The 115,253-nt window shown below is 39.1% G+C and overlaps 2 protein-coding genes across 9 annotated transcripts; both read right to left on the bottom strand.

Annotated features, from left to right (window-relative positions):
• Positions 1 to 2,664: 2,664 nt before the first annotated feature.
• On the bottom strand, positions 2,665 to 9,867 carry LOC146328455 (galectin-4-like). 7 transcript variants are annotated; one of them, XM_084717475.1, is made up of 15 exons: positions 9,731 to 9,867; positions 8,448 to 8,536; positions 7,138 to 7,342; positions 6,798 to 6,911; positions 6,498 to 6,557; positions 6,381 to 6,407; positions 6,257 to 6,280; positions 6,085 to 6,156; positions 5,975 to 6,001; positions 5,780 to 5,815; positions 5,593 to 5,619; positions 5,474 to 5,503; positions 3,486 to 3,574; positions 2,967 to 3,132; positions 2,665 to 2,873 (listed from the first exon to the last, which is right to left on the bottom strand). In XM_084717475.1, exons 1-15 carry the CDS (start codon positions 9,770 to 9,772, stop codon positions 2,727 to 2,729), a joined length of 1,155 nt encoding a protein of 384 aa, XP_084573601.1. In that variant the 5' UTR covers positions 9,773 to 9,867; the 3' UTR covers positions 2,665 to 2,726. The 7 variants fall into 7 exon arrangements, with proteins under 7 accessions (XP_084573601.1, XP_084573602.1, XP_084573603.1 ...); XM_084717476.1 differs by having other exon boundaries at positions 5,975 to 5,997; positions 6,105 to 6,156; XM_084717477.1 differs by having other exon boundaries at positions 5,975 to 5,997; positions 6,117 to 6,156.
• A 4,835-nt stretch (positions 9,868 to 14,702) lies between these two features.
• Positions 14,703 to 107,632, bottom strand: ryr1b (ryanodine receptor 1b (skeletal)). 2 transcript variants are annotated; one of them, XM_084717474.1, is made up of 106 exons: positions 107,513 to 107,632; positions 87,080 to 87,199; positions 86,874 to 86,975; positions 81,123 to 81,197; positions 80,920 to 80,998; positions 80,463 to 80,575; positions 80,259 to 80,358; positions 79,928 to 80,024; positions 79,759 to 79,833; positions 78,397 to 78,553; positions 78,101 to 78,265; positions 77,609 to 77,730; positions 77,220 to 77,406; positions 75,770 to 75,905; positions 75,569 to 75,664; positions 75,138 to 75,256; positions 74,734 to 74,867; positions 74,339 to 74,580; positions 74,052 to 74,244; positions 72,724 to 72,940; positions 72,522 to 72,626; positions 71,808 to 71,911; positions 71,610 to 71,693; positions 71,358 to 71,517; positions 70,324 to 70,471; positions 69,962 to 70,167; positions 68,954 to 69,128; positions 68,654 to 68,862; positions 68,218 to 68,564; positions 67,685 to 67,820; positions 67,291 to 67,451; positions 66,659 to 66,821; positions 66,430 to 66,516; positions 65,530 to 65,756; positions 64,406 to 64,850; positions 63,748 to 64,317; positions 63,429 to 63,629; positions 62,347 to 62,458; positions 62,081 to 62,224; positions 61,645 to 61,918; positions 61,383 to 61,500; positions 61,111 to 61,243; positions 60,800 to 60,894; positions 60,559 to 60,694; positions 60,291 to 60,474; positions 58,887 to 58,998; positions 58,645 to 58,765; positions 58,385 to 58,554; positions 58,026 to 58,246; positions 57,013 to 57,103; positions 56,613 to 56,753; positions 56,336 to 56,499; positions 55,515 to 55,593; positions 55,317 to 55,406; positions 54,924 to 55,064; positions 53,619 to 53,696; positions 53,434 to 53,509; positions 53,207 to 53,330; positions 52,984 to 53,099; positions 52,814 to 52,881; positions 51,166 to 51,287; positions 50,824 to 50,873; positions 49,529 to 49,589; positions 49,311 to 49,437; positions 49,114 to 49,222; positions 48,909 to 48,990; positions 48,274 to 48,404; positions 47,815 to 48,135; positions 47,087 to 47,327; positions 46,081 to 46,168; positions 45,879 to 45,971; positions 45,432 to 45,446; positions 42,649 to 42,819; positions 42,062 to 42,121; positions 41,839 to 41,973; positions 41,574 to 41,686; positions 41,360 to 41,456; positions 41,139 to 41,245; positions 40,727 to 40,778; positions 39,417 to 39,497; positions 35,443 to 35,542; positions 35,217 to 35,296; positions 34,974 to 35,050; positions 34,248 to 34,321; positions 33,723 to 33,740; positions 29,068 to 29,148; positions 28,738 to 28,826; positions 28,036 to 28,164; positions 27,406 to 27,510; positions 24,744 to 24,825; positions 23,348 to 24,657; positions 23,158 to 23,255; positions 22,587 to 22,761; positions 22,316 to 22,402; positions 21,837 to 22,094; positions 21,600 to 21,730; positions 19,433 to 19,475; positions 19,215 to 19,348; positions 19,070 to 19,130; positions 18,834 to 18,980; positions 18,590 to 18,724; positions 18,316 to 18,472; positions 16,572 to 16,636; positions 16,351 to 16,451; positions 15,817 to 15,868; positions 14,703 to 14,866 (listed from the first exon to the last, which is right to left on the bottom strand). In XM_084717474.1, exons 1-106 carry the CDS (start codon positions 107,558 to 107,560, stop codon positions 14,771 to 14,773), a joined length of 15,234 nt encoding a protein of 5,077 aa, XP_084573600.1. In that variant the 5' UTR covers positions 107,561 to 107,632; the 3' UTR covers positions 14,703 to 14,770. The 2 variants fall into 2 exon arrangements, with proteins under 2 accessions (XP_084573600.1, XP_084573599.1); XM_084717473.1 differs by lacking the exon at positions 33,723 to 33,740.
• Between the last annotated feature and the right edge of the window lie 7,621 nt (positions 107,633 to 115,253).

Below are 115,253 nucleotides of genomic sequence, written 5' to 3'. Positions count from 1 at the left end.
TCGCATACATATTGTAATACATGCATTTTGTGCCATTATAAAAGAGAAGAGTATACAAATATTGCCTTTTAAAAATGGATAATTGCACAAGGAATAAAGCTGAAGTGTGGAGAATAAAGTCAAAATGGTATTTCAACTTTGTCCTTTGCAACTTGGAGAGATTATCCTGACAAAACCCTTTTTTTCACCTGTTCTTAAGTCATAAAAGCAGGAGAGAAAAGAATTTAAATCAGTTTTGGATCACCAGATATTTCTTTTCTTACTCGCCTCTCAGGGCTTCGATAGATTCCACCGAAAATAAATAACACTGCAGGGTTTTCGCGTGAAGCTCTTCTGAATTTTAAACCTCCGTTGTACGAATCAAACCCTCCAGTAGCTCATGTGTCAGCCTGATGTAGCACTCAAACAACCCCTGTATCTTCTCCCGGGGTTTCACCGCCAGGCGTGCGTGAAGCAGCGTGAGCCATTCACGGTTCACGCAAGGCGACCGCACACGTCCTGATTCAACTAGTCTGTACACGTTTGTCATAAACTCAGGAACCTGAGACGTAGCTCGACGGGGACAGAGGTACTGGTCAAATCACAATAATCACAGGTGGGTGGATGGACTGAGGGTCGGTACGGACGTGGTGGAGTTTAACCAGGGCAAACGGCGGGATAAGCTCCTCACCTTTGCTTTTGGCTCAAGCACAGTGTTATTACACATTTTGTATTTTTTTTTTAAAAAATGCTGATTTTTGTATTTCTACAACTTTGCACTAATGTTTTTATATCAATGTATGTTTGTTCATAATTTGTATATCTTTTACGCTTTTTGCATTTTTTTTTTTTTTTGTTTGTTTGTTTGTGATTTCTTTCTGGACTTTCTCAGACGCCTCTCATCAAATCAGTTCACATGTAACACAACATGTATGTCCATAAAGGCAGAGAGCGAAGCCTGTGAATGCATCGCAGGGCGTTGAACTCCATTCAGTGGCATGTTTTCCATAAATGCCTGTTAAAGGACCGGTAGAGACCAGGGAACATGACTAACCCCGTCATCTGACATCATCCTGCCACTCTCTTCTTCTGGGATATTTCTGTTTCTCGAGGTTTAGCAGCTCTGTGTAAATAGAAGTCTGTTACCAGCAGAGTCGAGCGAATGGAAGTGTGGTCATCCAAACCTCTGCTTCGCATCATGCATGCACTTATTTTTTATATATACTATATATATATATATATATTTGCTTTAGTTGATGATTTTGTCATTGGGATGGACCACATTCCAACACACATTTTGGAGAACATTTTTTTAAACTGAGGCGCTGTGTTTCTCAGTACATCAAAGGTACTCATACATGAAACAGTATAATAGTTTATACCTGTAGCATTACTGAAATGTTGAGATAAAGTGTACATTTCTTGCAATACCTTTGGTACTGTATGCTCAGTCATCGTCTTACATTGTTTGTGAACCACAGAGACTGAGGCACTGGTCGAATCTGGTCTGTACAAATATTTCATTATTAATGGGGTTTTTTTTTTAATCAGTTTTAATGCAGATACATCTAATGTATTATACCAGTATACAGTAGGGGAGAGTGGGGTGATTTGAGCATGTGGGGAAATTGAGCCATCCCTTGTTTCTAGGCAACCTTAGATAAAATTGGGAGGGGTTTTTTTTGGACATTTTTTGTTTTGCCCCTCAAAGTGTTTTTTTATGTTCAAGCAGTCGTGATTCTTGTCTCCGAACTATTACAGGCAAGTTTGAAAAATCTCACATGTATGAGGCTATACTGTTTATACCATAAGACCACCTTTTTTTTTTAGAAAGTCATATTTTGACAGTTGTTCATTTTAGGTCCAAAATGATTATTCCCAGGGATGCACCACATTCTGACACATTTTCGTTGGAGACGTTATTGTCATGCCCTCACTTGAAAGATGCTTTAAGTAAAAACTGGCTCAACTCACCCCGCTCTCCCCTGGAACATTTAAAATAGTCTTTGAACTATTTGTTTCAAGCTTCCAGCTAAAACTGAAGCTCCTTCGTGACTCAGTTCAGCCTTAAATCTTAGGATTTCACAACTTTACCTTCAGTGCCTTCAGAGAGCCAGTATTTGTGTGTTCGTCTACTCTCAGTAGATGTGTGTTTCGATTGTGATTCTCTTGGTGTGTTGAATTGGGAGAAGACTGTACTATAGTTGCCTTTATATTGTCACTGTCATGATTTGTAAACAAATTTTATACAGTACCTACAGTATTTTGTATAAGAAATAAATGTGTTCATCATGAATGAGCTTTGATGTCAGCATGAATCTGATCCATATCGTGTGTGTTAGTGACACATAGTGATGCACGTAAAAATGTATATTAATATATTAATATTAATATGTTATTCAGGAAAGCAGATAATGTGATATTTCTTCTATCCAAATATGCTTATTATTTGGAAAAAAAATATTAGGTTAGAAACTAAAACATTTGCCCAATTTAACATGATATTCAGTATAAAAGTGCACCCATTTATGGTCTTTTATCCAAATACAGACAGCGAGACAGATAATTCTGTTGTGGTTGAACAGATACAGATACAGATAATGACGTTTCTGTGCATCTCTAGCGACATTTATTCGTTCAGTTAACCACAGTGGCTGACAAATCCTCTGAAACATCATCTAACAACTGAAAAACACATGAAACAGCCAAATGTACAGAATTTATAACTCCTACAGGTGTGTTTGGTCTCAGAAGTGGATGTAAGAAATCTGCACGTCTCCTTCGATCTCCAGCATGTCGATCTCGTTGAAGGACTGCAGGCGGTGGAAGAAGTCGAACAGGTGCTGCCCGTTCACAAACACTTTAAATCTCTGGTTCCCACAACGAATCGACATCTGAGAAAGAAAGACAGAAAAAAAATACACAGTAAAAATCACACAGGAATTCTTTATAAGGACTTAAATAATATAAAGACAGATGGCACTTACATCGAAGTACTGTCCCTCCATGAAGGGGTTCATGCTGAGCTCTCTGTCCTCTTGGCCCCAGTCACCTCCAATCATGCTGTTTCTCACCACGATCCCCTCCCTCAGCCGGGGATTCATGTGGAAGGCGATGTCCCGAGTTCTGCTCACCATGAAGTTGATGCTCATCCTGCAGCACAAAGAGTGTAATGTGTGTCTGTCTGCACTCACATACTACAACATGTAATGAAATAAATCACTTCAGGGTGATGCCACCACCCTCTGTAGGTTTATTTCACAATAATGTTCTGCTCGCTGTACATTATCCTGCTTTTCACACAGCTACTTACTGACAGAAAATCAATACTCTGAAAGAAAATACTAAAAAATGCTTTTATTGCTTCTCCAGAGTCTGTGATCAGAACTGCATCCATAGCAACCGTGTTATTCATAGCAACAGTCTGCTATTCACCATAAATGAGCAATCAGAATCGAGTATTTAACAAAGAGGTGTAATAAAGTGATTTAAGCATGTACACACACCTTTCTGCTCCATAGGGCAGCATGCCTCTGATGATGATGGTCCTCTTAGGGAACATGCCTCCTGGGATCATGTTGGAGTAGGGAATAGGCTTAAAACACAAGAAAAAAGACAGGAAACACAACAAGATTATAAAATCATAAACCAACACTAGTGGGCCATAGTGAGGCTAAATTGTTGCACAGTATACACAGATAAAGGGTGGGATGAAGAAAAATGTTTAAAAAGTTTAGTCTGAGTGCTTTGTTACCTAAATTCACCTTCAGTCCAGAGGTCATTTTAGGACAAAGACTCATCTACAGCTCAGATTTCTTAAAACTGCTCTTTGTTCCAGCTGTGGCTCAGCTGTGCTTTGAACTGAATGCTAATGTTAACATTCCTGTTGCGGTTACAACATGGAAAATAAAAACATATTTTTTCATCACTGCTGTGTTAACTGCTGTAGTGGAAAGAGTGATGAAAATCTGTACTCAAGCACAAGTGCGGAAACATTACTGAAACATTTCTCAGCCATAAGAAAGGTGTTTGAAAATATAATAAGTACTAAGTATTCCTCCCAAAAAGTTTTTAACAGTTAATGTTGCATTATCAGTAGCAGGAATTCACTTGAAATGAGTTTCTGTTTCTCCAAATTTTCAGTCTAAATTGCTCACTGGATAACAATTAAAATTATAATTTAATGTAATAGTTCTTTCTGGTTTCCGATTGATTCAATTTGGTCACTTTATTTTGAAAGTATTCACCGGAACTCTTAGTATAGTATCGTATCGTGTATGCATTGACGATGACTTGACAGATTTAATGTGTTCCTCTCTGTCGACACAAGAGGGCAGTAAACATTCATGTTTCTAAAGACACTCAAGACAACAGTAATCTCCTTCTCTGGTAACTAGGCTAACGTTACTTGAATTGTAAAGACGGTTATTTGACTTCCCATCACAGCAGTTAGCACGGATATTCGCTTGTAACAATACCATTATTGAAAAAACAAAACTAATCAGTCATTTTACTTTGAAAGTATTTACCAAAGGTGTCAGTATGCTGCCATGTACTGACATTGACGCTAACTTGATTATATTCGATGTTGCAGTTCCTGTCGGTGACCACAAGAGGGCACTAAATATCGTCATCTCCTTATGTGGTTAAGGAAGAATTTTTGGGTGAAGAGTTTACTAACAGGGTTTGAACTGAGCTGTATTTAATTGACAATGATGCTACCAAACGTGAGCTTGTTACAATATCTTTATTGGTAGTTAAAAAACAAACAACAACAAAAGATTATTAGGTCATTTTATGTTTAAGTATCAACCAGAAGTATTAGTACACTAGGATATTTTTTTGCATTGACGCTGGCTTGATTAAATTAAATGTTGCAATTCTCAAGTGTGACCACAAGAGGGCAGTAAATACACTCAGTTTAACCGTCATCTCGCGTTAGAAGAGTCCAGTCACCGAAGAAGAGTTAAGGGTTTGTTAATTGGGTAAGAACTGGAGAAATGTATTTAACTACAGTCATGCTTCAACATGTGAGTTTGAGAAGCTCCTTAGCAAAGCTAGATGACCCTCTATCATTCATATGACTTACATGCACGTTCTAGTTTTCTTTAATATACTATGAACAGATGTTGGTTGGCGAATTTAATCTGTTGCAGTTCCTCTTTGTGGCCACCGGAGGGCAGAAAACACGTGCGGCTCTGAGCTGTCCGACCAATCATTATGATCATCAAGCGTGAAGTTAGCCATAATAGTATACCAATACGTCCGGTAAAGACTTTCAAAATAAAACTATGAAACTGGAAATTGACCACGAGAATAGTGTTTTAATGTTCGCATCATCAGTATTTCTAAGCCAAAGTGTTCTGACAGCTTTTCAGTTGCCTCACATTAAAACCGCTCAATACCAGGCCGTACTGACTACCGTGTGGTTTTGAAGACAGGAAGTGCGGGTCAACCTGCTGCAGTAAATGAGTGTGGAGCAAATTTTACTTACAGGGTTGTAGACTGGCTGCCCACCCATGCCCTGTAATCAGATTAAGATATATAAAATTTTAATTCACCAGAAATAAGATATACACTGAACATGTAAACTTTATGATGCAGTAACCTCACCGGCAGGTTTGATCCTGGGAATCCTCCCTGACAGAAGAAAAAACAAATTTGATGCCAGAGTCCACTTCATACAGTCTACTGATTGCATTCATTTATTTATATTAAAGTTACACATGCCAGACTGGTTTAGTTTAGTTAGGTTAGTATTAAATGTGAAGAAGGGAAAGGGAAATAAAATCTGTTATACCCCCATCCCACCTCCCATGCCTCCTGGATATTCACCCTGTGAAAAAGCACATATTTAATGATTTTTATATGATTTTGTTCTGTGATTTATAGTGAATTAGTTAGACTTACATGTTACTGACATCATAATAATTGATGAATTTGAATGTAAGAATTTAATCCCTAAAAAGAAGCAGAAAAATAAGTATTTGTTCACCCCCATGTCACCTCCTGGGTATCCTCCCTGTTGAAAAGTACATTAATTATTGTTCAATGATGTATTTAATTCATTTTGACAATTGATTGGGGTCTAGTAAGTATACTTACTCCCATGCCTCCTCCCATGCCTCCTCCCATGCCTCCTCCCATGCCACCTCCCATGCCACCTGGGTATCCTCCCTGGATATAAGTTAGAAGATACAGGAGTTGGTGAAAATATGTTGGATTTCATGATATTTTCTGTATTTGTTCTGTATTAACTCCAACAAAAATAACATACCCCCATGCCACCTGGGTATCCTCCCTGGATATAAGTTAGAAAAAGCAAGACTTAATGAAAATATGATGCATTTCATTATATTTTATGCATTGTTTCTCTATTAACTCCAACAAAAATAACATACCCCCATGCCACCTCCTGGATATCCTCCCTAAAAATGTTTAAAAAGTGGTGAACATGTGAAATCATGTACACTGCTGTACTAAATTTAATTTTTACACTTAAAATTATGAATACTTACTCCCATTCCTCCTCCCATTCCTCCGCCCATACATCCACCCATACCTCCACCCATTCCACCCTAAAAAAGACCAAACAGCAGAGTCAAACTAAACAGGGTAAAATTAAACAGCGATAATATCTTGTAATAACGGGGCAATGCTGAGGTAATACAGTGGAGGCAACAGGGTATTTTCTGCTCACAATATTCAGGTTATATCTGGGCAACATGCTGTATCCTGTGTGTGCTTTCTTATTTTCATGGCATGTTCAGGTTTCAGCCCGAAGCATCGAGCTGAAAGCTTCAGGAACTGAGTCTCACCCCTATGAAGTTAATCGTCTGGATGGAAACATCTCCTGCGATGTGCATCCCACAAACTCTCTCCAGAGGGATACGGTGTTCGAAGGTGTAGAAGTCGTTCCCATTGACTTTGATCTGCAGCAGAATCACGTTACATGTTCAGCAGACAAATGTGACAGAATCACACTGTCAGTATCATCCAATAATAAATAATTATGCAGAATAAATTTGCTGCACAGCAAAACCCAAAACAAGTCAGTACTTGAGTAAATCTACTTAGTTACATTACACCACTGCTTTTAAATGATTAATGGGGGGGTTAAAGTAAAGTGTTCCCTATAAGATATCTGGTTGTTCTGACCTGGTAGCCTTGTGAAGTGGCCATGATGACCATTTCAAAGGCCTGTCCTTTGCAGAACGGCATGTCCCGAATCTTCTCCTCCGAGCCCCAGGATCCATCCTGACAGGAGTTAAACACCACCTTGTCCCAGCCGTCAAACCGAGGGTTGAAGTGGAGGGCGATGTCGCTGGACTCAGACTCCCCGCACAGCAGGTTCACGAAAAACCTGTCAAAGGTAACAGCAGGTGAACCAGACCACATACATCACATCTGTGAGTCCCGGTGAAGTAATTGATGAGTTAGTTTAGAGTCAGAAAACAGAAGAAATGTAAACGGTAAAGGTGGAGCCGACTGTCGAAAAAAACTGAGGATTGTGTAAAAAAAAAATCTCTCCTGACAAAAGAGTCAAAGATGTCAGGATACAGTCAGGAATGTGCAGTGTTTACTTTGTCTGTTAATGGCCTGTAAAAGCACCTCTGGCAACTCAGATACGAGTATTGTGAAAAGGGGAGGACAGATGATAAGAGTGGAGCTGTGTGGTACGAGTCTGCTTTGATATGCAACAATGCAAAGAAAACCAGTTCCACCCAGAGTCAGATTACACAAGGTGTTCCCTCAGGTTTCAAACAGTGTCACAAGGTTTGATTTAAGACAAAACAAAACTCTTAACACAGTTACCTACTTAAAAACTTAGTAATAACTTCATTTATATAGCACCTTTTAAAAACAGAGTTTACAAAGTGCTTTGACAGACAAAGCAAAAGAGCAGGATCCCCAGGAGGCAATGTGAAAACAATGAGGCCAAACAGAAGCAAGACAGAATCTAAAATTACAGCAGACACTAAAACAGTAAAAATAAAACAGAACAGGAAGGAAGAATAAATAAAATAAAGGTCTAAGAATGAAGGGGTGACCTCACATGATGTCGTCTAGTTAATATAAATAAAGATGGAATAAATAATAAGACGACATCACCTAATGTCAATATAAATAAAGGTCATAAGGGGTTAACGTTTCAGCTGTGTAGCTGGGACCCAGACCCAGGCAGGCTTTAAAAGTGATCAGTAAAATCTTAAAATCAATTCCAAAACACACAAGAGGCAGATGGAAGGAAGCCAGGACTGAAATGATGTGATGTCATCTGTTAAAACCAGTAAGAATCCTCGCTACTGTGCTGGGAACCAGTTTGAGTTTGGTTAATAATTATGAGGATATGAATTTGTGGATAATACAGTATAAACTGTACACACCTACCAGGGTGTTTTCAAGTTAAAGAACGATTTTATGGAAAAAATGTAAAATCTTACAGATTCATGTTTTCTGTTACTCACCTGGTGATGTCTTCAGGAACCGACCCCTGGATGTAGATGGACGCTCCTTCCCTCAAGCCTCCATTAATGGGTCCCAGAAAGGGAATTCTCTGTACAGAGCACAAAAAAAAAATACTCAACCAACACTGCATGGTACATACAGGAGTGTAAAGACACATTACTCATCAAACAGTGATGGAAGAAGTATTCAGATCATTTACTTAAGAAACAGTTTTAATACAACAATGTAAAAAAAGTAAGAATCCCTATACAGAAGTTGCAAATGTGCTTAAAATATCATTGTTAATTTGGAAATAGTGTTAGATCTGTGTGTAAGTAGATTTATTGTTGAGGTTCAGTTACTTTTAAGTAAAGTTTTGTAGTTTATTCCTGTGGTTCCCTTCCCGAGGGTCCGGCCCCCTCAAACATTTACATCATAAATCCGAGGTGAACTAAATAAAAAGTTCTGTGACGCAAATTCGTCTTCATTCTCTGGAGTCTCACTAATCTGTGCTTTTTGCAAAATTTTGGATAATTTTAACTTGTTGGGCCTTAAATAGTTTACAAATTTAACTGAAACCATTAGAGGTGGAATCGCTGTTGCTGGAACTGTTACCATAGCAACAGAAGGTGCTTCATAGCAACAGGAGGCCACACAGAAATAACATAATAACACAAAATACAATTTTTATAATGTTTAAAAATGACTCTATTGCTCCTACAGAGTCGATGATGAGAACTGTGTCCATAGTAACAGTTTGTTCTTCATAGCAACAGTCTGTTATACAGAAATAACAGATCTTAGAATGCTGTAACTGACCAATCAGAATTGAGGATTTTAACAAAGCTGTTTAATAATGTGAAATAAACCCTGACAGGATGGTGCAGGAACCTGACATATTGAATCAATTTACAATTTTCGACAAATGCATTCAATGAATCCCATAATTGTAAATTAATCTGTCTGCAGTAACAAACAAGCCCACAGTTCAGTAAAGACTCTTTAAATCTTTATTCTTAATGTGGACAAACACCTCTGCATGATCCTGCATGTAAAAATATAATCCAGTGATCTATTATTAAATTGTTATTGTGATATAGATTTTTTGTCATGTTGTTCTTCAGCCTATGACATCATTATGCCCTTTAAAGAAAAAAAAAGTTTGTAAATCCCAGAGACGAGCCTGAACTGGACTCCTTTTTTTTCTGTTACATTAACATATTTTTAGCTGCTGTCCTCACCGGTGATTAAATATTAATCCCTTTGCATTAGAGCAGTGCATTACCCACAGAGCCGTACTTACAGGGCTGTAGATTGGCTGATATCCAGGAGGAGCAACAAACATGGCGGCAGTCAGACAGACAGGCAGACAGACAGGATCGGGAGAGGTTTGTCGGGAACTGATCTCTGCTGGAGGCCTGGTTTTATACAAATGATGAGGGAGGGGCAGAGCCGGGTACCAAACCCACACCTGCATCACCGTGTTTACCTAAGAGGCACGAGATGCAAATTAACCTTTGACCCAGCAGAGGAGTGGTACCTTACAACAAAAGACAGAATGTGTGTTTGTGTGTGTGTGTGTGTGTGTGTGTGAGCAGCCGAGTGGAACAAAAAACTTACATGACTGAAAACTGTAGCAGCGAGAATCTCTTCATACATGTTTTATTTAAGTCAAAGTAGCACATATGTGAATACTTTGCACATTCCTGCTCAAAAAATATTGTACATAGTTTTTTCTAAATTTCTATTTTCTATTTATGCTTCTTGTCTTGCAGTATTTGCTCTGTATCTTTCTTTACTTACTTTTACTTATTTTATGTTTATTTATGCACCAAAAAAAAAAATTCTCAAAGTTTTGAGAATGTCACTTGTGTAAAAGTAAAACTATTATCAGCTAAATGGACTTAACAGAAATACTAACAATACAGAAAATGGAGTTTTACATTGTTATATTATTGTATTATTACAATTTTTGAAGAATTTTACTGTTGTAACTCAAGTTGTCACTTGGCATTTAAGATCATTGTATGTTTTCTGTGTAACATCTCAATCAATTTTTTTTTTTATTTAACCTTTATTTAACCAGGAAGCCCCTCGAGATTAAAATCTCTTTTTCAAGGGAGACCTGGCCGAGATCGCAAAACATTACGAGCATATCAAAAACAAATGAGGGACAGTTTTTTAAAAAATGGAGCATGTTATTAACAAACAAGGGACAACAGTTACATAAAAGAAAATCCATTTTAGAAATATCAGTTGCACTCTCCAGCTGCAGTGTTTTTTCATTAGAGCTTTGAGAAGACGACGTCATTCAGCTGTAGTTGCTCTGCCATGACCAGGATGCAAAATAGGACAAAGCTGCTCCACCAGGTTTGGAGCAAACCTGAGTACCTGGCAGAGCAGCCATCTAGGAGGGTGAAAAAAAGGTCTCAGCGGGCTTTATGCAGACCAGACAGATCAGTTTTCTATGATAGGACACATGATGTATGATGGGATATACTGTATATCTTGTGCAGCAGGAACAGACGGTGAGCTCTGTAGGAAGAGGAAGACAACCGTTAGCTGAAGAGGAGCAGATATCACACAGCAACAAGGATAATTCTGATCCCATAAATCTGTATTTCAGACTAAAAGAGCTTCTCATGCTGTTCATTCTGTCCCTGGTAGCGGCAGTTTATGATTTATTTTATGAATCATTCCAACATTTCAGTGATTGCATGATCGAAGATTCTCCAGCTGTTGGATATTATATAAACTCTTTCATATGTTACCAAAACATTCACAAATAAAATACAGCTGCAGTTATTAAATGCAGGAAAATATCTGATTTATCTGTCAATCCTTGCATCAAGGTAATTTAGTTAATAAGTTAATGAGTCAGTTAATTAAATAAGAAAATAAGAAATAAAGGTAAGTTATGGGCCTGTTAATGTTTACTCATTGTATCTGATATGTTAGTATTAATGTTTGTTTATTAACTGGCTCCTGGCCTGCTGTCTTTTAGCCCCCGGGCAAAGTAAGTTGAGTGTCCCTGTATCCAGGCAGTGACGTGCAGAGGGAGCAGCATGTATGTAAATAATGTCCCCATACTTTCAAGTGTTTTCCAAACTGCTAAATTAAGACAAGACAAAAGCTCAACCTTCAGTTTCTTCACTATGCACCTTTTAGGAGTCTGTCGTCCAACCAAATACCCAAGAACTTTAAGGATGATACTCTTTAAATTGAGTCCCACCCTCAAATACGAAGGTGGGTCATCTCCTAATAGTTGATATAAAGCTGCAAAAACTACACACTGAAAGAAAACATTCAATAGTTCCCTCTGAATATTAATGGACAAGATGTATGAATGACCTTGAAATGGTGCCTAAAATTTGCACTTAATTAACAGTACATGAGTAAATGTGCTCTACTGTCTTCACTAGTTACTTTGCATTCTTGGATTTTGATTATTTCTACAGCATTATTATGGCTTTATTACAGAAAAGACAACAAACTGGAGGTCTGTGCAGCTGCACATTAATTCAGAAACCAGATATTTTTTTTTACTCTTCTGACAAGAGTGATTCGAGGGTGTATGCATGATTCATAAAATATTCAACCAAGCCTCCCAACCTAAAGCAAACAGAAATCCAAGTAACCCACGACTCAGGTAAACATGCATTAAGTAATTTTATACTTTGTATATGTACTTTATGGAGGCAGTAAGTTTACAAAGTAAACATACAAGCTGTTCATATGTACACTGACACAATCTTTGAAGGAACAAAGGCTGTCATAGTGATACATGGGTGTTTCCTGAAAAGTTTAAAGCATAGCAGTGCGCTGTTTGATTAAGATAACGTTCTGCCAAAGCCATCACAAAACTGCAACACAGACGCCTGAGAGGGAACGTTTAATTCAATAAAATATAAAGTCTAACAATGGGCATCTTTATAATTTCATTTCAAGAGGAGGGTCAGGGTCAGTGTTCCCCTGAAAAGATCAAAAAATCAGCTAAATATATTATAATGTCAGTTTCACTGGTGGAATTATATCACAAGTACTTAATTTTACTTCAAACTGATTCTTTAAGGGATCTGCATTGCACAAAAAGCTGTTTTCATGTATATGCATATACAAACACATTTATGGAGATATCGAGGTACAGGTCAGTCAGAAATGCCATCATGGAGGGACTTCAGGTGACGTCATGTTAGGAGTAGCAGCTTGATTCTCCTGCTGCAGGGAGAAACTCCTTAAAAACTCACCAAATCATTAGTTTAACTTTAAATACATCATACAAACAGGTTAAAATGAAAGCTGGAATGTCCTAAGTGCTAAAAAAGAACACAGAAAAGATAAACAGGACCAAATGGACGTGGCCTCAAACACAGGTGAACAAAACGAAGTGTCAGCAGTACTCGCAGAACTTCACCAATCACACGTCATATTAAATCAAAGAAAGGTATAGTTTGACTGGATACATTTCTTGGTACCAGGCTATTTTGGTCAATACTTTACATGTATTAAGTAGCTCAGCCGTACTCACAAACGTAAAACAAGAGCAAACAGACACATATACAGTAATTACAGACAAAATCTTGGGTGTAAATGAGGACACATGTTCCAGTTCTCCTTAAAATAATCTGTTTATTCTGTATTGAAACACAGGGTTCAGTCAGAGGACACTCAGTCAGGTGGAAAGTAGTGATCTCCATTCAGCTCCATACCATCAACTGCCTCTGTGTGAACCACGGCAGCAAACGCACACTTCAGAGTCGTCAGCAAACAAAAATACTGCTCTGCCTCTGACAAAGAGACTCATGACATAAAATACAAGATGGAGAGTTTGTGAGTTTGTAGGAGGCAAAAGTGAGACAGAACTGTCCGAGATCAACGCATCACACATGACTTTTTTTGATCGAGAAAAATAACTGATATGCTGGATTCCTAAAAATATCTATCATAAAAACCTAACTAGCAAAAACAAAAGCTAATTTGATCTTCTGACTGCAAACTGGGCCTTTTCTTCAGTGTGAGACGGATTCTCTTCACCACTGTGGGGTTCACAAACGGGACACGTGACACGTTCATGTCCGACAAAGCAGCATGATCGTTTAAATTCTTCAAAGCCCTAAAGAAAAATAAATATATGTATCTATGATTTATGTAAAATATGTCTTTTCATCAAAAGGCCTCTAAGCAGCCTCGACATGACTCAGTTATACAGATGACCCTCTGGCCAAAATGTATACATTAAATACATTCATTACTTATTTTAATGCACTGACAAAAACTTATTTGTGCATAAAGTGTCATAAAACAGACTGTTGGCCAGAAATACAGACGGGCTAAAACGGTCGTCTTCAGAAGATTTGATCTGCATATAAACAATAAATAAATAACCTTGGCATCCTCCTATACTGCATGTGTGTACATCATCACTATCTTATATGGCACAGAGACACCAGTGGAGATAAGGGACCACATACATCCAGGGACGCATCGTAAGACTTCAGAGTGCAAACTGGGTTTGTCTATACAGCGGATTCACACTGGTATATGCCAAACTGTATGCAGATGATACTCCATTATTTATCTTGGCAAGTCAGTCCAACAGGGGTTTTTCATTTTATGATAGCTTGTTTGAGTTTCTAAGTCTTGAGAGAGGAAGAAAAGGAGTGAGAGGGGGCCTAAAATGTTCGCTGCTCCCTCAAAAGGATCTAGGAGATACGACTGTGAGCTGCTGAATCATTTTCTTTCAAAACAATCTCACTGAAACACCAGAAATGCAATATCAAATGGCAGCAGCCACATACAAAAAAGACCTCAACCTTACAAACAATATAAATAAAACACATCCACTCTAGTCTTAAATAAAAGCTAAAAATCTAAACTATCTGATTGCTAAAGCAGTGACATTGCTATAGGCACTATAACGTTTACAGCAGTAGCGACTGAAAGAGCCCGTTGTGTATAAATGCATTGATATGCAAGGCAATTTATGTATATTTTACACAAAAAAAAGGCCATGTAGTGTATTCATAGCGGAATAAAAAGGCCCCTGGCTTCTTTTTATGCCTCTCTGATATTATTCCTCTGCTTTTCTCAAAACTATTCCATTGACATTCTGCTGCAGGTGGTACGAAAGTGCAGTCAAGTGTGCATAGCTTCAACAGAGGAGAGAAATGTGCAGACAAAGGACTTAACTAAAACATAGACATGCTCGATCTCTAAATTCCTAATATTTCCTCTCACTCTGAATTTCCCTCCCCTCCCCTCCCCTCCCCTCTCCTCCCCTCCCCTCCTCCCTCCTCTCCTCTCCTCTCTTTCTCCTTTAGAAGCATATTAGCGATGCAGGACTTTATCCGAGCTGGTCCTCATACTGCTTCCTGAAGCAGTCTCCAGCGGGGAAGAAGTCCCAGCATCGTTCCTGGTACATCTTCCACACATATGACTCCTGAAACACAAAGCGAAATAACATTACAACATAAGACAGAACTGTAAAAAAAGGACAATTTTAAGACATTTATGAAGACAAGGAAGAATTCTACAATAATCTGTTTTTACGCCCATCATTTTAGTTTTCATTTTTTTTAATGATGATGAGACATAGCCCATTTTACATTTCATTTCATTTTCAAAAACAACTCACAGTCACAATAACATTCAATATAGAGAAAAAACTTACAGGTTATGCATTTTTACAGCATTGAGGGAAAAGATGAACAGAGACAACACAATACCACTACAGTTTTAGTGCCTTGATTGTCCATCATTCGTCACCATATGCCTCTTTTTTCATCATGTTTATCGGCTGTATCATAATTGTTAGGCTCCGTGTTGCAAACTTGGTGACTTTCTCTCCAGATTTAGTGACTTTTTAGACCCTCTTAGCGCCTTTATTTCTAAAAAATGACTTGCGACACATTTAGCAGCTTGTTCAGACTGTCAGGGAAACGTAAGAAAGTAAAATATATCAAAATATATCATACTGTGGTTAATTCATAATAATGATGTCCACATCTCTTTTGCTGACAGCGTCGTGTTGATTGTGGGACAGGCAGGTTGAAGCTTCTCTCACTCTTTCTTTCTGAAGATCTGGACATGTAAATACTTTGTCTGATCTTCTCCTTCCCTTTATTTGATTTTTTTTTTACTTAAAATACATTATGTCCCCGTGGTGAGTTTGTGATTATATGTCTAAAGATTCCTCTTTCTATCTTTCATATGACCTAAAGTGATGTTTCCTTCGCTGCAACCGACACAACCACTCATTACAGTAGATCGCCCACAGTGTCTTAATATGTCAAAATGAAGGATGGACTTCACATTTTTCCATAAATGAAAAAATAATAATTCTATCATTGATGATAAATATTCAGTTAACGTGACCTCTGTTTTACTGACCTGTCCTGTATGTTCTGTTTCATCTTTATTGATGAGATACATCAGGAAGAACCTGAAAGAGAAAAGAGGTAAATTACTGAAAATACAGAAAAAACATGCAACATAATAACAGGGTTGTTGTTGTTTTTTTTTGGTAAAACTGAATAATTTGCAACAGTATTTGAGGTGTAAGAAAAAGTATTATTCACAATTTTCAATATTCTTCTCAGAGGCCAAATTCATGGTTAAGAAGGTCAGATCATCTATTTAAGAACTGAACATTGACACTGCAAATATCTGTCACGCTGTTTTTCTCCTCGTGTCAAGTTTTAATACCTAGATGAAAGATGTGATTCATTAAAATTAATCAATGCTATGTTTTAATCATAAAAATAAAGAACAAGGTTAACCTGTCATTCAGTACACATTTGTTGCCAAATATTAAAAAAAAATCAATGGTCTTAAAGCAAAACTAATTAGTACTAACATAAAAATGAACACACACTGTATTTAAAGAGTGTAAATGTCACAGCTGCAGTCTGAACAGTAACTCACATGTAGTTGGCTAAGTTATGTTCCTCTAAAGTGTGCGTCTCGAAGCCATGCGGCGTCGTGTCAAAGTAGTCGCTTCCGATTCCACAGATGAAACATTTCGTCTAGAGGGAGAAGAGGACATTTTAAATTGGGCACGTTCTCGTCTTGTTGCAACTGAAGGAGAGCTGAAGGTGGATTAAGAAAAGAGACCAGTTAAATCCCTCTGAAAATCATTATCTTACCTCCATGTCCTCTCTGACCTGCTCCTGCTGGTCTCTCAGCTCTCCAAAGGCATCAATGATCAAACCTGACAGACAGACGGCATTTAAATCAGAGCTCATCTCAACAAAGTTACAGTTTGTTTAGGGAGGTGAGTGTTTGCTAACAGACAGATTGTTTCCCTGTCAGGTCTTGAGTTCAAAACTGCAAATTTATATTCAATACAACATGTTAAAAACAACACAATCTCTGTTAATTACACATTTATTAGTATCAAAACTGCAAAAACTAAAAATAATTATCTAAATGGTCATAAAAGACCTCATTTCAGTTCAGTCTAAAATTGCTTGCAGCAAAACCGGATAGAAGTTCAGGGACTTTTTCTGTATCAGCGCTGTGTGCAGGTTGTTAATAATAAATAAAATTATCCTATTTTATGTGTCTAGTCCTTTTTTTTTGCTTTTTGCTATGGTAATGAAAGATGCATTTAAAGTTGTGGTATCATGACATTACTTTGCATCATAATAGACCCTTCTTATGTATGGATTTTGGATGTGTTTGGAGTGCATGCAGTCGGGCTGAAGAGCTTTTTCTCAAAACAGAGGCTTGCTGCATGTGGAAACAATTGACAGGAGCAGTGAGAAAAAAATGCTGAAAAATGCTACGAAGTTCTGTAGAGCTGAGGGAAACTGCAGAATGAGGTGATACGTCTCTGTGGCTCCGTCTCTACATTTAACCTGTTTCTCATTACACATAATCATTTGATTGGCTCTTACCTTAAAAATATTGATTATGGCTGCTCTAAAGTTGCTATGTGTAAAATTCTTTATGTGTGAAAGTACTTCCAGATTAGTCTGATCATCTTTGTGGAAAAATAAGACAATCCTCGTGAACCTGCTGTAATCTTCAGCCAATTCATTATGTGCATTACTCTCTTAACTTTGTACCGCCACCTTTGCAACACATTAAAGGGCTCTCCTCACCAAGAATGATAACCACAGCGATCACTGTAATGATGTGAGCATCCACACTGATGAATGTTCTGCAATCAGTGGCGCCAAGCATGTTCTGCACACACCAGCTGTGTCAGCAGCTTATGAAAATGGATATTGATGACTTGTTACTGCTGTATGTGGCACAGAGAAACATAAAAAAAATCCCAGAAGGATATGGGTTCAGGGAATTCTTCCAAGGATGAGGGGCATTTGGAGAATCCGACACTTTCTTTTGAAGACAAATTTTATTCATAAACTTTTGTGCAAGTCAAGTATCGTGGTGTTCATCAAAGAGGACATCAGTAGGGATCAAACAAACTTAAGAGACCTCATCCGCACTGTTCATCAGTATGTCTCACTGGAAAATGACAGGCTGTATGTGCAATTTGCAGCTTTGTTTTACAGAAGCAGTTGTATATCAGAATATTTTACTGATTTGGATTAGCTGTCAGTGTTTCTATCATTCATCAAATCACTCTGATTGTGATCCTAACAATATAGTTCATCACTATGATGTAGTTATAGTTATGGTGTGGTCAGAGCCATTTTTAAAACGATATATTTGTAGTTATTGTTCTTGCTGTGGCCATTAACACAGCAGCACCAGACATTACATAGCCTACAGAAAAAGGGACACACCCTACTATAAATTGTGGGCAGTTTTCTTTTTACAAAAAAGTTGACATGTGTGAGTGCAGTGTTGTGGTTGGATGCAGGGGAGGATCTAGTTACCCCAAAACAACAACAGACAATAACCAGTAATAAGCCATACCCTGGATAATAGCCAGCAGGATGACAATGACAAAGAAGAAGAAGGTGATGTCAAAGACCACTCGGTAGAGCTCGTATTCATCCCCGGCTGGGTCTTCAATTTCATCTCCTATGCCACCACCGGCACGCACGCCGACATACATGTGGAAGAGGTAACACTGCAGGAGAGTGAGGACAGAGGTCGTCTTAGAAAATTCAGTTTTATAACACTAACCTTAAGTAAAGTTGACCTCTCTTGCTGATCTGTCCTATAATCATATCTCTGCTCCACTTACAGTCATCATGTCATCACACTTCATGTCCGGTTCATCCTCATCCTCACTCTTGTTGTAGAACTTGCGGAAGAAGTTGAAGGCCACGACGGTGTACAGGTACACCACTACAGCGAGCAAACCCACTGTCATCACCAGCTGTGAGGAGCAGACAGATGTGTCGTTAGCACAAGGTTAATTTCTACTGGGAAAACAGGATCGCAGAAAGCCTCATGGTGCATCATTATAGAGGTGGTGTGCAGCAGACCTGTTTGCCGTTGTGAGTGACGGAGGACAGAATGGTGCGCAGGGTTTTGACGCCCATGGCGATGTCCAGAAGATGAGCGGCGAAGAAGAAGTTGTTGTAGTGTCCAAGCAGAGACATCAACATGTACCAAACCAGGTAGAGGAAGGTCTAAAAGATGGAAGAGGAAAGCTGTCAGTAACACAATACTCCAAACAGATTCTCTGATTATCTAAATTATAACTGCTTCCTTAACTCACATTGTCAGTGAAAACAACACCAAACTTCCAGATCTGGTACTTGATGTCAATAGATGTGATCCTACAGACAGAAAGACAAGTTTGTTGTGAGATGTTACTGTATCTATTTTAAAACCTCACTGGTATATATAAAGACCGCACATACCAGCTGAACATTGAGGTGTCTGGTTCAGGCTTCTTTTCATGTGTCATGGCACTGACGTCAAGGGAGGCCAAGTCCATACCGAGCAACTCTGCAATTCTCTCTCTGCCGTAGATGTCACCATATTTATCCAGTACCTGGGAATCACACACGGGTGTCATTTCACTGCAGTAACTACTGCATCTTTGACATTTCAAATCAAAGCTGTCTGAGAAACTCACCTTTCTTTTCACAAACTTGTCCCAGTAGTTGTTTGGGAAGGTTCTGCATCGAAAGAGAAACATCATAAAAATTTAATCGACCATGATTTAAATTTCTAACACTGTATTTTAGAAGCCTGCAACCTGATCTGAATAAGTTCAAGCCAGACTGAGACACATTTCCACATGCAAACATCAGGGTCAGGTTCCTAAAATGTATATATTACTATTAAATATGAAGTATGTCATTAATATTAATACTGAAACTATAAAACTTAATATAGTGAATACTGATTTTGTTCTTGAGAAAGTCCATCACACACACATACCACTCTGACACACAAGCAACAGAAGTGAAGCCAAGAGGTTATGACTTGCAATCTAACTTTAGTTAAATGTTTTCATTGAATTAGATGATTAAGGAGAATATTAAGAGTTAAACATGTAATGACAAACAACAGGCAACAGCTTTTCAGTTTCTGGAGGGTTTGTTTTTGTTCATGTTGCAGTTGGAGAACCTTTGTTGACTTTGTTGTTTTTTTTAACAAGGAAGTAAGTGTTAAATGGTTCTAGACCAAGTTTTTTTTTTCACCAGCATCCCGGATCCATCCTGAAACACCATTTTAACCGTCTCAAAGTGGATGTAAACATCTCAAAATCAAAATATTGTTAATTCTTACTTCATTATCATCTATACTTGTTAGTTTTTTGTAGCACAATAAAACACTCAAAATAAAAGTGTTGAGGAAATAATTACATTTATCTGTTTAGCTATTTAACTGCTGTTTTGTTTTAAATTTCGTTCATGTAAGTTATTTGTAATCAACAGTAAGAGTAAATGTATCTGGTCACTTAAATCTCTGACAGAGTTTGGTAAAAATGTAGACACTGATGTACAGTGTCTGTTAGCTTCAAAGTCAAAGTAACATTATTTTTAACCTCCAAACTGTGCTCAGCTGATGTACTTCAGTACATTTATTTACTATAAACTTATTGTGCCGTCACATTTAAATGAACCTCAGTGTAAGTTCAGTCAGGAGGACCATCTTTATGGCTCATTCATTCATAACTTTTTCTCTTCATCTCTCCCTTTTTCCACTTATTCTCAAGCAGCTATCCATGGGTGTTCACTCTTTAAACCTTAAGTCTGTCCTCTCTGTGGCTCTCAGTTTTCATTTCAGCTCAGCTCACATTGCAACCCTCCTTCACCACATCCAGCTCCAGATTTTCATATCCAGTGCCCAAATTGAGCTCATCAGAGCCCCGCTCTTCATCACATCCCGATCTTCAGCCATCCCTTCACCAGCGGACTCCAGTGGAGGATTCCTACATTAATCACAGCTTCACCACCCACTTCATAAATGATGATGTCATGAAGACTTTTCACATTTCTCACCTTGGTTGTGCATGTCAAGTAAATACATTTTGTACACTGAGAATGAAGTCCCTCCTGATTGAACTGCAGTTTACTGTTAAACGCTTCATGTTCCTCTGAATAGAAACTGCTGTGTGTTTAGCTCCTCTTTGCCAAACACACTGCAGGACTCTGCTGCCCACTGGCTGCTAACAGCAAACTGTCTCTCCTCCTGCTGATTACAACATGGATTTATTGTTCACAACGCAGCATTATCAGGGAAAAAAATAGTGTGCATCCCCTGGCAATAGTGAGTTTACGGCATCCTTCCAAATCAACCAAAACATCATGTACTCAACCGGTTTTGCATGCTTTAACTCACTCACAGCCACAGTGCCTGGCTAAAGTTGGCTAGCTAGTAGCAAGGAGCTTGTTAGACTATTTCAATCCCTGATTGAATAAAAACCACATGGATTTGGGGACAGATTGACTGAAGCTGCAAGACGTTTCAGAACCTTTATATTTTTTGTAGGTCAGTGACTGTAACTACAGTTGAAGTCAGCGTTTAGTTTGTCATTTGCTACTTAATACAAAAGGCCCTTTTGTACCGGAGGCCTCACAGGGAAGATGTTTGTTCATCTGAAGCACATTTTTTACTGTCCCTCGGATGACAGGCCATTGTTTGTCTTGAGCCCTGATGTTCTGATGCTAAAATACTGACTTCAGGTTAGGTTTCAGCCTGGCTTAAAGTGGGAGTACATCAGTATAGAGTTAAGCTAAAATGCCTTGCTTATTCAATACTACATTTTTTATCCATCCATCCATCCATCTTACGGAGTGTTGAGCACCAGTCTGTCCCACTGGCCCTTGATGTCATCATCCTCAGGCTGCTCAGTGACATAGAGACCATCAAACTCCAGCTTTCTGGCTAGTTCCTTCTCTCTCTTGAAGATAACCAGGGGGACCTGAAGAATACAGACGGTACAGAAGACAACCTGCATGAAACCTACAAGCAAACTCAGAAATAATAGTTGGATTTTTGTGGCATGAAGCGCAGCAAACACCATGTACCTTGAGACAGTTGTAGCCGATGATGCAGAGGAAGGATATGATGGTGTGGACAATACCGAGGAAAGCCATGGCTGGCTCCATGTAGCCTGTGCTTTCTTCCAAGAAGTAGTACATGGGACCTTCTTCATCATCATCTTCTCCTCCTCCGTCATCTAATCCGGACCCATCCTCTTCAGCGCCAGAGCCTTCAAACAGGCCAGAGCCCTCGAAGAGACCAGAACCTTCAAACTCCTCCTCACCTGGAGGACTGTCAGACACCTGGAACAGTCAGACACAAAATGAGTCAGGCAAGTCTTTTGAGAGTCTTTTATTTGTGACTTAAGCCAAATTTCAAAAATGTTCATCTGTTAATAATAAAAGGTGGTTGCTAATAAAATTTTGAGTAAAAGTAAAAACTGTACTGACTCTTGAACACTGATTTTTTTGCCAAGGAAATTTGTGTGTATGTGTCATTTAAAGTTAGTTACAAATGCACAGACCTTGTAGAAGAGCAGGATGAAATTCAGAGCGAAGGCAATGAACAGAGCCAAGAACCGAAGGTTGTAGAAGTTGCGAGAAAGGTAGTTCTGGGTGGGGGTAAAGAAGTGAGTAAGACTTGAGTATAGTATAAGTTGGGTTCTGAACAAACAAACAACCAGTCCAAACCAAATAAAATCCCTAAAAAAAGCTGTCAGAACATTTCCAGCAAACTTAATTTCTTAATACCAGTATATTGCAGCACCATGTGTTGGCTAATAGAAAGCTACTCACCATGAATTTAATCCTCTGAACCTCCAGCTCATTCCACAGCTCAAAGCCCTCCTCGACAGGTTTCTTGTCTTTCTTGGACTTGGTCTTCACTGTTGTTTCCTCTATCTCCTCAGGCTCTTCCTCCTTCACCTCAGGTTCAGGCTCTGCCTTTTCGGCCTTCTCTCCATTTTCAGTGCTGGAAAAGAAAACCGAGGTGAGAAGCTTTTTATTGTTAAATGGATCAATACAAGGCCAAAACTGAGAATATGGCTGGACCGTGTATGGTGTGCTAAACTGCGGCCAAAATTACAGGGAAAGTCAATGTCTTGTCTATCGTGAATACCTGAATATTAAATGTTCATCTTAAATTAGCAGGTATCGTAAAGATAACTCCTCATTTTCACTATTTACAGTGTTTTCAACTCAAGCCAGAGGAATGAATAGAAACTGTTAAAAGTTCAGATTAAAACGTTGCACCACATTTTTTATTTGCCTCAGCACAGGCATCAGCTGATGACGGTCATCTCAAAGTGCAAGATAATATGCTGACTGATTAATCAATTACTAGCTTGATATTAGCCTGACAACTTACTCTGCCTTCTCGGTCTCCTGAGGAGCCTCTTCTTCAACTTCAACCTTTTCTTCTCCTTCTCCTTCTCCTTCTCCTTGTCCTCCAACTGTTGCGGCCAACTATGTCAACAATTGTTTTGCAGTTAATTAACTCATTAATGCAGAGTGTACACATTAAACAACAGTAAACGACATCAGACAGAACACCTCACCAATTTTCTCTTCAGCAGTGGCGTCCCCTCTGGAGTCGGAGGCTCCTCAGGTGTCGTCTCACCAAAGTCTCCAAGTCCCCCAGGAGTATTGAAGCCAGGCAGACGTCCACCTTCCCTCTCCTCGCTGTCCTCCTCTTCCTCCTCTCCTCCCACCACATCTAAGAGGTCTGCCCCGCCATCTGTGTCTTGGATTTCTCGAGCTCCCGGTTCAGGTGGCAGGTTCCCGTGAACTTCGTCCTGAGTGGGATCTGGCATACTGGCTAGGATCTCTGTTACTGTCATCTTCTTGGCGCCCTCCACCAAGCCTCCGCCAAACAGCACCTTCCATATGAGTGTGAAGAAGCCCTTACAGATACTATAAACAAACATCAGGATGCCCATCACGATAGTGTAGATAAATGTAGCCAGGCCGATCACCATCTCCTTCACTGTCATTTTTCTGAGTTTGCGGTAGCGACGCCGCAGGTTACGGAAGGTGAACATGTTGAAGAAGTTAACCACACTCTTTATAAAGTCTGCAAAGGCTGAGGTTGACTCTGGAGCTCCCCCTTCTCCACCACCTTCTTCTCCTTCTCCAGACTCTCCCTCGTCTCCCCCACCCTCCTCTTCTTCTTCATCGTCTTCTTCTTCAGCACCTTCTCCCTCGGGCTCAGAGATCGATGCAGCAATGTTCATCTCAAATATGGTGTCCTCGCAGAAGTTCACAAACATCTCCATTTTCTCACTCTCGCCGCCCTCATTGACGACATCAAAGATGAACTGCCGCTTGGACTCTCGGACTTGTGGCATTTCCCACTGGTTGCGGTTTTCCTCACTGATTTCAAAGTAAATGCGCTCGATCTTCCTGCTGGCTCCCATGATCTCAATGCGGCCAAGGAAAGGGCGGAAGTAGTTGAGCACGCTCTCTGCCTGCTCCAAGAAGTTCTGAAGGCGAGTGTCATGGGGTACGTGCTCTGACAAGTTTGTGAGCAGGACCGCAATATTAAAACCGATGTCTTTGGCTGGCTCCTGGAAACGATCAGCAAATTCCTCAAAGTTGATCATCTCATTCTCGTCGGCCTCTGAACAAGAGAGGAGGAACTGGATTTCTGAGGGAGAGTATTGCTTCTGGCTGTCCATGGCCTTGGAGAAGTCCTTCTTGGAGATTAGCCCACGGGGGTCAGTCACATAGTCTCGGAAGGCGTCAGATGCCACGATGTCCTTGAGCTTGAGGAACATGTCAAAGAACTTCAGGATCATCTCCACGTTGCTGGAGGACTCCACCAGCATATCAACCATCTGCCTGGCAATGGTGCCATTCACCACATTGCCTAAGAGCAGCACAAAGTGAGAGGGGATGAGAAACATACAGTGACAGAAAAGAGGAGACACCACTAAACTGGGATGGACATCATACCTTCAAGTAGAGACAGAAGCATCACTACCATGTCCTTCTGCAGATCCAACAGCTCCTTCAACAGTCCAATCTGACTGGAGTCCTACAGCAAAGCCAAAACACACAGCAAAACACAAACAAACAGCAGAAAAACAACATTCTTAATATGTGAATGTATTAAAAATTCTCATTTTGATGATATATCAAAATTTAATTTGGTAGGATACATGCTTCTTTCTGAGACATTAAACAGTGAGAGACACTACCTCAGAGTGTGTTCTACTCCAGAAATGATCCTTGGTTTGCATTGTTAAATAAAGAATATGCATTTTTAATTTTTAACATCACAGCTAGAACACTTAATGCGATGGAAAGACAGACATTGGAAACATGGACACATATGAGTGGAGAGAAGAAAATGGCTCTGCTAGACAGCCCTGCCTTTCCCCTTTATCTGAAAAAGTGGCAGCAGCATGGGAGCAAGGAAGACATAAGCATTTGCAGACGCTGATCTTAGCACTCATGAAGACCTGCACCAGCAGATAACAAGAGCCACAAATATTTTAGACAGTCTATAGCAGTTGTCAGGCTGGTGGAGATCTACAGGAAAAGGGTGTCAGGATGAGCAAGCAGCAGCCACCTGTAAAATTACAGCAGCAAAGCAACAACATGACATATATATATATATTAAAGGGGAAATAATACATCAGTAATCTTTTGCTTAAAGCAGCTTAAAAATCTAAAGCAAAGGACAACGTGCTTAAATTAAATTACGTTCCAAGATACGTTCTTCTGTTTTCGCAGCATAGGTTAGGTGTTAAACAAAAAATATGAAACAAAAATTTACGTTTCTATTTTTTTATAAGCCTTTAACACTGGAATAACATCTTCCAGAATTAGTGTTTGTTGAATTTAAGACTCTGACGTGTAACAGTCCCTGTATTCAGGAACAATGTCCAAATGACCTGATGGCTTGTTAGAAAAAACAAAAAAAGAATACTACCGTTAAACGCAATGGAAAAATGAATTGATGCAGAGGGAATACACATAGAGGGAAATTTAAATTATACAGATATTAAGATGCGGAAAAAATAATATGAGAAAGCATGAGATCTTTATAACAGTGTGAAGGGTCTCTAAATGAGATGGCAGAGACACAGATTCTTACGCCAGTTCGTGGTCCAGGATCGGGGTGCATCTAACAGGGTTCCACATGAAAATAAAAGTGTTATCCACATTTTTACTTCATTTTTGTCTTTGTCTAAGCCTGGATATTATTTTACGTATTTTATGTAAATGCAATCGTAATCACTTAATCCTAAACTACGGTTCATGTCAGACCACAACTTCTAATTTTCATCATCAGCCCTTTTTTTTTTTTAAGTATTTTATATTTCAGTGTTTATAAAATAGCCAAGATCTGCTTATTCAATACAAAAATATGAGATATGGCATTTCTGGTGCAAACACAGGGTTTCTAAAAAAAAATACATATGACCACAACTCGTCTGTTAGTGCAGACGCAACAGTTATTCTATCTTGTTTGTTAAAAAAAACTATTACGCTAACAGTTCAAGAAAAAAAAACAAAAAACAAAAATGCATTTCAAACAGCAGCGTCAGCAGCAATCAACACTGTCACACAAAATTAGAGTAGGAAGCACTGCAGCTCCTTGTTAGGTCAAACAAGTTAAAGACTCTGTACACACATTATTCAAAGCAAACACACGTTTGTCCAAAGCAGCTGGTCAGTACTATTAAACAAATATATACTTTAATCAGGTGAGGGGGATTAACTGTATTATACAGAATCAGAAAAGAAATTTAAGAGAAAGAAAGATTATCTGTGTTTCCTCAAATTGTCTCTGCCGTCTTGACTTGAATTCATGTTGTTGATATTATGTGACTGTCTGGTGAACTGTTCAGTTTATGTAGGACACAGTGAAGGTGTGCAGAGGCAGAGCCAGTTGGCTACGAAATATTTCAGCAGAAAAGGACAAATTACATAATGGTATTTAATAATAAAATTAGCCTTTTGAACTAATGCAGTAAACATGGCTTTTGTAGGTTTTAGAGAACAGAATATCTGAAAATAAAAGGGATGAAGGACATGATGATGGATGCCTGGAAATCTGTAAATTAATGAGTTAATATCAGTGATATAGTAATATAGTATAAGTTTGAATCCAACTGAAACCTGCAGTATCAAAAATGCATGTTATAGTGTATTTTTACTTAAAAAATTCTATCATATTCAATGTGTTTAATTTTGAGTATATTGTCACCTACAGTAATCCCTCTCTTTAACATGAAATGGATCAGAGGCAGAAACAATCTGACAAAGAAAAGAGGGGGGGAAGCTAGTTAAAATATTAAAAAAAAACAATTAATTAAACAAAATAATAATTAAATAAATACATACTTTACTCTGCAGGAACCATGAGAGAGACAGTTCACAAAATTAGTATAATCAAAGGGGGAAAATGAATTTAAGTATAATAAATGAAAAATGAAAAATTTCCAGTTTGCTTTCCTTTTTTGTCAACTGTAATACAATAAACTCATTACTGGATCATGTAAAATGCTGAATTTTCTGGATTTTGTACAGAAATTATGCATGAAATAGTATAAAGGGACATAGATAGTAAGGCTAGAAAGAAGTAAAAAATGAACTTATTTCTTACCTGAGCGAGTTTCATCATCATATGAGCAAAGACGTGCAGGAAGCCCACAACAGCGTCCCACAACCTGCTGTGGGCCAGAGACTGCTGGTTCCCAGTACAGGGACCCTAACAGACACAGAAACATCATGAGGAAAATGACATTGTGTTTTGTTTCAAAGTAAATGTTCTGAAACAAAATCTGTCTACACATTAGGAGGTATTTTCAGTGAGACAGAAGTTTAATATCTAGCTCTATTTAGTCTGTTTTATTCTTGTTTGTCTCTATTGTCTTGTTTTGGTTTGTCTGATGGTTTGTTAGCTTGACTGTGTTATAATGTGCTGCAAGCATATCAGAACATTTAAATGTATCTAGAAAAAGTTGTGATTATAGTTTTAGTAACTTGAAATAAAGGCCAATTTCTGCATACTTTGGGGGAAAACCTGCTAACTTGGGAGGGCGTAACATCCAAAACGTTCAGGCTAACCCCTTCCAGATTCCACCCACATACCAGTGGGTGTCCCTGCCAGCTGCGTTCAGTGCATGAATGACTAAGCTGCCAGGAATTTAACCCCTGCCCAAGCAAGACCTGTGGAGTCCCCTTTAAAACATGTATTGTAATATATCTACAATCCATACAGGAACTCTCTTACCTGGATGTACTCAGTCAAGCTGTTGAAGACCTGCTTAGCCACTGTCATTGCTTTAGAGAAATTCCTCTTACCAGGCTCATCAATAATGTCTTTCCCAGAGTAGTACCAGTAAAAGTCACTGATCGACTCCTGTGTACAAGAAGGAGGAGGAAGAAAACATGATGTTACTTTTTCTATTTTACTTTCAAAATTGCCCAAATGAAAAAAGATTCAGTTGTCCACAGTGAAATATAAATACTTTTAGTTTATTAAGTTAAGTCATTATTGGAATATCTATTTGCACCCGGGTGAGAATAGTCACATGGCAGCTAAGAAATAAAACTACAATATTTATACATATATCTAAGAAATATAATGTATGTTCACATCTTTTTCATGTACTGTCAATGCTTTAATATAATTCTAAATTGCACGAATATAAAAAATGTCAAACTTTAGTATAATTGACTTAAGACAATATTTTATGTATGCGTGTTGGCTGCTCTCAAAAATAACAAGCAAACAATTCCTCCAGTAAAGATAAAAATCTCAAGCGATAACCTGCGTCAGGCTGTGAAGATATCTGTCTTATCACATATCTTATCTTTCAACAACAATGAACTAAACAAAGTGGGTTTTCATACAAATCTATACATATGGTAGGCTGTAGTCTGGAATCAGTGGGAGTAAGAGAGAACCACTGTCAGTGTGTATCAGAGTGACCTGTAGTCGAAGCAGGTAGTCCACAGTGCAGATGATGACATTGATGGTTGTGGTGCTGCCTGTCTGAGTTCTCAAGTAGTTCTGGAAATCTGAAAAGAGACAACAGAAACAAAATGAACTTTAAATAAAGTTTTCAACAATTGAAACAGGACAAGTTTCTGAATGATACTCAAATATTAGCTGGAGTTAATAACTCTTGTAAAAAAAACAGAATGTCCCTCAAAGTTGAAGTCTAGCTTTAACAGAGGGTAATGTGGATGCACAGGATAGCCGTACCACAGAGGTTCACTGTCTCCAACAGTACATCGTCAGAAAGTGAATGAGACTCACCATTATTGTGGCCCTCACAAAGAAGCTGGAGGAAGCGGAAGAGGTCACACGTAAATTCATCGTCCGCCATCACTTTCTCATCTGGGCAGAGGAACGCAGGAAATTAATCTGAGCAAAAACGGTTTCAACAGTCCCAGTACAGAGTATATGTGGACTTTGCTGTGTTATTCTGTTAGAATACACAACAGTAGTAAACAAAAGCACAAGGGATTAGGTATAAAAAAAGAAAATACCAGTGTGTTTCATTTTTTTAAACTAAACCCATCCTACAGCTACTTAACATTTTAATTTTCTCTTGCATTACTGTGCAAGAGACTATCATGCAAAATATCTGTTAAATCACCTTGCAAAAAAAAGTAAATAATGCAAGAAACATCTTACTAACTACGTCTAGTACTAACTCTATTTTACTATTCCTGCAAATGGAATAGTGGAATGGAATGGAATTTTTCATTGATTTTTATTTGGGTACATTCAGTTCTTACAAAAAGAAACAGTTAAGTTCTCACAATAAAACGTCACACTGGAAAGTATCTCCATGTTATTTTTATCTATTTTCCCCAAAATTCAATTTTTGGACAACAAGAAAAAGAATTCTGCCTTTTCAGATAACATTATTTCACTAGCTCCAAAGACAAATCAACTTGTTACAGAATACAGTCATTTTATTAAAACTATATAACTGTATGTCTTACCACTTTTCAATATATGGATCCCATTTCCAAAAATTAAAAACAAAACAATGTAAATATCTTTAAACAAAGAAAAATTCACCACTTTTTATGTCGACGTCCAATCCAGTGCTACTATACTGACCAAGAAAGCTGTGTTTTCCTGCTCACAGAGAGTGCTGGCATTACCTACATGTACCAAGATGCAATGCACTTGAGCTTATAGCTACATTAACCTATGGTTATTACTTTGTTGGTCAAAACATACCATTAGGTGACAAAAATACTCATTTACCACACCAACTGTTTACATTACCGTGACATCATTGGTTGCAGGAACATCAACAGATTTTGCAACAGGAGAACTCAGTTGTCTCTGTCAATACAGCAAACACTGAGGAATTTATTGCTTCCACTGATTACATTTACCATCAGCACTAATATATATATAAAAAGTGGTGAATTTTTCCCTTTTTCCATTAGGACTTGTTAAGACAGAGTTGTGTTTATGATTACGCAGTATTTGGATTAGATTTTTAGATTTAGCATCAACTGTGTTAAGTAAGAATCAACAGTGGAAAAATCTGATTAATCCAAGTTAAAGTTACATATTTTCTGATAACACAACTAAAGACTGCAAAACACTCCAGAGCAGTTAACAATAAGCAACAATCTTATCAACAACAGTAGCTAAAACTAAAGCACAGGGTGTGTGTGTGTGTGTGTGTGTGTGTGTGTGTGTGTGTGTGTGTGTGTGTGTGTGTGTGTGTGTGTGTGTGTGTGTGTGTGTGTGTGAGATGAGACTGAATGACACTTATTAGTGTACTTGTGTAAGCATGGTTGTGTGCCTGTGTCCGTAAATGTGTCTGTGTGTACACACGTGCATTGCAAAAACGGTAGAATTGTAAGTTCCATCACTTCATACCACTCCCCTGCTTTCATTAGAACATGTTAGTGAAAACCACAAAGACCTCTGAGTCCCCGTCCATTTGACTGAGGCTTCCATACTGACTGCACTTTTGGTTTTTCCTCCTGTTCCCTCCCCAAATCTACCTACATCTATCCAACAAAACCCAAACAGACAACAGATCAAACACCTGTCACATCACATTGAAATGGACCATGGAATAAGACAACACAGATAAATGAAGACCAGGGAATAACAGATACATATCGATGCAACGAGAAGGAAACACCAGGGACACAAATGTTGACAGTGAACACAGAAATACAGAGATAACTTCAAGGCACACTGTCATGCAGGACAGATCTACTGAACTCTTCAAACTTCTGTAGAATATGAGTATGGATATTAGGAAAAAGACTCTATACACATTTATGTATATCTAATACTTGAAAATGCAGAATCGATTAATTAATTCCTGTCATTCTTTACTTCAGGGAAGAAGTAAAGAATAACAAATTTTCTTACTGCAAGTGGGCAGCTTTTTATGTGTGGGCAGTTTACTTACTGTCACTATGTTTTGATTTATATATTGCACCTTTTTACATTTTAAATCCCATTCATTACAAAATACAAATATTGTAACGCTGTATTAGCATGCCATCAGAAACTGGCAACTTGAAAAACTGTCTTTGTCAAAAAGGCACGAGCATGCTCAGACTTAACCGTGACGGTACACAAACAAAACCAAACTGTGGTGGTAATGCAGGGGTTTTCATTTTTAACAACAAACACTGACACAGTGCTGTGGGGTAAAATCTGCAATCACAGTGACAACTGTTAAATAATCCAGTATCTGTGGCGAGCAAAGGTGCTGGATAAAATACAACAGAGTCGACAGGTTAGGAATACAAAATACATTATAACAGCCTAGGGATGAAACAATGTATTATCTATATTATATATCTCAATACCACAATGAAAAAAAGTCTCAAAATTATTTTTATTTAATTTTTATTTTGTAAAATAACTGCTACTGTTTCATTGTTTTTGGTTTGCAGTTGCACATAAAAAATTTAGACATTCATTATGAAAGAGAGCTAATGACAATTTCTTTGCACATGCTTAGATTATGGTCGGCTACTATTACTTTATTATTTTATGGATTTTTTTAAACTTTGGGTAAAAGGAAAAAATGCTGTACACATTAGATTTATTATTTAATAAGGGGCATTTTTTTCAAGTCATGATTTTTTCCCTTAGTTTTTAGTGTAACAATAAATATTGTATTGTGGAGTTTTTGGTATCATTATAACCCTATTACAGCAAACATGATTCAGCAATAGTTTGTGATTTTATAACTCTAACAGTTTGCACTACAATGTCTTGGATTATAAACATTAAGCATTAGGCAGAGAGTAACGAGAGTACATATGAACAATATATTTAAACTGACACTGCGTTTAATTAGCTAGAAAGCTCTCTTGTGTCTACCATTTCAGTCTGTGTTCTTCTCTCTTATATTCACTGTTTTTTAGTCAACATTTTAGCCAGTTATTTTTCCTCCATTATCCATACTTTGTCATCCATGAAATTTAGCTCACCCACAGGTAAAAGTCCTGATGAGACAAAGGATTGAGGGACAGAGCCCTTGCTATCTTCTGTGCAACCAAATGCAGGAGCAGTAACAAGCCTTTAGTTGTGCTTTTTACTTTAAAGGGAGAGTTTGAGTTTTTTGAAGTGGGGTTGTGTGAGGTATCCATAGACTATGTACTACCTGCAGTAGATGGCGGCTGGCATGGCCTCAGTTTGGAGAAGCAGCATTAGAACCAGTGTAGGAAGCTAAACAATGCACTGCTGTGAACAGGGTCGGCAGCAAGACACATTTTATCCACCTAAAAAATCTGTATCACTTCAAGTGTATGTTATATTTAATATTTTCATCACTTTACCTTGTCATTACATTGACAGGCAACCACCACTATATAAGGCAAATATTACTCTCTCCTCTCCTCTCACTCCTTTGACACAAAATGTAATTTTACCTCACAGAACACAGTAGTTGCGGGTCTACCACTGCACAATAACACAAATAAACTAACCAACTGAGGCAGTGGTAGACAAACAACTCACATGTTCTGCAAGATTAAATTAGTTTTTCACAAAGGAGTCTGGTGGGTTTTGAGAGAGCGATATAATGGCTGTCAGAAAAGGCTGTCTGAAGGCAAGGTAAAGCAGTGAAAAATTTTTTAATATACTGTACACCTAAACTTAAACCGACCGCCATCTACTGTAGGTAATAACACAGACTATGGATTAAAACCTCATACAACCCTACTTCAAAAAACCTGAATTATCCCTTTAATGCAGTTGCATTTGGAAGATTGCTTTGCTGAGCTTTTTCAACAACTAGGCCACAAATGAATGTTGTGACCTAATATTCTAAAATCCACGATACTGTCCGTCAGAAGTCAGGGGACATTTTAGGGATTTACATGTAGTTATTTATTTTTTTCACAAATGGTCTAGCTGTGTGGGGTCATATTACCATATGAGGGTCAAACCCACTATATTTGAATGATGCAAATAAGAGGTATAAAGAGCTTAGAGAGTCCCCACTGCTGCTGCAATTCATTTCACAGAGTTTCTAGGACACAGCGTCAATGTAGTTCTCTATGATCTGCTGGAGAGAACTGAGTGGGAGAGGAAGAATGAGGTTACTGCCTTTCCTTCCCGCTGATCAGTCACAAGACTGAGAGTGTCAGAGTTACAGTAGATCTGTGATAAAAACACTCAAGGATGAAAATCAAACTTTACAATCACTTCAAGACGAAAAAGGCAGCGATACAAATACTGATACTACACAAGTACAGCTAGTATCATTGCCAAGTTTCTAATATGTTGTAAGAGTGAGTGTGAAGTTTGATTTCATTGGGTCCTTGAGTGTGAAATGAAATGCATATTTAGTTCACAGCAAGGAAAAGGCTGGTCAAATGAATAAGAGCTAAAAGAGACAGAAAGAGAAGACAGAAACGATGGAAAGAAAGAAATAAAATATATGAGACCAAAGTTTCATTTACCACGTTCTAGCTTCTTATCTGAGAACCGTGAGAGCAGCAAATTGACGGGTGGGAAGGACATGGGTGTGAGGGGTTGAAACGGGCAAAGTGAACGAGACGTAGGAAAGAGAAAGACAAAGAGAGACGCAGTGAGTCCAGAAATCTCATGGCTGTCAGTGGATGACAAACAGATCATCACCATACATCAACAGTCAAAATGCTGTGACTAATACAACAGAGTGATGGCACTCTAAACACTCAAAACACTCTTAACATGAATACATACTCGCAACCCGATACACACTCTTAAATGAAAACATACTTGTAACTTGGCATCCACAAACAGGCACACTCAGACACACACGAATGCATACAACATTGGACTACACACTGGAACTAGCAAAATGTCAGATTACATAACAAAACAATGCAAAACGAAGTAGGAGAACAAATATGTGGCAGTGTTTGTGTGTGTGTGTGTGTAAAATGTGGCAGTGTGTCTGTTCAGGTACTGTTTGACAGTAAGAAGGTTTACACCGTACTCACTGGTGCCTTCCTCTGAAACCATCCCAAGTCCCTCTGCCTTGTTCTGTCTCTCAAACGCATTCAGGTCCAAAACGCTGTCAACATACACAGTCAAATACACAGTCAGTTCAACAATACACAGACCAACAAACTCTACATCTGGGCATCATGCAAGAACCATTTGAACAGTTCTTAAGTGGTTTGTACAAGTGACTTAGGAGAACTTGCCAAAAGCACTGGTTTTCTTGAATGTGTCTTTTTTCTTTTGAGCACAAACACAGTTTATGAAGGGTCCAGGCTTGGTGTAGGAGTCATGTGCAATTAGCTTGCTGTTATCTAAACCTAAGTCTCTCACCAATAGGTTGTATATTTCATAACTCTGAAGCAATTTTGAGTTTAAAAATCCCAATTTGAGTTAAAATATAATCCTAAATTTCTTCATATAGCCTAATGATATTGTCATTGATCACAAACAGACCCCAGTTTGTAATGGTGGTAACAGCACTGATTTTTTCTTATACCTTGGCTTTAGCAAGTACCTTTATTCCTCTGCTGACACTGTCAAGACTTTTGAATCCCCAGTAGCTCAGTTGGTAGAGCGTACACCCGATATACAGAAACTAAGACACCTCAGCAGCAGGCATGTGGTCAATTCCCGCTTGTGGCCCTTTGCTGCACATCTTCTCCTATTTCTGTCTGTCTAAAGCAATAACAAACAAAAATGTCACTAGTGAATCTATTACAGACCTGCAGGTCTGCATCAGAGCCTGAACGCTAAGGAAGAATCCCACATCCTTTTTATCCTTCAGATAGTCCAGCATTCTCTGCACACAGACAGGAGGAGAGAAAACAAAACATTTTATTATCAACAGACATCTACTGAAAAGATTAAGATAGTGAGTAGTATTGTTGTCAAGATCTCTACTCCAGCTTTATTATTAAAATATACTTGTCTAACATGTATGTAAAACTCTTATAGAGTCTTTTTACCTGCTGTACATCACTGTTGCCTCCATTGAGGATGGAGATTCCCAGTTTGAGTGTTGAAGAAACCATGGCTCCTGGTTCACCTGAAATAAGCAGATACATCAGTGGTGTTCACCAACAAGTTTTGACCCGACAACAAAATCAAAGTAGAGATTTCTGCTATCACTGACTGTCTTCATAATAATGTACGCATATGTGTGAGTGGGCGACCTTGGGGTATAGTATCTACCTTTACAGGCACTGATCATCTGCAGCACCATCTCTGCAGCCCCACGGTTGTGTAGACGGGACTGCTGGTACAGAAGCCTCTGTTTCTCCATCTCCTTTTCCTGTGGAGCAGAGCAGGAGAGACACAGCTATAACCCTGCCAACACCGACTGCACTGCCCCCCGCACTCACTCACTCACTCACACACACACACACACACACACACACACACACACACACACACACACACACACACACACACACACACACACACACATTCATCCTCTGCCCTAATCATGACCATACATTGACTTCAAACAAACACATTTGATGATGACATACTAGATGACATACAAGACATACTAGTTTGCAAAGGTTTAAACTAACAGGTTTTAATCAACAATCTAATTTCTCTTCATCACAGTGACATATCAGGATGTGCTAGCTTAACTTAGTACAAAGACTAGAAACAGCTCAGTTAGAATTACATAATTACATCACATTTTTGGAGTAGTTAAATGTATAAAGTTATTTTTGACAAATAACTAGTATCTAATCAGGCCTGTCCCCAACAGTTGAGTTGCCAGATGTGTTTTTTTTTTTTTTAATTCATGCAAGGCCTGCTTCATTTGGTCTTTTTGATAAGCCGCTTTAAAGTGGTACAATTCTCAGTCTTTAGATTGCAAAGACAGCACACAATTTTATTTCCCTAAATGTTGAACTTTTCCTTCAACAGCCCCAAAAAACACTGTCTTGGTGATAGAAATACTTGGAATCCTTTAAGATTTTGGTTCAGGAACCGCAGCATGGGCCTTTTATTCATGGAAAAGCCAAATCTACCTCATTAATTCTCACAAACAGAAATACAGGAACACACGCACACACATATTCTCTTCCATTGGAACACAGTGTGGATTAGTGATGGATTCAGTAATTCCAGCTCTTGACATCTTCCAGAGGCAGCAAACGTTCGATGGCAGCAAACATTTCCTCCCAAAGCAAAACGCACATTTCACACATTCTTACGAGGAAGCAACAGTAGTTGTCTGAGTAACACATCATGCACAACTTCCTTCCAACAGTACAACTCAACATCAACTATCTTAAAGCCCTACAGGTAGACGACCTGCAGCGGCATCATGATGTTTTTTTTTCCTGTTTTTAAATTTAACTACCTGACACTACCTGTAAGTCTATAAACTTGAGCTGCAAAGACATTTACTTGACTATGAATTGACTGAGAATCATTCCGTTATTTATCTCTGTATTCTTGTGAAGTCATAACAAGTATCCACTGTGAGATAACTTTGGTTTTACTTTGAGCAAAATATGATGATGTACATATTGATATTTAATGGAGCTGTACCATAATGACATATAAATATTTCCATACCTACAGACGATATCTACCAAGCATTTTAAGTTAGGAAAAACTAACTTTACATGAACACAAACTGCTGTACACATAAAATTTAATATGTAATAAAGGCCACTTTTTCAAGTTTTAATATTTCAATGCAACAAATATTATATCGTGGACTTTTTACCATAATATTATCACACCTTGATTTTTTGTCCTTGTTACATCCCTAACATTTAATGCTCTAAAATATTTCAGTGAAGAGTAATTTTCCAGACCATCTATTATCTTTCCATCAAATAAATGAGAGATTTTGATGCAGTATCTAATTGTGAGAAAAAATTCAAAAAAATATTTTAATTTCGAACTACACAAAATCACATTGCTTATGTACATATGTTTACATGTTTGCTAATATTGCTTACTGTTTGTTCAAATTATATAATTTGTATAGTTTTACCCAGTAATTAGTTTTTATTAAATTATTAAAACAATTATGCAGTACTGTTCAGTGTCATATTATATTGTGCTTCTTTGATGCTGCTACATTATACAGCACTACGTCACTGTTTGCCCATTGTACTGTACTTCACTGTCCTATATTACTACTACAGTACATTAAATGATACAGTATAGCTGAACAATCATCCTGTTGACAAAAGACGTTAGATTTGACCCACCCACTGCACACCATGCATGAAGCCCCACCCAAAGCACTCAGAACTGATTCTACCCCTCCCTCCGCCCCCCTCCCTCGTAAGCCTGACCGTGTTTGAAAAAAATATGTGGCAACTTTTCTCTGGTTAGAGGTTCTGCTGAACTTTTGAGCAAATGGTGTGTCTTTGCGATGAATGTGTGTCTGGATTTGTGTCTGTGAGGGCTGCAGTGTGTGCTTCCATGAGTGTGTGCTTGTGTTTGGGACAGTGTACGTACGGCTGACTGTGCAGGCTTTTACTGTAGTCCTTGGTGAGCACAGAGAGGGAGACTTGTTAATGTCCAATTCAAAGTAAAGACAAACAAAATCAGTTACTTGTCAGTTGTTAGATTTCAAACTAGAGTTATCAGGTGAGTCCATAAGGTTGAACAAAGCCCAATTAGTGAGTGAGTACAGGACGATGTGAGTCAGGGAAGGGTGGTGCAAGTCTGGGAGAGACTCACCACAGACACGAGATCAGCACAAGAGAGCTGGTTCTACTGTTAGGTAACCTGCTGCTTGACTTGACTTGATAAATGTTATCAGTTTACAAAAACAGCTGCTTCTTGGATGGTAACATCACGTTTCTAAGCACATCTCAGGTACCAAAAAGGACTATAATGATGTTCAGTTGATGAACATAACCCTGTGAATCAACTTGAACTCACAGAAGTGATTCTTAGAGTACGTTTAGGAATTTTCCGTGCAAATGAGTGTAATGCTACCCTCCAGGAAAGGCCATGGATTTCTATAGCTACAACATCACAATGTCCAAACCTGGCTTTTGATGCAAAACAAATCACTGAGATATTCATTTGAATTAAAAGTCATACTAAGGGGCTGATTTACTGATGGTTGTTTTTTAGGTGCTCATGTGCATATTTTGTCCATGTTAACTATGCAGTAGCAATAAAGTTATGTGCAGACAAGTGTTTCCTCACTTTGCCTGGGGAAATGTAAACACAGGCTCTTCCAGAGTGCACACCATAAATCATTTCATGTGATTTCAAATAGAATCTGATATATCTACAGTATAGTATAGTATTGTTTTCTTATGTAGGCCATATAGAGTCATCAGTATTACACTGAGACTGTTTCATAACCAGCTAAAAAAATCCTTAAAGTACATTTACATTTAGGAAGCATTGCCAAAACCTGCCTTATTGGGACTTACTGGATCTGCTTACAACAGCATTCCAGCTGAAGAAGTGACAAATTCTTGTTATTATTTTTTATTAACATTATATTTCTGACATTTTTCATAATACATCATTCAGCAGTTTTCATTATCCTGTTTGGTTAAATTGTTTGTGCTTCATTAATTGATTTTTCACATAACTGCTAGAATTGTTCAAATAAAGCTGAAAAAATACGTGCATTTTGTATCTTATTAATTATTAATGATTAATTAATTATTAACTGTTAACATGTTCAGTCATCAGTTAAGGAAAAGGTTCAACATTTGCACACCTAATTTAGTAGATATGTTAAACCATGCTGTGCTGCTGTAATTAGACTTAGTCCATCAACCCCTAAAAATTCAAAGGCACATCAGACTTGGAAATTGTGATTCTGAAATTAAACAGCTAGCAGAGACTCAGTGGTTTGTTTTGACCTGGATTTAATTTTGTTGTCTTTGGCTGCACCATCTCTCTGCACTCAAGTCATGCAATTTAGCAAATAAAACAAATTGAGTCTGCGACATTGATCCGACTGGTGGGCAGAGTCCAGCAAAGGCATGCACAGGTCAGTCCACCATAGCAGGAGATCGACAAGTGGTGTGAGTGAAGAGGTGAGAGAAGACAGGAAGAGAAAAAAAGAGAAATGTTGTAGCAATGTTGAGGTGGGGGGGTGTGCGAGTGTGATGTCCTGGTGTGGTCACTGCGTGGGGAGTTGCTTCTCCGCTGACTCCCCTGTGTCCCTTCCCCTGGTCCCCCCATACCATCTCTGTCTGTCGCACCTCAAAGGATGGCTCCTCCCCCTCCTGTTCTCCCCCTTCGTCCTCCTCACCAATGTGACAGCTCTGGAGGAAGGTGACAGGTTACAAGATCACATAAAATTTAGCAATCTTACTCTTGCAACATAATCTTACAGAGTTTTATGAAATGGACAAAACATCTGAAAAACTGCTGTACATAAAAGTTAGATTTTGCTCCCAAAGAGGTGCTTGTGACAACACCATGAATTCCAACTGCCACTCTCATGCTTCACTGTCATGTCTAATGCAAGGTTAAATATCCATGTTAATTTATTCACAATAAAGAGATAGTTTGGATTATTTGAAGTGGGGATGTTTGAGGTATTCCATACGTCCCAGTTTGGAGAAGCGGAGAGGGCCACCATTGCAGCTAAGTGATGTACTGCTGTGGACAGGGTCAGCAGCAAAAAGGTATTTTAGCACATAAAAGAGGTCCACCTAAAATTATCAATATCAGTTTAAGTGTATGCTTTATTTAGCATTTCACCACTTAACTTTGCCATCAGGCAGCCTTTTCCAAAGGGAAAATGCAGTTAATTGCCAAATATCGCTCTCTCCAAACCAACCAAACTCCACCCACTTCAGAGCTTTTTGGTATAGTTCAGATTCACAAGTCCCACAATAACACAAACAAGCGGACAGATTGAAGCAGTGATAAACCAGCAACTCCCGCGTTCTACAAGGTAAAATTATTGATTTGACCCACAGAGTTTGGTTGGTTTGACTTATATAAAGGTGGTTTCCTGTTGTAAAAGGCTGTCTGATGGCAATGTAAAGTGATGAAAATATTCTAAATACAGCAAATTTTTTTTTACAAGGCTAAAATATGTTTTGTTGCTGACCCTGCCCACAGCAGTTCAGTGCTTAGCTTCTGTGCTGGTACTTCCTCCTGCTTTGCCAAACTGGGCGCATGTTGACCGCTGCACTCTACTGTTGGTAATACACTGACTATGGATAAGTACCTCACACAACCTCACAAGTACCCATTTAAAGGCAAGTAAATCTGTATCAGTTGAGTTTAGGGTTAGGGTTAAAGTAAAGCTAATTTTTCTTAAGTTTTGGGAAAAGTTTTGGTTAAATGAGAAAATGTTTCAATAAGAAAGGGTTATATTTAGGGTTGGGACTGAAAATTACATTGGGAATCAATGCAGATCGATCATCTTCAACTTAACACCATGATTTCTGCTGTGCATTTTCACCCATCACTCCAGGTAATTCAGTATTTCTATCATTTATCATGCGTAATGTATATAATTTACATCTCACTACCTTACCTTTGCCATAATATCAGCATAAGACATATAGAGATGGTCAACGTCAAGTTTACTGTAATGAGACAACACATAACAGAAAATAAATGAGTTTCATAGAGGAACAGGTAACCTCCTTCCCTCTCTCTCCCTCCTCCCCTCCCCTCCCCTCCCCTCCCTCTCCCTCTTCCTCTCCCTCTCCCTCTCCCTCTCCCTGTTTCTGGTTCTGGCAGACAGCCTTACCCTTAATAAAGTGCCAGAATCTGTTCAAGGTTTTTGCCTGTTAAAAAGTTTTTGGGATCATAAAGAGTACGGTCTGGACGTGCTCTATTTGAAAACTGTCCTGAGATAACTTTGTTATGATTTGGAGTCATACAAATAAAATTAAACTGAACTGAATTCAAAGTGAGTAACAGAAGGAGAAAGATGCTCTTACGTCTTTTCTGTGAGAGCTGTGCGGCTGAAATGAAGAATCAGCTGATGAAGGGGGTCAGGCTTCGTCTCAGTCTCCTCTTCCTCTTCCTCCTCTTCCTCCATGGCTTTCTAATTTAATTATTGGAGATAACATAAATCTCAAGACAAATCTCAGTCCAGACTGAGCACAGTATGGCATCAATGCCAAATGTACATCTCAGAATAACAGGGAGGATTACTTACTGATAAGTCATCAATCATCTTATCCTCAAATGAGTAACCCTCAGTCTCCAACCAGTTTCGCTTGTAAGCGTCCAAGAACATGTTCGTTGCTCTGTGTCTGTGAGAAGAGAGGTAATTTAGACTTAATTCAGGAGGGTTATGTCTCATGTAAAGCCTTATTATTTTTTTCATTGGTCATTTTGTTATTGATTAGGGAGAAGAAGAGATTCATTACGTGGGGATGTTGTACAGGGGTGTCATCCTGAAACAGGCCACCACAGCCCTGCGACGCTGCTTAGACAGCAGCTTGTGCCACACCATTTTCTTTGACTTGAAGGGATGCTCTGTCTGAAGCATGAAGAAAGGTCTACTGAACAAATAGTTCCTGAGAATATTTGCAAAAGCTGTTTGGCTATGACTGATAACCAGCTATTGCCTACACCTTTTATATAGCCACATGTTCTTGCTTGCAGAGCACTTGAGCTTATGTCTATACTCACCACCTCAATGTGGTAAAGGACAGCGGACACCTCTTGTACCCTTTTCACCACTTTCTCAGGGTCCTCTGCATCTTCTGCCTTTCCAGCCATCTCTTTGTAAAGAGACATCTGCCAACGCATAGCTGGGTCCTCCACCTGAAAGAATCACGTACAATGCATGATATTTACAAGGAAACTTTTCTATTCCTCCTTAAATATATAAAATAATTAAAAGTCTACTCACCTTGCCTTGCAGATGCAGATTGTTGTGCAAGAACTCCCTCACCTCTTCGTCTGTGTCTTTCTACAAGGGAAAAGACAAAGATTCAGAGGACACTGATAATTTATGTGTTCAGTCAAGACAATCAAAAATATTCTACAGTTTAATAAAGAACAGTATATTGTAGGGATGTGACAACTTATCAAATATTGCATTTGTTTTATAATAATTGTATTTTATAATTTTAATTTTATTTTATGACATTGACTGCTGCATTGTTTTTGTTTTGCCAGCATACATACTGTAATTGAAACCTTAATTGCCAAAGACAATTCATGCCAGTTTTTTGCACATGCTTAGGTCATGGCTCGATACTTCACTTTTTTTTATTAATGAAGGAAAGCAGAAATACTTTGACAAGATAAAAAATAACTTTATAAGAATAAATGTCTGATTTATTATTTAATAAATGACTTTGTTTTTGTTTTTGTTCTACTATACTGACATGCATAACAGCCAGTATAAAATTGCCAAATGGTTATATACATATTAAATGGACAAATGTGTCAGTTTTCCACAAAATACAGTCAGTTCAAAACACGTCAAAGTACCAGTGAGTATCTGATCTTGGCAAGGTTGATCAGCTCCTGGTCTGCAGGAGAGCACATATTGAGGCCGATGGGAAGCAGCTTCTTTAATGCTGCTACAATTAGGGAGGTCTGCACAGAGTACCGATCGCCCCGCCGCTTCTTCTTGGTACGCTCCTGCTCTGAGCCTCCAGACTAAAGAGAGAAAGAAAAGTTCAAGCCGATATCTCACTATTTAGTCTACTATACAAGCACCTACGTTTCAAACATCAAACATTTCCTTCTCAAAAGATATTTTTGTGTCTAAAGAGGCATTTCAGAATACTTAACATAAAAGTGAAGTAAGACTAACATACATATAAATACATATATAATATAAAAAATAACAGTATATTGATACAATTAGATGGCAAGAACCAACTGCAGAGTAATATTTTACAAAATATCACAACATGCTGATAAAGTGACTAAACAACTGCATTAAAAGTAACGTTTTATCAGCTGAAATCAGACAACTGCATTTTCTGGTAAACATCAGCTTCCGGTGGAGTTTCAGGTGCTTTGTTGCTGCATCAGCTACAGCTGTTACACACAATGCAGCCTCACTGTTAGTAGTGCAGTGGCCAGACATCCTATCTACTGGATAGCACACAGAACAGCACAAGTCTATGGGGTCAGCTCCATCGCCCTGGAGCTCTTCTCACACTCTCCTGTCCTGAGGCTGCCAATGCTCATTACTGACTGTTGTCTGGCCTCACAGCACCCTCTCTGCCCTCAGTGTGCATGGTGTGTGTGTGTGTGTATGTGGATAAACCTGCTCTTTGGGCAGAGAGAGGCATTATGATGATCAGGTAACAGAAGCTCACTACAGTAATGCCCATCTGAAAGCCAAGGAGAGGAGGTTTTCTTAATTATCTTACAGAAACCACGAAAAAACATCAAACAATGATTAGATATTCAATGACTGAACACTTTAATGGTGTCAATGAATTAGACATGGACGAGTCCAGTTAGTAAATATGATGACAGCTATCTGATGATATCGAGCTAGCTTCAGTTTCATCCAACAGACCCAGCTAGCTATACTATACTGTATATACTGCTGATGGACCCAGTAAATGTAATGATGACAGCAAGAGATGGTATGGCTTTTTGGTGTAACAGGTAGTGAACACAAAGCCAATGATAATATGGAAAAGAGAAGAGTCCCCCGGCACAGGAATCTTTACCACAAAAGCTGAAAGAAATCCAAGCGTCAACAACATAAAATTTCAACACCACAGATGGCACAGTAGCATGGGCTCCACAACTGTATCCAACAGGAACGATCTATAGGTGAACTGTTTATTAATCAAAGACAATAAGGTGATGGTGCTCGGCTGCAGGAGTGTACACCCAAAATTAGATACACAGCTGCTCTGCCGAGCACCATGAAACCTCCCAGGCTACTACGATCTACAGCAAAGAGCTTTCATCAAGCCACTCCAGACCCCTGCTCACACATATACAGACGCACACATAAAAACACAAAAGCACACATCGCTGGCACACACACACTCACACACTCAGTATGACTTAAATACAATCATAAATATGTCCCACTCACAGATGACATTTCTAACAGAAGCACTTTCAACAAAATCTACATTATACAGTATCATTTCACCCATATATATAATTTAATATAACATTGCTATTACTAAATTCTCTTAGTTTAAGTGCAACACTAGTTGTGGGTATTATATGTGTATCGCAACTGACCCTTCATAAGTCCCCCCTTTCTTTTGGAATCTTGGTCAACTTTCATGTCTCCTGTATGCAATATTTTTTCCCCAAGATGATGAAGTCATGACCCACACTACTCTGCATCTGACTGGCCATCCAACCAACAAAGGCAACAAGTACTCTACAGTCAGAGTAGGGTGGGTCATGACTTTGGTCTCCTGACTTTTTTTTTTTTTTTTTTTTTTTTGCCTCCTGTATTAAGATAAACTGTGTGGGGCCGTCTTGTTCTCATGTTGAAAAGAAAATCACATTTTGAAGATAGAAGGATAAAAGGGGCACCTGTAAAACCCTACTGTATAGAGCCAAACCTTAAGTTATCTAATGTTAACAACAAACTAACCAGTTATCTAGTCTACACTGATTGGTAGCTAGCTAGTTAGCTAGTGTTTTTTTCTAAAGATTAGCTAACTTAAGATTTGACTACATGTTACTTTTACAGGTCCTCCATCAACATTTTCTGACTCTTCAAAATCTTCAAAATTTGGTTTTCCCTGTCAACATAGAAAAGAGTAGAACAAAGCAGATCTACAGAAGAAGGAAACAGAAAAAGAGAAAGTTGACTGAGGTTCTGCAGGGTACCAAGCTTGGTCAACTGTTATTGGAGCACGGACCAAAAAGGGGCAGGACTTAGGAAGGGTCAGCTGCCTGTATTTTTGCATTTTGTGTGCAACTGCTCTTGTATGGTTTCTATTTTATTATATTCTTATCTTTACTTAATGCACATTTAATTATTTATTTTATTGAAGTTTCTCTATTCATCTGTACATACTTCTGTCCTTGAGCTGCTGTAAACACCTGAACTTCTCCTCTGGGGGATCAATAGAGGATTATCTTATCTTAATGATTTACTTCCAGATAGTAACTATATTATTTATATCTTTGTTTGTGTGTATGTATGCGTGTGAATACTGGGGTCTGTGTGTAAGAGGTGTGGTAATCCATGGGAGAGCTTGATGAAACGCCTCCCCAAACTCAGGGTGCCATGCGATCAGCACAGCGCTCGTGCACAAACACAGTCTAACCTCTCCATCTCCGGCCTAGTGGCCCAGCGTCCAACCCCGACACAGGATATAAGGAGAAAACACAGTTAGCGACACTCCTACTACTGCCTAAACACTATATAATGCCGTTTGCATTGTCCTGGTAAAGAATGTTATTAGTTATGTAATAGCTTATTCTTCTAAAAAAAACTAGAATATGATTATTATTTACAGAACAATCATTTACTTGACATTTGTATCCTTAGCAACTCAGAAAAAAGAAAGGAGCTAACAGCTGCAAATAGATCAAGAGGGCTTTCCTTTAAAATCTTTCCCTGCTTGGAATGGGTGGTGTTAGTGAAATATTAATTATTAGAGTTTAGTTCCTTAATGAGTTGCAGCTCAAGATATGGAGTAAGCAAATAAAACATCTACTTAGGTAAAAGGCTATGTTTTAATTGACCATTTGTTCTGCTTGTCCGGTCTCACCTTGCTCATTTTGCTCTTACTGTCCGCAGTCAGGAAGGACATGTTGTTGATCTCATTCATCACCACAAAGTTCTGCTCCTCCCTCTTAAAGTTCTATAATGTATAAAACAAGAGAAATGTTAGATGACAAAGGAAAGTGAAAAAAACATCACAAAATAGAAACACAAAAGCAGAAAAAGAACACCGTAAACAGAGGACTCACATGAGATTTGGACCAGAAAATGAAGACCTCTCCCACCATCCTGAAAAGTTCCTCTGCATCTGGGTCTGGACAGGTTAACCACCTCGCCCTGCAGACAAAGAGAGCAGTGACATCAACAGATTAACACAAGAACTACATCAGAGTTTGAGTCCTTGCCAAGAGTTGGGAAAGGGTTGCACTTTATTTATTACAACTGACTAAAGTGGGTGTATTTTACAGACAATCTTTTATTTTCAGTTTTGTAAACAACAAAGTCAACTGTAATGTTTATGCCATTTTGACAAATGGGAATGGAATTATCTTTAAACTTTCAGCAGGGGACGACAAGCACCCCCAGCTGCAGTACACAGAAATATGGTTGGATGGTTTTGTAAATATAACCAGAAACATTCTATAACATTGTACATTTGTTGACATTTAATTTTTCTTTCTAATCCAGAACAATCACTCTGCTTTTGTATATAAAGTCTTTTTTCAGGATCTGTATGGATGAAATCTGGCCAGGTTTTCTGCAGGTAATGTCAGTTTAACAACTGAACAAACATACAGCTTTTTTCTAAAATATGTTATGGTTTAGTCTCAACATTAAATACAGTAAAAGTGTATCCAAGAAAAAGGAAAACCATGCTCACTGGTTGTAAGTCACTCAGGAGAATAGTATCAGCTAAGTTTTAAACTGTAAAGCTGTGTGTGACTCGCAAAGATTAGGAAAGTTATGAAAAATTGGCTGCTGTTTTTACACATCATTTTTGTGTGTGACCATACAACAAAAATACCATATTAAGCAGACAGGCATCATTTGTGCGACATTACAAAATCAGCAAACATGGACTTTGTCTTTCTTCTGTACCTCCATGTTGATATATCGAAGCACAAGGAACAAACTTAACTGGTTTGTGGCTACAGATTTCTGAAAGTTCCTGCAGAGGAAACGTGGCTTAATACTAACGATATACAACAATAATGTGTTCTACATATTTATCATGACATCAGCAAGTTCAGCTACCTGTTATTGTCCACGTAGCGGATGAGCAAGGGGTAGAGAGCATACAGGTCCCGACAAAGGACAGCAAACTCATCTCGGATGGTCCCATTTTCACTGTCCACTTCCGTCTTGCCCTCCATGCGAAGCTGATCCTCCTCTGCCACCACCTTCCCAGAGCGCTTCTTCAGCTTTTCCATGGTGGGGATGAAGTGGGATTTAAGCATCTCTGGTTTAGCCCTGCTTACAATGGGCTGGGCGAACACTGGACAACGGGCACACAGGAATCAACAGTCATCAGCAGATGACAGAACAGAGTGAGCAATTATGATATATATATACAGATATACATGGACTACTTACATGAAAGTAAGTATTGGCTCCTTTCATATGCGTATTTTTATTTACTTGGTTGGTCCTTACTTGCTATGAGTTATTTATTTTAATTCACTATTACTGCTTTCTGCTACAACCGAGTCTCACAGAAGGCTCTGAGAGATACAGCAGTTATTATACCCAAGAAAATTTTAAAAAAATAAATAAATTCACAAATCAATGTAATGAAAGATTATAAAACTCGTATGTTGAAAGAAAAACATAGAATTTACTATCAAAACTGAAGTGGCCACAAACTGAGACTTTGAAGTTGCCTCACAAGCAACAATGGGGGGAGAAGGAACATCCTGCAGTCAGAAGATGTCTAACTTCACCTGAAAGCCTTGTGGCTTATTGTGAAACTTCTGGTCACTGACCTGCCAATCTCTTCATCCAGGAGGCCTCATCTATACCCAGGTTGTTGACCACAATCTTCATGATGCTACCCAGCAGCTGGTTGAGGTGTTCAGAAGTGACGGAGGTGCAGATCTGACCCTCCATCTCAGGGAAATTTTCGGGGCCCCTCTCCCACCAGCGTGGGAGGTAGTTACACAACATGGGCAAGGTGATCTCAATCACATGTGGCATTTCTGTGTAGCGAGCCCCAGACTCAGCCAGGTCATGGATCTCCTTCATCAGGATCTCCAGCTCTGGGATGTCAGGGCACAGCTCCTCCACTTGGTTGGGAAGACCCAGAACTACGGAGGGAGAGAGTAGACAGATTAAATAAAAGGTCAGGAAGCAAATTAATTATTAACCAATTATATTTATTTGATAAATATTAAACAAAATGAAATATGTTAGGGAGGAAAACAAGGCAAAATGTGAAAACCCACTGGCTCTCTCTCTGGGAGTCTTGGTGGTGTAAACAGAAAACTGGTTGAACTCATTCAGTATTGGCTCGAGGAAGGCCACTGGCATAGCAGCTGCTAAGTGGGCCAAACACTCGCCAAGAGCAGGTCGCTGTCTGCACAGGAGAAAAATACCACAAAATACTAATAATATGTCCTCATAAAAACAAGTAAAAATCAATGCTCAATCAATCTTTGAAAGCAAATATTATAATTTATTCCTGTTAAAGGTTCTTGTGAGGTTGTTGTAGGTCGTACAAAGTTCAGTAACACTTGATGGAGGAGTGTACATAAGGCTGTCATGACATTGACATAACCACGTTGTGATGCCTGGCATGGACACGAGACAGTCTTTCTGAATGTTTGTGACTGTTGCCAGTAAGCGTTATTTGGTCACTTACTAATTTTTAATGCAAAGTTGACATTGTTTGACTGAGAATCGCATGATGAACAGTGTCATGACAGTCTTACACACACCCCTTCAACTACTGTTACCCAAATGTCTGATTTTGGGCTATATAAATTAAATAACCTTGAGAATGAAATCCCATGTAGATCAAATTGGTGAAGGGAACCTGTATATTTTTAGACTTGCGTAAACTCAGGCAGTCATTACTCACTTCTCTGCATGCGGAGTCTTCACAGTGCCCAAAGAGTAGATACTGCACATTAAACGATAGCAGGATATCTGCAAGTCATCCACTGAGGATATAGAGAAGAGAGGGATTGCAAAAGCTTTTAGTCAGTCCTTTGTGTCACTGAGTGAAGAGTCATGAGGGATAAATGATGAACTGTTAACTCAATGGAGAGAAACACTCCACTTACACATGACGTCATCTCCAAACTGATGCTGGGCAATGTGGTCAAACAGCGAAGTGAGGACTGGCAGGAGAGCAGTGGTGGTGTAGTTGATGTTCTGGGCCACACCTTTCACCTAAGGAAAACACAAACATACCCAAATACAGATATCAGTTCACAAGAACAAGAGAGTAGACACAACGCAGTGTGGTGCTGCCTCTGACCTGGTTTCGACTGGACACTTTGCCCAGTTTCAGATTCTCAACCATCTTCTCAATGTCATCTGCAGCACTCTCAAAGAACTGACGCAGGCCTGCCTTCACAATCTCAGGGCCTGATTTCATAACAGTCCTTAAAAAGAAAGACAAAAAAGGACAGTCAACAAACAAATACAATGTTTTCTTACTGCCTGAGGTTGTGATATGAACAGATTGTCAGTTACCTGGCATCCAGTGATCGGGAGAGGATGTGCAGACAGTTTACTACTGCACCTGCATCTGTTCCTGAAAACAGTACAACAAAAATGTGTTGTCAAAGCTGTCATCTGTGCAAATCCACTTTCTATTGCTTTCAATGCACACACTTTCAGTTTATTGTAAAGGCCAGATTAAATCTTAAAAGCTCTATATCAAAAACAGAAAACAGGGCATACAGTTATGGTAAAGCATGTTACAAAACATTGACCAAACTCAAAATTACATTAAACTTTTTTCATTCATTGCACATACTGTATGTTACATAACTGAGTCAAGTTAAAAAGGAACAGCTGACCCATATATTGCTATACTGTGATATATTGTCTGTTAAAAACTGATCCCTTAAGCGCAACACAACTATTTTGCAGTTTGACATGGGTACATTTCAAGTGGCATACCAGTTACAGTGGTGCACTTTGACATGTGCCATGTTTGTGTACCAAGCTAAAGGGCACAGGCTCAGTGTGAATTGCTTGCCAGCGTCTTATGGCCACTGATTACATAAGTGTGACTGACTATTAAAGACACATGGTAGTGAAGGGTGGGGGGGGGGTGGGGGCTGGGGGGATGAGGATAAAACATATGCTGCCTCATTTAAGTCAGGCTGAAAACACATCAAGGAGCCGCAGTACAATGCCATCTGTTGATAGCTGACACCACCACAATCATTCAAGCTCAAATGACTCTCAGTTATAAGTACCAATCAGAATCTAAACTTGAAAGCAAAAAACACAACTTTTAAAACACCTGGGGCCAGATATATAAACACTTGGTATACACAAAAACTACACATACTGCATTTCCATTTCCAACACAAAAAAAAGGTATTTATAAAAGAAAAGGGAGTGGACATGTGAGTTGTAAAACTGCGGCTGTTACCATAATGATTGAGATTTATAAAACAGAACCAGACATACGGGTTTTATAAATCTTTATAAAAGCAAATATTTTCTGTCCTTTTGCATACACACAGTTTTAGTCATGAATCTATGCAGAGTTTTATGCATCTGGCCCCAGGCTGCAAAAAACATCAAAGCCAAGCAGAAGGTGAGCTAAAGAGAAAATAGCATTAGACGTGGGGTTCCACTTCCAAAGTGAGGAGGGAATGAGAGCATGGGAGGATTGACTAAATGCTGATTAGTATATAAATGGGAAGATAGAGGAAGCGGAAAATGGAAAAACAAAAAGAATAAGACAGGAAAACAGATAAATAGGGACAGGGATGGTAACAGGGCAGAACGCCACCATGCAGATTCCTTACCAAAAAGAGAAACTCGGTGCCTCACCAAAGCAGCCAACTTACAGAAGATACTGAGGTAGGAGGAAAAAAGAGGAAAGGGAGGGAGAAGGAGGGAGTACGGTAAGGGTAAACAGGGCAGGAAAGATGTTTGTAGTGACACAGAAAGCAAACGGGAGGTCATGGAAATTAAAGATATTGCACAATAGGAGAGAAATGGAGAGACATGGAAGAGGGAGAGGACAGACACAGTGACACGAAGGTACTGTACTAAGGGAAAGGTACATGGTTAAGAGTTCAAGTCATGTAATTCAGAGGACAAACCAGTCTTTTAGATAACATTTTCTAAACTTTTATTGCACATACCTTGCTATCATCTCCTTTTCCTTATTGGAGGAATGCCCTCCACTACCCAAAACTTTGGCAGGAGTGGAGAGGAAATACAGGCAGTGGTTCTTAAAGTACTGGTTTACCAGTGGCAAGAGGATCTATAAAAAAACAACCAAAGATAAGATGTTCATTACATAAAAACTTAGAATAAATAAACATGCTATCGTGCCTTAAACAGTCTTCATCATTATTAAAGGCAGCAGGGTGGCGTACAGAGAGGACAGATGAAACTTCAACTAGAGGGTCCATCTTCAAGAGTTTTGGCAAGAATCTTAACAGTTGAAGTGTATTTCAGCAAGACTCTTAAATCCTATGAAGCTAAGGGCCCCATCTTACATCTAGGAGAAACTGTAAATGCTAGTTTCCAACTGACGCAGTGGTCATTTTAATGCCATGTGTGTTGGTCTTAAAATGAGATGTGGTCAGGCACATTGTTGTTGTCTTGCTATCTTAAGACAGCAGAAAGCGGTTGCATCATTGACCAACAAAAACCCGTTCTAAAGTAATTGGCACAGTATTTTCCTGGTATTTTATGTGTGCATTATTGAGATAATAAGTTGTGCCTACATAGGCAGGTTCACAAAGCACAAACATTCTGGTGCAGTGCTTCTAAGGCACTGCAGTTAATCTGTGGGTCATAAAAATTAACATTCTGATTAAAAGCGAATTGGTTGCTGGTGGGTGAAATAGGGTGAAACGTCCGTCCGTTAAGAAAGAAACTGTGCACATTAAAACACAAGGCTCAGGGGAGACTTCATTAGTGACATTACTGCATGCATGGAAAAGTTTAAAATGAATGAAAGCAGCCACTCTGATCATTAAATGATCTCTTAAATTATGTCCATTTCATTATTCTTTATGTTGTACTGATCTATGAGTTTTTTTCTTGAACAATTTACTTTAATGATTAGAGAGGCTGCTTTCAGTTTCGTCTTCATGTGTGCAGTAATGTCACTGCAGCAAATATCGTTAATATTTAAGCACAAAAATACAAACTGAGGTTATAAACAGACGGGACAGAGGAAACTCTTCAGAGGAAAGAGAATCTTTTTAAGACGGCTCTGACGGAAGTCAGGTTTTATACGACTGCTTTCCTCCAAACTATTTTGCTGTATGAACTTAGACTGTGTGTGTGAATTTCTGAATAAGTAGAAGAGCAATAATTACCACTGGATCCTGAGCTATCCTATTAGCATTTTGGGATATTCAAATAATCAATGCAGCTATTGTGATGTGCCTTGTGGATAAATAAATAGCATTTAAATAGCAGTGTGCCAGACTCAGGTGCACCTGGCACTTGTAGGGAATGGGAGATGATATTCTGATTGGTTTGATTCATGTTATGATTCATGTTATGTTTAAGACATACCTGTGATTAATTATGAGACCAAATGCAACCCCTTTGGACCTTGAGCCTTACTTTGCACCCAGATTATGCGTCCTTTAAAGTAGTGATCGCACTGTGTTGGACATGTCCTAAAGGCACTTATGCCATGTACTTCAGACCATGTGCTATAGATCTTTTAAACAGGGCCCAAAGGTGACATTACTAATGATGACCTCCCTGTAGAGGAAGACACGCAAAACAAAATAACTCAACTTTGTAGAGCATCAAACAGCTCACCTTCGCAAAGAATTTGATCTCTTGTTCATGCGGTGACTTCTCCACTCTACCACTGCTAACCACAGCCTCTGTTAAAAGCAGAAATTAAAAATAAGTTAGCTCTCAGTCAGAAGGTGCATGTCGAAGTACACAGTACATATGAGTAGATGTTGTCTCTCAAACCACAGTACCAAGATGAGCGATGAACTCCTGGGCGATGTCCATCCATTTAAGAAGCTTCTGGAGGAAGCCATAGGCAAAACGCTTCTCAATGGAAGAAATGTCCTGCTCCATGTCCTTCAGTCCCCTGAGGAGGGAATGAGGAGACAGTACAAATTAAACAGATAGAGAATTACAGACAGAGCTATTGGAGGAAATAATCTTTAAATTAAATGATGAGAGCACTCTGTTTACCTTGTCACAGCATATCCATTGAGCTGGAGGAACTTGAGCAGGTCCTGTGCCTTCTCCCTGTCCCTTGCCTTCTCCTTGGCCGTCAGGGTGTCATAAGGTACAAGCAAAGGATGGGTGCCACCACCTAACAGAAGCACAAGTTACTTTTGGACTCAACAAACTGCAGTCTAGCCACCACTAGATACAAAAGTCTAGGTTGAAGATATTTAACAGAAAACCAGTCTGACCTTTGGCCTGTAGCTCCAACTTCTTCTTCCTGCCCCAGGTGTTGTGATAGTTCTCAGCCAGCTGCTCAGCCATAGACTGCATAGAGAAGGTAAGAAAATTAAATCATCAGGCTACTGACAAATGTCTTACCAAAATACAAGACCTTTCAGCGCTGTCAGAGAAAACATGACTGAAAGATACCTACTTGAAGCTCCCTGGACAGGGCCATTCCTGTGATATCTACTGGCTGAGGGTTGTAGCCGTGACTGGGATCATAAGTGGCCTGAAGGCAAAAAAAGATATGATATGATACAGTACATAATATAATAAAACTGTACAACATTTTAACATAATATAGTAAAATATACTATGGGATATAATAAATAATAGACATAGTATAGTATATAATAAAATATAATAAATGTTGTATGTATTTGCAAATCAGAAAACACACCATATAGAACATCTATGTGAGGTTCAGAGATTCCAGGATGTTCCCAAACAAAGAGAACTGCTTTAATTTCACGATTGTTTCACCCATTAAATTATGCCCAAGAGCCATTGATACTGATTATCAATGTCCTTGAGGGACAGATGAGTTCAACATTATCACAGTATTTCCATATTAAATAACAGAATTTGATAATAGGGGTCAAGATTCATGAACATAAAAGTGAATATTTTGCCACTCAAGACCAGTGGCTTCCAACCTCTTTCCTTAAGGGAAAGAGGTTTCTGTCACCGAGTCAACTGATGACCCCTGTGTGACAAATTTTATGGTTATTTCATATATTCGATGCATAACAATAACAGTACAGAACAACTGATAAATTGTACAATTAACGCAAATAGTTAATGCAGTAACTGCGGGAAGTTTGAATTTTGCTTCAGAGATGAGCTTTCCTGATATCTTTAAGAACTTTTAATACATCTGTACTTTTAATACAATCCTGTCTTGATTATGTGTTTTGTTTTAATTTTAACAATAACACATACTTAGCAAGCTTCTTTTTTGACCAATTCTGTTTTCTTCTCATTGTTCTATTAGTTCTTTGATTGTTGTGTACTTTTCTAATGCAGGAGAAGGCTGCTTAGCAGAGAATGATGCTCTGGGAATATAGCTTAGGTTAAGGTCTTCACTGTGCATATTTATATATTTATGAAAGTTTGTATCTTGATTTATAATCTAAACTGTAAAAATAAATTTCATTCATTTCTTTTAAGAAATGAATGAAATTCCGAGATTTGGCACAAAATTTCATTTTTTAAAAAGTTTTCTTATTTCCCTTAAAATCAGGAAGGCCTAATGACCCTCGTGAAGCTATGACGACCCCTCGTGAGGGTCGGGAGTCGCAGGTTGTAAACCAGAGTTCTAGTAAGAGATCCATCATTGCTTTAGTGTATCCTTGTGTAAGAACCACCACCACCACCTTTCAAATATGCCCAACCGGGTAGCAGAGCATCAAACACTGTACAGAATAGACTATTTTTTCACTTGTCTTTCTTGCACCTGAGCAGTTTGGGAGATCTTGCGTGTGGCGGCCTTCTTCTCAACGTCTCCTTCCCCATCCCTGGCTTTCTCCAAGGTCCACTCCCAGGCCAGCATGGCTTTGATTGATTCTTTGATGGGCCAACGATAAATTTCTTTGTCCTGAGAAACAGAGATTAGAGGATTTAAAAATTAACAGGGACCCTGTGAAGACTAAAAAATATAGAGCAATATATTTAGAATGTCTGTGAAGATGTTAAACACACGGGATTAGAGATGAAAAGTTCATGGCTCTGGAATACTGGTTAACAGTTCTGAAAACACATTTTGGTTGCTTAAACAGCTCAGTTGTGGTTTAGTATCTCTGTGTAGATTATTGTGATTAAGACTACACAGAAGGTTATGAATGGTTACCTTTTCAGAGAATGTTTTGTATGGCCGGAGCATTGGGTGAGTTTTAGCGTTCTCATCCAACACCTCTCCGTAGGTCCAGTTGTTCTGAATCTGAAAATAGATTTAACCATTGAGATAATCATGACAACGTACTAACGATTTCAAATAACAAATTAGGACTTGATTTATGTCAGATCATTTATATTTTTCAGAACTGACCTTTTCAAAGGCCCATTTGTCATGAGTGTGCTCTGCATACTTGTTGATGAAGGAATCCAGCCTCTCCGGGATGATGGTGCTGTGAATAGATTAACTAATTTAATACTTTATTATCTTGTGATAACCCTAACTAACTATACTAGCTATAATAAAACTAACTATAGACTGTTTTATTTAATTTTGTTTTATATTTTATTCTATTCTATTCTATAATTTGAATACTATATACTTTATTATATTATATTATAATTCATTATCTGAGTGTAGCATGAAGGAAGTACAATTCTCTTTTTGTTGTACAACCCTGTGTTGTGTAATGACAGTAAATGACCTTGATAACTTAAAATTAGAATTACAGTGTAATTTAGTTCTCAATTAATAACTAAATTACACTGTAATTCTCTGTTAGTGCTTAGGTAACATGTCTCCTCACATGTTGTCTTCACAGTTATTGTTTTTTTCCCATTGAAAATTAGATGTACATTCATGAGCATTCAAAATCTGAAATAATAGCAATAACTGCTTAAAATTATTCACTCAAGCTCTTAAAAAAAAACAAGTTCAAACATCTGACTACAACTGGTCGTGATTGACAAGTTGCTCATTAGACACAGAACCTAAACAAGGGTATAACAACAGTGTGCAAAAGTTTCAAATGTAATTTATATGGTCATGTTTTGCTGTTATGTTTTCAGCTCCATTGCACATTACAGATCATTAAACAACTATTAAAACTATCATACTATATCTTTTTTTTTTTTTTTTTTTTGCTGTGAGCCTTTGTGAACTATTTTTGTACTGTCTTGTATTTTCCTGCTCACTTGGTGGTCTCGACTGGTTTGGGATCAAAGTTGCCTTCAGCATCCACAGAGGCCTTTTTCTCAGTGTGAGAGGAGTAGCTGGCGTCCACATAGTCAGGTGGGATGGCTCCTGCTATGGCACAGAGGCAGGGCATGGCGATCTTGAAGAGCTCTGCATCAAATTTCTAGAGTTCGGATGAAATCGGAGAAGTCACATTGACTATGACATGAGCTTTAACTCCGTGTGACTATGCAGTATAAACACTGTGGGTGGACACCAAAAAGATTCATCTCTCACCTTGTGTGCCAAAGATTCAAAGATTCCCCAGAAGAGTTTCCGAGAAAGATGCAGCTCCTCCTCTGAGGTCACACCGAAATTAGCCCATCCATTAGGCAAGCAGTAGTACTTCCAACAGCGCTCATAGTGATTAGTCAACAGCTGAAACAATTAAATCACAGACGGAAATACATATGGAGACCTTTTTAACACATGGTAATCACAAGTGAACAATTTACTAGTAACAACAACTGTTAGAAACTGCAACAATCACCCACAATAAAATATTTCCAATCAGTGTTTGAACTACTGCATTTTAAAATACACATTAGGTAGATTATGTGTTACCTTTCTTTTATTTCTTAAATTCTATTCTAGTCGATTCAATAACATATGCAACAAAATTAAATAGCACACAAACCTTGAGAGGCATCTTTGCATATTCATTGAGGATGGGCACATCAAATACCAGCCGTCTAAGCAGATGCTGCAGCATGGAGGGTCGAAGGTACCTGTGAATGTCATCAAAATGCTTCATGAGGAATGTGACTATTTAAAAGCTGATACTGCTTCATGTATTTATTATTGTAACAAGTTATATTTATGGCTTTTAAGATCTTTTTAAGAACAATATGAAAGCAAATTAATACCTGTTTCACGTCCATACTAGCATAAAAGTAGCAAGGATATGAAGGAAATCTAGACTCAATGTTGTTTTCATTTTGTAGTTGTTGCAGTGTGATCGATACAATTTTTTTTTCTAAAAACACATTTGAAAGTGAGACTGAAATTGATGCAAAAATAAACTTTAATGTCATAATCTAATATATTTTTAAGACCTGTCAAAATTGTATTAAGACATTTTAATGCGATCAAAGGGGCAACAATACAAAGCAAAAAGACTGCACACTGTTTCATACACTTGCAATCAAAGATTTTGAACTACATATGAAGTATTTTCTGCAATTGAGTTTAGATCATTTTTCTGCCTTTGGTATCATGACGTATTTATTAAGCTGTATCTTTATGAATAATGTAATTTTGTAGTGTGACCTGATGGTCCAGATGGTCCATCCTACCTAATTAAATGATCTCTGCTTGTGTCTGGTGAAATGATGAGGGCCGTTGTCATTAAATATTTGATTGCAAGTGCACAAGACACTGTGCGGTAGTCTTTTTGGTTTGTAGACCTTTTAAGGCCTTAAATTTAGATTACTGAATTTTAGACTTTTTGAAAGCAGAAACCCTGTACTGAATAACATGTTTCAAAATGGCTACTTGTATTCACATGTGTCTGTGAATTCTCATGTTAACATTTACATCTTAAGAGACTAAATTCATAAAATTTAAAAATGTATTTATTATCACAATCATTCAGATTCCCAATTATCATCATTTCTTTTTCTAAACAGAGAGACTGGGATTAGCACTGACTTGCAGAGCGACATGAGGCACTCCTCAATGACGTCCCTCTGAGCCTTGGTAAGGGCTCGGCCACGGGACAAACGATAGATGGTGTGAAGCATGGAGTCAATCATGATGGCCCGATGGTCCGTCCCAGCAAACAACGGGGCACACTTGGTGAGCAGAGGCAGAACCGCTGAACAGAGGTAGCGGTTCAGTGCCAAGGCCATTTCAGTTGTACTGAATGCCACCTGTAATCAGAGAGGAAGACAGAAAAATAATTTATTTTGAATGCAATGAACAGATGGGGACAGGTGGCTAACAAGATTTTTGGAGTTGAGAAAAGTGAAATCTCTCTTTATTTCTCTTTAGTGTCTTTTCCTACTCACCGTGTCCAGAGAGGCTGCTGCTCTCATGTCAGGCAGGAAGCCAACCTCCAACACATGAAGCAAGAACTCCTGGTTTTCGATACCATAGACTCTATCAAGGAACAGCACCATGGAGGCTTTGTGGTCTGGCACAAAACTAGCTGACATCTTAGGCTCAATAATCTGACTTTCTGTGGTGACAGAAGAAATCACATGTAACTGAACATGCCCTTTTATGCCCAAATATTGTACATTTACATGATTCAAACTTAGTATCTAACCTTTGCCGTAAGCAGGAATCTGCACAGGCAAGCTGATGACTCCCACCAGGTCCTCTATGGGCACCAGAGACCTCAGGATGGCCCTGATTCTCAGAGCCTCACCCTTGCCTGCTTGGATCAGCTGCAGAAATGAACATGTAAGAAATGCTGTATGAGACTAACTGCTGCTCTTCAACCAATACTGAGTCAATGCGCCTGGAGGTAGTAGAGAAATCAATGGTGTGAAAAGACATTCTACTCACATGCATCTCAGGGGCGCAGCGACCCAGCAGATCAATGAGGGCTGAGTAGAATGACATGATGGCATTTCCCAGATGTACACGGTTCTCCTCTTGCTGCTCCTCACCACCAAACCTGCCAATCAAGGAAACATCTTTTTCTTTAACTGCTTGTGTCTAGCTTAGCTTAAAAGCAAATAAGACAATATGCAACAATGTCCATTAAAAGTGCTAAATACAAAAGTCAGCCTTACTAGATGTCAGCAAACATTTATTTGCTCTGTACAGATATAGCAGAGTAATGGTGTCAGGGAATGAAGTCACACTCCCTCTGTGTATATATCCGAGTTTCTCTTTTAAATCCAGGACAGCCCTGTGTGCATGCCAGTGCATGCAAGTCCCTCCCTATCCTCCCCATGTCCGTTTTCAACACAGCAGCCTGGTATGGAAGTTTCACATATTACAGCTAAAGAGTGCAGTCCAAATATGTTTCTTAAAACATTTTAAGCAAAGAATAGGCAATGTTGTAACATGATCTTGATCAATATTTGACCAACAGTGAAATTTATTCTGAGATGCTTGTGGTCCCAGGAAGAAGGGACAAATACTATGTCAGTTTTGTATGACTGGATTTCAGGCTGGGGCGGCACGGTGGTGCAGTGGTTAGCACTGCCGCCTCACAGCAAGAACGTCCTGAGTTCGATCCCCGGCTTGCTTGGGTAGGGCCTTTCTGTGTGGAGTATGCATGTTCTCCCCGTGTCTGCGTGGGTCCTCTCCGGGTTCTCCGGCTTCCTCCCACAGTCCAAAGACATGCATGCTAGGTTAATTGGTGACTCTAAATTGCCCGTAGGTGTGAATGTGAGTGTGAGTGGTTGTCTGTGTGTCAGCCCTGCGATGAACTGGCGACTTGTCCAGGGTGTACCCCGCCTCTCGCCCAATGTCAGCTGGGATAGACTCCAGCAGCCCGCGACCCTCACAGAATAAGCGGTTACAGACAATGAATGAATGAAATTCAGGCTGTACAGAGTACAGCAGGATCAGATGGTGTGCTATGCCGGGGAAGACAACTAAAAAAGCTTACATAATTAATTCTGTCCCTGGTACAAGTAGTTTATGTTAATGAATCATTCCAACTGCATGACTTAAGAGATTCCAGCATGTTTAATGTTGTATAAATTACATTATTTTGATTATTTCATTTTTTTGAAACTAAAATGCAGTTACCATTATTACATATAAATGTATAGTATATTATTTATCTGCCAATCTTTGCATCAAGTTAATTTAGTTGAGATGAGTAGAGGACCTTTAAATGTTTATTCATAATGTTATTATTAGTATTCACTTTGCAAAAGTGGCCCCCAGGCAAAGCAAGTTGAGGTTCCCTGCTGTACACATAAGTATCCCACCTACTGTGCCATCACTTACATGAAGCGCCTGTCTTTTTTGACAGTGGGCCCATCCCTTGCTGGATCCTCTGAGATCTTGATGGCCTCCTCCATGGCAGCTAGCAGACCATTGCCACCCTCTCCTCTCAGGGCTGGACCGAAGCACTCGGGCCGACGGATGAGCAGACGCACCACAACATTGGCATTTTCCTCCACGCTCTCTCCTGTGAGGAGCAGGTGAGCAAATGTTTACAACAGTTGCTTGCAACTCAAAACTACAAATGTAATTTCTATATGAGGGTGCTGACCATTTACAAAGACAGCAAAGCGAAGGAAATCTAGGTATCTCTCTCCTCCACAGGGGTTCCAGCTAATGTCGGGGTAGCCCTTAGAAAGGAGCATTGGACACATCTGCAGCCCGCAGCCTGCCAAGTATGTCACCACCTACATCACGATGCGTGTGAAGGACACGAAGAGAGATTAAAAGATAACAAGCCCACTGAGCCCTTTCATGTATTTTCCTTTCTTGTAATTTTTAGAATTACAAACCATTTCCAGGTCCTGCTCTTGTAGAGCCAAAGCCAACTCATTGTTGTCAATGCAGGAAGCTGCAGCCACATCCAGAGGTGTGGATCCACGCATGCCTGCAAATGTGAAATAAATGCACTGAGTCTATATTTGTTTGTTCTTTGCCTAATATTTAGTCTCATCATTCTATATTTTTAAAAAGGAATACATTTAAGAAACGTTTTTTTCCTGGGGTCCCATGCATCAAAGAATTGTTTTGTTCTAAATAAAAACTGGAAAAAGTTTCCTCATGTACACTATGGTAAACAGCGAGATCGGTGGCTGACACTCACCCAAGCCAATGCCGCTGTTTTGTAGCAAATAGCTCAGATGGTCAAACATGGAGCGCTGGTTCTGTCGGCTGATACGGCAGAAGTAACACAGGAAACGACAGCAGTTGGTCACCATCTGGGGGAATCGAATTTCCTGAAGAGAAAAAGTGAAAAGATATTCTGTTGACTGTGTATGATAATGGTGCATCCTCCAACAATGAAGTGTCCAACAAGCCACTAAATTAGACTGGTTAGACTGAATAAGACGGAAAAACCAAAAATCATCACCCTACCTTTGAATCTCCTCCTCCGCCCAACACATTGACCATCACCTCCATGACAGTCTCATGCATACCAAGAGCTCTCATCAGATTAGGATGTTGGTAGAACACCTTGTTGTTCATGATGTTCCTGAAAAAAATACAAAACATACACAAGTCAGATTCAAGTGTTATATTACTTTACTAACATAATTATAAATGGTTACATTGTGATGACACATTGGAAAACACTTATGGATTGAGATTTAGTACATATCATCAACCCAACACTGACCCGATGCTCTGGATCATGAGCCGCTCCTCTTCTGGGCCCATCTGGACAATAAGCAGTGAACGTATCTGTCCCAAACACTCGAGCAGGTCCATGGTGTCCTGAACAGACACGGCATTGATGGCGTAGGCTTTGGGCAGCGCTCGGATTAGCTCACCAAGGCCGTCGTACTGCCTGTGGAGCAGGCTGAACATCAGGCGTACCAGCTCAGGGTTCTGAATGAAAGACTCCTGGGCCCAGTGGATCATGGTGTGGGAGATCAGTTCCTGAAGGGTGCCTTGGTGAAATGGACACAGACAGGTATAGTACGTTTGTTGTGTAACATCATGTGTTAGATTGTAATGGATTTATAAAGGCTGATTTCACTATTTTTGGACTTAAGTAGCCAATTAATCAAGTCCTTTAAATATTTAACAAGTGACTGGGCTGTTACTCTTACTGGGTTTTGGTTCTTCTTCCACCTCTGGCTTCTCCTCCTCCTGCTTCTTGCGCAGGTTCTTGACCTTGTCGACCAGACTGAGAAGTCTGCCTCTCAGTGAAGTGTCCACCTCTTCCTCCTCTGCCTCCTCCTCAATATGTATACCTATGTGTAAAACAGGAATTCAGTACTGAGAGCCTAAAATACTTACACACCTATATAGAGCCAAAAAGTCATTCACACCTGCAAAGTAAAAAAATACACAGGTTCTTTAATGAATGTCTCACCGCAGTGAAGCAGGATGTCATTGTGGAACTCTGCCAGAGTGTCTCGCACTTCCTCAGGCACAGGACAATCCTCATCCTCTGGACCATGCTTAAAGTTGGTCAGCAAAAGAACCTTAAAGAGGAAGACAGTAAGACAACCCCATTAGCATATTTTCTAATGTTGCTGCTCGTTTTGCATGAGGAATTTTCATGAATTTCCTTAGGCTTCTTAAGGTCTTTTTCTATGAAGAATGTATTCCTTTGTTGTTCTTGTGTTGTCCATCATGCTTGTGACTTAGCATCTGTTGCTTTCAAAAGAAAGTTTCTTATCAGATCTCAAAATCCAACCTGCAGAATTTTTGTGATGAACCCACCTCATTGTCAGTTTGATAATAATTTAATCATTTAAATAAAAGCCAAGTCTCAAATAAAAGCCAGTGCATGGTTGACACAAACAAATAAAGGCCAGCTCCAAAATATAGGCCAGAGGTGGCTGTCATACTATGCGCATGTCAGCTAAGCATAATGCAGATTTCCATAGTTTCTATTCAATAAATACAAGCAATATAACTTATATATAATATTTTCAACACCTTATTGTTCTGGTTTACTCATCTAAGTGTTATTGTCCAATATCAATCACTGTATAATAACGTGCAATGTCACAAGATGGCAGTGGCAACATTTTAAGTACGTATGGCAACCTTGCAAGTCAATGAGTTTTCTACGACATGTTCCTGAAAATATTTCACAGTAAAAGCCATGTTAAGAAATGAAAGGTTTCTGCCCACTGAAACGCAAGAGCTTTTAATTTGAAACAGATACCAGAGGCTGAGTTTCTATTAACAGGGTAATACAGCAACGTTAACAGAGCAAACATGAGCAGATCCAAATAAGGCTTTGTACTAAAATATGACCAAAAATACTTATAAAACCAAAGTAAGTAAAAATAAAGGCCTGCCTCTAATACAAGCCTGTTTCAAACAAAGGCCTGTGACTTCCTGCAATTAAGGTAAATAAAGGCCCTGGTCACTATTTGAGGAAATGTGGAATTTGATCATTTATAAAGCTTAAAATTTCTCATTAAAAATAATCATCAGTACCTGGTCCTGCGGTGGTGAACGAAACTCGCGGGTCTTGCGTGCAGTCTCAGCAGCTGTCATGGTGAAGGCTCTCATTAACTGGTTGTAACGAATGCGTTGGTTGTTCTGAATACCATGGACAAACTGGTCTGAATAAGCCACAATGGCTTCCACTCTGTGTCGCAGCTCACAGTCGCAGAAGTACTGCAGGAGTGTGCACATCTGAGAAAAAAAAAAACAAGATAAAATTTAAGATGTGTCCTTCGGAAAACGCGACAGATATTTAAGGATAAGAATATTGTGCAGATGCTTGGAAGCAGTGTTTAAATATCAAAATGACCTGTAGTTTGACAGACTCTGGTAGCTTCATCTGGAGTAATCCCTCTTCTGGACCCTCCTCCTCTTCTTTAGCTTCTGCCTCCACTGCCTCAGCCTCCTTCTCCTCTTCCGCCTTCTCTCCATCCACTTTTCCTCCTTTGGCCTCTCCCTCCTCCTCCTTCTCCCCCTCTTCTCCTTCCTCCTTGGGCTCAGCTTCTTCCTCTTTATCCTCTCCTTTTTCTAATCTTTTCAGCTCCTCCTCTTCCTCATCACCGACCCCTTCATCTTCAAGTTCCTCCTCAGCCTCCTCTTCCTCCTCCTTTGCTTCCTCACCCTCTCCTTCAACAGCTCCGCCCTCCTCTGCTTTCTCCTCCTCCTCCTCTTCCTTTCCACTGAAGACATTTGGATCAATCATCTTGAGGATGTGTTTGGTGTCCTCATCGTTGAAGATGCCCATAATGAGCAGTGTACTGATTAGTTTCAGGATTGGGACAAAGTGGAACTCCACACTGCCTCCGACTGGATCCCGCATAGCCTGGCTTCCATCCAGCACAGCCTCTGTCAACATGCTAATCGCCCTGGTCTTCAGCTCCTAAAGGGAGTAATAATAAAAATAAGCAAAATGGCAACAAGGCAACTAAAATTCAAAAGTTTTTTTTCCACTTCAATCTGTCTCTTACCTGCAGGGGGAAAATAGGACTAAGGGTGTACAGGTCAGGGTCCGTGCCGACAAAGTTGATGGATGAGAAATGCAGTTTTGGCCGTAAGCAAGTGGTGAGGCCAACACCAGGGAGAGAATGAGCCTTGTTCGCATCAGGATAAAGATGGATAGTCAGAGTCTCTTCAGTCATGGGGACAATAAACTCCTTGTTGGTGCCCAGGCGTGCACGTTTGGCAGACTCCAGGTGAATGCTGATGAGTAGGTCATAGTAGCCACTGCGGAGAGGTCCAGGCAGGTAGGTGTTCTCAATGGCATAGAACAGCTGAGATTCATCCACATGGCTACACAGGGCATGAGCCACTCGATTATTGCCAAGTGCACACACAGCGCAGTATAGCATGAGTGTGTGGTAGTGGAACTTCATCAGATCCTGGCGCTCCGACAGCTCCAAGATGTCAATACACCTGAGAGACAAAGATTCAAAGATCCACATTGATCAGATAATACGAGAGAATATATCATAATCCTGAAAGTAAAAAAAACAAATAACATTTAAAAACATTTTAGAAACTCAGAAGAGAATTTAAAACTGGGACCTGTTCAGATATTTGCAGCTAAGATATTTCTATGATACAGAAATCAAAAAAGGAATTTCAGCAGCAGGTAATGAGGTGTTGTAAGTGTTGACAGGTGCCTGCACACAAACCCCTTTAAAGACTCTTTCTAAATCACAAAACAGTTAACAAAAATGAAATGGAACAAATTCAGTATAAGTTAAAATGAAATAGGATTATGAATTGAACATTAAACTGTCAAAGAGTGATTGGCTTTCCACGTGTAAGATGGAAAGAACTTTCGTAAGCTCTAAAAGATGAAGGGTAATCAGATGGAAGAATTTAATCTGCTTTTTAATTACAAAAAAAATACACACTACTACTGAGGGCAATGTAAGCAGATAAATGCCAATCATTCACATATTTTCTGGTCATGTATAAAAACATTATTATATTAATTATATTTTCAGACGGAGTTATTCCGATTCTTGAGGATATTTTATGTTGTAAGATTCCCAATGATCCCCAAATTGTGTAAGAATCTGGCATTACTGTATCTGCTTCTGAAAAGCTGACTGAACTTGCTGACCTGTTCTCCTCTGGGATGTGCAGAGCCATCATGATGAGAGGTTCAGTACACTCCACCATCCAGCCCAGCCTTTCACTCACTCTGCCCACCTCCGGGTTGAGGAAGTTATTGGGCATACGACTCCAGATAACTGGGGTCAGCATCTGGACGTCCAGCCTGGGAGGGCACTGTGGGACTGGGTTCTTACGCTCACTGCGGAACATGGCTGCTGAGATGGGCATGATGTTCTACGAGGGAAAAAGAGCAAGAGTTTGTATAGATAATTAAAGAAGGAATAAAAAAAAATAAACAATGAGACACAGAAACAACATTAAACAAGCCAATTTAACAACAATGCACGCTTGATTCCTATTAGACAGCTGTCACAGGTTAATCTCTGGTTAGCAGGGACTAACTAACTTTAACTTTTCTCTTTCTGTCCATATGTACATTCTCTTTCCTATGTGCACACAGGGGCACTTATATTTCTGTCTTCCTCCATTGCTGTATCTCTTTATTTCTTAAATGACATGTACAATCAATACCACTAAATAAATTTTATCCCGACAGAGACACAAGGTCCCTCGTGTCTAACCAAGGTTGAGAGGAGTTGAGAGACCTGATTTCTGCTGGTGTATTTCTTTTTCTGTCTCTGTTTCCGATTCTCTTTATTCCTTAAAAGATGTCCAAAATCGATACCAATAAATTAATTTTATTTCAGCAGAGACAGAAGTTGAGAGGAGGGCCAGGATTGAGGGTTGCATTGACACATTTACGCAAACCACCAATTTGAGTTTCACCCACATTATAAGATGCTGATGTGAAGCATGAGAGGACACATGCATGAAAAATATTTTAGGGAAAGTAGTTGGAGATATGTAAAATGTATATTGCATCATGCAAGCAGAAGTAGTTCCTGACCTTGAGTTTGCCCAGCTCTAGCTGCAACATGTTCTGATTGAAGGGTTGAACGAAGACGGCAGGGAACAACTTGGTGTTGGGCTCCACCTGAAAAAAAAAAAAAAATCCACTTTTACAGCTCCATAGTGTAGTGTAACTCATCCAGATTCATCTGATGTGGCGTCTGAGAAACATAAATACAAATATATACAAATACGCATACTACCTATACTGCGCAGATTTTCCATACCTGGTAGAAGGTGTTAATCTCCTTTCCGTTGGCTGTGAAGGTCATGAGACCTGTTGCCAAGTCAACCAAGCAGCCAACCACCATGTCCTCCTGGCTGAAGCGGGTCTGCTGATTGCTGACCAGGTCCCCTCCCCACACCATATAACAGTTACTATGCTTCATACTGAAAATATACAACAAATACCAAGTGTTTAACCTTGGGGAACACCACATGACATAAAAGACAGTATCAGGCTTCTTACCGCTTCACTATTACTGTTACTCAGTCTGATAGTCAGGATTATGTGGCTCAAAGAGACAAGTTGGTGACAGAACACACCTACTTTCATTTACTGACAAAAGGTTAATAACTTTAACAATTAAGTAGTAAATTAGAAACAGAAACCTTCTCATCTCCTTGACAGCTGCCCTTGAGGTGCTGTGGACACCCAGTTAAAATTAGAACAATGTATTTTGGTCATTTATTACTGCTGTTTGTCTTGTCCCTTCTGCAGGTGAATGAATGAAACAGCTGAACAAAATCACATTACTTACATTTTAAACCACAACTGAATTAATATAAATGCATAGCCTTAGAAGTACTGCCATTGTTCCTGTAAATAAAATACCATTACAAGGTGGGGAAGACTAACCTGTCGTGTATGTTGCCTTTGTCATCTCCCACAGTAACAGTGACACTCCGCACTTTGGAGAGGTCAAACGTTGGATCATACTGATGGAAGTCAGGAGTGACCCAGCCAATCCACACGCCAGAGGGCTCCTGCCCAGCAAAGATCCTCACAGAATAGTAATACTGAAAACAGCAAATAAGGAAGAAGTAAGAATGAAAGAAGACATCTGAGAGAAGCATCTAAGAGCAGTAATATTGGATAATCTAAAGACACCAAAACAACTTAACCAAACACAGAAAAAACTCCCAATGAGCAGGCTCAGAAACTCATGCTAGCCTGATCCATGGACTCTGCACAAAGTGTAAGGACAAATTTTACATCTTAATCTAACATTAGCAGAGGATGTTTAGCTCACAGTGGTGGTACTCAGGATGATCTCAGGGTCATCTCTGTCATCTGGCACCACATCTTCCACCAAACGTGGCACCGTTGGAGGGGCAGGAGGAGGGGCAAGAGGTGTCATTGCAGCCTTCTTGGCTTTGGAGAAGAATCTAATGTGCACAGAAAATAGAAAGACAGATGCTTAAACCATTACTCTACACTAGACAACTTTGCTCACTGCTAAATTGTACTGAAGTATTGTTAAAGAACTTAACTGAAACTTACAGTGAAACAGTGAAAACAAAGGGGCAAGAGAGGGAAACTTGATGAGTTAGGTCTAGCTGTTGCTGGATGAAGGACTCATGTGATATTGTTTAGAACAAAGTTTGTAATTCGATGTCAAGTTTTAAATTTTTACTCCCCGCAGGCTTTAAATAATCACAGCTGACAGCTATTTGAGCAACTCCAGAGTCTCAGTTAGTGGGGATAGGATGCTCTTTGACCCACATTTTGTTTTACATCTGCAGGCTTCTTCCTTTCGCTAAAGCCACAACCTGCCTTACTTACCCCTTTTTCTTTCCCTTTTCTGACACTGTGTCCTTCTCATTTTCCACAGAGATCTCCTTAGGTACAGATGTCTCCTTCTTTTCCTCCTCCTGCTCCTTTCGGCTGGCAGATTTTTTCAGAACTTCAAACTCTGAGTCGGGCTCTACCACTACCACTTCCTCCTCGGGTATGGTGAGGGCACGGGTGAGAGGGGTGGTGCCTGCTTGGATCTTGAAGGTCTCGTGGAACTGGACAGGCATGCTCAGTCTGAGGAACAGCATATCTGTGTTGGCGTTCTGTGACCCAAAGGTCTTATGGGTCAGCTTTAGACAGGGGGCGCTGTCCACAGTCCCATCCACACGGGACACCTGGGAGACAACATGTTTAAAGATTATTCAATTATCTACTTTTAAAGGTCTAGCTTTTATAAACATTTAAAGTGTCATTAAGGAATTACCTCGATATGATTGTGATCAGTTGGTACAGGCACAAACTGGGGCAAACTTTTACTGAACCACATGGTAATGTCCCGCTTCATATTGATGGCAAAAGGTTCAAATCCTTCCTGCAGGCCACAGATGGCAAAGTAGCGCAGGCTGCTGACATTCTGACCAAGATTAATCCTTCCCACCTGAGACAGGCCCAGGGCACACACTGGGATAAAACCTGAGGGGTAAAACCAGGAAGGCCATTAGGAAAAGTATTTTGTACTTCCCTTTTGTTTTGTTTGCAGCGTAAAATAACTATAAACTCTTACCTTCTCCAATTTCAATGTCTTTGAAAGCCATCTCGGAGCCTGAGTCACTGATCAACATTTCTCCGTTGAGGGTGAACATGATGTTCATCTCAGTCAGATCAATCATACAACCAACTACATCACCAGACTGCCACTGGCGACCGAAGGGTTCATTGCCAATATGCCATCTTTGAGCCTGTAAAGGTTATATCAACACATCATACATCATCTATAAAATTCAATTTTAATTTTTCCACTCAAAAATAAAATCAGTCTTTTCTGACAATCTTTTCTGACTACTTAGAATTGTTTTGGTTTTATGCCTATTTTAGACTGGACCTGTCTTGATATTGCCAACTGAATGGTGACCTAACCCTTTTCCCGGCTTTTGAAAAATGTTTTTAAAAAGGCATAATTATGCCTGTCACGATAATTAAATAACATGTAGTACAATATATGGATATGTGTGTTCCAGTGTGGGTTTATGCCGAATGAGAGAGGGGAGCCCATGAACGTGAATGAGCCGGTATGCTGACTTCATTTAAAAGCAGTGGCAACAAAAAATGGCAATACAACTGACCTACGGCTCTCTATATCCCTGTGCCAATGCTTTATATCTATTTAAGTATAATTTCTGTTACATGAGAATTCATTTTATTTATTGTTTTACTTATGTGTTTTTATTGTATTTATATTTTATTTATTTTGAAATTTTTAGTATTGTTATATTCCAGTTCCAATGTCTGAATATTCCTATGAATTAAAGGTTCATTGCTCTTTAAAAGGGTGGACTTCCATTATTATGCTATTATACACTACCATTAAATCAAAGGTATAAAATGGTCTTAAAATGACAATATTATTTATTAGTTACAATTATTTCTGGGACAATATATCGTCCAACAAAAGTAGTTATCCCGACAGGCCAAGGCATGATATCACTGAAGTTTGGTTTATTTTCACAAAGGCCCGAAAACAATTTATAACAACAATTGATATAATATATAAAATGTAAGAATGCAGACTGACCTTATTGCCATTAAAAACGTAGGCCAGTTCATCCGCTCCGAGCTCAGTGTCAGAGCGGACACTGGGACGTGCCCAGCCCACTCTCATCTCCCCCGTGGTTACTGCCTCAAACTCAAAGTACCACTTCCCTTGGGTGACAGCATACGATTTCTCTGCCCTGAAGATTCGCACCTTGTCCCCACGGGTGTTCTCAAGGCCGTGGCCAGCTGCAGGGAAAGAGGGAAAACACGACAGATAAGATTAAGAAGGATACTGTCTGGAGATACTGGAGATGTCCTAGGTAGGGTTAAAAAATTCTTACTAATTTTTCACATGATATTCTGCATCAAATCAACACGTTATCATGAGGTAAGATGACTTACTGCTCTCCTGGTCTGGAGGCTCGATGTTGTAGCCATAGCCAATGAGGGTGCGGACAGCGTTGTTAACACTGTCTCGGTTCGTTTTCTTAGTTCTCTCATCCAGCAGGTTGTAAGGTACTAGACGAGGGTTCCGCTTATTTAGGATGTCCTGAGAAGCATAATGGAATACAACTTGAAACAAATTTTTAGAAAAAAAATTACAAAATGGGTGACTCTTTGTGCAGCTTACACCAATTTGCACAAGCACAGAAGCTAAGCAATAAACTGCTTTGGAAAGGGTCAAAAACAAAAGGTATTTTAGCCACTTAACAAAGGGTCTACCTAGAAAAACAATATTAGTTTAAATGTACACTATATTTAAAATATTTTTACTGCTATCGCCATTACATGAGCCAAATGTCACTCTCTCCAAACCAACCAAACTCAATAGGCAATATCAATAATTTTACCTCAAAGGATGTTGCTGCATTGGTCTGTTAGTTTGCTGGTGTTGTGGTGTAACTTCAGGATTTTCAAATAATAGTTTGAATTCACCAAAGTCACACAAAAACATGAACAAAATAACACATTGAGGCAGCGATACTCCAGCAACTCCTGTGTTCTGTGAGGTAAAATTATACATTTTTTTGTTTGCTTGGAGAGAGCTATATTTGGCTTGTACAATGGTGGTTTCCAGTCAAAAAAAGGCTGCCTGACAGCAAAGGAAAGTGGTGGAAAATATTCTAAATATAGCGTACTCCTCCTTGTTATACATGTATGTATTTATGTCATAATTAATGCTGCAAAATTAATTGCCCTTTGGTGACAAATAAAGCTGAACTTGAACTTGTACACTTAAAATTATATTGATTTTTTAGGTGGACTTTTTTTAAGTGGCTAAAGTAAGTTTTGTTGCTGACCCTGTCAACAGCAGTACATTTGTTAGCTCTTGTGCTGATGGCCTAATGTCCTAATATAAATGAATTAAACTCACCAGACTAAAAACTAACAATTCTAATAAAATAAGGGATTTATTAAGGAGTAAAAATGGTTACCTGCACAATACTGTAGGTCCATCCTTGTCGTACCCGGTCCCTTGCCCAAACATTATGCCCATTTTCTGCCAGTTTTTCTACTAGCTGGTTCTGGTTTGGTGTCAGTTTGACATGGCTCAAGTCAAGGGGGGCAGGCTTGTATCCATTGCTCATCACATAGCTAGAAGACAGACAATGTCATATTCAGATATACATAAAAGATCATGTAGAAAGTTAATATATACAGCCAGAAATATATCGTTATTATCATACGTCTTGGGCAGCTTGATCTTCTTGAGATTCTCCTCTGCTTTCTCATCACCCATACCAACGTGGCAACCCAGTGCCAGGAGAGTCCTGTGGGATAACAAGGACACAGGCATCAACAATTGTGCCCAAGGACATAAAACTAGCTCTGACCAACACATCTCTCAAACTGAAAACTCTATAGAACCTCAGCGACAAACTCACTTCAGAGTCTCGCCAGACATCTGCAGGTTGTAGTTCCTCTCTGGTTCAGGGAGACTCTGGAAGTCTACCAGACAAGGATGGAGTTTCTTGTTGTCATCCCTGAACTGTGGAGGAATGATGGTAGGTTACTCAACTAATAATTTACACTTTGCTTACCTCAATGGACCCTATTCTTGTGTTATATACAACTGTTTGATTTTGAATTTCAATCTGTGAAATATCAGTATTCCCTATGTGCAATGTTGTTAATCCAACTGTTGTGTCTGTTTCTTTTTTATATTGTTCTGTATATTGTTTATATTTCCTTTTGTTTGTATTGATTCCTTGTTTATATTGTTCCTTGTTTAATTTTACTCATTTTACTCCTTTCTATTTTGCTATCACTTTTGCTGCTGTAATACGGAAACTTTCATCATTGTGGGATTAATATAGGATCATCTTATCTTATCTTCTCTTATCTTACAGATTTTTTTTAGTTACAGTGGAATTTAAGGGGATAACACAAGTACCTTACTGAAAAAATTGCAATTCATGTTCTAGGCCCTGAAACAATCAACTACAGTCTGATTTTTATTGTAAAATAAACACTTACAGAAGCATTTTTAAATATTAGCCTCACATTACTCAAGAACTCCAAATCGTCCAAATCTGAGGTTGTCAAATCAATATTCCTGTACTGTTGCTTCTGTATTGCAGTGCTGACTCCATACTCACAGTCCCATAGGTCCAGCCCTGCTCAATACGGGTGACAGCCCAGAGCTCGTGAATATTCTCTGCCAGTTTCTCTCGGATACGCTCCAAGTGGGGTGGCAACACAATCTATACAGCAAAGGGAAATCAGCGAACACAAAGAAACTAAAACAGCAGATACTTTAATGACATGATCAGAGCCTGATTGCGGGTTTCAGGCTTTTACCTGGACAGTGTCCACAGGGCAAGGGGTGAATGATGTGTGCGTGAGAGACTGGGTGGGACCAAGCAGGTTGCGCACACCGCTGAAGTCGTGCTTGTACTCCTTGATGGGTTCAATACGCATCCTCTCCCTAGGCAGCAGAGCCTCGTAGCACGGGGCATAGCCAGGTGGGGGCATGAACTTAAAGTCTCCATGACGGCCACCAAGGAGGAATCGAGCCCTGAGGTGACAGAAGCAGAGTCAGGCCAAGACTTTATCTATTTGACAGTGAAATCTTTACACACTACTTAAATCCTTTGAGGCAACAGCGCCTTGATCTTTATAAGACTCATAATAAAGAAAAGATTGATTTAATTTCTGTGCCAATTCCTGAGCCTGTGTTTCCCTCCCTGCTCTCATCAGTCAATTCAGCATTAGCTCTGTCTCAGCACTGTGAGGGATCATTAAACATAGCAGCTGTAAAATCTTTTCTGGGGGACAAGACACTGAAGGTTTTAGAAGAATTATTTGACACGATTGTAAGGATTTTAAGGTATTTATAGTATCACAATTGAATGAATTAAAAGTCATATAAAATACAGGACTGTTTGAATATTAATTAATAATTTGAGATATTCAGTCAATAAATCACATAATTTTAAAAGCTGACGTCCTCCTAAGAAACTGTTAAAGGGAAAGTGACACTTTCAATGTGGATGTCCAGTTAGTCTTGATGGTAAAAGTAGTCAAGTAAAGCAATATATTCCTCAGTTCTGCTATTTAACCTACGTATATTGATGTTTTCCTGCTTGTGGAGCTGTGTACATTTACTAAGATGAATTGTGTGCAAGGTTTTCAAGTCCACACCCATGCTGACATGTGTCAACAACATGGCCTATGGTCATTACTTTGCTGGCCAGAACATAGCATTAGCTGACAAAAATATTCATCCAGTCCACTCCTTGGCCATGCAGAGGCCAAGACTACAAATCCAAGCCAAAATAGCCTGTAGTTCTTCCATAACAACAATTATATCACTGGATGCAGGAAGAACAGATTTTGCAGCAGGACTACTCAGCTTTCTCACTCATTACAGTAGCAACAAGGAACTGCTTATTATTATTGATTATTATTGCTTAAATTGCAACAATGACTGGACATCCACATGAAATGTACCAAATTTCCCCTTTAAATCAGCCTTTGCACCTGCAAAATTACTCTGCATTAATATTTGTTACATTAATTCACTGTCGTATTGGTTAAATAAAGAAACTAACATGTTAAACTGTAAAATTAATCAACAGAAAAGAAGTAAAAAGATGACTAGAGTGACCCATTTTATTTGTACTTACTTGACTCCAGCAGAAAAGCTGATGACAGGGAAGAAGAGGCCATCCACATTGAAGTTTTCAAACATGCCCTGAACTGGGTGGCCATTAATACGGAAGGAGATACTGGGCACGCTCAGATCCAGACAGCAGCTGACGACATCATCTGCAGCCAGGGTGTGAGCACTGGGCGAAGCCACATGGCGGGCTACGGTACCTGAAGAGCAGGGCAAACAGCGAGGAAGTTATATAACAAGACATGCTTCATCCTGGAAAACAGTATAGTAAACAAGTTAGGGGAGTCATCATACCTGACCATAGATGCAGTCCGTCAAAGCCATAGGAGTAGAGGTCATCTCCCACACCGTTGCCACCCCAGCCTTCTCCTCCTCCAGGGTAGGGGCTGTAGCCCTCAGTCATAGCCCATCCCACACGCAGGTGGGTAGCCTGGGCCGTCACAAAGGGTTCTACATAGTCCACCATCATCTCATAGTACCACTTCTTATACTGCGTGGACCCCTCACACGTACCCAGGAAGATGTTGGGTCTTACACTGAGCACAGAAGAGTAACAGCCATTTGACACAGTGGTTAATGACTTGCAAAAATGTTGCAATTTCTTTCAAGAAAAATTAAGTTAAAAAGCAGAAAAGTCCCTGAAAACTAACATTTTATATTGTAAAACAACTTAATAGTAGTTCAAGTACCTGGTGACATAGTTTACAATGTTGGTCTGCAGCAAGAGGTCACGACCCGGAAGCAAGTTTTCAGTGATGAGGTTCTGGTTGGATCTCACAGCTACACCATTACACACACAAAGAGAGCGCAAGACATCCAGGACCTAAAGCAGACATTACTCTGTGTTTAAATGTGTCAGAAAAGAGCAGTCAGTTCACACTTTCACCCACTGGTTAAACTTAACAATGTAATTACAGAACCAAGAAGTGCTTTTATGAGCCAAATATCATTTCAAGATGCTATAACATCCCAAATCAACACCTGCAAAACTGTCTGATAAAGTAGGCAACTCTGCCAGCTGGAGCCAATTAATTTGCAGGCGGATAATGTTACTCTCCCTCCACCATGTTCCTGGCAGTGAGGAAAGACAAACCTTGTGGTTCCTTCCATGCTTGTCCAGGAGAGAGATGATGGATTTAATGTGGTTCTCCTGGATTATGTTCAGAACCTCAGGGCTTTCAATCAGCACACAGTACAGCACCTCAAGGATACCTGAATGTAAAGAGAAGATGACTATGAGTTTGTAGCATTTTTAGAAGACTTACTGCATTCATAAGAGACAAGAATGGAGTAATAAAGCTAGTAAATTCAGACATATTGGGAACACTATAGACAGTTTAATTCACCCTCGACACTAGAGGACACAGAGATTTGTGCCGGAGTATCAAATAATTGCACAAAAGTTTAAGCTGTATCTAAAAAATTACAGTAGGTCCAGCCAACCCTTAAAAGCAATAAGTAATTTCTAAAGATGAACTCTAATTTGCAGGATCTATCAGTGAATAAGTGAGGCACATCTGATACCTGAGGAGGCCTCCAGACGGTCCAGCTTGCTGACCAGCCAGTCCAGGTTGTCACAGAACAAAGCGCAATTAGAGCGGTTCCCCCTGATTAGAGAAGCTGTGAAGTGGAGACACAGAGATTGAAATAATGTTACTTTATTCAGTGCAGACAGTGATTAATGAGTCCTCTGTGTTTTCAGAGGGATTATAATGATTACTCTACCCAGCAGCTCATAAAGAAGGTTGACAATCTCCTTCCAGGACTCTGCAGCTTCTTCCCCGGCAAATTCAGAAAAGTGGGCAGCGGTGTTGTACACGTTCAGGCGGTCGATGCACTCCAGCACGATGGTGATCATTCCCTGAGAAGGAAAGACAAATCAAGGCAAGTTTATTTATTTGGCACCAGTCAGACACAAAGCAAATCAAAGTACTGTAAAATATGTTGAAAATAAGCCATTTAGAAAACATTAAAAATGTAAAAATGATACTTCTTACATATTATGAAAACTTGCATTGACACAACAGTATACTGCATGTATAATTTTCTTTGTCTCAATAAAACTAAAAACTGGTGTTAGGCTTGTACTTGTAATGGTTCAGGTTAGGGTTAAATGTTGAGGTTATAGTAAGCTTCCAGAGAATAAATGTAAGTTAGCACCAAGTCTCACAAAACAGTACAGGTGTTAGAGATGCATCAATTGCACTTTTCTTTTCTGCTTTCCATTTTTAAGGGTCTGACCTGTCGATTACAATTTTGGCTGATTCTAATTTTCAATTTTTCTAAGAACTATAATAGACAGAATAGACGACATTTTTGTAACTTTTCTTTAATGTAAAATGAAATTGGATGTTTATAATAAAACACTGACCGTTAAATAACCTTTCTAACATTTTCTCCAAAAGTGCTCCAGGTTACATCCAGGCCTTATTATATTACTATATTAAGATTATGTACCAGAGGGGAGCATGATCTCACGAGATACAAAACGTGAAACGTACGGTGTGAAAAACAGAGGCACAAGTTAAATGAGTCTGGATGAGAAAATGTTTGAGGAGATACATTAACACAGGTTGTTTATTCTTCAGCCAGAACTGGAGGTGAGATTTTAATTGTCAGTCTGTGAACAGTGGCCTGTTGCTGGCTAACATTAGCCTCAACAGCTAGAAAATTTACTGTTGTTCGGTGACACCATCATCTGCTCAACTGCTCCATCTCCTTCTTTATCCTGTTCTTGGAATCAGTCGCTAACACTGACTTCATGCAAACGTGTCTGTGTGTGTGTGGCTGTGACCAGCACTGTTGTGGCTGTGACATCATTGTCTGTGTCGCTGTGCACATGAGACATGTAACCATCGTGAGGAGAATGTGTGTGAATTTGACCAGCATAGAATCAGATACGTGAGACTGACCAGCTGGTCACCAGCCAGATCTGGTCATGCTGAACACTGACTAGTTCCAGTCTCAGTGCATCACTAATAGGTTTGTATGTGTGTGTAATGAAAGCAATGAAACAAGTTAACAAATCTACATGAGGGCATGAAAGTCCTCAATGGTATCAAAAATGCAAGTTCCCCTTTGCATAGCAAATTTATTTTAGTTATAGGCACAGACAGTGAAAATCAATAGAAAAGTCTGAGGGTGTATGAGGCTGTGCAGGCAGCATGCAGATTACCTCCTCTTGGAAGAGGTTCTGCCGGTTGCGTAGGGAGCGAAGTTTGGTCTGCTTCTCCTCGTGTTCCAGTTCCTCCTCTGGAGGACGAAAGTAGAAGATGAGATCCTGAAGAGAGAGGATGACCCCCTCTAGGGGAAGCGACACAGACCCTGGTGCCTTGTTCTTCCCGCTCAGAGAGTCCAAACCCCTGGAAGAACACAAACAAATCAACAACAAATGTATAATCACATTTTGTATACCTCTGAATTTTTTTTATGTTTTACATAAATATATGGTCACATTACAACACTGTAAAAAACAATATATATATATATATGTAACTATATTTCAACAATTCAGCAGTTTTTTTTAATAAACATTACTGCACATCTGTAAACGCATGTACTTACTTGATGAACTGCCTGAAGAGCCCCATCGTGCTATAAATCATTCGAGCAGCTTGAGACTCTTCAGTTTGGGAGCGGGACACAGTTAGGGCATCATCCATATGACCCTCCTGGTGCAGAATAACCTGGGGACACAGACAGCATAGTTATATTACAGATTATATACCCCAGTTCTCTCTGCCCTTCTCCTACAAGATCTTTTTCTGGTGGCTAAGAACCAAGCTCCTGCTTATTTTCAGTATTACATTGTTTTTATTATTATGTGTGACTTTTCCACACAGAGTTTCAGCCAAACAAAGACAAATAAATGATCCAAACCCTTGATAACAGGGTGGTTATTTTTGTCTTCACATTTTTATTGTTGCATGATTAAAGATGTGAGAGTCTGGACATGATGATTGCAATACCCTTGTATACATAATCTGGACTAACTCAGCCTTTGCTGCTATATTAAGACAGTTTTTATCTTATTTGATCCCCAGGGTAGAACCTAACCTTTCTCTTCATCATTCCCAAACGAGCAGCTTTGGCATCCAGGGCGGCATACGTGAGCCACAGGCCTGTGGACACATGCTGGACGAAGCACATGGACTCTCCATATTTTATCTCTGGAATGCCCATTCCCTCAACATCACGCTTCTGAGCCACATCCACTTTCTCCTGCTCAGGGGAACCAGGAAGAAAGAACGTTTGGGAGAAAATCACAGACAGGTCAATGAGAAAAGAAATTGTAACATAATAACAGAAACCAAAGTCAAGAGTCCAGAGAAACTCAGAATGTTAATTCTGACCTTTGAAACACGGAAACAGAAAGCAGACAGTTTGGTGTTGGCCTTCTCTGGGTCGACCACCAACAGACCCTTCTCCTCATCCAGACACAGGTACCGGCCTGTGGTGATGTGGCGAATACGGAAAGACTGCCCCCATTTCATGTGGCTACCGCTCCAGCTGCACGCAGAGAAAAAAAACCCATCATAATCAAAAAGCCAATTGAGTCTTTTAATTACTACTGTTTAACTATCATTCTCTGGTGTTTGCTGTTTAGATCTCTTAAGCGATTTTTTTTTACCAGTTATTAGAAAGTGTGTGAACAAGTAACAACACAGGCACTTTGTTTAAAAACAACAAGAACAAACATACTTAATATACAAATAGGGTGTCCTTATTGCCTAGAGGTTTACATGCAGTGATGTAAGATGTATTCAGATCATTTAGTGAAGTATGAGTACTAATATGACACTGTGAAAGTACTCCACCTCAAGTAAAAGTCCTGCATTCAAAGCATTACATAAGTATTATCAGCAGAATGCACCGAAAATATCAAAAGTAAAAGTACCCATAGTGCAGTAAATTGATCGCTGTCAGTGTTTTACCATTATATCTGATTTTTCTGAATTAATATTACTGCTGGATTAATGTGTATATTGTATTTTACTATTGTAGATGTTTACGGCTGGGCTCAACTGAACTAAACTGTTGGGTGGTTTATTCTAAAGAAATGCATCCTATTCTATAAGGTCCTCATATGTATGTAGCATTGATGTCCTGTGAGAACTACAATTCTCTAAAAAGTCTCTAAAACATTCTCATTTTCAGCTTCAGATGCATTTACAGCTAATTAAAGATAGTTTTAAAGAGTATTTGACCCTTAAGTTAATCAGAAAATTTCTAATTCAAAGTCACCAAATTTAGAAATACACTGTATTTACTGGACAGGAAGGGTATGAAAAATTGTAATCTGAAATGTACCCAGCAATTAAAGCTGTCAAACTTAGTGGAGTAAAAAGTAGACGTAGAGGGTAGGATAAAATGGAAATACTCAAGTTACAGTACTAGTAAATGTCCTTAGTAAATGTTCCACCACTGTTTGCACGTAACAACATCCATGTAATCAGTTCGATTATGGTAGGGGACTTTAGTTTCATGTCATTCTATTCTCCCTTCCCCCACAAGCATTCTATTTTTTTTCAGCCGCTAACTAAATTGAAAATAAAAGAATAATTAAAACTGTTACTGTTAAAGTAAAATGTCACAATGCAATATAAAGAGCAGGAAAGAAAATATCCAAAACTTTAAGCTCACCACTCCAAAAAGACAAGCATATCTGGTACAAATTTCATATTTATTATTAAATGCCTTTAGGGGACAATCACCTGATTCTGAGAGGCTCCAACCTCCACAGGGATCGAGCCTGACTGCACACCGCACCACCTTCATAGTGAGCCATCCTGTAGCAGAGTCAGGGCAGAGACATATAAGTATATATATGGTTTCAGATTGACAGGGTATTTTGCGGCTCAGACCTGCTCTGCTTCCTCCTACCTGCGCTTTTCCTCCCCTTCCTCTGGTGTAGCGATGGCCAGACACTCATCCATGTGGCCGTGGAACAGCCTGAGAACGTGGCCTCCTGTCAGAAACCCTGAGAGGAGGAATACACACAATAGTGAGTGTGGACATGTGTGTATAAATCTCTGAGTACATTTCTCTTTATGTATGTCAATTGTGGATTAAGTGATTATCAATGTATTTCAGTGTGTGTGTGTGTGTGTGTGTGTGTGTGTGTGTGTGTGTGTGTGTGTGTGTGTGTTTGAAATGTTTCCAGAGCTGCACAGTATTGGTGGCCATAGAGCAAAATGTGTAAGCAGATTCTTACCCTCAGCTAGTTCACATCCTGAACTAATTGGGTTCATGTTCCACAATGTCTGCATGAAGGAGGCATCCACCATCAGATCTCCACTGGCATACGACAGATGCTGAGGACAGAGGACAAGAACAAAAACCATTTTAGCACAGTGTATATATATCAAAATCCTCCACTGTGTTACAGCAAAAAAGGATGGAGTATGAAGAGTCTCACCAGGTATCTCTCAGAGGACACACTGACAAGGATGAGGTCGTCACCCACCCTGACCTTTTCACCTTCTGACCTCTGCTTTGAAGCTGGATGAATGGTCCACCAACATGCCTCACCTGCAACATGAAGAAGAACACACGACTACTTAAATTTCCCCAATGAGGTTGACGGATATGTTCACTTTAAATATCAACAAAACAAAAACCCTGCTTGTTCACAACATACTGCTCCCTCACAGTAACTGCTATCACATTTATATTTCTCTGCCAAATTACTAAGTGAAAGAAACGCATTGCAACAGAAGACTCCATTTTCATCAATAGCTCGAGAAGGCCAACTCAGCAAAACTCTAAAACTGTATTAACAATTTAACAATACTACTAGAGGACAATGAGTTTCAGTAATCAGTTAAATGCAGGCCTAGAGCATCCTGCTGTATTTTGAAAAAGTTTGGATTTACCAGTGGAATCTTCTTGTAAGCCCACATCAAAGGCCAGCTTGTCTGTGAGTGACCGAGATGTAGTCAAACAGCTCAGGTACTGGGGAGAAAGTTTTTTTATTCAGGACATGACCAGAGTTTTGCCAAAATGCAGGTAAAAAAATATGTAAATGACATGAATAAAAAATAAATTTTCTTTAAACCAACTTTGGACGCAGTCTTACCATGCCTGAGTGGTTGTGTCTCAGAAGGATGGCATGACCGTACAGTAAGGTACGATGACCTCCGCCTTGGGATGACTGGAGGCGAAGAAGAGACAGAAATATTTAAAACACCAGCCTGACAAGACTTAAAATTTAATCTTGATCAAACGGAGTAGAGAGAAGTCCAAACCATTAATAACTGTAAATGGCTGGATCACAACATCATCATCAACTTCCACTGACACTTTTTTGTTTGTTGAGACTGCATTTTATAATTCTATGTTGTTGATAGCACTATATGTTCAATTTAACAGTGATGTATGTTACTCATATTAAAGGGATAGCTTAGATTATTTGAAGTGGTGTTATATTAGGTACTTATCAAGAGTCAGTGTTTTACCTACAGTAGACGTCGGAGACAGAGAGGAGTACCAGCACGGAAGCTAATGCACTGCTGTGGACAGAGTCAACAGCAAAACACTTTTTAGCCACTTTGAAAAGGCCCACCTAAGAAAATCAATATTAGTTTACGTGTACGCTATATTTAGAATATTTTCACACCTTCACCTTGCTGTCAGACAGCCTGTTCTGACAGGAAACTGCTGTTATGTAAGACAAATATCACGCTTGCTCACTCCAAAGCAGTGATTTTACCATGTAAGAACACAGGAGCTGCCGGTCTACTGCTGCTTCGATTCTGTTAGTTTGTTTGTGTTATTGTGTGACTTTTGTAAATACTAATTAACATTGTAAAAGTCACACAAGAACACAAACAAAGAACTAACAAATTAAGTGGTAGAATGGCTACCAATTCTTTTTTTTTTTTTTTAAGTGGGCCTTTTTTATAAGTGGCTGAAATATGTTTGGCTGCTGACCCTGCCCACAACAGTACAATGACTAGCTTCTGTGCTGACACTCCTCTCTGCTGGGAGTGTGTCAACCAGCATCTACTGTAGCTAATACACTGACTATTGATGAGTACCTCATTAAGCCCCTTCAAGTAATCTGAATTATCCCTTTAATATTACAGTACATGTTGCATATGGTTTGTAAGCATAGACTGTTCATCTCCAGGTATCCTTCAGGGACCAATAAAATGCTACTGCTGTTTTATTTTAGGGGTGAAAATACAGGTACGATTAGAACGGGATGGATGAGCTCAGTGAATGTAAACAACTGTGGCAATTTACAAGTGGAACGTGTCCCGAAGCTATATCATTGTATTTTTACAAATTAAAAAAAAAAACATCCCTGAAAAGAATACTTTATTGCATAATTTGAAGACAAAAAATATTAAGCAATACAGTACAGAACATTTTGGGGTCCATTTTTATACAAGTACAAGAAAATAACATTGAGAACCACCTAGCAGCATAGAAATATTGCTGAAACTGGGACAATACTGAGCTATAAATCATAATTCTCAGACAAGGTATCACAATGATGTGACTAATGAAGTTGGACACAGTGCAAAAAAAATAAAAAATAAAACTTTGAATTCAGTCACAACAGACTGTATCTCACACAACAGCAAACATAACATTGATCCATCCTACCTTTTCTCAACATCCAGCAAGGATGCAACAAGAAAACATAATTACTGCAACAGTTATAGATAGATTAGCCAAAAACAACCATTTAGTCCAGGTAATGTAAAACCTTTCTGCAGGGTTAAGCACCCATAATCCTCTAGGATGATTCAGGGGCAGGTATGTCAAGTGGTAGCTATACCATTAACCCTGATCTGCATTATCACCGGGCTTGGTTAGGGCAGGTGGCGGTGATTTCCCAAGTGAATGTGTGTGTGAGAGCTCTGAGGGTGTCTGGTTTCCCCATCCTCCCCTGACAGAGGTGGTTGGAATCCTCCGCTGAGCCGCATGCCATGCTATTCTCATCCCCAGCTCACTATTGGAAGGCTGGCTCATCCACATCTTTCAATTTCCATGAGGCCAGGGACTCCCAGAACTAGCCACGATAACACAATTAATGAAATGCTGCAAAGAGAGGCTAGCTTAAAGCCCATTAGCCTGAGCTAGACAATCATGTCTTTTACAAAAGCTGAAACATGGGACTTATAAAATGGAATCATAATTCTAGTCCCTATTATTGCACAAACTAGCCATTTTGATTGCATACCTGTGTCTAAGATTCATGGGAGCTGCAGTTAAGTGTCAACAAAGTATTTATTATTTCGTCAAACAGATTATCACACTTTTGAAGCAGATAAATCAACTACTGGAAAATATTTGAGAACTGAAAGCTTGTGGAACAGAAGTTAGAAGAAAAGGATGTTTAGAAGAGGGTTCAGACTTCAGCTCTCAGTAACCTCATTTTATTTGAACCAATGATTGATCTTTGAATTCTGAACAATTGTGTTTCATCAACATGTGATATTAAATACTGTATATTGGTTTGTCCACTTTCCCTCCGCTGTTTCAGTTTGTGATTTTCAACATGTCCACAAGTGCTTGTTGACAACCTCAAAGGATGAATATCAACGTTTTGCTTTAAACTATAGTTGTGATGTAATAAATTTTAGAAATGTGGCACTAAAGGAAGTCTTTTGGCTGCTTTATATTCTGGTTGGCTGAGGTTGCTGAAACTTAGTAAACTGATAAATTGATAGATATGTTGGTGATTTCACGCTCTATGATTCTTGAATGTTGACGCAAAACTGAGAGCCTTTGAAATTGAAATCAAAACCTAGATTGCCAGATGGCTGCAAACATATCAGAATGATGCTATATTACACGATTTGCTGGTTATCCACTGGACAAGAAAAATACACCACTAAACGACAGTTTTAAACATGAAAATTTTACATATTGAGTGGATTTTCGTGTCCTTAAAGGGACAGTTCACTCCAAAATCAAAAATACATATTTTTCCTCAGGCTTGTAGTGCTGTTTATCTATCATGTTTGTTTTGGTGTGACTTGCTGAGTTTTGAAGATATTAGCCATAGAGATGGCTTCTCTCAAATATAATGGAGCTAAATGGCTTAAAGCACCAAAAATATAAAATCCAATAGCAGTGTCTCTTTCCTGAAATCATGACCTGGTTACTATTTTCTTTATACCTTACACATCTCTACAGCCAATATCTCCCAAACTTGGCATCTCACAGCAAAATGAACTAGACAGAGCACTACAGGCCACAGGAAAAATATGTATGTTTGATTTTGGGATGAGCTGTCCCTTTAAGGTAAGCTAATTTAGGTGAGGCTTGTCTAATTACAATCAGTTTTTGCAGAAGTATGTAATCTCAGGGGAAAGAAATTTGTTTCACTCAATCAAAGACTTAACAAAGAACAATGTGTGAAAACAAAAAGGAACAGCAAGCAATGTAAGGTCAAATTTATGAGGAGGGCATAGGAATGAATGTGCTGGTGGTGTTTCTGCATGAAATGTAAATGAATGATGCATTGTGACACATTGTTAGACCTGTTTGTTATTGTAAGGTATATAATTAGGTTATAACAAATGCATGAGTAGAGTGCACTAAATACTGTTCATAATCAAATGTTTCAAAAGTTTTTAGTAAATAGAGAGCAACTCAGCATAAGAAATCACTCTAAAAACCATGGACCCCATCAGTTTCTGTAGCTGAAATTTAATGACAGGTGTACAGAGTGGTCACCACCTTGAGGTGAAGGTTAAACAGATATGAACTGAGATGTGTGAATGATACAGCACTATTTCATTCAATAGAACATCCAGTGGGCTACAGGACAGGAACGAGGACAGTTGCCAGGTTGGTTGGGACACACGTTACAGGAAAAAAGACATGTTAACAGACATACCCATTTGTCCAAATCGACTGCCTGCTTGGCAGAGAGCAAGAAGGGAAGTGAAGGGAGGGGGTGTCAGATAACAAGTAAAAAAATATCCTAATAAAATAAAAGCAAGGACTAACTCCATCTATGGTACTCACATAGACTGAAGGATCACGATGTACAATATGTTTTATGATGGACTTCACAGCCAAACAGGAATTATTGCATTTATATTTAAATGGCCCAATCCGCAGTCCATATGTAAACAAAAAAGCCCTACTTAACAAAAACAAACAAAATAAAAAATATGGACTGGAACCTAACATCAAACACAATATAATAAAATACAATTCATAAAAACAGACAATCAGTTGTGGAACTCATAAAACACTTATGTATTATCTGCAAATAATTATGAATATCTTGTTTATGTCATACATTATAATACTGGAAAAAAATGTGTAAGAAATATGGGTATCCAAGCTGGAATAAACATAAAAGATGATCAAAAATAAAAAATATATCTATGGGAAATACACTTGGTTGCCCTCTTATCCACACACGAGGATAAAAAGCAAATCTGAGTCCAAAACCGGGAAAGATCTGGTAGCTTTTTAGCCAAGACAGACGCAGAAGAAAACAGCCTCTGTGAAAACTACATGTTTTCAAATGACACCAAAACTGTCTTGTTTGCAAGTCATATCTTGTTAGACAGTGAGATAATCAGCAGGTTTTGTTCCACAAGAGAGCAAAGCTTCAAAAGAAGACAGACTTCTGAGATGCAGCTGTTATAGTCAGGAAATATGCTCAACAAAAATATAAATGCAACACTTATTTTTTTTTCTCTAATTTTTCATGAGTTGAAGTAAGAGATCTAAGACTTATTGTATGCACATAAAAGGTGTATTTCTCTCAAATTTGTTAAAATCCTTGTTACTGAGCACTTCTCCTTTGCCAAGATATTCTATCAACCTGACAGGTGTGGCACATAGAGATGCGGCTTTAACAGCATGGTTCTTGGACAGATGTGCATTGGACTAATAAAGGGCCACTTTAGAATGTGCAGTTATATCTTGAAAAAAAGACTATAGATAATATGTAAGCCTCTATGAAAATAGCCATAGTTTAATGCTTAATAATTTTTTTTTTTTTCAAGCAAAAACTGCAAATTTTAGAGTGTCCTTTTTTTGTGACCAGTTCAAGACACACCCGTACATTAATCATACTGGTTAATCTGCACCTCTAAATGCCACATACGAGTGCTCACTAACACAGATTTTAATAAATTTGTTAAGAAAATTTGAGAGAAATACACCTTTTGTGTTCACTGAAAAAGTGGGAGCAAAAACAAAAGTGTTGTGTCCAAATGCTTGTTGAGTATGGATCCAGAGTGTCAGCTGGTTTGTTAAATGGTATTTCAAAATGTTTTTAATAATGTCCAAGATACAACAAGTAAAAAGGACAACATTTTTGGAAAGCATATTTTAAGGAGCTTTAAGTTTTTTGAGCTAACCTGACTTCTTTGCAATATACTGGCTGTAGAGATTAGATTGGTGTTAATTTTCTTAATCTAATTCAATAAGACAGTAAGCACACATATTTCCAAAGATGTTGCAGTAGTCCTCTCAGTAACAGAAATATTTGACTAACATAAAGCTGTATGCTTAAGCAAATCTGTCAACAAAATCAGATTCTATATCTCAAATCTACATCAGCAGTCTCAATTAAAATTGAATAATCTGTCCCTGTGACAGTGAGAGGGAGAGTAGATAGGTGCAGTAGATTACATTTTAAAAAGAACAGATACATATTTTATCTCTCAGAAAGGATGGAGAAAATCTTTCTACATCTCTACCATTTGTCATTCATAAGTTATATTCCTCTAAAGGACCTACTCTGTCTCTCACAAGCCTGAAAAATTAAGTCTCTCCATCCTCTTTCCTCTTATATATTCCTCTATCTATTACTTATGTCATTATCTCTGTTTTTGAGTCCTACCTCAGTCATCTCCACCGTGTTGGCCAACATCTCCTGCAGAGCACGGACCGACAGGGACTGCTCCAGAATGAAGGTACATATGGCCAGGTCCGGGGGCACATTCTGCAAACACACAAACAGCACAGAGGTGAAATAAAGTTGATAAAAAGGCAGGTTACGTGCAGCACAGAGCAAAACAAAAGGAAGGAACGGTATCAGAATATTACCTGGGCGTTGGATGTGGTTTCCAGGAAGCAAAGACGGTTCCCGAAGCCCTCACAGGACAGACAGAGCTTAATCTGCTCCTTCAGGACGGAGGCAGTGCACTGCAGAACGACCTGGTCATCCTGTGCCCAGAAAAAAAAACAAAAAACAATTAAACGCTTAGGGACACTTATTCACTGGTTTTATTCAACACACTAATTTTGGGTTTCAATCACACACATAGTTCCCTCAGATATGAGTGTTGTTGCTGGTTGTCCCTGCAATGCCTGCCTTTTCATATTTTAGTACACACTGTTTTCTGTTTAAGTAGCAGTTATTGAAGAAAACTGGCCTGACTTGACATTTGGTGCAGCATTGTTGAGTACAATACTGACCTTTTCTTGAATAAAGTGACATGCTTCATAAGGAGTGCTGAAGAGGAAAACTTGCCAACTGCACAGAATAGAAAAATAGAATAAACTAAAAATAGATGCTTGCTGTACAGAATACAGTGACTGAAAATGTTGTGTTCATGTGCAACCAGGAGACTATTGAACTTCTGTGTTTGTTAGCTGAAGGGCATGCTGGGTACAGCTTGTTGCATTCTCGGATTGTATTGTTTTACTAAACTCAAACATTTCAAGCATCAGTGATGTAACTTTGACCTGAATGCTTTTATTCCTGGGAATAGCCTGGTGCCAAAAAGCTACCTGTTATGACAGCAGCCAGTTGATTATCTCATATCTGCTATTAAGTTCAACACTATTTTTGCTTGAAACGCCCATCCATACTTGTGTGCAGAGCAACACGATTCAATAAGTTTGCTTTGTTTCGTGTGAGCTTTTCCAACCAAATGACTTGTTCTGGGGAACGCAAATGTCATGGCATGTCATGTGCAGTCTTGAGTGTGAAGTTGTTTGGATGAGCAGTACTTGAGAAAGCTGCAAGCAGCAATACCAGAAGCCAAGAAATCGGCCTGTTCCAAACAGGCACATTTTGCACAGGCACAGGTTTATTAGATTTTTGAATGCATTTTCTTTCTTGTATTTAAACACTGTATAGACATCAATTAGCAAACTCTTAAAACTCAATTTAGTCATGTAATCTATCACAGTCAACATTAAATTTGCTTTGATTTCTATCATAGTTGTTTCATTGTAAGCTATTGTACTGATGACTTTTCAAGTGAATTTGCACTACACTGGCACACAACAATAAAAGAACACCGAAAAGAAACACAGACATTATGTTTGCCGCAATGGATTACACAACTAAAGATAGTTTTAAGAGTCTGAAAATTGATGTTTGTATACATACATTAATAAAAACTCATTACTGCCTGCAAAGTAGAAAAAAATGCATTAAAAAAGTAAAGTATTCAAAGATGACATATAAAATTTGTGATTAAGTGGCAAAAATCGGCAGTCAAGAAAACTCCAAACAGTTCCTCTGGGCCGGCACAATAGATAGACACAACTCGATTGCACAAGCAGAATGCTAACAGACAGTAATTTGTTGCTCCTCATCAATGCCTGGACCCTCCAGAGACTGGTGTAAATACAGCGATAAACACCCCCTCCCCTGTGAAACCCACACCTGACACTGACACATTCTCAGCTGCTCCTTCTACTCAGTCATTATGCAAGTCTATCACTTAACCAGACTAATATTCCTCTCCACAGTTCTGGACAAATTTCTGACTTTTCTCCTCTCTTTCTCCTCTCTCATCTAACAACTCATGAATCATTCTGTCTTCTCATTCTTGACCTGCTCGCTGTCTTGCCCCGGTGATTCAGCACCACTGATGTGTCATGACTGAGTGTTTAGGAGAATAGGCGGGCTTTTAAAGCGAGGTCGAGGGTGGCGTGTTTGCCTGTCTATGTCTGTGGCACACAGCGGGAAAATGGAAAGTGATGCAGATCAGTGACCTCATAACATATACTCCTCTCTTATACCCAGAGGCCTCTAGTGTTTCGTTGGCTGAAGAGTGTCCCCTCTTCCACTGGCTGGGCTATCATCTATCTCTCCTCAGCCTTGAAATGTCTCCTCTGTCCTGTCCTCGTGTTCCCTGCTTTGCACTCTGGAAAGTGGAGCAATGTGCCCTCTCTCCTTCACTGCAGACATGAGCAACATCACTTCCAACTCAAGTGCTACTGAAACTGTATGTGGACCATACAAACATGACTTTTTAGCAAGATTTGTGATATTATGCAAAAGAGAAATCAGGTTCTCAATAATATTAAAACAAAGTAGTGGAATATCTTATCCCCTCCCTCATACAACAACTACCAGTCACACAACTTCAAAACTTTTCAGACTAGTAGCTATATACATTACGATGACAATGCTCTTTGTTTCACGACTGAATATAAATTACAACTGTTCTGAGACATCACTGTAGAGAAGTTGTAAGGTCACAGAAAAAGCTCAGCTGAAGTGGGCTGAGCAAGAAGGGTAAATTGGGCTAAACTGGTCGTGTTTTGAGGACAGTGCACACAGACTCAGACCGCAGTCCCCGTTAAGGAGATCGGGCTGAGCTTGTGGGTGTCTAAAAGCAGACTGAAGTAACCGAGTGACTCATTGCTCTGAGACAAGCTGTGCGATCAGATGACAACCGTAGGCGATATATGCCCCAACATTATACAGCAGTCCTACCCGCCCGGTGGCTTCCATCTATTTCTACAGCCACAATCTCGAATGGCAGACTTACTCTGCTTCAAACACTCTACTGTACCTCTGTAAGCAAGATCAAAACGCCAGAGCACCCAGAGGGGGGCTGTGAGAGCTCAAGGGTTCAGGCACTGGACAGGCACAACGCCGGCAGAGAATATTTTAGCTCACTGACTTCATCTTTATCAATTTTTCATATATGCAAATCACTTTTAGGGCTGCAACCAATGATTATGTTCATTATCGATTAAACTGTCAATCATTTTCTTGATTAATCATTTACTTGTTTGGCCTATAAAATGGTGAAAAATGTTGATCACGGTTTCCCAAAGCCCAAGAAATGTCCTCAATTGTTTTGTTTTGTCCACAACTCAAAGGTATTCATTTCATTCTTCAAATCTACAGAAATGAATCTGAAACTATTTTACAGACTTAAAGGTGTCAGATTTACAGAGATTCGTTGACAGAATATGGCAGAAATTGAATATAATATTAATAGGTATGGTTTCTACAGTGCAGAACAGACAAACCAACACTGGCCCTTGGTACGGCCATTTGTGTTTTTCATGGCCACCATAAGTTCTCTGACATGCTTGAAAGGGGAGAGTGCAAACTCAACATTAGATGATGCTAAATCCTACACAGTGGTCCTTTAACCAATCAACTGTGAAGGTGACTAGTTGATGATCAGAAAAAGACATAAGCCTCAGCCAGCATTATCCAGCACTTTGCAGATACTTTGCTGGACCCGTTATTCCAACCTGAATGTTGGGGCACTCAGACTTATAATAGTGCTCTGTAAAGTGCATCAGCAGCTACAGAGCTGTGTCCTTCCAAGAGTCACACTGTGTGAATCACTTCCAATTTGACCACGTGAAAAGCTGACTTGGAGACTACACAAACCCTTGGGCTTATCTCACCCTTATATTAATAGAGGCAGCTTTTAGGATTTGAAGTATGTGCACCTGATGCTTTATTGTGAGCCAACTGCAACTCCTGATTATTTGTTAATCTCACATGATTGTATCTGATGGAGCCAAGACAGGTAGGCAGTATTGTCTGGTTGCCACCCACCTCACCCATTGATTTTACAGCTGGACAGAGGGTAAAGACATGCACATGAAACACATTTGATGCCCCATAAACACGGTAGTGTAGGATTACAGCCAAACCATGTTTGGACTTGGCGGCTGAAGCATCTGGACTATGTGCATGATCAGGGTCAGAGGGAAGGGTAGAGACAATTGGATGTAAACTGACAGACAGTTATACAAACAAACAAACTAGTGTGTCCAAATAGAGGTGTGTAATGCAGCACAGCTTTACAGCCAGGGGCACAGATAGCGCCTGAAAGCAGACACCTTTGTATATTCTCTAGGGCCGTCTGATGGTGCACATGCAGACAGAGGGTAGACAGGATTCCCCAGACAAGCAGGCACGCTGCCCACCCTAAACAGGAAGCAAACAGATGCAAAATGGTGACAGATATCCTCCCCCTCCGCTGTTCTTATGCTCTACTAAAGTAAAGGGTAGATGCAGGACTAGAGATGCACCAATTCCAATTTTCTTGGCCGATTCCAATTTCTTTATGGGTCTGACTTACCAATTCCAATTTTGGTCGATTAAAATTAATGTAATGTAAAATTAAATTGCTGTTGATGTTCACAATAAAACACTGATTGTTAATCAACTAAGATTATGTACCATTGGGGAGAATTATCTCAAATTATGTCTGATTTCAAGTGGAAGCAGATGTAAACAAACCGGAGACTGATGTAGTGCAACAGTTTGCTGTAATAAAGCTTTGCAGTGAGAAAAGCTGAAGAAGAAGTTGAACGAGTCTGAATGAGAAAATGTTTGAGAAGACACATCAACACATAAGTTTTGTACTGAAGATTGAAAGTTATGAAACGAGAGCTTACTGTTATGACCCTTTTATAACTAAACTCAGCTGGCTTGCTGCAGTTGATAATGAGGAAACACTGTGAACTAACTAGAAGCAATGCAAGCGAACAACTGTCCACATATGATAAGAGTGATGCTGCAGCAGCACACTTGAGATTCCTCCCTCTGTGACGAGTAAATTAAGTGCCTGACTTACTTATTCATAACTAACAGAATTACTAATAAGCCTTATTTCTATATAGTTGGAGAACAGTTAGTTACTTGTAACTCCCAAAAAGCCCCCTTTTTTCCTTGCAAATCTTGTCCTTTTGAACATATCCAATAAAAGGCTGCTGTGGATCATATAAAAGGTGCTGCTTCTTCTCAACCACATTAATTAGTCTGTCACCCTCCTTTGTTGGCTGCTTTGATTATGGGAAACAGAAACATCAAGGATGTCACATTGATTTTAACCAGATGAATTTTTTGGAGGTCTGTGAAACTTCACTGAAATACAGCCAGGGCAAGCAATTTTTCAACCAAGCAACACGTCGCTCAGCGTGTTCGCTGACATGTTGAGCTGGTTAGGACACCCTCATTAAGAAAAACTGAACCTCTAAGCTGTTTGCTTACTTGCTCATTCGCATGGCCTCCAGTCAGGAAGTGATGTGAGCTTTGACATCTGTGTTCTTTAATGTTGCCATGGTTATACGTTGGGTAGCTGATGAATTTCAAATGGTGATTAAACTTGAGCCGAACTACATGTGCGTTAAACTGCTGCTGGCCAATCAGAAAACAATAAGGTATAATGTGTTATATTGTTTAGTTTGGTGCACATGCAGCGACACTTCTGTTTATGGAGGATATCCTCATGTTCAGAGAGGAGGGTGGGGCAGCAGAGGCTTAGCCATACACTAGGTAATCAAAGCAAGAGAGATAAGATCAGATTGTCTGATAACCTGTTGTGTGAATCATCTTTACACACTCAAGAGGTAAAACTCCAGCAACACTTGTAGTATGTCAAACAACTTTATTCTCAGACTCTCCATCAGGGTCATCATCAAGGCCAAAAGCCAAAACACATAGGTATTCTGAATAAAGTTGTTCGCCATACCACAAGTGTTGCTGGAGTTTTACCTCTTGAGCCCTTTTTCCACTCTCCTTGCACCTTGGAAGTAGGTGAAATTGTACCTGAAACCCCTACTCTGGTTCTACATTTTTACACTGCCTTGACTGATATTATGATGGAAAATGAACACAAATATTCAACTAAGTGCTGACACATTTCTAACTGTAGCTCGGAGGTTTGTCTTCCCTAGTAGCAGGCAAGCATCTGGTTCAGGACTTGCTGACTGTTCAAAAAATCTAATATGACACTCAAAACTGTGAAACTGAAAATGACTGAGTGCCTATTTGGGGACCAAGCATATTATGCAGCACAACAAAGCTTGTGAACTTTGTTGTAGGATTTGTGATTAGCCTTTTAATGGGGTTTAACATTAAGTTCCTTGCAGATAAGGCAGATCACTTCATCTGGCAGAGTAAGAGTTAAACAATTTTTCCTGAAAACTCCTTTTTTTCTTACAGCATTTATTCTGTGCTAGCTTTTCCAGTTACAGAGCCCAGAAAGCTAATTTTCCTGATTTGACTTGTAACTGTGTGTTGGTACATTAAACACTATTTTAAGAATATATCAACAGTGTTAAGCCTTTCTCCTCTTCACCATAGAAAAACACAAACAAAAGTGATACAGAACCTGTGACCAGTAGACAAAAACATAAAAACAACTTGAAATTATTTGGTTTTGATAGTTTTGATGACAAAATTATTTTTGTCTAAGTTTATTCTCGTCCATATTTTCTCATATTTCTATATATTTTCTTATCTTATACATTTTGATAGGGGCGTATATCTGCATTATTTCGATAATGACAATATTTGCAATTGCATATTAAGCTTATAATTAACCTGTTGACTTTTTACATTTTGTTATTTACTTTGTTTGTAAGATAACAGGGTAGTTATAATGATAATTTAACTTTTCCCCAAACCTTTATTTCAAACTTTATTTCAGTTCAAGATTGCTTTCTAAATATTTTCATCTCAATATTGGTTTAGGCAAAAATTTCAGTTTACTATTTGCTTTCACGACATACTCTCATATTCTGAATTGACAAAGTGCCACAGCCACTCTGCCGAAAACCTGCCAAGTAATCAAACCACTCTCATCAAATGAATAACATATCCATTCTTTCTTTATGGTCCTTTCTGCCCAATGCCCTGATCAAAGTGTGCTGATGCAGGCCACCTCAGGCCATTGATTATATTTCTGCAGACATAAAAAGAGTGAGGAACAGCAGATTGCACAGCATGTGGGTGGCAGAGGGAAACAGTTCAATAAGGCAGAACGGAGAGTGGTTGTGGGGTTTCCCTTTGAAAACTGGAAGAGACCATCAGGCTCCTCCATCACAGACTGCAGTCAGAAGGGCTTGTGGCACCCTCATTCTCCTAAATAATGCACTCTCGCTCATGATTCCTCCTCTACTTGCTAAAATATCTCCAGGAATACAATCTCCCAAACAACCTTCCTCTTTTCTCCCTGACCATTATTTTGCACCTGTCTTCCGAACATTTCTCTTCAAGATTCTATGGGATAATTTTACTTATTTTTATAAGGAACCAATGCCTCTAAATAATTTTTAAAGAAAAAAAAAGTTGTTTATGCTACTGACCTATCCTGTTCAGCTACCTTCATGTTTTTGTTGCGGGAACTCATTTGTGACACATCAGCTTCCCCCATGTGAGGCAGACATGCACAGAAAGAATGTATTTATACCTGCCTGAGAGGAATTATCAGAATAAGCGTTTACATGATTATTAGCTTCCTACTGAACAGATTTACAAAGGTTTACACCATCCCTCTCGATCAGATTGAAAAATTCCTTCTGATCTAGCTAGTTCAGGTCAGTCTCTTCTGACTGGGCTGTAATTCTGATTATTTGTGGAATATTATGGTCTATGTAAATGCGCTGTCTGTGTTTCCTGAGGTTATGAAAAGTGTCATCAAGTGTGACTAAAAGGATCTGACTGAGGGTTTATGTTACATACAGTACACACCATGCCTCCGCACCATGTCTTACAATGTACATGTCACCTCTAAAATAGCCAGACCGTCTCCTTAAAGGTGCAGAAACTGATTCTGGAGAAAGATAGTTGATTGTTGAGTCTCATTCCAAGGTTGTGAAATACTTCCGTTTTGGGGATAAGACTGTGATTGGCCACAGTCTCTTGTCATGGGTTAGATTTTCAAAAGCCCAAAAACTGAGCCAAGAAGAGGAGCAGAGGTCTAGTTTTCTCTTAAACCACTTGAATTACAGTATGCTGAAAGGTTATTATGGAGCTTTTGTTAATGACGCAAAAATAATCTGCCTACTCCAGCTTTAACTCATCAGTGTCAGGATTTTTGTGGCTGCAACATTGGAAGAAAGAGTCCCTGCTGACCGTCTGACACCAAACAACAAAGCAACAATTATTTCACCTATAGCATTAAACATTGGCTATATGCATGTTGGAAAAAAAACATATATAAAATGAGAAACCGTTTCATACTGCTACAGGACTCATTACAGCCCTATGAGTGTGTCTGTGCATGTCTGATATTGTATGGGTGACTGAGTTTTGCAGATAAGTTATAAAGTACAAACATTATAGGTGGCTTCAGGCACAAAAGTTATTGGGCTGCATTGAATCATTGCTGATAAATCTTTCACTGCCCTCAGAAGAGTGTCCAGAACATTTAAAGCTTTCATCAATTACCTTTTTCGCATTCTGCTTTTGTTACTGTCTCCCACTTACTCTTTATAATGTTCACTTGCTTGACACTATTTCCTTCAGTGTACTCTTCTTGCCTATTATTTCATTGGCGTCCTCTTTTCTCTTGCTTTTTCCATTACCTCTACCACTCTACCACTCTGCTCTGGGCCTTCCCCCTCCACTCCTCTCCTATTTTAGGTGGCTGCACCTGTCACTATCACATTCCCTCCTTCTGCTGACCAGCAGATACTTAGAGGTCTCACTTGGAGATACTTAGAAGTCTCGCTTGGTGAAAGAGCAAGTCTCTCTTGCTCACAGAGAAGGCATTAAACTAGGGATGGGCATTTTCGACAAAGTTTTTGATCGATAATCATGAGAATTAACGATCAATTATCGATTTAATCATTAAGAAATGTCTGATAGAAAAAAATGATTAAAAATACCACAGGCAGTCTGTTTTTTCTCAATTAAGTATTTATTTCAAGAAGAACCTTTAATCCAACAATCCTCTTGCACAATTTAGGCTACAGTTTAAATGTGCAACTGTTAAACAATACACCGTGAGGCGTCGGGCTGAAACTCCTCACAAAATAAAAGCCAGTGACAGTACTATTTTTCTCAAACAAAATACAATTCCGCCTCTTTTAGACAGAATAAAAAATCATAATAAATAATAATAATTTAAGGAGAACTTTAATCCACATCTTGCACGATTTACAATTTTAATGTGCAACTGTTAAACAATAGAAATATACCTACGCGGAGGCGTCGGGACTCGGGATCTTAACAAAATAAGAGCCAGTAGGCTATTCTCTAACACAAAATAAATAGGCTACATTTCGCCTCCTTTAAACACAAAAATAAAGCATCATATTATTAACTAATAGTCATTTAATCAAAGAACAAAGTAGACTCGCAGCTGACCTTTTTTTTTTTTTTTTGCCAGAAGGCACGGCTGAGAGAGGGAGATCCCATATAACAATAACACATTATAGGCCTATAGGTTTACATGAAGGCTACGGTGGTAACTGTCCTGGGCTATAGCTTACTTAACCTACTTGTTTTTGTTCGCCGTGCACGCTTCATGTTTACTACCTTCAGATACGGCGGCAGGGCAGAAGTCAGCTCGCAGGCGGTTTTCTCTGTTGTCCTTAGGCTATATCGCCCCCGGCTGGTGGGATATTTTACTACCGCCACAGAGTGAAATTCATTACATTGCTTTCTTGACGCACACTACATGAACTCTGTTTAACACTGTCTAAAAATCGAAAAAAAATTACGTGATCGACAAAATTCTTAATGATCAATTATCAATCATCGATTAATCATGCCCATCCCTACATTAAACACAGGAAAACTATAGCTTATAACCTCTACGTCTAATGAAAAAAATCAAGTAGAACCAACCAATCACTACCCAAAAAGCAGATTACATAAGTTAACCATTCATTCATTATATTATAGCTATCTGGGTTATACATTTCAGTAACACTGACAACAAAATTAGGGTTAAAATCTTGACAATGGCTACACCTGCAAATGATCCATAAACACTTTTGATAATATTTTTAAGAAAAATTTAGATCGATGAGAGAAATATCAACAAAAAAGAATGAAAATGTTTCCAGATTTTAGGATTTTCATTCACAACTCGGCTACTGCATAGTCTAGTCTTTAAAAGTGACAATTCACGAATCAGACACTAATGTTCTATTTCATTGACACATAGTGTTTTGACAGCCAACGCACAATGGCTTCATTCCCCTCCGGCTCAGTTTAAACTGCTACAAACTACCAGACATCAAACATTTAACAGCCTCTGCCCTCTGAAAGACGATAAGTTTGGCAGACAGCTGCAATTCAAAGGAAAACACTGTTATAAATAAATTATTTTAGCTGGCCTGAATCCAAAATCCATTGCTCAAAGAAAAAGTCTACTTGCCTTCAGAGTAAGTAAAGTACCACCCTGACCAGCAGGCCTGCTTAAAGCAGATGTGTAATCCAAAAATTCAATATGGGAGTGAATTAAGGTACAGAGAGAGATTTATTGTGCAAGACAAGCAGCATCCCATAGTCCAAATGGAAATACAGCGTTATAGCCTGAGAAAATAGGATTGAAAAATTTAAATATGAAATATAGGGGGAAGTACCAGGACCACCTCCAGTCTATCACAAGAACTATTTACATTCTTACCTGTGGAAAGTTAGAATGAAGGGTTCAACCTAAACATTAACCTAAAGAAATATACTTGAACCTCCCTTGAAGCTCACAAGGCACACAAAGTTAATCTTCATGGTTTCATCTCAGCCTTTGCTCAAACTTATAATTTAATAAGATTCTGAAAAACATATTGTCTGATTTCTCCAGACAGCTTTTGCAGAATAGGATAATCCAAGTGCCTGAAGCCAAAATACAGCACTGTGGATCCAACATGGTCTAATATTTGCCTCTTATCCAAGATTTTCCTCTCTGTCAAAACTCCAGCTGTACACATATTATGGAAGATTCGGCATCTTATGACAAAACATTGTGAATGAGAAATTATCAAGTAAACCCTGGGTGTCTGGACTTGTTTAGCCACAAAACACTTAATGCCTTACTAGCTTCTAAAGAGCATTTGACAACCACAACAGTGGTTTTGCATGTTTTAGACTTTTTACTACAAACCACATTGACTTTACATCACTGTCAGACATTTTGAAAACCATGCTGCTATGTTTCATGAAGTTGGTTTCTATTCATCGCTGAATAGAATATGAAAATGTTTTAGTAGACCTTTTGAAACTTGTCTCACAGTAATCTGTCACCACAAGTCAACATTAAGTCAAAGTTATATTATGGTGAGAAGTACAGATGCACAATTCTCTTTTATTTATTTATTTTTTCTGCCAATATGGATATCCAAACACATTACCAGTTTCTGTCTTGCTTTTCTGTGTTGTTTTTTTCTGTTTGAGCCTAAAATATCTCCAAACTTAGGACATGTTGAGTCAGACAACTAGTAGCTTAGACAGACAACTTAGTAGCTCAATCGGTTGCACACTGTCTCATGTTATGTTACAGCAACTTAAATTCTGTATGTCTAACTCATAGAGTTTAGGGACTACTGGATATGTTTGAAGAACTGTTTCATTACAAATTAATTAATTAATTTAATAAAGCAAAATTAATTAATTTAATAAAGCAAAATTAATTAATCTAATAAAGCAAAATTGTGTTGTACAAATGAATTAATTTGTGCAACAAAATTGTGCTTTATTAGATATTTCTTGTTCAAATAAGCATCAGATGATATCCAAAAAGAAAATTACATCAGTGTCAACCCCCTAAACCGATAGTGGATTGGATCTGTCCCAACTCTAGTGAGAAGTAAAGCAGTGCTGGATTACTCAACTAATAATAGTCTGCTAATTGACTTATATACCATACAACAACTTACAACTGTAAGATCAATACATTAAAAAATCTAAGCTTGTATTACAAGTATTCAAAAATCATGTGTATGTATAAAGTATGTATCCTTGGTATATGATAAGTTAAGGAGTGAATACTCATAGTAAAGGATTTTTTAATTTGTATGTGGTTAAAACTTGCCCTGGTAGTTTGAGAGAAGGTGAATCGACTCATTCTGACTTTGATCCTTGCACCAACTTAAATGGGAGCAATCATCTAGAAAAGATCACTGGATCCCTCTAATTGTAAGGTGACAGAGTTAATCATTGAGACTTTGCATCTGCACACACTCACTCACACACACACACACACACACACACACACAGTTTGCATAACAGTTATGTCGCTTTGTGACACTTTGCTCCTGCAGGATACCTCTGTCTGTGTTTCTGTCTCGTGCCTGAGAGTAGATCAGACCACCTGTTTATTGTGTAAACTGCTGTGACCAAAGCAGGCAAACTAACAGGTGCTGTGTATGTGTGTGTGTGTGTGTGTGTGTGTGTGTGTGTGTGTGTGTGTGTGTGTGTGTGTGTGTGTGTGTGTGTGTGTGTGTGTGTGTGGCTGTGTGTGTGGCTGTGTGTGTGTTGTCCCGCTGTGGACGTGTTCATCTCCTGGGCTCAGCACTTCTAAAGCCCAGCTTCACTCACACCCTCACCCCTGCCCTGTCCATCATCTGCCGCCATCCCAAAGTCTGCTGCTACTGTAGCTCACTAACGTAAACACTGTGTGTATGTGTGTGTTTGTGTGTGCGTGCGTGTGTGAAGGATAAAGAAACAGAGAGAGAAGAAACAATGACAGTTGGGATGAAATATGGGGAGAGACTCTGCGTCCCTGTGCAAATAAACAGCAGTGCAACCAAATAAAATAAAACATCCTATATATCAGTTTTGTGTTTCCTCGACCAGTGTCATCTAAACTGCGGGAATGGAAAAAACAGAATCCAGACGTGATAACACTCCATGGGTGAAACAGAAATGTCATGTTAAAGAATAAACAAAAAGAGAGAGAGAATGATGAAAAGTGGGTTCAACATTTTTGCTGATTTTAGTTAGGATACCCTGTAGAGGCAGTGATGAAGAAGGCAATGTTTGTATGACCTACATTTGAATTATTTTGTCCTTGTTTTTCATTTTGTTGCCTTTTAGGCTAATGAAGGTAGGTCAGGGATAGCATTTCATCAAATCTAAATCCAGTGTTGAATTCGTGTATTTAATCATTAGAATCTTCGCACGTATCTTGGTTTAGTAGTTTAGTAGTATCTAGTTTAATTTTCACAAATTTAATGAAAGAAATGAATGAATAAGCACAAACACTCAAACTTTGACATTCAACAACAAAAAAAACAAGGTATGTTTTGCCTAATTGATTACACATTTTATATTTAACAAAACTAAACCAAAACTTAGTATATGGCTGGCTAATTTGAACTGGGTACAGGAAGTGGCAGCATCCAGGAGGCAGACTGTCCACACCCCACTATAAAGCTTTGTTTATGCTTTGCTGCAGTCCAGCTCTTTGCTCTTTAATAATTAAATAAAGGGATACAAAATGAAGATTTTGGTAATAAAGCTTAACAAATGAATGCCAAACCGAACTGGCTGTCCGATCACAAACATAGAAACCACTGCCTAAAAAATCACAGAGCATCCAGTAAAAGGTTAAGACGCTTAAAACCACAATGTGCCCCTTGTTGTGTGTCATCCCCTGTCTCCCTCATTTGCTGTCAAATACAGGCATAATGGCAATAAAATATTTTAAATAAACAGTGGCACAATATAAAACCCCTTATATCTTCAAATAGGGCACAGGCCACCTAACAACCGTTATCCAACCAGTGAGCACTGAATTGTTCACTTGCAGGTCAAAGACGTCTAAATATCTACATTAAAACTGGGCTAAATTTTGCTGAAAATTGAACAACATCTACACATAGTCACCTTTTAACCTACAAATCACTAAATCAGTGCTTCCTACAAACAAATAGGGATGTCCCGATACAACTTTTTCACTTCCGATACAATACCGATATTGCAGCCTTGAGTATTGGCCGATACCGATATCGATCTGATACGATATCAGCACGTATCATACATACTTTTATTACTTATTTTGTAGTGTGGAATGTTAGAAAAGGCTTGATCAAGTGATGTTACTCAAACAGAGAACAATAGTCAGCAACCAGAGTCACCTATGGATAGAGGTGCTGGAGTGGAAAATGGACTGCTTATCGGAGTGCTTATATTGGAGATTTTAGATGCAGTTCGATAAAATCCGATACTCGTTTTTTTGGCTGATATCAGACCGATATCCGATATCAATATCGGATCAGGACACCCCTACAAACAAAACTGCCCATACGGCTCTGACAAAAAATACTACGGTGTCTGCAGGCCTGTATTTGTCACAGCTGCCACAATTGACTGTCACAACAATGAACAAGATCTCTGTTCACTTGACACTCACAGAGACACACACACACCCACATCTACACACACCACATCTCCCAAAGGATGCTGGCAAATAGGACACTGACTCCTCTGGTTTCTCCCTCCGGAGTGTGTGCACTTATAGTGGCACGCTATAAAAAGAAACTGCTGTTATAGACTGGAGCTTGAATACCTCTTCAAACTCACTCACACCACAACCGTGGCATCATGAAACAGTGACACAGCTTTTACCATCACCAGCAGTAAGGATGCATGGTATTGGATTTTTGGCAAGATCCGTTACGCTGATATTTTACAACTAATTTTGGCTGATTGCCAATGCCGGTACATGTACAAAAATTTTTCCACCTTATTACAGAGAACATCAAGTCTTTTGTATAATGGAATTAACATATTGCTATGCCTTCTTTTATGATGCATACATAAAATGCAATGTTTTCCAAATGTCCACATTTACTGGGCAAATTTAAAAAACTACTCCTCACAATGTTTTTTTTTTTTTTTTGCTGGTGCATGTTTCTCTTTTTTCCCCTAACAAATTTGTTCTAATTATCAGTTTAGCAGTTATGCAATTTAGCTCCTCCTCCATGATCACTGCTGAACAATCATTGCAAATAGCAACTTAGTTATGCTTTTGGACACTTAAAAAAAACCTCCACACCACAGATATACCTGCATTGCATGTGCATAATTAAAGCATAAGTTTATCTGCCTGTCATATTGGTAGAAATATTCATTTTGGGCCAATACTGATATTTCATTTTAAAGTCTTTACTAATCATGTACCGATATTATCATATATCCCTAACCAGCAGAGAAACAGAACAATTGTATGAACTTTAGGCCACCTGACGTAGACCCATGTGTTTATAGCGCAGTGAGAGCAGTCTGTGTCTTTTCTAAAGAGAAAAGGAAAGACTGCTGGCTATTGCAAGCTAAGCCAATCTCTTGACAGCAAATGTGGGGGCTAAAGTGCTTGCTGGGTGTTTTTTTAGGGAGGAGGTTGAATACTGGATACCTGTAGTTCAACAGAGGGCATCCACTTTGTTTGAGTGGAGAGAGAATTTCAGTAACCTGCACAGCAGGTGGCATGGCTAAGCGCCACCAGCAAGTGTAGACTGTACAACTATTCGAGGCACACTGCGATCACTCAGCATTGCATGAGTCACAGGCCTGGGCCATATTAGAATAACACAATAAAACCCAGAATAGAATAGAGCAGCACTGCTGTGTGTGGCCTTTTGTGATGTGAAAACGATCACAAGAGATGGAGAAGACCAAAACGCATAAACATTTCCCCATCTCCCACTGCGAAGGATTAAGCATTTAAGGGATCTAATCTCCTCTTCCTTTCTTCTCCTACTATTAAACAAAACCCCCGTGGGAAAACAACACTAAATGCAGTAACACTGCATTGCATTACTCCCAAACTTACACCTCCACAGCTTTTCTTCTTATTTTGAGGATTCCCAGCAGGGGAGAAAAACAAGAAGAATAGCAGCAAAAAGGATCAAAATGACAGGATTACACTGGTACTGTTTTTTCAGCTCTTTCCTCAAATAGACAACAGTGGGTTTCTCAAACTGCACGAACACCTACATGCTCATAGTTACTTTGAGAGGGGAGGGCAACCCGAATAACCTACTGTTGAGTTTGTCTGTTTACTCCATCGTTACACTCACTATCCTGGTAATGACAGACTGTGGGAAACTTCAGTTCAATACAAAATGTGTATTATTATCGATTCCTTAGCTAATGAGCATGACAAGTTAAACCCTGCACAATCATGAGAGAAAATTATAAAGAGCAGCAGGCACTGAAACTACTATTGATGTTATGATTACTACGGAATCATGGAGCTTTTTTTTTTACAACACTGGTATTCATTTAAAGTTGGAGTAGGCACTTTATTTCTGTTGTCATTGGGCAAAAGTTCCATAATAACCTTTAACCATAATGTAATTCAAGTGGTCTGAGAGAAAACTAGACTTCTGTACTTCCTCTGGGCTCTGTTTTCAGGCTTTGGAAAATCTAGCCTGTGACATGAGACTGACCAATCACAGGTCGGTAAGATAGTTGCTTGCTGAGTCTCATTCCCAAATTGTCAGTATTTCACGACCCAGGAATGAGACTCAACAATCAACCTTTTTTTTTTTCCAGAATTGTTAACTGCATCTGTAAGTTAACCTATCCCTGGAAACATTTAAGATGGCATTTTGTTTTCACAAAAATAAACTTTAGAAATGTCACACACAGCACAGACAATGCCTGTCACAGTGAAAACCCATACTTTGCCAGTGAAGAAGCATAATTTGGATGATTCATTTACTCCGTGTAAAATATCTTAGACACAATTCTTTCTCATTGCAAAGGGTTTTACTATGAAAGACCTGCAGGCTATCAGACAGTAAAATGCACCAACATGTACCTAGCCTTGTGCTTACAAAAGCTGTATTTTGGGAAAACAAAGGACTTTTTTAACATAATTTTGAGCCCATAATGTAACTTTCCTTTTTGGGATTTTAAATAAATTTTGTTGAGATAACTCTTGAACAATGTCATCTACAGTAGTGTGAGATTATATTATCACTACCTGTGCTAACAAGCAGCATAAATCTTTTGTTATCCAACATGGTGTGATGAAATAACAATTATTTTAAAGGACCACTGTGTAGGATTTAGTGGCATCTAGTGGTGAGCATGCAGACTGCAAATACCTTGTCTCACTCTCCCCTTCAAAACCTGTAGGGTAAACTAGGATGGCTGAGAAACTTGATATAAAGGGCTCATCTTAAGGTAACGAAAACATGGCAACTCTTACTTTCATGTGATTATACATGAATGAAAACACACTCATGAGTATTATATTCCATTTCTTCCATAGTCTGGCCAAAAAGCCCTGTAAATATTGCACCCTGGATCTTAAAGTGTAAAATTTCCCCATAAAGTTTCAAAAGATTTTATTAAATTGTTGTTAAAAGATAATGTAATGAATTCTAGAGGAACATTTTTGAAGGTCTGAGTTAAATCCCTACTGAAAAGTGAGCCTTGGCACACAGGATGTGAATCTCCATGTGATGGTAAAAAGATTATATCAGACAAATTTATGACTACAATCTGCTGCTCTTGCTGGTCCAGGTGACGTAAGAATCCCTCTGCGCTCCCACTCCACCTCCATCACACCTCCCTCCTCCAATATAACCCAGGGAAAAACCCCAGCAGAGAGAAACAGCTGACTCACACAATGCCTCCCATCACTGGCCTCTAATTAAAAGACTGATAACACACACCATTTGGTGGATGCTTTAATCCTAAGGTCCTTACAGCACCACGAGCACCTACATTTTTAGTCCTGTGTATCCCCAGTGGGGACTGAACCCCTGACCCCGACAGTTTTAGTGTCAAAGATAAACCCATTGAAGTACATGAGACATTAATAATTCACATAGAGCTGCATTGTTTTTCCTTTTGAAGTGCTGGTGTCACATAGTTTCATCCTAACCAAGCCTTCTGAGCCAAAGGACAAACCCGCTGAAGGCATTCAAAGTGTTCTGCTTATGTGTCTCACAATTCATCTGCCACTTTCTGAAGAGACAAAAAACACTCTTATAGTTTTGTAATAGAAGCAGCAGCTATGTTGCTCTGTAATGCCGTCTTGTGGATAGCTCGACAGGAATTCTGTCCATCAATATAATTTGCTTGTTGTCTTTCTGTGTGGTGCTCTCTGGGCTCTTTTGTACTTGAACTATTATTTCACAGCTAACTAGATTCAAGTGCCAGTTAGGTAAACACTGCAGCAAAGATAGCTGTAAAATAGAGCTCCACTTTAACAGTAATATATTTCATTCTGGAGATTTTGTGTAGGCTCCTCTCAAAGACCAACAAAGTAAGCAGGGATGAGTCTCCTGCTTGAGGGTGTTTATTGACTTGATAAGAATGAACCATGATATTGTTAACAACATCAATAAATTACATTTTTGTCTGAATGAATGATTTCATGTGAATTGGAGGATTTGGCATTAACCATGGTCCTATAGCTCATGGCCACAAAAAATTACTGAGGCCACTGACTATTCAATGTAAGTGGACCCCTGTATCCACCAAGTTTTATCCACTTACTGTGGCCCTTCTCCAACACAAAATTACAGTAGCATGAACATCTTGTTTTCTTCACAACTTTTAGTTCAGCATTTTACAAAAACAGCGAACAGTGTTCGTTGTCAGCTAGATACAGATATGCTACTTAAGTCTGGGTTTATTAAAGCCTGCTCAAACTGCTAACAAGATCCTTACAGATGAACCAGAAAAGGTGGACAATACAAAAAAAAAAAAAAAAAGTAGGAGTCAATGGAAGCAAGAGTTTAAATGGCTAGAATTAGACATATCAAATGACATTATCTACTGTTGTGTGCGCCGGTTTCCTCAACAAGCTGAGGAGGTCAGCTCGTTTTTCATCAGAATTAATGCCTTCAGGAAACACCACATCACAGTTCATGGGAAAAGTGGACAACACAAGTGTCACAGTTAAAGAGGGTTAAGGTAGGATGCATAAAATTGCCTTTTTTCTATTTTATATTTGGGCCACCAAGAATGTACTCTAGCCATCAAATTTAGGGGCTTGGTGTAGACAATTGGGGAGAACGTTTTGGTTTAGGACTTTAAAACATTTGCTTTATCCCTGGAATTGTCAGAAAAAACAACACAATAGGTTATTGGTAAGTAAGTTTCTGTTTTATATGGGTGGAGTTTTTTTTCTGATGTAACAAATAACAGTAGAATAGTTTATTTTATTGAACATCAATTTACTGTTCAAGAAAAAAATGGTATTACGATACTGATACTGACATCATATTGTTTTCTGAAAAAAAATACTCTGATATTGATTTCAAGCATGTTATCCAGCTCTTAATAGAAACACCAGCCTTTGCAGTAACCTAACCCAGGGGGTTCCCAAACTTTTTCATGGCAAGGACCTTCATAATAGATGCACAGTAGACGACGGAACCCCCAGTTTGAGAGAAATTCCCTCTAAATATTTTTTTTCATTAGGTTTGAACATAATAAAGTCTTCATGGTTAATCAATAACCAAACTAGTTTACTGAATCAATCAAAATGGCCTATTTATTCCCTTCTTGGTCCAACTTGCAAATAATGGGATAAAAGGACCACTATTGTTCCCCATACCCAATTTGAAAACTACTGAATTTCTCAACAGTTTTGTCCTAATTACCCCTTTTTGCATGGAGATAGCACAAATTCAATTAAATGAAAAATATACTAAGACCAATTTAATATAGACTTTATCTCAGACACTGCATAATTATTTCTCTCTCTCTCTCTTTAGCTTTGAAAACACATTTCACCAACTCAGCTGTTTTGGGTCATTTTCAGGGTCATCCCCCACTTGGTTTGAGTCTGTGAAATGGACATGTCTCCACACTTTGACTGTGTGTTGGCTTCTCCAAGGAAGACATGCAGCCTTTGGCCAGCTGTCCCCTGCAGGCTCTGGGTAGCTTGTTGCTCTTCCTCCTCACCCCACACTGACAGGCTCTACTTTCCTCAGATATAAATAGATAACGATGCTAACAGATGCACCAGCCCCTGTCTATCTATCTGTGCTCACACTCACATATGCACGCAGACACTGTTACCCACCTATTCTTAAGCCCAGAACATTCTAGGGAGTAATATGAAAGAGATTAGGTGAGACAATGAGCAGGGCATTCCGAAAAGATCGAAATATGATCACATAATGTAGGTTATATTTCTGCACTCACAAGAGATTAAAGAAATCAATTACCAAGTTTAAAGAGAGCAACTAATAAGCAGGTCATGGCACATTCAGGGCACTGCAAAAATAGTCAACTATATACAGAAGCGGGCCTTGGCACTGAGAACTGCAACTACAGATATAACTTAAATATCCACAGCCAGAGAAGCAAAAGTGGCAAAAGTGAAGAAACTGTGAAACCATAGGACACTGAAGGAGCAATGAAGTTGATGCTGGAAGATCATGAGTCAATTTTTAGTCAAGAGTTGAATTACTTTTGCTTCTCTTTAGTTAAAAAAAAAAAAAAACATCTCATTTTCCTTCCTATAACTCCTCATCTCCTTCTCCAGCCCAAAACTCCTCTCCAGCAGCCGGTGCAGGTTAGCCCTCCCGAAAAGGAAAGTAAGCAGGACTCACCGTTCGCAGGAACTGAATCTCCTCCTCTCCCTCTCCCCCTTCTGCCATCCTTCGCCGAGGGTTATTCGCAGCTCCTCGGGAGAAAAGAGAAAATCCTTCTGTTTTCTCTCTTCAGGATTTTTTATCTCCTTTGCTACGTCCCTCCCTCCCTCTCTCCTTTCTTGTTGCTGTACCCCTCTCTCACACTCTCAGTGTCTCTCAGTGCAGTGTGTGTGTGGGTGTGCTGGAGGACAGCATGAGTCCTGTGGCTCTCACGGTGTTGTGAGAGAGAGTGACGGGAGAAGAGACTCCTCTCCCCCTCTCGTCTTGCATCCCCCCCAAACCGCAGATGAGGAAGGGAGGGAAGGATGGTGGGTGTGGGTGGGGGAAGGAGGGAGGGGTAGGCACCTTGTTACACATTTACACCGCTCCCATCCCACTGTGCCGCCATGTTTGTAGAAGTGGGCCACTCCTTCACACAGGCTGTCCCCCTCCAGCACACACGCATGCACACACACACACACACACACACACACACACACACACACACACACACACACACACACACACACACATCTCCCACCCCTCCTTCCACATGTCTGAGGCTATAAAAGGAAAGGGGGGTGAGGACTAGCCTTTGGGGAGTGTGTGCAGTAAGAACAGATGCACACACACGCACACACACACACACACACACACACACACACACACACACACACCTTTACTCTTCAAAGTGAATAAGTCAGCTGCACTGTACAAAAACCCCTTCCAAGTTAAGTGAATGAGTGCATTACAGTAACACCGCATTAGCTGTTCTGCACCCGAAGGGAGCAATCTGGCACACCTGACTGTCTGTCAGCTGATGAGGGTGTATCACTTTAATGTTATGATTAGGGAAGCAACAATATATCACGTACCGGACAGTGACGGTATCCAGGGTGATATTACATAGTTATTTATTTTATTTTATTATTCTTTTTGAAAGAACTGCTGCAGACTTCTGCATCGTTTTTGTTTTGAAACTGTACATACATAATCTAAGCATTCACTGGCAAAGGCAATTCATGGCATTTTTTGGTAGCCAGCGATGAGGCTGGCTGCTTTTATTTTATTTTATTCAAGAATTAAAGCAGAAGCACTTTAAGTTGAAGGTACTACAAGGAACTTCAATACTGTGTTGATTTTGGAAGCCCATATGGCCATAACCACAAAATATAACATAAAAAATTAAGCTTAGCGTAAGTTCAATCAGGAAGACTATCTTTACGCCTCATTCATTCAACTCTCTCTCTCTCTTATTCTCTTTCCTGCTTATTCTCAATCATCTTATTATGGGTGCTCACTTTTCAGTTAATCAACCAAATGTAGTCTCTATCTCCAATCATGTTGGCGCCGACAAAACTTTAAAATCTGTTCTCCTCTCTGCTGTTGTCAGCTGTCATTTCAGGTCAGAGTCGTTGCCAACCTCCTCCACTCCATCCACCTCCAGTTCTTCATATCCAGAGCTTAGGTTGAGCTCATCTGAAGCCCACTACTCATCACATGCCTTCAGCAATCCCTTCACAACCACCACTGTCTAGACTCCACTGGGGGTTTCCTACATACCCCCTTATACATGATGATGTCACAATGAGGTATTATTGCCAAGGACTTTCCACATTACTCATCCAGATTGTGCACATATCAATTAAATATGTACACTCAGAAGTCTCTCCTGATTGAAACAAAATTATCCAAAGAAAATCTTCTGCTTCCTTTTACCTGGCTAACACACTACTCACTTTAACTTTGTCTGGGAGGAAGGCCGATTCATCTGATTTCAAGGAGAATATGACCCATTCACAGGCATTAAGAATAACTGTATAGAAACAGCCGATCTTCTCATTGATGGTCTCATTTGCTTAAGTAGATCACACAAAGGCAGCAGCATTAAGTTGAGACAGTTTCATATCCACTATTCTTTGAGTACATTTCAAAGGAAAAAAAAAATAATTTTGTACAAACACCAAATTCTGTACACATCAGATGTATTACTTAATGGGAAAAACAACCTGCCAAATATTGTACCATGGACTTTATTGTGGCCTTATCGTACCATGAATTTTTGGTATCAATCCCCAGTTATGATATATCTTCTGGGATGTACAACATTTAAAGAAAAAAAGGTTGTCATGGTCTCTGCAGGAGTAATGCAGGACAGGTTTGGCAAAAATGCGTGACCCCCAATTCTATAGTGGTAATCCTTGAGTCAAAATACTATGTTTACAAAAATTACTTATTTTTTTATTATTATTGATTAAAATGAACTTGATTTGGAAAATTGAAGTGTTTAAATTCCCAATAATATGTTTCAAATAATTAAATATTTGTGACAACATATAGGCCCACGACTATCAAAAAAACAAACAAACAAACAAACAAAAAAAAAACTCAAAACATCAGATAATTCACTTCATCAGAATTGCGTGTTTGTGGTTTGATCAGATTTGACTGATAGTGACTATCACCAGATTCAGATATGGCTGTAACTAACACTTATTCTATTATTCTACTATATTACTATATTAACCAGTTGTTTGGTTCATAAAATGTCAGAAAATTGTGAAAAACGTTGATCAGTGTTTCAGAGAACTAAAAACTTAAAAAAAATAGTTGATTATCAAAATAGTTGGCGAATAATTTAATAGTTGACAACTAATCGATTAACTGACTAATTGTTGCAATTCTAGATTCTGATTTTTTTTACTGTTAAAGTCTGATTGGTTGGTGCATGGGAATATTTAACATTACCTTTTAACAAAAACACAGCCTCATTTTAAACTCACTTTAAACCAGTGACACATAACACAAATACTGGAAACTCTAACTCTGTTAAGTCACAATGACTCCATCTGGGGGCTGATTACAAATTAATTATGTCTGTCTTTAGATTGTTTATGAAGTCTGAACAAGAGTTATAAAAACCCAAAGGGAATAATTTAACAATGATATGATGCTGAGAAAAGCTGCAAAACTTTACATTATTAGCAGGAACAAGTGAATATTTGCCATTTTTTACTTGATATAGGACTTAAAAGGTAAACTGAAAATCAAAATAGCCATTTATTTATTTCATGTTGGTTAAAATCAATTGAATGATAATTAATTTTACTTCTTCTACAGGCTTATTCATATTCTTCCCTAATTCATAGGGATTCTTAATTTAAAAACTGCCTGTATCATGAAGTAATGTAAAATCTGCTGGGTCAAAACAGAGCTCAGCCTACAGTCTCATAAACAACAGGATGAGACACTTTGCACAGACATTATGTCTGGCTTTTAATAAGCTCCGTGCACTTTCACCCCATAAAATTTTAGATTTTATGCTTCAGTGTTAAAGTACCAAAGGTCTTGGCTAAGAACAATATTTAATCACAAGCATATCATTTTTAACATCCTGGTCACCACATCAATACTACTGTCAACACTGGTCAACACTGGACCACTGGATCAAACTGTCCTGCGTCTTAATGACTGGGCATGAATCCAAAGGTCATTAAGTTTAGACACAAGAAGAAATTATCCTAGTGATTTTTTTTAGTTTATTTGCTCATATATTTATTATTTGATGTAACAATGTCATCATTTTTAATTCATTTTGTAATTAAATTAGAGCAAGACCTATATAGGATCAGTCAGCTGATATTATTAGCCCGATATTATATAGTCTATCACAGCTATATCAGTCTATATCGGCATCAGTGTATATGCAGTGCATTTATTGTGTATTTATACCATTGCAATAAGAATCTGTACATCTGGTATAAACCAGTGACCACTGCAAAAGGGCAGCTGACAACCAGGGAAAGACCTAGTGATGGCCTGAAGAGACTACTGACCAGAAGGAACAGACCCCACTGGGTCTGGCTTGGGCTAGCTACTCATGCCAGCAGAATCCATTGCTAGCAAGCATAATGGATCCACCCAACTATTGCTATGAAAAATTCAAGAAGAATACCCCTTGAGTCTGTCAGAGCAGGAGCACAAAATGACTCACAGACAGAACGCACAGTAACAGACCCAAGAATGAAAGAAGACTGGCATAGTAAATGACATATCAGCAAGGCCATCGGGACACAAGCTATAAAGCTGAATCTGTGGCTGGACAAAGATAACAGAGAAGGGCCTCAAGATTCACCAAAGTAGGGTGAGATAAATCAGCTGAGTGAAACCAAGCAACAAGACAACCACCACAGTTCACAGGGTATCAACACCCTGGCCAAAGTTCAATCAAGCAGACATACCAATGTAGGTGAGTCAAGAGCCCAACCAGCCACAGCCAACAGCAGAGAGTAGGAAGGGAGAATGAAAGCCTCAAATCTGCCAAAAGACAGAGTGGGAGACCATCGACACAGAACTCATCCGTCTTCTCGAAGGACTAAAGCGATGTGTGGAAAGAAAGAAGATAGAAGACACCATATACATCTACGGATCTGAGATTTGGATCAAAGATACACAATCACAGGTCACAGTAAGAACCATCAGCCCTGTCCAGGTCCAGGAGACATCAGGAGATGGAGAGACTCGGGAAGGAAAAAAAGACAACTGAAAAAACAGCAGAGGAAAGCCACTGAAGTGGAAAGGCAAGGACTTCAGGCACTACAGGCAGAAATAGAGCAGTGTCTGGCAAAGCTTCAAAGAAAAGAATGTTTGAGAAAGCAATATAAGAGGAAAGAACAGACAAGGACTGGGTTTTACAGGGACCCATATAAATTCATTAAAAGCCTCTTTGTCAAGGAAAAAGTGGAATCCTTAGAGCACCAGTAAGGGAATTGGAGGAGCCCCTGAGGAACACCTATTCCAACAACCAGAGGCATGAGCCAGTCACAATTCCAGATGACATGCCACCAATGCACCCACCTAAGCACCAGATGGATGTAAGACAGTCAACATGGAATGACATGATGAATAAAGTAAAACGGGCAAGAACAGCTTCAGCCCCAGGGCCCAATGGCATCCCATACAGACTGTATAAAGATTTCCCTGGCATCCTGAAACACTTCTGTAAGCTGATGAAATGGGAAAAGGGAATTGTCCCGAAGGTATGGCAAAGGGCAACAGGGATATTAATCCCCAAAGAAAATAACTCTTCAACTATCAGCCAGTTCTGCCATTTTGGCAAAAGCCTTAATTGCAGGCTATAAGATCTCCCCCTTGGTGTTCACCGTGGCAATGGATCTCATCATCCAAGCATCAAGATGGGTGTTTGGAGGGGAATGCTTAAAAAGTGTGGACTACATCTTCCTCCAATCAGAGCATATTTGGATGACATGACTACACTAACAACAACAAAAGCGTGCACCAAATGCCTAGACACTAAGCAGGTGGAACAAGTCAGGCAGGATACAATCAGTTGCCTCAAGCAAATCAACAACACTGCTCTCCCAGGGAAGCTGAAGCTCTGGTGCTTTCAATTTGGACTGCTGCCTCGACTCAGGTGGCCAATCACCATCTATGAGGTGAGTCTATCTCATGCCAATCGCCTGGAGAGACTAGTGAATTCACAAGTGAGGAAATGGCTTGGGTTACCGAGGTGTCTGAGCAGCATGGGGCTTTATGGGAATGGAGCCCTGTCACTGCCTATCTTTGGTCTGGTGGAAAAATACAAATGTGCCAAAACAAGACTGGAGATGACACTCACAGAATCTTGGGACTCGTGGTTAGAAGCCTTGCTCCAACCCTAGCTACACGAAAAAAGTGGATCCAGGTGCTGCAATATTGCACAAAATCAGCCCTCAGGCAACAAGACGTAGTGGGTCATGTCCAGGAAGGCAGAGGAGGGTTTGGCCAGGCAGAAATGAAACCTATCTGGCAAAAGGCTCACAAAAGTGCACCACCAAGGAGAAGCTGCTAGGTAGGATGTCCACAACTGATGATGTGTTGTAGTGACAGCTTCAAATAGCGGTCACTTCCAAGAACAACCCCACTCAGTGAAGTATAGTGCTGAGTCTTCAGGGATTATAACCCAGTCCTGTTAATGAATCTAAATTTGTCCAGTATGCACCTTTTTTTTTAAATTTTGACAGAACATATTGCACATTGTTTTTACTTTGGGATCTTTTAGTTTTATAGGCAGCATTTTAATGAATATCTTATAATTTTTCATAATTCAAGTTTAACAAACAGGCTAGGCTTTTTTGCCTGGTTGTTTTTTTAATGTAAATTAATTTATGATATAGCTAATTATTAAAGTGGTGAAAGTTTACTATTTCAGTGCCCTGATGTCATTTTTGGAAAATACATTTTATTGTGAAAATGTAAAATATCCTTTCTCCATTTACATATCACAAGTGTTTTATAATCACATTTAAGAGATCACTGCAATATCATTATCAGAATTGTTGTATTCCCTAATATTGTTATCAGCACTGGCCCCTAAAATCTGGTATCAGTGGAGCTCTAAATAAAAAATCTGTTGACATAACAAGCAGTTTCAAAGTGCTACCTCGGGCACTGGAAATTCTTATGATGGACATTTTTTTAGTAGTAGTAGCAGTTTTTCCTATTTTAGAGACCAAACAATTAATCGAATAATCAAAACCATAATCATAATCTCACATCCTTAGACATCCAATTTCCTTTTACTGACTATCAAATAGTGAACATCCAGTTTCCAGTCTCCTCACGGCCTGAACAAAATCTCATTAGTCCTCTTTTAGCTCTGAATAAATATATTAGCCTATATCTTGACACAAAATGGCCAGTAGACTGGCAGTAGAATATTCCTACTCTAATGCAAATAGTGGGGATAAACAATATGCCGGGAAATAATTTTGCAGACTAATTGCTGACCAAAAATGTAATGAACATCTCTGTGTGGCCAGCCTAATGCATTCCTGCAAAAAAAAAAAAGACACAGTGGATGGGTGTCAGTGGCACAGGCACACCCCTCTCGGTCATAACAGGCAGTAGGGATGCACCAGACAGAAAAGCTGGAAGTCTGAGCGGAAAAAGCGCATAATCACACACTCAATCAGAAACGGTGACCAGCAGCATTCAGACAGTATGCACATACACACATCCTTACCTGCTTAGTCTCCATCTGGCATCCTTCAGCATGCTTGCCTTCTCGCCCATCTCTCCCCCTGCATCAGCAGCCGGCGGCAGCCTATTAAGATGTTTTGGGACACTGCTCGCCGGGATACAACTCCGTCCAGCGGGTAAAACGGAGAGGAGGCGGGGGAGGAGGTGATACGCCACTGAAGCAGAACTAACATGAATTCTGGGAGTATGAGTCCTGACTCAGAGGAGACCTGCTGTTGCCTGTTTTTTGCCAACTCATGAATCTGCCTCCTTTTGTGTGCAGTTGCAGCGCCGCGCCTGAGGGAGGCGATATTGTACAGAGAATTAGGCTCAAATATCTGTGCAGTACAAGGATCTCCAAAGGCCTCAAAATGGTCATTAATTAGCAATAATAGCTTTAAAACAATCATGATTGCATCCAGATTGATCAGTGGTAAGTATCTGCTGTTAGTTTAATGTAGTTAGGTTAATATGTTGGTTACTTGAAGATGAATTAAAACAGACGGAGGAAGATCTGAAGAACCGATATCTTCAAATGACCGTTAACATGACGCTAATGTTACGGTAGTTAGCTAACTACATTTTTTGCTAACAATGACAAAAAGTCAGCGAACTTATCACATGACAAAATAAGTAAAATTCCTTACAAATATATGAAGTTCCTTAATTACACTTTAATCTCTCTCTTGCCTTCTTACAA

The sequence above is a fragment of the Lutjanus erythropterus genome, chromosome 4, assembly GCF_056507025.1.
Source record: "Lutjanus erythropterus isolate fLutEry1 chromosome 4, fLutEry1.hap2, whole genome shotgun sequence".
NCBI classification, from domain to species: Eukaryota; Metazoa; Chordata; class Actinopteri; order Lutjaniformes; family Lutjanidae; genus Lutjanus; species Lutjanus erythropterus.
Note: the sequence above shows the minus strand (reverse complement) of the source record. Positions and strands in the feature narration are given on the sequence as shown.

Excerpts from the sequence above, each read along its gene's own strand:
- ryr1b (XM_084717474.1), bottom strand. The coding sequence starts at position 107,560 with ATGGCAGAAGGGGGAGAGGGAGAGGAGGAGATTCAGTTCCTGCGAACG. Across the intron at positions 27,511-28,035 it reads GCTTGACTGAGTACATCCAG|GGTCCCTGTACTGGGAACCA; the intron begins GTAAGAGAGTTC and ends TGTGTCTGTTAG. Across the intron at positions 19,349-19,432 it reads ACAAGTTTGTGAAAAGAAAG|GTACTGGATAAATATGGTGA; the intron begins GTGAGTTTCTCA and ends TGTGATTCCCAG.
- LOC146328455 (XM_084717475.1), bottom strand. The coding sequence starts at position 9,772 with ATGTTTGTTGCTCCTCCTGGATATCAGCCAATCTACAGCCCT. Across the intron at positions 6,002-6,084 it reads GCATGGGAGGAGGCATGGGA|GGAGGATACCCAGGAGGTGA; the intron begins GTAAGTATACTT and ends ACTTTTCAACAG. Across the intron at positions 2,874-2,966 it reads TGGAGGGACAGTACTTCGAT|ATGTCGATTCGTTGTGGGAA; the intron begins GTAAGTGCCATC and ends TTTCTTTCTCAG.